Source organism: Pagrus major, chromosome 12, assembly GCF_040436345.1.
Source record: "Pagrus major chromosome 12, Pma_NU_1.0".
Taxonomy (NCBI): Eukaryota; Metazoa; Chordata; class Actinopteri; order Spariformes; family Sparidae; genus Pagrus; species Pagrus major.
Window position 1 is genome coordinate 19,824,299 of NC_133226.1, and position 144,179 is coordinate 19,968,477.

At 42.1% G+C, this 144,179-nt stretch overlaps 1 protein-coding gene across 4 annotated transcripts; it reads right to left on the reverse strand.

Moving 5' to 3' along the window:
• Positions 1 to 842: 842 nt before the first annotated feature.
• Positions 843 to 70,503, reverse strand: ntng2b (netrin g2b). 4 transcript variants are annotated; one of them, XM_073478184.1, is made up of 8 exons: positions 70,139 to 70,503; positions 55,914 to 56,557; positions 34,036 to 34,212; positions 33,376 to 33,384; positions 21,163 to 21,173; positions 6,495 to 6,662; positions 3,234 to 3,368; positions 843 to 2,118 (listed from the first exon to the last, which is right to left on the reverse strand). In XM_073478184.1, the coding sequence occupies exons 1-8, from the start codon at positions 70,355 to 70,357 to the stop codon at positions 1,895 to 1,897; spliced, it is 1,587 nt and encodes a 528-aa protein (XP_073334285.1). In that variant the 5' UTR covers positions 70,358 to 70,503; the 3' UTR covers positions 843 to 1,894. The 4 variants fall into 4 exon arrangements, with proteins under 4 accessions (XP_073334285.1, XP_073334284.1, XP_073334286.1 ...); XM_073478183.1 differs by lacking the exons at positions 21,163 to 21,173; positions 33,376 to 33,384 and adding an exon at positions 9,592 to 9,620; XM_073478185.1 differs by lacking the exons at positions 6,495 to 6,662; positions 21,163 to 21,173; positions 33,376 to 33,384 and adding an exon at positions 9,592 to 9,620.
• Positions 70,504 to 144,179: the final 73,676 nt, after the last annotated feature.

The following is a 144,179-nucleotide window of genomic DNA, read 5'->3' on the forward strand; positions in this document are numbered from 1 at the left end:
CAGTCCCACCTGGTGTTGCTGTGACAATCCTACCTATGTTGAGGGGTAGAAAACAAAACCAAGAAAAGTACCTGGTACCAAAAGTGTGTCGAGGCGAGTCGAGCAGAGACAAACCATGCAGTGGAAGCCAGAGCTGAAACGATGAGTCAATTAATCAACTACTCAATCAAAAGTAAATTAGTTGCCAACTATTTTGAAATGAAAAGTATTTTTTTTTGACATTTTATAGACTAAATGAATAATTAATTAATTGTGAAAACAAGTGTCGGATTGATTGATTGATAATGAAAGTAATCATTAGTTTCAGCCCAAGTGGAAACTTGGCTAAGGTGAGTTAAAAATGACAAAATCCGGCCTAAGACTCAGTTGCTCCGTTTCTCAGGACCATCGGGAATTTTTATCCAACGTTTGTACCAAAGAAAATGTTTTTAAGCAGCCCATCACTCTTGCTGTGTCCGCAAGCGACATTTTCAGATATAAAAGCTCTCTGCAACTTTAATCAGAATAAAATAATTTATATTCTCTTGACAGGAAAGCAATTCTGTGTGATTGTCAGACAGACTGTTGGATTTCAAACTGGAATAATCTGTTTGTCATATTAAGCATTCAACACCATGTTTAAAGTGAAAGACATGGATCAAATGAACGGCCTGGGGCGATGGATCTCCTCTCAACTTGCTCTGTTTTTTGTTTTTTTTCACCCCGCTGAAAAAAAGAAGACGTTAACAGCATGTCATTGTGGACACTTGGTCGAATGAAAAAAGTACAAGCAAGAAGGCAAATAACAGTCATATTTACTGCAAGGTTTACACTCAGTGTAATAAAATGCTCATTTAGAATAGTTGTAAATGTAATTTTTTATAATTTATTGTAACTCCAAACAAAAATAATTTCTACAAAAAATATTCAAATAATGTCATATAATGTTGATACGTGGTTGATATCTTTTCTCTCTCTTTTAGATTTCTCATAGGTTAAATTCTGTTAAATTCTGCTTCCTGAATACTGTGTGAAGATTAAATCTCGCTAAGTGTGGCAACAATCACTCATTCCTATAACAACCATAATAGTGACTATTTTTTTTAAATAATTTGTAACCCCCTGGATATTATATAATATGTATAATCTCAGCGACTGTTAGTGGGCACGTTAGATACAATGACTGAAGATATATTTAAAAAAACAAACAAAAAAAAAGACAAATGCAGCAGAAATAGAATATAAACGTCAAATCAAGTCTCATCTTTTCAGAAGAAATGAAACCTGGTTAATATACTATGTAGGCCTCAGCAGCAGGATCAAACGCACATTCTCGCCTCCCGACCCGTCCGTCGTGTCGACATGTCTCGTGCTCTCAACTGAGTCCGACCACACACACACGTTGGCCGTCAGTCTAACAGAAGCGAGATCCGTAACTCAACAAAGAAAGGAACAAAAAAGAAAAAGGTCCATGTGGTTACAACAGCCATTCCCTTTGAAGTGAAACAGTGGTGATTTAAGTGTTTTGTTTATGCTTTTTGGTTTGATGCACATTGCTCCATCTCAGGAATAAAGGGAACAGTGGTTGGTATGATTTTTTTCCCCCCTTCGTCTGCATCTCTTTTCTCTGAGGTCGCTTCTCTGTTTTTCTCTGTTTGTCCTTCTCACACCTGAGCACACACTCAGCATTATAACAGTCCTGTGAGGTGTGTGTGTGTGTGTGTGTGTGTGTGTGTGTTTGAAAAGGGGACTGGGGCTAGTTAGTATTGTGTAAGTGTGAGCGCTTTTGCGAGTGCTGCGGTGTTTTTTACGTCGGGTCCATGACTGGGGTGGCCCTACCCACGCTGGGTCGCCCCTCTCCTCATGTACACACACATAGACACACACTCCTTGGTCTGAGGGGGTTTTTCGTGGCTCAGTGGGGAGTTAACGTGGCCAGCAGGTGGGCTAGCAGAGTGCAGAGCAGCAGGGTGGCCGTGGAGAGGTGCAGGGAAGAGGCGGCGTTGCAGTCCTTGCCCGCCTCGCAGCGGGATTCTTGGCACAGTACCCCCTTAAACTCTGGAGGACAGATGCACTTCTGGCTCTGGTAGCATGTTCCTCCGTTCTGGCACAGGAGCATCTCCTCGTCGCAAACGTTAGCTGTGAGCGGAGGCGAAGGAAGACAGAAGGAAAAGAGGGAGAGTGATGGAATTGCAGAGGTAAGGAGAACGAGAGAGTCCCAAAGAGTTGGGAATCAAGAAGGCGAAGCGAAGTGACAGAGTGACAGGCGGTAAAAGGATAGTGGGGGAGTAAAAGTGCACAAAGAGGGAAGAAAGATGTATTGGCATTCAGAAAGACAGGTGAAGGAAGATAAGGCGGGGTAATGTTAGAAAAAGTGTGATGGGAAACAGATACAGGGGGAGGAGAGGAATTCAGGGCAGAAGAACAAAGTAGAAAGAAAAGCAGGAGGAAGGAAAGAGGCAAGATAAATTCTCCACTCTTTGCCTCAGGGACAACAACAGGTAACACCTGCCTTTTTTGTTTTAGCAGCCCTTTTCTCTGTCTGTTTTTCTTAAGCCTGCACTTTCTCAGGGTCATGTTAAAATCAGTGCCAAAACGCAGCAGAAAATACACTGCTCGTGTGATAATTGATAAGCAATGATTGGAGGAACAAATAGCATAATTAAAATGCTATAAAAGGCATTAGGAGGTAGTTGTACTGCACGAGATATTTGACCTAAAAATGTAGTGAGAGAAAATAGAGAGGATCAGGCTTCCGTGACAAGAAATAATTACATAAGGCAACATTTTTTATTACACCAGAAATAATTGGCTCTGTTGGATGGGAGTATTTGGAGTAAGATGTCAGATCTAAAACATGCTGTACTACTATTTACTACAACATGTGGCATATCGTAATAAATAAACCCACAGTTAAAACACATGCCTGTGGAGGTTTAATGTTTATGTGTGTGTGTGTGTGAGAGTAACTGGGGAGGGTCTATGTGAGACTGGGGCCCCTGACTGGATGGTAGATGGTGGAGGAAGGCGATTTCCTGTAATGGGGTTAAGGAGTGACAAGGTCATCAATTAAAGGAGCAGCTGATGCTGCTAATGAGCTACATGATCTATTCCCACGGGAGTAAAGAAAGCATCGGGAGATGCATAAGCTAAGTGGCATGGTGCACTTGCAAAGGTACTGGAAGGCTACAACATTTGTTAATCTCAGGATTTTTAGACATTATCCCACCACAAATCAGTCTCCTTATACTCACCATAACAGCCTTGCTTCCAGTAATATCCCGGCAGACAGTCATCACACTTGGCCCCCGTGGCACCATCTTTGCACTGGCAGAAGCCCGTGCCGTTACACCGGTCATGAACCGAACCCATCTGGTTGCAGTTACACTCTGAAAGGAGATAGAGGTCGAGGATCAAAAAGATGCAGTCATTTAGATATTCTTGCCTCTTGTAATTTAATGGGGTGTGTGACCCAGAGTTGAATTAAGTCTAGCCAAAAATGTGTGCATTTGTACTCAGACCACAGTCTTCAGTACTGAATTGTGCATATAGAGACGTTCCAAGATAATGTAGAGACTGAGACCTGAAATTTAGACCCTTTTCAGCTCAAAGTTTTCTTGCGTTTTCAGATGCAAAAGCCCAGTTTAGTGTTGTTGTTGTTTCTAATGTAAAACTCACAGATAATGTGATGTATGTAATGCTGCCTGGACTAATAACTACTGTGATTTAAAGCATTTCATTTTGCATGTTATAGCTGCTTTTGGATCCCACAGGTCTAATTATTTTATCAAAAAGTACCTGAACGATACCAAGGTATCCAAGAGGTTAATATTTTTGAATACTTGCCTCACACTGAGTAAAGACTACAATGACCCTTCTCTCGTCTAAACAGAAAAATAAAATGACAGATGTCCTTTGTTAGAAAGTACTGTATATATCAGATATTGTTTGGGAAACAAAAGCCATCTAAATGGGACAGCACGTACTTTTGATCCCAGAATATCTGCTTTCAAATGCAGGCAGAATAAGTGTAGGGAACATTGTGGTTTTCTGAACAGTTGAGGGAGATTTTTGTTGTTGTGCGGCACAATTAGACAACAAAAAGTCTGTTGAAATTCTGATTTAAATGGCGAAACGTCTAAGACAGGCTGAGATACTTTAGATTTTATCTTTCCAGAGCTCACCTCTTTAAAACAGGATTACATTGACAGTTTTCTTTTTTTGAAAAAAACATAATTACTCTCATTTCTGCAAGTAATTATCATTACAAATACATGTATTTATAGAAGCTGACTGATATCCAGATCAGTGATGGTTGGTAGCAGATCAGAGATCGTGTAAAACTGCAGAGCTGCATATTTGCATCGCATTTGTCAGTCACTTGATGATGAACCAAAGTTTCTCTCATGATTTGTCTTTTACTTTAACCCAAAATCAAATTAACTCATTTACTAGAAAATGTGTCATAAAATATTCATAAAAGTGAAACAAGCGAAGAGGCACGGCTGACACAAGAGGCATGGCTGGCAATGCGGTTGGTATCTTGTGTGTTTGTGGGTCATGTGCATTAATACTGGGATGGTATATAAACCACTGAATAGCTGTGTAAAATGTGTGCAAACGCATTAGTGTTTGGTCCTTGCTCAAGAGACACTGGTGTGAACTTATTTCTGTTGCCATGCTTGGTGTGCCAGCGCACTGGCAGATGAGCTAATGGGGCCTTATTTGTGCTGACTCCAAGGCCTGGCCCTGTGTGCGGCCCAACTGCGACGAGTTCACCCTCCAACCCCCTGCAGTCCACCTACAGATGGATCCAAATCAACACCAGATTTTAGCTCCACAGCTATGCGAACAGAGTGACCTCTTACTAGGACATGCCCTTAATAAGACTGAGTTTAAAAAGAGAAAATACTCAGTGAAAGCATACAAGCAGTGTATAGCACTGTCCATAAAGAGAACCTATCTACAGTTGTATGTTTTTCATTTTTTTGGCTCTGTACTCCAGCACATTAGATTTGAAATGACCTTCAAGAGTTGACTTTCAGCTTTTAATGCAGCAGGGCAGTGAACCTAAGCACTCAAAATGTTTTTATGTACAAACAATGGAAACTTCTTGACTGACTGAGTCAGTCACTTGAGCATATTGTTTTACTTGCTGAAGGCAAAAATCCTCTAAACAAAGCAGAGTTAAAGATAGCTGCAGTGCAGACCTGGAAGAGCATCTGCAGGGGAAATACCTGCTGATATCTAAAGGTCATAAATTTCAGACAAACGCTAACTGCGAAGGATTTGCAACAGAATATTACATTTTATGACTTCAAGCTGTAAAATGAAATAATATGACCTTATAAGGTTGCTACGTTGAACGTTTTAGCAAACAGTTGCCTATTTACAAATCTGGCAGATGCGGAGCAACATTAGCATTCATTTGCAGTCATGTTTCATGCTACCTGACAAAATTAAGTCCGCTATCCGTTCACAATTAAACCAACTCTTGAGTAAACTATATCTGGCTTTTTAGCTGCTATATTCACCACTACATTGACCAGCTAGTCACCAAGTTTATCTGTTGTTGCTCTGCCGTTTGGTGCTGTTTGGACAGGGGATACAGTGGGATAGTGGTAATAAATATTGATGAGTGCAACTTTAAAGCTATGACAACATGTCCCATTACTTTCTGTTCCCATTACATTCAGAGCTTGGATAATGTGCAAAAAGGGATACAATTTCTTCACTGTTCAACTGATGAGGATGAACACAATTAACTTTAATTGACTTTAATCTCATAATCCCTATTCACACAGGACTAGTATTACCTGGGGACCTCTAGTAATTTGTAATAATTGCAGAGGACATCTGTTATTCTAAGACCGTGCAAATCTGCCATGTCCGTTATTTGTAAAGTTAAAAGTCAGCTGAATATTATCTACCATAGTTCGCCAAATATTATAGCCATGCGAATCGGCATGTTGTTGATTTGGGGCTGTATTTCTTCTTAAGCCTCTGTTTTCTGTCATCAGACGACGGAACAAGTAAGAAATTTGATCGCGGCTCATTATATGTTTGATGGCAGTCAATAGCTGTGCTGTGAGATCGGCGACAGTGACATTCAAATGTTGTAACAGAGAAGGTTGGGAGCAACCAAAAGGTGGTCATATTCAAGTATAGTCACAAAACGTCTTTGACTTGATCTAAATGAGCTGCAAATGTGTATTTATGCTTGCAACACATTGTTTCTTTTCAAATCCTATATGTGGAAGTAGAGATGAGCCGACACAAGAAAACAGGTTTTATAAAGGTGTCAGTAAAAGCGGTAATGGAGTTGTAAAATATATTAATAAATACAGTTTTTTTACTGTATGAATTTATTAAAAATGTCACCACCACGACGACGACCTTGATGTGGTGATCTTCACTTCCAACATCTGAGCAGTTACATGAATTTTAAAAAGCAGCAACAACTACAGAATCCCCTTGTCAGTCATGCAGGACATGCACTCCCCCACCACACTGACCGATGCAGACGCTCTCATCATCCAGTTCGGCAGAGGCGTTGCGGAAGTATCCCAGTCTGCAGTGTTGGCAGTTCTGGCCCCTGGTGTTGTGCTTGCAGCTGACGCATGTGACGATGTTCAGGTAGTCGATGTAGCTGCAGCGGTTGGAGTGGCCGTAGCACTCACAGTCTGAAAGAAAAGAGACCGATCAAAGTACATTAGAGGAGGCTAGAGTTGAAGTCGATACTTAAAACTTGGGATAGGATAGCCTTTTTTTCAAGCATTCTCATAGGATTCCTCGGTGACAGCAGGAAGTGATAAATGACTTGCACTAACAGATACGTCTTAAAGTCTTAGTCTTACACGTCAGTGAAGAAATGAATGACTCTGAGTGTGTTTTATGACTCGCCTTTCTGACTCTATATTGGTTCAATAAAGACAAACCACTCCCTCTCCATTCCTGCACTCACAGGTTTGCTGAGTCTGCTTCGCTGGGCTGCACTGATTACTGATGGGAATTCCACTATCCTCGGTCTGTGTGTGTTTGTGTGTACATGTTGTTTGTGTATATGTGAGCTGGCGCGTAAGTGCAAGCATGTTAATTGTGTCTGGGAATTTAATTGCATTACGGGATGAGTAGATTATAGGCTACAGAATCATAACCAAGGGAGTTTGAGGTGAGTGATACAGTACAGTAGGTGTTCTCAGGATGCACCTGACGCCATGAAATCAGTCTGACCCTGTTTAACCCGACAGAAAACGTCTAATGCCTCTCCTCTCTTTTCTCTGTTTGCTCTTCATTTCCACAGTCTTACATTCTCTTTTATAAAGCCCTGCACAATCAGAGCTCTTAATTAAATTTTCTCTTTGTAATTCATGAATTATCTGAGAGGATTTGATTGCAGGTTTTGCTCTATATGCTTGTGCGCTTGATAAATTAGGACCTCTTCCAAATTTCCCACCCTGAAACCAAAGCTAAAAAAAAACAATGTGGAGAATGGTGTAAGATCTGTATAATTTTCCCACAGAGAGAGAAATGAGCGCCTGATATCATTTACCGGTTCTGCATTGTGCAGAGGGGTGCAGCGAGAGGTGTCGGGGTGTTGCTCTACATTCTCGCTACGATTATCTTGGCTGAGGCTGGTACCTAATTAAGGTTTTATTAAGCTTTAGAAGTTGGCTGCAATAGTGTGCTGCAAGGCATCACTGTCCTCTAAAGAGGCGTTTACCAGCCATGTTTATGCAAATACACATTTAAATGCACATTAAAAAGTCGGAGTTTAGCTGTTTAATCAGCCGTCACATTATTATTTTATTATTGTTTGGTTGATGATGCCAGCTGAAATATTAATGAGCTGGTTTAAAGGAAGCCAGCGCGAGGAGCACCATAAAGTGCCTCTCTCAGCACTGAGGGAACCATGCTAGCAGTAGGGGAAGAACTGCCTAATTAAATATAAATGGCCAATTACTCCTCAGACTAGAGAGGCAATAGGACATTGTTTCACAAATTAACGCTACGAGTCAAGATGCTGCTTTATTGGTGTTTATCAATTGTGAATTGTTAACGTTGAAAGACGGATGCATTTAGGGAAAGAAGCTGAGCTGCCTGCTTCAAAGAGTCTGTGAGGTTGAAAGAATAATGATATAGTCTGCTAACAAGCATTCCTCTCTTTAACCAATAAACAGCAGTGTCAATGTAGGCAATTGTTTGATGGTTCAATATGAATTTAAAGTCCAAACACTTACCTTGATCATGCACATAAAGCAAACACAACCACACGGGAGGCACAGATGCATGAGGAAAGAATGCATAAAATGAAAACATAAAACATGCAGGAGAAGGAATTTTCCACAGAAACAGCATCCAAATGATTAGAAGAGTTAACAGTGCACTGATCTGAACTAAAGAGTTCAAAGGATTTAGCCTAGCTCGAGTCCTCCTGTCTGTACTTTCTGACCGCGTGCTGCTTGTGTTGGTCTCTTACCTTTGAAATCATCATATATGATCCCAAACAACTGTCTGGCCTGGGGCTCTCCTGAGATCAAGAGTTTCAGAAGCCCTTGAAGGATAAAGGAATCCTTGTTTGAGATTTGTCTCCCACATCATTCACCGCGCTACAGTCTTCTACAGCACTATACCTTCACACAACGAGAGCAGGTATAGCCTATAGGTCCCTATCATTACTACAGAGAGGTTCTATGGATTAGGTGGATGGGATTCCCACTAGATTCTACCTTAAAGACGGGGGTTGCTTTGTTCTATAAAGCTGGCATAATCTTCACCTAGTGCAGTGTTTCTTAACTGGTTGGACAGAATCCAAAATTCATCCTCAAGATTTTTCTTCACCTTACTCAGAGTCTTTGAGTCAAACCTGATTTGACTGCTTAATATTTGACTACTTGTGGGCTGGAAACTGGGGTAGTTATTAAGATTAATACATGAAATAATTTTCAAGACACTCCAAAGAGATGAAATTCATTCTTGCCCTTGGAAACAGCAGTTGGCAAAATAATCCCATCACAAAGTCCATCTTGGGGAGATTACTAGTTGTCCGCGCCAACTGCTGTTTCCAAGGTCAAGAATGAACTCTCAAACTTAACTTTTAAGCCAAAAGTTGGAGGAAAAAAATGAAATTTTAAAGGTCCCATATTGTAGAAAGTGAGATTTCCTTCTTTTTTATTATAAAGCATGCCTTGGTGCTATATAAATAGAAAACAGTAGAAAACACTGACAGACCGAATGCGGAAACATGGCGGCTGGTTCTAGCTCAACCCTGTGAGAGCTGACCAATCAGAGCAGACTGGGCTTTTCAGGAGGGGGGGCCTTAAAGAGACAGGCACTAAAACAGAGCGTTCAGACGGATGGCGAATAGAGATTTTCTAGCTACCCTAAATAAAAGTATGAAGTTGAAAATGAGCACAGTATGGGACCTTTAACATCTACACTTCTATGACAACTGGGGTAACCTGCTGAAGAAGATGGTGGGATACAATTGAAAAGCTCCCAAGCAGCTGCAAATCAACTCCGCAGTGACATTATTTTGCCAAATCCAGAATGAGTTTTTTAAGATTAACAACTGCTGTGGGAAACGTTCATCATAGTTTGTCTGAACGATACTCCCAAGAAAATTATGACTCAAATGTGGGCTCAAAATGATTCAAATCACCATATTTAATGGAGCTATATATGCAGTACCATTAACCTCAACATGATGTTGGGTCCCAATAGGCAACCAGTTATGAATCACTGTGCTATTATTCTGTATGTTCAAGTTTTACCTTTCCTTTTCTCTCTTTCTCTCTCGTCTCTGTCGTCATCCTCTTTCCCATGAGTGTGTTTTGGGGTCTCATGTATCCCTATTTCCCACTCAATGACTTGATTCACTACAAAGGAGCAACAAACTCACAAATCAATCCATATTGACATTACACAGATTATCCCAGGCTGTTTTAGCGAACTACTGACAAAACAACATCCAGTGATTTGTGAGAAACCTTTGGCAATATAGATCCCATTCACACATATTGTATGTCCTGAAAGGGAAAATGCTCTTTCTAATATCCGTTGATCAGACAAGACATGAGATGTAAAACTCATCTTTTCTATCTCGTCTGTTTTTTTTATTTTTTATGTCTTGCCCGACAGATTCATTGTCTCATATAAACATAAGGCACAACAGTTGGTACCAAATTAAGATTTAGCCGTATAGCCTATGATGACTGACAAGTTATCATGTGATAAATTTGGAACATTTGTTGTTTCTGCTTTACATTTTTCACCGTGAGCTGCCAGTTTTAACACATGGTGAGAGTTTATTTTCTGCATATTTACTGCACCACAAATGATCTACTGTATATCGCTACTGTAACACTGCTACCGCAGATATACCTCTCTTTTCAGCTTGTCCTCCTTTATGCTCATCGTGCCCAAATGAGGTTGTTGATTTGTGGCCATGACTCTCGTGAACGTGTCCCTCAAAGTTATGGGAGACTGTAACACCACAACCGTGATTCACAATAACAAAAATATGAGGTATGTTTTATGAGATTATTGCCAACAGTACATATAAAAGAGACACATTTCCTTTCACCTTTCATTTCCCCCTCCATGCCCAGATAAGGTTGTTGTTTTATGTCTCATGTATGAGTCCTTTAGACGTGTGGGAGACTGTCACACCATAATCATCAGTGACATAACAAGTAAAAGAAAATTCTATAAGCTCTAAATAATCAAAAAAAAAAAGTAAATTATGTCTGCCTGTGATTTTTGGCTGGACTGCAGCAAAGCGAGCCAGCCCTCTAAATGTAAAATACTGTCTCTGAATGACTGAGTGATGAAGTTACATCATTGGGCAACTGAGTGTTAGTTTACCCATTGGCTGTTTCTCTTTCAAAATGAGTAGGAGTGAAAGTAAGTTACATACTGTAAATCCCTCAGCCCTCTAATGATATCGCTAATTGGTTCAACCCTCGCTTGCGCCCACCTTGGTCTCACATTGTGTTTAAGTTCAGCTGAGACAGGACGGTCAGTTCCCATAAACACAACCAGTGGGACCACAGCTTAGAGGGTTGGAACTATACATTCTGTTATGTATCGGCTTTCCCCTCGAAGGCTATCACAAGTGGGCGAAGCAGGATATGATCCATGCCCCACACACAATACACACCCATTATATGACACGTAAATAACCAGTATATAGCTTGCCAACGTGTCACAAGGCAATGGCACATCACAGTACATAATGTGCCCACAGATGGCACAGAGACGGTACAACACACCTGATTTTTACCATGGGGGAATGAAACCGGAAAACATAAAACCTACTGCTGTGAGACGGTGGATACACACTGCATCAGTCTTGCACAGAGCAGAGTAGGAGAGAAAACAGCTCTCTATGCACCGAGAGGCATAAGCGAGAGCACGCAGTTAAAGCACCCCAAATAACAATCACTCTGAGTGAAAACACTCAATACAGAGTGAATCATTGAAAAACGGCAGACACCCCGCGGATAGAAACGAATGAAAGAGCAGAGCGAGTTAATAGATAATCAGAATAGTCTGAATTAGAGTTAGAACGAGTGCATTTATACCACTTTTTCACTCAAAATGTAGCTTCACACTTTGGCTGCAGTATCGCACATTGCCCACACACGGTTCAGCCATATATGAGGGTTCAACCTAGACTTGCTTTTTTTGTTCTTGCTCTTATCTTGAGTCTCAAATTAAAAGATGTTGTTAATTAGGGTGCCAAATTAGGCCATAATATTACGGACACAGATACATGAATTTGATAAATTCAAAGTTAAGCTTGTGAGGAAAGTTGATTTACTACATATCGAATGCACCACAGGTAAACTACAGCAGGCAAATCTCCAAGAATGTTGCTGTTACTACATATACAAACAAATACCTGTTCTTTCTTGATGCTCCCCGTGCCCATGACCAGAGCTGGTTGTTCTGTGGCCATGAGTCTCATGTCCGTGTCCCTCAAATATGTGCGACACTGAAACATCACAATCATCATGAACATGTGGTTAATTCTATGCTGTTTCCTCAGCAGCCCAAATAATGACACTATGATGGCTAGTGTTGAATTAATGTTTATCTACTGCATGTTTCAGTCACTGCCACTCCAGTACATATAGGGATATACCTTCATGCTCCGCCTCGTGCCTTCCTTCCCCGTGCCCAGATGAGGTTGTTGTTTTGTGGCCATGAGTCTCATGTATGTGTCCATTAAAATGATGGGAGACTGAAACACCACAATCAGCATTGTTTTACTCATGGTAAAAGTTTAGCCTGTCTACTGCATATTTCAGTCACTACGCGTGAACTACAGTTCGCTACAGCTGCCACTACACTGCATATAATGATATACCTTTATGCTCCTCCCCGTGCCCAGATGAGGTTGTTGTTTTGTGGCCATGGCTGTCATGTCCATGTCCCTCAGACATGTGGGAGACTGAAACACCAAGATTGTCATTATCAAGGCAATCAAAAATTTCTATTTCTGCTACTTCCAGTTTTCAGTAGCCCATTTTTTCTAAAGTAAATTGCCAAGTTTCACTCTGAGTAAAAGTCACTACAGTCACCACTACTGTATATAATGATATACCTTTATGCTCCTCCCCGTGCCCAGATGAGGTTGTTGTTTTGTGGCCATGGGTGTCATGCCCATGTCCCTCAGACATGTGGGAGACTGAAACACCAAGATTGTCATTATCAAGGCAATCAACAATTTCTATTTCTGCTACTTCCAGTTTTCAGTAGCCCATTTTTTCTGCTGTAAGTTGCCAAGTTTCACTCCTAGTAAAAGTCACTACAGTCACCACTACTGTACATATGGGGATATACCTTTATGCTCCTCCCCGTGCCCAGGTGAGGTTGTTGTTTTGTGGCCATGGGTGTCATGCCCATGTTCCTCAGACATGTGGGAGACTGAAACACCATGATTGTCATTATCAAGGCAATCAAAAAATTATATTTCTGCTATTTCCAGTTTTCAGTAGCCCATTTTTTCTGCTGTAAGTTGCCAAGTTTCACTCCTAGTGAAAAGCCTATTTACTGCATATTTTAGTCACTACAGTCACCACTACTGTACATATAGGGATATACCTTTATGCTCGTGCCTTTCCGCCCCATGCCCAGATGATGAGGTTGTTGTGTGGCCATGAGTGTCATGTCCATGTCCCTCAGACTTGTGAGACACTGAAACACCATGATTGTCTTTATCAAGGCAATCAATAAATTATATTTCTACTGTTTCCAGTTTTCAGTAGCCCATTTTTTCTGCTGTAATTTGCAAGTTTCACTCCTAGTAAAAGTCACTACAGTCACCACTACTGTACATATAGGGATATACCTTTATGCTCCTCCCCGTGCCCAGGTGAGGTTGTTGTTTTGTGGCCATGGGTGTCATGCCCATGTTCCTCAGACATGTGGGAGACTGAAACATCATGATTGTCATTATCAAGGCAATCAAAAAATTATATTTCTGCTATTTCCAGTTTTCAGTAGCCCATTTTTTCTGCTGTAAGTTGCCAAGTTTCACTCCTAGTGAAAAGCCTATTTACTGCATATTTTAGTCACTACAGTCACCACTACTGTACATATAGGGATATACCTTTATGCTCGTGCCTTTCCGCCCCATGCCCAGATGATGAGGTTGTTGTATGGCCATGAGTGTCATGTCCATGTCCCTCAGACTTGTGAGACACTGAAACACCATGATTGTCATTATCAAGGCAATCAATAAATTATATTTCTACTGTTTCCAGTTTTCAGTAGCCCATTTTTTCTGCTGTAATTTGCAAGTTTCACTCCTAGTAAAAGTCACTACAGTCACCACTACTGTACATATAGGGATATACCTTTATGCTCCTCCCCGTGCCCAGGTGAGGTTGTTGTTTTGTGGCCATGGGTGTCATGCCCATGTTCCTCAGACATGTGGGAGACTGAAACATCATGATTGTCATTATCAAGGCAATCAAAAAATTATATTTCTGCTATTTCCAGTTTTCAGTAGCCCATTTTTTCTGCTGTAAGTTGCCAAGTTTCACTCCTAGTGAAAAGCCTATTTACTGCATATTTTAGTCACTACAGTCACCACTACTGTACATATAGGGATATACCTTTATGCTCGTGCCTTTCCGCCCCATGCCCAGATGATGAGGTTGTTGTGTGGCCATGAGTGTCATGTCCATGTCCCTCAGACTTGTGAAACACTGAAACACCATGATTGTCATTATCAAGGCAATCAATAAATTATATTTCTACTGTTTCCAGTTTTCAGTAGCCCATTTTTTCTGCTGTAATTTGCAAGTTTCACTCCTAGTAAAAGTCACTACAGTCACCACTACTGTACATATAGGGATATACCTTTATGCCCGTGACTTTCCTCCCCGTGCCCAGATGATGAGGTTGTTGTGTGGCCATGAGTGTCATGTCCATGTCCTTCAGACTTGTGAGACACTGAAACACCATAATCATTTTATGACATTAATAATAACACTACGAAGTCACCTCTGGAGTCAAATTAAGATCCAGCACACTTGCTTAAATTGACTTACTATTATGCTACAAATTTATATATGATTGTTGTTGTTTCCCATTTTGAGTGGCACATTTTTGCTGTAAGTTGCCATGGTTAACTTGTGAGTTAAGTTCAGCCTATCTTCTGCGTCACAAAAGGCAAAATACAATATATTTACTACCACTATGTACAAAAAATACCTGTCTATACTCTCATCTACTGTATATTTTCATTCCTACAGTTAACTACAGTTACCCACAGCTGCCACTACAGCACATGTAAGGATATACCTTTATGCTCCTCCCCGTGCCCAGATGATGAGGTTGTTGTGTGGCCATGAGTGTCATGTCCATGTCCCTCAGACTTGTGGGACACTGAAACACCACAATCATTATTGACATTAATAATAGACCTTAACAAATTACTGTTGGCGTCAGCAAATTTCTTGCTGTAAATTGCAATTTTTTACTTGTGGGGAAGGTTTAGCCTAGCTACTGCATAATTACGGCAAACTGCAATATACTTGCAGCCACTATGTACAAAAAAATACCTGTCTATGCTTTTATCTACTGCATATTTCCATCACTATGAATAACTACAGTAAGCCAAAGCTGCTACCACAGTACATTTAAGGATATACCTTTATGCTCCTCCCCGTGCCCAGATGAGGTTGTTATGTGGCCATGAGTGTCATGTCCATGTCCATGTCCCTCAGACTTGTGGGACACTGAAACACCACAATCAATTTTGACACAAATAATGAACCTTAACAATAACTTAAACTACTACTACTATTTTCATTTTAAGTTGCAATATTTAACACGTGGAGAAAGTTTAGCCTACCTACTGCATTATTCCACCACTAAAGGCTAACTACAGAATACTTGCAGCTATTGTGTACAAAAAAATACCTGTCTATACTCAAACCTTCCATGGATTTCCATTACTACAGTAACTACAATTAGCTAGGCTGCTACTACAGAATGCATTTATATACCTTTATGCTCCTCCCCGTGCCGAGATGAGGTTGTTACGTGGCCATGAGTGTCGTGTCCATGACCCTCAAAACTGTGAGACACTGGAACGCCACAATCATCACTGACATGAATTGTAAACCTGAACAATAACTCTATTAAGCTACTGTTGGTGTTACAAAATTACCTGTCTATACTCTCATCTACTGCGTTTTTTCCAACACTAGGGATATACCTTTATGCTCCTCCCCGTGCTCAGATGAGGTTGTTATGTGGCCATGAGTGTCATGTCCATGTCCATGTCCCTCAGACTTGTGAGACACTGAAACATCATTGACATAAATCTTAAACCTGAAACGATAACTCTATTAAACTACTGTTTGTGTTACAAAATTACCCGTCTATACTCTCATCTACTGCGTTTTTCTACTACAGTTAGTCAAAGTCACCACTACAGCACATATAAGAATATACCTTTATGCTCCTCCCCGTGCCCAGATGAGGTTGTAATGTGTCCATGAGTGTCATGTCCATGTCCCTCAGACTTGTGAGACACTGAAACACCACATCATCATTGACATAAATCGTAAGCCTGAACAATAACACTATTAAACTACTGTTGGTGTCAAATGAATATCCAGCACAGTAGCTTAAATTGACTGCTTCTACTTCTACTGCATATATCCATCGCTAAAGGCAAACTACAGTGTACTTGCTACCACTATATACAAAAAATACCTTTCTATACTCTGATCTACTGCGTATTTCTATTACTACAGTTTGCCACATTCAGCCACAGCCACCACTACAGCACATGTTAGGATATACAGTACCTTTATGCTCCTCCCCGTGCCCAGAAGAGGTTGCTGTTTTGTGGCCATGAGTGTCATGTCCATGTCCATCAGACTTGTGAGACACTGAAACACCACAATCATTTTTTTTACATAAATAATGCGCCTTAGCAGTAACCCGTATGAAACTACTGTTGGTGTGAATTTCGTGCAGTTAATTTGCAAAGTTTAACTTTTGGGGAAGGTTTAGCCTATCTACCCCATCGCATATAGGGATATACCTTTATGCTCCTCCCCGTGCTCAGATGAGGTTGTTACGTGGCCATGAATGTCATGTCCATGTCCATGTCCCTCAGACTTGTGAGACACTGAAAGATCATTGACATAAATCTTAAACCTGAACAATAACTCTATTAAACTACTGTTGGTGTTACAAAAGTACCCGTCTATACTCTCATCTACTGCATTTTTCCATCACCACAGTTAGTCAAAGTCACCACTACAGCACATATGAAGATATACCTTGATGCTCTTCCCCGTGGCCAGATGAGGTTGTTATATGGCCATGAGTGTCATGTCCATGTCCCTCAGACTTGTGGGTCACTGAAACACCACAACCACTATTATTCACATAAATAATAAATACTAAAAAAATCTCACAAATTACAGATTTTGCTGTTTCCCATTTTCAGTGGCATTTCTTTGCTGTAAATTGCCATGTTTAACTTGTGGGGAAAGTTCAGCCTCTCTACTATATTGCATATTTCCACTGCTAAAGGCAAACTATAGTGTACTTCCGACAATCATGTACAAAAAATACCTGTCTATACTCTCTTCTATTGCGTATTTCCATCACTAGGATAGGGATATACCTTTGTGCTCCTGCTCGTGCCTTTCCTCCCCGTGCCCAGATGAGGATGTTGTTTTGTGGCCATGAGTGTCATGTCCATGTCCCTCAAAAATGTGAGACACTGAAGCATCACAATTATTTTTGACATAAATAATAAACCTCGACAACAACACTGTAGGTGTATAATTAAGATCCAGCACAGCAGCTTAAACTGACTCACTATTATGCCACAAATGTAGATACACTTTTTGCTGTTTACAAGCTTTCAATGAAAATATTTTTAGCTGTAAGATGCAATGTTGAACTTGTCAGGAAAGTTTAGCCTATCTACTGCATATTTCTATCACTAAAGGCAAACAATAACACAATAAAAAACAATATACTTGTTACCTCTATGTAGAAAAAATACCTGTCTATACTCTCATCCTATTTCCTTCGCTGGGACAGGGATATACCTTTATGCTCCTGCTCCTGCCTTTCCTCCCCGTGCCCAAGTGAGGTTGTTTTGTGGCCATGAGTGTCATGTCCATGTCCCTCAAATATGTGGAGGACTGACAAACCACAATTTTCATTGTCAAAAGCAAATCCAAAGCTAGCAAAGCTATTAGATTTATATGCGCTGCACCACTACAGTAGAAGCTATACCTGTGTGCTCAGTTTTTCTTATTTTCTCCTCCTCTGTTTTCTCTCCGTGCCCAGATGAGGTTGATGTTTTGTGGCCATGAGTCTCTTGTTCATGTCCCTCAGGGTTGTGGGAGACTGTCACACCACAATCATCATTGACATATCAAGCAAAAGCACCTAGGAAGTTTAATTTTATAAGTACTTTTTTCAGCAATCTTAACAGAAAGTCTATTTGTTTTGTTTTTTTACTGAATCAATTATTCACGCATTCACATCTTTCACACCACAGTCATCACTGCCATAACAAGCAAAACATATGAGGCATATTTTATCAAAATATAATAGATATACCTTTCCTGTCAGCTTTTCTTTCCTCCTCCCCGTGCTCAGATGAGGTTGTTTTGTGGCCATGAGTCTCATGTCCGTGTCCCTCAAATATGTGGAGGACTGTCAGACCACAGTGTTTTTATTGTCATAAGCAGAGCCAGCAGGCAAGCAAAAAAAATGTAGAAAAAATCTTTCGCTATTTCTAAATTTCAGCGACACCTGTGTTCCTCAGTTGCAAAGAATAACTCAGGGTGAAGCATGAATTTTCTGCATATTTCCATCACTACTTTCTTTTTTTGGCAGGTAGCCACATTTACCACTACTGTGTAAGGATATACCTTCATGCTCCCGCTCATGCCTTTCCTCCCCATGCCCAGATGAGGTTGTTGATTTGTGGCCATGGGTGTCATGTTCGTTTTCCTCAGACTTGTGGGAGACTGAAACACCAAAGTCGTCATTGACATAATGAGCTATTTCCAATTTTGGGAGATGAATGTTTTTGCTGTGAGTTTGCAAGGTTGAAAGCGTATGTACTGCATATTTCCACCACTGCTGTCTAACTACAGTTAGCTACAAAACTACAATATACCTTTATGCTCCTCCTCCTCTCTTTTCTCCCCATGCTCAGATGAGGTTGTTGTTTTGTGGCCATGGGTCTCATGTCCGTGTCCCTCAGGCACATGGAAGACTGAAACACCACAATCTTTATCAACATTAAAAAGGTAAAAGTCTGCTGTTTCTGGCTTGTGTTTTTTTTAGGGACCCATTTTACACCGTGAGTTGCCAAGTTTAGCTTGTGAGGAAAGTTTATCTACTGCATTTATATGCTGCACCACAAGTAAACTACAGTATGTAAATCTGGGAGAACATTGCACCTGCTACATATAAAAGAGATACCTTTTCTTTCAGCTTCTCTTTCCTCTGCGTGCTCAGATGAGGTTTTGTGGCCATGAGTTTCATGTAGGTGTCCCTCAGACTTGTGGGAGACTGAAACACCACAACTGTCATTAAAATAACAAGCAAAAAATCTAGAGCTATTTCTGCTATATTTTGCTGTGAGTTGCCAAGTTCAGTTTCTAAACTATAGTACATAAATCTGCATATATATTGTAGTAGATTCATATACTTTCCAGCACTACATTTGAAAATACCTGTGTGCTCAGTTTTTCTTTCTTTCTCCTCCTCCTTTTTTTTCTCACCGTGCTCGGATGAGGTTTTGTGGCCATGAGACTCGTGTACATGTACCTCAGAGGAGTGGGAGACTGTCACCCAACATTTTTATTATCAGAGCAAAAAAACATGTCATGAAATTCTGCTGCTTCTGTTTTTTGTTTTGTTTTCAGGAGCCAATTTTTTGCTTAAAATTGCCAAGTTTTACTGTACTGCATATCTCCATCACTACAGTTAACTCAGTACAGTCTCTAGGATAAAATGGTTACGGTAACGTTTCTGTTAACCACTGATAAGTTCATGTTTGCATGTGTCAAAGGCTATGTACCATGTTGGACATTTCTACAAAATATGTCATATCACATTCAGATTACATGCTTATGACTTTTGACCTTCATATCAGAAGGTGGAGGGGATCGTGGTAGAGTTACAAACAAGAAGGCTGGCAAAGTAATGACAACGTTCGTCAGTGAGGGACCACTTGATATTTTTGACGAACTACAGTGTTTCTCGAGACGCTGGGACAATTTCCAGCCATGTTTGTGGCGACAAAAAACAGAAATATTTGACAGGGAGTTGCGACACCTCCAGCCATGTTTGTGGTAAACAAAACAGGTATTTTAAGCTAAATCATAATCATTCCTAACCCTCACCAAGTGTTTGTTGTACTTAAACCACAACATTATCACACGATAAAACTGCAATTTAAAGAAATGTAAAGTTGCAAAGTTTCATCCTATTTGTGGTTTGCAGAAATGTACACTGGCAACATTTATACTGGCGATTGGGTTGGTTAACTACAGTTAGCTACATCTACCACTACAGTACAAGGATACCTTTATGCTCCTTCTCCTGCCTTTCTTCCCCGTGCTCAGATGAGGTTGTTGTTATGTGGCCATGAGCCTCATGTACGTGTCCCTCAAAATTGTGGGAGGCTGAAACACCACAAACGTAACTGATGTACCAGGTGAAGGTAAACCAGGTCAATTTTATGACTGACACCACTACACATAAACGAGATACCTTTCCTGTCAGCTTTTCTCTCCTCCTCCTCCCTTTTCTCTCCATGTTCAGGTGAGGTTTCGTGGCCATGAGTCTCATGTTCATGTCCCTCAGACTTGTGGGAGACTGATACACCACAATCATTATTTACATAACAAGCAAAAACATTTCATGGTATAAATTATGTATGCTTTTCTCAGCACAACACCCTGAACAATGCATACATGGATCATACTACTGCCTTTTTTTCATTTTCTTGCCCTTCAGCTTCAGTCACTGTGTCGGATAAAAATATGACACTGCCGTCGCTGCCAAAGTTATGATTTCGTTGTGTCGCTTAAGTTGACTGACAGACTATCATGTCAGTGAAGAGATAAATTTAGATAGTTTTCAGTTTTTAGGGTCCCACTTTTCACTGTGAGCAGCTGTCAAACGTAACTCGCAGTAAAAGTTTATCTACTGCATATTTACTGCGCCAAAAGCAAACTACAGTACATAAACCTACAGGAACAGTGTTACTACTATGTGTATAAATACCTGTCTTTTCAGTTATTATTTTGTTTTCCTCCTCCTCCTCCCTTCTCTCTGCGTGCTCAGATGAGGTTGCTGTTTTGTGGCCATGAGTCTCATGTGTGTGACCTTCAGATGTGTGGGAAACTGTCACACCACAATCGGCATTAACACAATAAGAACAGACATCATTTGAAGTATTTCATACGCTCTGAGAACTTTATAATTACGCTGATACTGCAGTGGGTAAAGATTACTGATATCATCCGCCTTTCTCTCCCTTCCTCGTCTTCCTCCGAGACCTTGTTTTCTCTTTCTCTTCCTTTTGCTCTCCCTGTCAGATAGTGGATTGGCCCATCGGGGGCCTCAGCCCTGGGCTTGGGAAAAAGCTGTGAGAGTCAGAGAGGCTTGAGAAACTCCTTCATCGCTACACTTTTCACTCAGGTTTGTGAAAGAAATGACATGCACTTCCTTTTATCTGAATGTCATAAAGTTTCCTGACTGGCACTTGTTCTAACTCTCTGTACGTGCTTCTTTCTTTGTTCCCTCCCATAATGGAAAAAGAAGATCTGCCTCTGCTTTTATTTTTGTACTGTATTTACCCAAAATATGAATATTCATAGGATGTTATATACTGTTTTATATTACAGTAACATCGTCTCATGGGTGTACTCCCCTATGTTGAGATTTAATGTTCTCTCTGGTGCTGCATTCACACAAAGCATCTCGAATCAATATAGGTAGAGACATCTTAGCACACACATCCTGCCTTTACTGCATTTTTAATTGTCTTTAGCTCAAATTCCCTCTTTTTCTCTGTATGTTCCACTTTCCCAGAGGGCATTATGCCATTCCCAGGATCCTTTGCTTCAAGTTTTTTAGGGCTACAATGAGCACGAAAAGAAATGAGAGAAATGTGAAACTAGTTCAGTTTATGGATCAAGCCTCCTCTTCCTTTTACCTTTCCACACCGACACAATTCAATAAATCAAAACACCACAGTCTCCCTCGCAGAAATAACCAATCACTTGAAGCGATCACATCATGCACGTCATTGAGGGGACTAATGATCACCAAACCCCTGGAGAATACAGTGCTGCATGCTTCCATCTGTGTTTCCCCTTGAGGTGTTTTTGTACAGGCGATGTACATCTCCAGTTATTCTTCTTCAGAAGGGGGCATCCTGCAAGCATCCCGCTCCCCCGCGGAGCGTCCCCCTTCGGCTATCTCCCGCCCACTCGCTCCCCTTCATCCCTCCTCCCTCCCTGGGGCTCCAGTGAGACAGGACGCCAGCAGCTGTTCTCACAGCACCCTGGACCATTTCACACAACTGGCATCATGCCATCATTACATCTCATCAAAGTAACCCCTGCCTACCTCTACTCATGTCCGACTCTGGCCCCACTAGACCTGCTCTCTCACACATCTGTCACAGCTGCACACACACACACACATGCATGCACATGCTGGCTGGAAAAAAAAAAAAAAAGCTCTCTTGTGGTAAAGAAGGATTCTGAATCACGGTTGTTTCAAAGGCTGATGTAGCACAGCAGTGAGCATAAATGCATTTAATCTCAGTAACCCATGCTGCCTCGGGGGTAGGGGTGATTCGAACGGTTCTTGGCATTAATCTCAATCAGCTCAGCCCGAACCGTCTGGCACCGGCAGCCAGAGCATTTGGGGTTCCCGCTTGCTCTACACTGACTGAAAGAAGAGACCTCAAAGACCACCTGAACCTTTTATTTATTACCTGACAGATCTGACATACTGCAGAAAGTCAGTTGAGGGTAATGTTGGAGGATGTTTTGGGCTTCGTCCTGATTCTGCCTCTCCTGTTAACTCTTCGTATGTAAACCTCACCCTCATCCCGCGGCTGATGCTCCACAATCCTCTCAATGTCGCTGAATGATGCAAAGACAGTGACTGCGTTTACACGCACAATAATATTACACTATTATTCTTTTTTTTTTTTTGGAATAAGGGCAATAACTTCATGTAAACATAGTCAATGTCAACTGAAGTCAGACTCTCACAAACTCTCCGCCACCGCGCTCACACACCTTTTTTCTTTCCACCCCTCGAAACTGCCTCTCACTCACTCGCCCACATTAACTAGATTTCACTGGCACTGCCTAAATTGAATAAGCGACTCTGACATGCGATATGATGCTGAACAACATAAAATTATGATAGCTTGTGTATACGAGCGTGTTAGTGACTTTCACCTCCTGAAAATTGTCCATTTCAGAGGGGTTCTGCGCCATAAAAACCATCACGCTGGCTGGAAATGAAAATGATATCCTGATTCTAAATTAGATTATTCTATTTTCTGGCAGCCTCTACTCTACTCTATATCTACTGTCATCTAGAGCTGTGGGTGTGCCTTACCTCCTGTCTCACTATGCCTGGCTTCTGAGTGTTTTTCCTCAGTTTCGACAAGGTTCGTATGATGGTGAGTCAGGGGATGGAGGACGGTGTCTTCTGTAATTGAATGGTGATGATGATCAATAACCAAATGATGTGTGGGCTCCTTTGGGACTGTGTGAGAGTGATGTGAATGTTCAGGGATTGTCTCTGAGGGTGTGAACTCCTCCGGTGTCAAGGAAACTCTGTGCTCCCCTGACGGAGAGGATGCTGATGCAGGGTGAACCTGTGGTGTAGCTGGAAGTGTGTCAGATTCTCCCATTGGTACCAGTTTTGGCTCAGACAGAGGGCTGGTGGGTAGCACATTGTCTGTATGTGAGGTTGAGCTGGTTTCTGCTGGTGGAGCTCTGGTGTCTGTTGCATCAGTCACAAGAGGACAGAGAATGTAAATGCAATGAGGAATGAGCAGGCTAAGACATTAGCATAAGAGATGCTGCCTCAGAGTGTTTATCCAAAGAAGCCCTTCCTTTCCTAGCTTTCCCTTTTCTTTCTCTTCAAATATGCGCATAAACACACACAAGCGTGCACTTCGTTCGTACACACAGAAGTGAGAACGCACAATGAAAGTGTGACTTCACACTGCTGAGATAGGCTAAACTCAAAAGCTGTTCCACAACCCTTTCGGTGCTGGAGAGCTGTGTTTTTTCTGCAAAAAACAGTGACTGTTAAAGGTGTGACTATTGTTAATATGGTCGAACAAATGAAATCACACACTGTTTGTCAAAGTGTATCCCTCTGTTTTACACTTACAATGTTGTGTATTGATGTGCGCATATGTTTTTTTTCAATTTTGTCATTTCTAAATCTGAATGATGAAACACTGAAAAATTATGGAAATATTCATCTCTCGCCCTCACAACAACAATGAATTAATTACTGATCTATAAATATGGTACGATACGGTGGCACAATACACAGGGTTTATGCTTTCAGACATAATCTGAATACATTAAACAACTGGTGTGCCGATGTCCTGCCTAATCATCACACTATTTTCCTCTAATGTGAATCTAAAATGGTTCGGTGGCCACATTTTTATTCAACAGTTAGTTAATGAGAGAAAATAACATAATTGTCATGCGGGACATTCAGCCTTGTGGCTGCAGCGCTGTTCTTTTGTGAGATTTTTAATACACCATGCACCATTTTCTAGAATAACTCCATTTGCCGATCAGATGGTAATTGATAATGAAGATTTACAGTCAGTCACGACAGTTATCTTTCTATCTGATTTATTTTGGTCACTGATCCATAATTGCTACATAAAACATATGATGAGAACAAGACCAAGATCATCAAAGCGTGTCTGTGAAACACCGGCAGAATGATCTTTTTCTAATTTTATGGCTTTTTTTGACTAAAAGCATGTTATAAAACTCATTTTCATTGTCATTCTACATCCAAATACTGCTGCAGCAATATACTGCTGTAAAGGTATGACGTGGTATGAAAACTGATGATTATAATGCCATGTACACACACAGTATTTAGTGAAATTATGATAAAGCATTTGTGCAACGAAAAAACATTTATATTTTCAAGCCTATCAGGTTCATTATAACTGATAAATATATTACAGTATACCGCAATACTGAATGTCTATAATACGAGAAACTGCAATATTTTCTGAGATGGTTATTCTACCGTGAAAGTCTCATACCACTGCAACTCTACATCCAAATAACTGTGTATGTATTTTGACTAGACAGTTGGAAAGCAGAGCTGGAGAAAGTGAAAAAGGCACAGAGAAGCGGGATCTGACAGGCGTTAATCTCAGGCTGGAAGGGGATTTGGGGTTCGGGGTTTTTGTAAGCTCTACATCATCAATAAAAGCAGGAGTTTACATAACTTTTAACCATCCGACTCATCTATTCTTGTATAATCACACTGCAATCATGACTAAATTATGTTACATGCCAAAAGTCTCATACTACCTAGTTTGCAAGTGCCTACCTTCTCTTAGATCAAAATGATGAGGGTTTAGAGAGCTGGAATGTGAGTTTCCCAGCCCAGAAACAGAGCCGCCAGAGAGTAGGGACTCTGCATGTAAAAGTTAATGATACAAAAGAAAAAAAACAAGCAAGGGAAAGGTCTTAGTGTCATTTTCATCCATGCAACAGCGCCATCACTCTCTCATGCAATGCATCTAATCTGATTCATTACGTAATCCTGTGACATGTGCCTATCTGTCTGTACAGACGGACTCACTAACTGTCCCATGACACACTCTCTGGCACACACACTCGCACACACACTTACACACTTGAGCGAGCGCACAGTGTCGGTTCATGTGCAGTCCCCACTCCGACACATTTTCAGGTCTCTTCCATACAAATGCATTTGCATTTAATGAGATCATTTGTCACTGGTATTAATAAAGCCTGAGAAATGATAACAATAATGCTTAATGCCACCTGTCAGTCTTAGCATCCTCATCAGTTATTACCAGAGTGCTAGACATTGATTTAGCTCCACACTAATGAAGACATTGTGATTCAGGGCTAGTTAACCAGTTTGCCAGGACACCTAATGGCGAGGCAGCGAGTGACAGCATTGGATCTTATTAATATGTCACATGATTTTCCAGACATGATCCAATTTCTCTCAGTCCAAGGCCAAGTTCAGTCTTTAGAAAAATGCAAGGATGGTGCACGAATAAGATGATGTAGTGTAATACATCACCAGCGACAAACGTCTGTATGTCTGCATGTCTGCATGTGTGAGTATGTGACTGCATGTGTCTGCGCGTACCGTCTGTACTGGGGCACTTCTAAAACCCTGCTGGGACCTGATGTTGAATAAAAAGATGGAGTAGGGTCATCTGAGGTCATGGTGACAGGGTTTTAGGATTTGGTTTGCCCTGACCTCCCCTCCCCCTTCGTCAAACGCCCATCTGTCCAGCTGACCAATGGGATGCAGGCTCTGTGGATCAGAGTCTCCTGCCAATAGGTCGCTAATCCTCATCTGAGCATGCTCAGTGACTTAACTGGGGCAGGGACACAACTAAGGGTACAACTACTATGACATGCAGTCCAACCTGTAAGTCCGCTGTGATGTTTATGAAGGACACGTTCACTTCAGCAGTCAAATTCGTATCCTTGATCTTAACGTAAAAATCCGACAAAAGATACCTAAAATGGGATTTGCATTTTTCATGGAAAAAGTAATAATAATGAGAATATGATTATATAACCAATTTGTATGTGGATGAAACATTTTCTGTACACATATTGCTGTTACTGATAGCTTAAAATAACATACAGGCTTTGAATGTATCTTTGAAAGCAGCTGCGTCCAAGATAATTGAGATTACAGATTATATTATTCCAGATAATAACTTGTAATGTGATCCAGTTATTAATGTCACAGGACCTTCAGCCACACGATACGATAAAACCTATGTGTGTGTGTGTGTGTGTGTGTGTATCACTGTGTGCTCATACAAACAGTAGTGGCGGCCGCTCTGTGAGAATGGAACCTAAGACCTCAGATCCCCGGGAGGAAAAGGAGGGGATGAAGATGATTTATGGGTTTCACTGAACTGCACCATATGCCGGCCATAAATCTACGCATACACACGTGCACACACGACACACCCGCAGACACACACACACACAGACACACGCAAGCAGATAAGAAGGGTTTGCTCGCATCAGGGTCAGGTTCAAGCCAAATACACTTCTTAAAACCTGAGATAAAAAAAGACAGACGACTCTCCAATGGTCGGATCTTTCTTTCTGGTGACCCAGAAAGTGCAACTGAGTAGTTATGCCTGAACTATAATAATATATATATCTTAAATTGCATGAATTGATTTGTATTTATTTATTTATGCAGTCACAATCAGAGGTGTTAGTTTTTTTCAGAGCCTGACGATACTCAATTTTTGTGGCTGATGCCGATATTAAGAACAAAAAGATTCCAGCATTGATATGTCGGCCTATATACACGCATTCTTCTGCAATCATCCCTCAAATGTGTTTTTTTTTTTTTCAAAGATATGTAACAGAGGAAGGATATTTTAGTTTAACTATAAACTTAATTATCTAAATAATAAACTCCACTGGGAATTTAATAATCATAAATTACCCCAAGCATATGCAGCGTTTTCTGCATTATAATTCAAAAACAGAAAAGTATATCAGACACCATATATGCCGTAACTTATATATCTTTGATAGGCCAATATTGCCCAATAGTATCTGCCAGCCAATTTGTCGGTCAGGCTCTTGGTTTGACCTAATAAGAAACAGCTTCTAACTGAAGAACACTTTAAATTGACATTATAGATTAAAGCTGCAAAGAATCTTTGAAATTAATTAGCAACAATTTTAATCATCAAGTGATTCATCTTTTACGAACAAATGGCAAAAATGTGCTGCTTTCAGCCTTACAAATATGATTTTTCTTCTTGATTTTTTTCGTAACCGCTGCCAAAAATAGGTTTTCTTTGTTGGTTGGTTGGTTTGTCTGCCATATTACACAAAAATTACTGAACAGATTTCTACAAAACTTGAATGGAGGATGGGTCTCGGTCCAGAATAGAACCCATTAACTTTTGGTGCGGATCCAGGATAAAGAGACGGAGCCAGGATTTTTTTCTAACTCTCTTGAACATTGCGAGATAGGGTATTTTTCAACATTTTTGACAACTTCTCAGAGATGAATGCATGGATCTTGATGAAGAAATGCAGGCGTATTTAGGTGGCTGGTATGAATGAGTGACTACAATTTGATGCTGATTCTGATGAGCTAAAATTATGGTTGAACAGTTTAAAAATGTGTGTGTGATTCAGGGCTACTGGGTTTGATATTGGATTTGGCTTGATTGAATTAAAGGGGACTGTTGGGCCTTGGCGGAGGCATGTGCTTTACTGAGAGACATATGAATATCTTTGGGTTTTGGACCGTTGGTCGGACAAAAGAAAAATTATAATCACCAATTTTATACACCAAACAACTAACTGAAAAATGTATCTGAAGATGAATTTATGACAATAATCATTAGTGCAGCCCTATTGTGGATGTAAAATCGAATTAAAATGATCCCATTATGTAACAATGTGATGTTCTGTGACGTTTGTGTCCTTCACAGCGGGCTTTAAAAACAGCTTACACAGGACTGTAACTCTGCTTATACAACGTTAAAGCTTCTGTCAGCCCCTTCTAAATCAAAACTAATCAGTGAATTCTTTGAGTTCCCTACTGATGTAAGCCAAACAACAAAAGTGCTGCGCTGTTCAACAAACACTCTTAATGGATTTCCTTCAGACAAAAAGAAAAAAAAGTCTGACGACATCACAGCCGTGCCGAAAATCCCAGCTCCTCCCTCGTCCTAAGTGCTTTTCTGGTGGAACATGAGAGGTCCGCTGCCGCTACCAAGACGGCAGGTTTAAATTTAGCATGCAGGCGTGTCAGGGTTTGAAGTCCACTTTACTGTACGTCGAAGCGTCTGACAGAATCTGTTCACATCCATCCTGGGTTGTTTAAAGCCAGTCAGTCAGAACAAATAAAGTCTGAATGTCCTTATGGTTTGACGTGCTCACACTCAAGACGGGACAGCCCACATTTGACATTAACGTCAGAGATACATGCGCATGGGGAAACAGCAAATGTACATCTGAAGACCTCCAGTAAGTTGCTGGATGAATTATGTATGATATATACACACAGACACAAACACACGGCTTGTCAGCGTCTATAAGCACATCCACAGACACGCATTTACTTTGTCACTAGTCTCCGCTCAACTACTGTATCATTTGATCAGCTGTGGCCAGTGGTGGAAGACTACTCAGATCCTTTACTTGAATAAAAGTACCAACGCCGCACTTTATGAATACAGTATAAGCCCTGCATTTAAAAGTTGTAGTATTGTCACCAAAAGTATTTATTACTTACTTATCACCTGTAAGCAGCACTTAATTGTTAGCTGGTCAAGCTGGAGGTAATTTATAATATTTTAACCCTAACCCTCCAAACAAAACTTGTTTTTTTATTTAAATAATAAGTGAAATGTCTGCCAGTCTAGTTAGAACATTTCAACCTGTTTATGATAGAAATCAACTTGTTTAAATGAATAGCAGAGCCAGAACAAAAATACATTTTGGGGGTCAATGGCAATATTGATATCTCGGTTGACATACACTCTTTTTTACAGTTTTACAATAAACTTTATTGTCTGAAATGACATCCTTGAACTGAAAAGTTTAATAACTAGAAATTACCCCAAGCATTGGTTTCTGCACTAAGTCCTGTTGGAAAAAAAAGTACAGGACAACATATATGGAAATAACAATTTATCTGTCAGCTCTACTGACAAGTTCAACAGTTTAGGAAATATGCTTATTCAGTTTTTAGCGGAGAGGTAGATGGTATCAGAGAGGACTGGTAAAGCCACAGCTGATTTGCTTTACTGATCACAAAAACTATAAACTGGCTCTGTTCACTGGGAAAGAAACAAAAACTTTGCCTACTAGCACCTCTAAAGCTCACTAAGTGTAAAACCATCAATTTGCCATCCTGCAGGGGCATCTGTTCTGTACTATGTCTTGGCTTTGGGCAATTGTGCCAGATTTTCATTTTTTTATACTTCAATTTTTGCACAGATTAAACAAATGAGAAATATGGTGCTGATTAATGATGTTAAGAGGTGCTAGCAGAGGAATTTAAGAAATGTTCTGGAAATAAATGAGAATCTTGACGGAAGACAGAGTCAGGGCAAAATGACACCATCGTTTTTTAAAATTCATGAAATCAGTTGACTCCTATCGTAATTATGCCACTGCAATGGAAGACGTTTTTGCTTGTTTTAATGAAAAGATGGATATTTCTGCAGTGTTCGCAGTATGTAAAATATTTATCTACAGAGTAACCACAGCTGTCAAATGAATGTAGTGGAGTTGAGTACAAAGATCTCAAGATTATCCCGTGTTGACTAAATCTACTCAGTCTCTACCTCTATCGCTAATCTACTTTTCCACACCTTCCTCAGAGGCTCCAAAGGGTGACTCATGGGTAACAGCCGGGGGCCGCTCAGCTTCAGAGATGGTTGTGGCGCCCTCGGGTCCACTCACACCTTCAGGTCCACCCTGTGGTTCACCTTCACCTTCAGCTTCACCTTCACCCACTGCTTCACCTTCAGTCGTAACCTCTCTTTCATCTTCAGCTTCAACTTGAGCTTCACCACCCTCTGTGTCATCCTCAGCTTCAGGAGTCACAGATGAAGCTGACGTTGTAGCTATTCAGCAACACAGGTAAAAATCTTTAATTACCAAACAAAAACTGAATCTGTGGGGGCCTGAAACTGAACCACCGAACTCATTACCAGCCCATTAGCAGGCATCATTCTTTTCTTTGCTAAATCGTATAATCATTATTTTTCCACATAACCACACAATTGTATGTAATTGTGAGAGGAGACTTTTAAAAAGCAGACTTCTGCAGTGTAGTCCAATTGCTCAGTCTATCCATGCATCAGCCTTTTACTGTCCGGCCATGTGGAGAAAAGCCCAGTGCTGTCAGGGTTGATGTTGCCACTTTGCCGATCGTTTCTGTCTAACAGCTCGGAGGCTGAGAGCCTCTCCACAGAGAGAATCCCTAATCAAATTCCCTTTTATTCCTGCCTCCCCGAGCTCCTCACCCAGAATCACACTGCATTACAACACACTAACATATGCCAACATCCTTCCACCCATTCCCCTCTTTTTCCATCTCTCTCTCTCTCTTTAAGTTCCCGTTGGAGCTCCATCCACCACCCATCCTCACCCAACCCTCGCTCATCCCTCCCTTTTCTTTTCTTCAATCCATCAACAGCACTGTCTTTAGTCTAAATAAGAAAAGCAGAGCTGTGGAAGAATTCCTCCTGTGCAGGTTAGTGTGATGTGCTGTGATGAAAGGACATGGCGACAGAGAGGCCTATTAATAATGAAGCACACAGGGCCCAAGCTGCCGCACCGAGAGAGGAGACGCAGGAAAAGAGAAATGACTGACTAGAGAGCCAGCTGAACATCACAGGAGAGAGGGAGAGAGTTTAGGAGACATACAGAAGGAGACGGTATGGGGTTGAAACTTAAATCTCCAAAACAATGCAACAAAAAGGGAAGACACAGGAAGAGAGAGTGGAATACTCGTGCTTCGCTTTGCATTATTACTTACTAGAACCGGAGGGTGAACCAGCAATTGTACCTGAAAGAGAATAAGAAAAGGAAAGAGGAGATGAGATGAGAACTTGTTTATTTATGCAGTCGATTTGCCTAAAGACTTGACTCTGGCTCATTCATCAGACTCAGGTGGCAGAGAGAACTTAAGAGCGGCTCTGCTAAATAAGTGCTTGTTGTAGACCTCCTCTCAAAGTCCTGGAGTAATTACTGGGACCGCACTGCCTAATTTAACCTGTTACTCCTCCGCCGAAACCTCACATTCAGAGGTCCTCATCATATATGTATGTTTTAAGAGAGCGCTACCACTTCGCTACGCTTGGATCAAAAACTTTTTGCCTTTCTTGCACATTTTCCCAGATTGTATTTATAGTTAGCCTAGCTTGGCATGCATAATGCAATCTGTAGAGACCAAACTGTTTCGCGAGCCAGGCCATTTTGTGTAGCATTTCAACTGAGCAAGTTGCAAACATTTTAATTTTTAAATTCCACTAATGGGATTCAGGAGCTTGAAAGAGTGGTAATGGGCTCTGAAGGTGTGTGTCAGTACCATTAGATGTGGGTTGGAAACAACGGCGTGATAAAAAAAAGGGCTGACAATAGAGCCATTCTTTGCAATGTGTGTGTGCAGGTACAGGTGTGTGTGAGTGTGTGTGCGTGTGTCCCTCTCTGGCTGTGCAAGGAGTGTGTTGGTTTGAAAGGAGAAAACTGGGGAGGGGCTGCCCTAGATTATTATTTTATCATAGCTAGCTACTGTAGCTGGCTACATTCTCCAAGAGGATTTCCCCCCACGCACTCCCACGTTGTTACACGGCTCTGATCTGCTCTCTGTACTGAGGTGACGACAACTCAGAGAACTCAGCAGCACTCCTCCTTTCTTTTCAACTTGCTCCCTCGATTCTACTTTTCTGTCAAGACCACAGACTGAAGAGAAAACATTCATCAAGAAAGATATGAGATTGTAATTTTAAAAGGGGCTCTCTACATAACAATTCGTACAAGTTTGCATATTTTATTTGCTTTCATATTTGGCCATATGTGAGCGGATCGTATTGTGAAGTGAAAAATGAGACCTTCCCCGTCTCTCTCGTTTGTGCAAGAATGTGGACGATTTGTTTAAGTTGTTTAATGCTGCTGGACCGTGGATTTCTTTGTGAAGGTCGGATTTTGCGCAACTGTCCAAAGGATGTGACTTAATGCATGTTCTCAATCGCCTCGTGTCAGTGTCTTTCTCCGCTCTGCCAGCAGAGATCAACAGTAGCTAACATTAGAAATAGTCTGCTAACATAAAATAACGAAAGCCTTCCAGCAGAACACAGACGTTCCACAGAGCCCCTTTAAAAATATCCATACATTAGGGTTGGGCAATATATTGATATTATATCGTTAGCTTGGTTATATATCATCTTAGATTTTGGATATCATTATATCGTGATATGGCGTGATTGTTGTGCAATTGTAAAGGTTTATAAACATCAGTTGCAACTTTATAAATAAACAATTGCTTAATAAATAGTTTACAAAGCATTTGCAACAACATTTATTATGTATTGTGTATAGTGTATCGTGAAACTGCATACGAATTTTGCAATATTATTTAATATTGCCCAAACATGCATATTCATTCCAATAGAAAAATATAATGTACTGATCCACCACCTTCTCTCTAGCTTGCAGACATTAGCTAACAGGCCACCGGACACTAGCAAGCTAATAGGGCACTAAGGGAATGTAAAAGTAGCTGGGCAAAGACACCTGCGTCAGCTAAGTGGGGCAACCATTACACTTATTCAATTTAGTATCTTCAAGCTGCACTATTCAATATTCTTTTAGATGATAATACAGAGCTGAAACAGTTAGTCAGTTAGTTAATAAGTTGGTCATAAGAAAATTAAATGCCAACTATTTTGATAATCAATTTATTGTATCAGTTGTTTTTCAAGAAACAATGTCAAACAGTTGCCCTGACTAACAATGGATTGAGTGACTACATGTAATATTAAAAGCATCACTCATAGTTAAAAAAAATTCCCCCAACCCTGCAGTTCTTCAACATTATGAAGCATTTTAGCATCTTTCAGCTCAGTGTTCTGATATTACAGGCTGAAACTTTGCTGTTTTGGTTTCAATTTTCACCGCCCTCATCAGCAACATTTTGACTCACTGCAGTGAAAAAGCTTTAAATAAATCCGCTGTACACTACCTGCTGGTTGGAGACTAGCTGGTGAACATAGTGGAGAGTTTAGCAGCTTAAGAGCCAGATATTTCCATCAGAAGAGAGTCAAGACCAAGACGTAGACATATACAGATGTGGGGCTAGTGGTTTCTTTGCATTAAGCTAAGCTAACTGGCTGCTCGCTTTAGCTTCTCATCTCCCATACAAACATGAGAGTGATATCTGCCTCCTCATCTAAGTCTTGGAAAGAAAGCAGATGAGGAACTCTCCTTTTCAGTGCAGAATGAATCATCCTAAATCTGCAGCAGTGTCAAGACACTGAGGCCTCTCCTGGGACACATCTCCTTTTGCAATTTTAACTTGATTAATTAATAGTCATACCCATGCGTGATACAGTAAAGCAAGCTGACAGACATCGATAGCTCAGGCATATTTAAGGAGTCAGCAGCATTGTATCTAACTGTGTGTCAGATTTATGAGTAAGATCAACACAACAGGAACAGATAAACATGTTGTGGGTACGTACAGGTGTTGGGGGTTCCATGGGGTGTTGGCAGGTAGGAACCAGCCTTCCAGGACTTGGCTTTGAAGCCCTTCCTGCAGCGCTGGCAGTCCTGGCCCGTCGTGTTGTGTTCACACTGGCACTGGAGGTTCCCGTCCTGCAGCAGGCACTGGGAGGCATGGAGGTTACACTTACACCTTAAACAAAAGGAGAAAAAGCAGATGGCATAGGTGAGATGAGATGACGTGAGACGGCAAGTGAAAGTCGCTGGTTGTAATTGCTGTGTTAAAGGTGCTAGATATTACAGGAGCATCACACAATGGAAGAAAAGGAGAAGAGTGCAAGTGCTGACGATCTTTAGCTCTGATAAAGAGACAGATGATGAATCTCTTGTAGGTGAATTGCATCAAAGTAATATATGTTAAACGAGATGAGACAAGATTAAGACGGAGGTATTAAAGTCTTACAAAAAACGTGATTTGTTCTTTACTGAGCAGATACTGTAAATTACACTGTATACCTGACAAATAGAGAGAGCAAAAAAAAAAAAAGAATATCAAAGATAACTTAATATATGTATGGGTGTATGTGTGCATGTATACTGTATGTGTGGTGTCTGTATCAGTGAAATGTTGCAGAGAGCGGAAATGAGAGTTAAAACACACTTAGAAATATATATGCGATGAACTGAAGATTAATGAGCTAAGAAGACGTTTATATAAAGAAAAATATCACAGTTTGTCAGGTTTACTATGTTGAGTGAATTTTTTTGGTCTCTGTTTCAGTTCTCTTTCATAAATCACTGGCAAAGCTACAGCACCCATTTCTATTTTGATGTTTGCTAGTGCCGTTTGTACAGTTGCCAGTCCATCTGATTCCGTCTCATTTCATTTACAACCGACACCATGACTGAGTGAAGTATTCAAAATGAATCAAACTATTTTCACAAAATGTTAAAGATTGACCGATTGAATGTAGAGCTGAGACTATTAATGGATTCATCAAGTAGTCATTAAATGTAATTTGAAAAGTAAAATGAAAAGTGTGGGATCATTGGAGTTTTCTTCATTGTTGAAGAACGACTATGCTCAATGGAAATCTTTCTGACGTGACCCAGGCAGAAGCATCACGGATCAGGTAATGTATCAAAGATTTATTCCTGTTATCTTTAGTCACGTTTCCTGACTTTCTTCCTGACCAAGCAAATTAAATGCACCGTTACCCTTAAATAGTATTCTCATATCTCTGGGTTTGAACATTACGGGAAACATTTGGAATAATATACATTTCAATGCGTAAATGTTACATTTTATATCTTTAACAGAAAATGAATTGGCAGCTATTTTGATTTTCAAACAAGATCCAGCTTCTCCAATGTGAGGACTTGTTGCTTTTCTCCATCACACCCGATGGTACGCTGAATATCTTTTTGGATTTGGACTGTTGGTCGGTAAAACAAGAAATCTGAAGATGTCACCTTGAGCTCTGACAACTTATATTGGGCACTATCAGAAGATAAATGGCATTTCTAAATAATTCTGGAGGATAGAAAAAGAACAGCAGGACGTAAAGAAGAAAAAAAAATGATTACACTCTCCAAAAAGTTGAATGCTCCTCCATTTGTAAGCATATTGTTGTTTACAATTACTGCCTGTGAAATTCAAGTGTCTGAGAATGGGTGTGTATGTGTATGAAAGTTGCATAGACATAATGTGTGCGTACGCATTCGACCTCAGCAGAGGGCAAGGCCCAGGTGGGCTAATCCAGAGGTTGAAGTTCTGCTTGGAAGGAAATGAGGATCTTAAGGACACTCCGCAGCGACGACTTCAAATTACAGCCTTTTCCAGATGAGCGACTGGACTCCAATCCGGTTTGTTCCACTGGAGTGAACAGCTATCCGTATGCATCAAATATTCAAAGAATGGCCCCTGTATTCTGGCAAGATGACTACTTCAATCTTCCTTCCTCACACTAATCTGCACTTTCTCATCAGTTTTGTTGTGTTTGTTATTTTTTTTTCCGGTTTAAGCTGTCGCCCTTTCAACCCCAACCATAGTTCCACATTACTTCACACCCAGAATAACGATGACTGAAATTTTAAAGCATGCGGGAAGCTTCACAGACAAAAAACAGAGACACTCGATCATGTTGAGCCGTGTCTCATATCACATTGTTGCTTTTCAGTCCTATAAATTACCCACGTTTCTCTCTGATCACCTGGACGAGCTGACAGGACGTGCCAGCAAGAATCCATCCTCCGACAAGGCCTTGTATCCTGCATGCTTTCTGAAGGACACGAGCTGTCCACTTAGCGAGGAGGGAAATTGAACATCTCTTTTTCATGGAGGAAATAGAGAGAGAGTGAGCGCTTGTGAAATGAGACAGGTGTGTGTGTGTGGTTCCGCTTTCGTGTGATCGTGATGCATTTGTCTGAGCGCGGCGATGACAGACAACAGATCAGAGAAGCTGAGGCACGGTGACTAATGCCTGCATTGAGTGACTGACAGCGGCGAACGTATCACTGCTTCTCATCTCCTGCATCTTCGCTGATAAATCTCATCTGTCCCATCTTAAAAAAGTGGAAGCGCCGCTGAGTGCAGGATCTAAAAGTTGTAGTTTAAAATCAATACTGAGGAACAGAGTGATTTTCGAGGCATGCCGTGGTGCAGTTTGTGTTTTGCAGGCCTAATGGCTCAGCGTGCTACAGGAAATGGCCTCCCTCTGGTCAATTATCTGGACAGTTGACATACCCTGAGGTTAAAGCCCAAATGAGTAGATGTGTCGGGATCCATTGATGAGATGTCACTGGCGTCTTAACACTAACTAAACCCTTTGCTAATGCAATCATTAAAAATAAATTTCTAGTCGCGGAGTCTTGCAGGTTAAAACTTTGTGGACCTCCATCCCCTTGACCTGCTTTTCCGACTTCTGCCACACAGCACAGACCAAGAGTACTTCCAGCCTTGCACTCCTTCCGCACGAATGATGTGACACTCCGACTTTTCAAGTGCCGTGTCCCTTTAGCTATCGCTCTTTCGGATGACAGCTTGCACTGGGAATTCTCTCGATCCCTTTCTTCGGTCCCTCCACACACAAATAATACATGGGCACAATCATATGTTAATGTGCAAGATGTCTGCCTTCACTGCAAAGTCATCAAAGTGGGAGTAGCTGCTCCAAGCTGAAGGAAGTTAAGACGGGACAGCTGGATCCATCACAACCCTGTCTATTTACTTGGAGAGAGAGAGAGAAAGTGGAGTGATGAAATGAGATAAGGTGAGTGGAGGAAAAGACAAAGAAGGGCAAGAGGAAGCCGGGTGAGAAAGAGAGTTGAGGAACAGAAGGAAATAAGTGATTCAAATGTATTCCAGTCTGCATTAGAAACCACACGCGCAAGGTGGTGTTTTAATTAGCTGGTGTAATTATGGGTCGATACTTCTGTTTATCAGTCTGTTGGAGACTGTCTTCCAAAGAAAAACGAGAGCATCCGTTGTTCCAGCAAATGTTTACATTCAAGCTACGAAGCCCTCCAGGAGCCATAGGAGTTCCAATGTCCGCTGGGAGCAAAGGAAGAAGTCTGGTGATGTTATTATACACAGACGAAGGAGTTTGGAGTGGATAGATGACGTCAACAAAACACTGTTGTTGTTTCCAGACAGTCAACTTTTAAAAAAAATATATGACTGCAGTTATTTTAACCCAAACTAAGATCTTTCCCCAACCCCACCCAAGGTGTTTTTGTGCCTAAAACCTATCCAAGCCCTCACCAAACTCTTACATTTTTCAAACGGCAATGTAATCCTGCCGACAGTGATGATCAGAAAACACGTGTCGCTCTAGAGGGAATGGACTAACAATGTGATTTGTTGTTTACGACATGTTGGACATAATTTCAATGTATGAAGATTATATTATTATTATTATTATTATTATTATTATTATTATTATTATTATTATTATTATTATTATTAAACTATTCACTATTTTTACACAAAGTTCATGTTTTAAATTCTTTTTCTGTAAACTTTTCTGTCTCTGTTTGGTTAGGTTTGGGGAACTACAATACTTGATCAGTTTTAGCCAACAAAATACTAGGACAAGATGATTTGGGTTAAAATAACCTTTCGCAACGTTAAACACGTGATTGAAAGGATAACTTCTCCCATGTGCATATTTTTTTTTAGTCATTAAGCTATGACATTACAAAAAACGTAATATGTCAGTTCCAATGATGGTCCTGGGGCGTCATTAATTATGTAGTTTCATGAACAACACCAACACTGTGATATCAGATTGTGCCTTTTCGTGCCAGAACATTTATACTGTATGATAGAGGATCCAGATGTTAGTTCAAGGTTGCCTTGAGCAGCATAAAATCCAGACGTACTCAAGATTTTATCTTCCATATCGCTTTGAATATGTGCATTCATTATCTCTTGATGAGTCATTCCTGATCAACACCAATAAGCAATCATTATTTTCATTATAACACAGTTTTTAGTTTATCTTTTTATGTAGGGGGGTAACCAGAAATGTAACTTTGTGGAGAAGTAAGATTTATTATCTCCACATCTTTATGCATGTGGTATTTATCTGATCGATGCCATCACTGCCAGCCTAACTGTGTCTGTGTGCTTCTCTGTCCACTCTCCTCGTCGTCTGTCTCTGTGAAGTCATGTCGACTCTGTGTATTTAATGATACGAGGGCTGCCTGTTTTAGACAGCAGAGACGCAGCAATTAGGGGAATAAATAATAAGAAAGATAAACAAACATCAAGGGGGAGTCATGTGGTGGCAGAGCCTGAGAAAGCAGCTGGAAGCAGCAGTTAATGGGGCTTTATCTGTCTCTTTACTGTAGTCGACGCCTAGTCCTCTATTCCTCTCCGGGGACACAGCTATCACTGCCTCTCTTTTATTTTCTGTTTTGCTCTCTCCTCCCACTGTATTTTTAACTTTTGCTCCCAGATTCCATCCACTGTAACCGTTCCAGACCTCCAGTCTTTCCTTTTCGCTCTTCCTCTCTGATCCCCCATTTTATCCTTCATCTCTTTCTGTGTTTCTTTGCCCCTTTGTCTGTCCATGCAGCCTTACCCCTTTTTAGCTCCTTTGCTACTGCCCGTTGCACCAGTGCTCACTGAGGAGTGCGTTGGGTAAATTGGGTTGTGGACATGTGTTTGAGAGGAGTGGGTGGAGGGGAAAATAGGGGGGTAGGGACGATGCGGGGGGCTGAGCAGTCAGTACAGCACGGAGTAGGGCAGTTGTGTCAAAGCCCTGACAGTCTGCCTGCCTCTCCGACTACAGTGCTGAGAATCGGGAGGAGGAGCAGGAGGAGGGTCCGCATTGACGTGCTCTAACCTGTGATGACAGACTGCATCGATGCAGCTCTGACCCAGCAGGAGATCCCCCTCCTCCTCCACTCTGTGTTCGATCAGCCGTCACTGAGAAGGCCCACTTGCTACTCGCAACAACTTCCTCCCCTGATACCACAAAACACACAGCGGGCTACACAACCTGCTGGAGTAATAGTGGAGTGAGAGACTAATGGGCAATGAGTGTCAGGGCTTTTGTCAGAGAGAGGAAGACTTAACACCCAAACCAGGGCTGATTGATGACATGGAGGACCACGTACAGGGGATGAATAAAACAGCAGGAAAATGGACAGGAAATTACACTATAATGCAATAAAAATACATTAGCACCACCTTTGTAAAGTGCATAATAAAAAAAGTTTCGAGGTTGCACACTGTGGTGGACACTTTTCTTTTTCAAGTTCATTCTCAGGCCCAAAGATTAAATTCCCCCTCGGCTTAGAGCTCACCTAAATGGAATGCAGCCATTGTTAACTTTATTAGTCACACCTGTGATTTTCCTGCTTTTACTGTTAAGACTTCCAACATGGAAAACTGCAATGGATGTCCAATCAAGTCGGAAATCTGAGTTGGAAACTTGGACAAGATCCATTCAATGTATTGATACATATCGATACTGAATTTTTGATACATCAATACCAGCTGCACTTTCCCACACTCATTCAGTCCAATGAGAATTTCTCGCCAAAAAAGTTTTTAAATCGTTTTTCTCAGCTCAAGGAACATTGCACAAATATAAAACCTCCATGGATCAAAGATTCCTAGTAGAAAGAGTGATAATTGACCTTGTTTGCAGTTTTACTGTCCTGTCAACAATTTGTAGGTCGCAGGGAAATTTTTTGCTGCAATACCACAGGTGACCACTGGGCAAAATTGGAAGCAAGGCTGAGCAGCTACGCCGTATCCAGGTCTATTAGATATTCATGGTTATGCGGTACTAGCCTACACCACTCAACTCTTTTTAAGTGTGTCAATCTGTTAAATCAGCTGCTGCGGGCGTCAGTGTTTTCCCAAGCAGATGCACTGGGATGTATTTGGACTGTGAGTCTGGAATGCCCAACTGGAACTATCAACTTTCTGACTTGACTTTAATGGATTGGACAACTAGTTTGAAAGCCAATCATGTTCCTTTGTGCAACTTGCAGAAGTGTGGTGTGGAACCTTGAAACCTTCAGTGCTCCGGGCTGACTTTTCAGTGAAGCAAGAGACATGTTTTTTCCAGTTTATGCATTTTTGCACATTCATAGATTCTTGATTTTTTAGATTCTTGGGACACTGAGTAGATGTAATTTTATCCAGGCAATTGAACCTGTTGTGGATGAACCATATAAGATATGAAATATTAGTGAAAGTAGAGTGTTTTTATGTGTGGAGGTCATCTTTAAGTGCATCCATAAATTGAAACCTGATTTGTGGAGGGCAGCCTGCAGAAAGGACGAGCCCTCCAACACAGCGTATCCCGAGCGAAGCGGGTAGCGGCCAAGCGAGGAGTGGGAGTAGCGTGAAGCCGGGATCATTGATCAGCAGCACGCCTTATTGGCTTCTTCTGAAGTCTTTATCACTTTGTCCCCTCCCACTTCCTCCCCCGCCTCGCCTCGTAAATTCCGAGCAGCTAATTGGACATGACTGCGTTTATGTTCCAGCTTCATAAATTTCTTTCTCTGAAGGGAGAGGATCGATTTTCCTCGAGTGCAGCCTCCCGTAGCAGGGGAGTCTCTTCAAACGTTCTCTCTGCTCTCCACCATCCATCCTTTCTCTCACATGTGTGCTCCCTCCCTCTAGACTAAACAGGTAATCTATATATGACCTCCCCTGCGTTCATGTGCTGAGCACGAATCACACCGTGCCTCTTTTCATAACCATAACAGTTCTTTCACACATTTCAATCAACCCTTCTCACGCTCCTCTTGTTAACAACACAACTGGTGACAATTTTTAAACAAATCATTCCGCCCAAGCTCATTATATGTCATTTTCTGATGACAGCTGTTGACAGCAGAGACCACAAAGGTTTTAGAGACATTTCCTGTCTCTGTCCTCTCATCCTGTCTTTCCCTCCTCCTCCTCCATCTCTTTCTACTTTCTCTAGTTTTTCTTTTGTTGGGCATATCCCATGGGGACGTCAGCAATTAGTTGACTAGTTGATTTAATGTTGCTACCTTAGCTAGCCGGAACAAGAAATACTAGTTAGTTGAACTTATTATTTTATTAATGCACACATTTAAATTACACATTGACATAATTTGCACAGAAATATCCCGTCTTCCTAGTCAAACTTTGCTTTATAAAAACACGAGCATCTGCTACTTCTGCCGACATCTCTAGTTTACTGTTGCGTCTAAGATTTATTGACTTATTTGTACCAGGAAAGTTTATCAGACTTTTCGTTACCCTGAATTTTGTTTTCAATCAATATCATTTGTTATTTAGTGAGAGGATATCATGTTTTGTAAGATAATGTGCAGTATTCAATGCACAACACAGCTATTAAAATACAATTTGTTTATCAAAAATGTGATTAACAGTCTAAAATGACTCTTGTATGCCAAATGTTTCTCAAGGTCTGACCTCATAGATTAAATTATACTCAATTTTGACTGTTTTCTGGGTGTTTTCTTACTTCAGGCTAGTCAACTAATCTAATCTCATTTAAAAGTTAGGGAAATTAGTCACCCTATGTCAGCTGGGATCAGCGCCAGCACCCCCGCAACCACCTAAAGGATAATTGATGGATTAATAGATGAATGGATGGCTCAAAAGCCATCAAAGAGAGAAAACTATTTCTACTGGAGCATCTAGGGGGGTTAAAGAGACCAGGAGTTTGGGGTCAACCATTTGATAAACACACTTCCGAATAAACTGTACTGTACATGCGCTCGTCACACGTTCAATGTCGAGAGGTCACAGTGTGCATTGTGGCGTAAAAAAAAAGATGAGTGAAATGTCCAGCAAACAGACATCTTAAATTATTCAAAGCGCGAGAATGACCTTGATTGTCTTTGCAATCCACACCCTGTGTGTGTCTGTACTCTGTGCGTGTGTGTGGGTGTGTACTATGCAGTGTAAGTGGATGTGTGACCTCCCCGGTGTGTATGTGGGATGATTCATTATATTAGCACAGTTTGCTCTGTATGAGTTTAATAGTGTTTCTTTTAGTTTGTGATTTTGCACAGGATAGACGGATGGATGAGAGAGAGAGAGAGAGAGAGAGAGAGATAGAGAGAGAGAGATTGTGTGTGACTAAGCGTATGAGTAAATTATTTACACAGGATACAGTAAATGGCTTTTGCGTGCATGCCCAACCGGTGCTGAGACCTGAGAGCCTCTCTCTGATTGGTCGGTTCTAGTCGTGTAAAAAAGCAGCGGCAGAGTCAGGCCCACTTTGAGCTACCTGCTCCGTGAAGTATGCGCTATATGCACAGGACCAAATAACTAAATAATGGAGCCTGGGCACATCCTGTTCTACAGCCCAGACCTCAGAGGACCATTCTCAGGAGCACAGCAGAGACTGTGTGTGTGTGAGAGAGAGAGAGAGAAAGAGAGAGAGAGAGAGAGAGAGAGAGAGAGAGAGAGAGAGAGAGAAAGAGAGAGAGAGAGAGCTATATTGGAACAGTTCAGGTGTGGGTTACATGCCAGCTGTGTAAGAGGGTACTGTTTTTGCTGGCTTTTCAAACTGCAGGGGTAATTAATGTGCAGCTTTCAAAGGATTTTGTCACCCTGGCTGTTTCCAGTGATACTTTGTTTATAAGGGTAAGACACAGTTTGTAAATAACTTCCTTGCTCATTTAAGCACTGGGTGTAAGGTGTAACCCCTTGTCTAAAGAAATGGCTCAGTGATAGGGTTTCCTGAGGATGGATGCTTGGATTATTCTAAATTACAATTAAACACAGCATACACAAAAACTGCATACGGTCAAGTTCAGACAAACTGGATGAAAAACACAGCCTGATCATTCAGGGCAGATAACAAAAAAACAAACAGCATGATGCTTAACTTTTGCCACAATACAAAGTTGCATCATCCAGCAAGATGCTGACCAAACAAATAATGTTTATGTTGCAATGACTGACCCTTCTGTCTCAGAGTACTGTAAACTGCTGTGCAGTGATTTGGCCATTAGCCGTTGTCAAGGCCATCAGTGAGCGCCCGAGGCTCTAGACGTTGCGGTGTGTGCAGCACTGTCGGCACTGGACGGCCCTTGTCGGCGACCTTTTGGCAGTCTGCGCATGTAGAATTGATTGCCGCTCATCAGTGACAGAAATCATTCTAATTGGCTGTTCAGGTTCAGGTTGTCAGTTTGGTTTGTCAGGGCTTTAAGTCATTCAAATGTTTTCATACGGCGTTGACGTCTATTTTTTCAGGATTTATTTAGCTTTGTTAGGATTCTAATGAACCACATGTGTGGAACCTTTTATGTGAGACATAACATAACTAAGACACAACAAAACTAGAATGGCACTCAGTAGAGCACATTCCTCTGCCCAGGCTCAACAGTCCCCTTTATCTGTATTGTACTCACTCATACCAGCTACCTAAATACGCCTGATTTATTTTCCTCAAGATCCATCCGTTATTCACTGAGAAATTAATGAAAATGTCACAAAAAAAAACATCCTATCTCACAATGTTAATGAAAGGGAGAAAAAAAATCCTGGATCCGTCCCTTTATCTGGATCCGCAGTGAAAGTTAATGGGGTCTATTCTGGGCCGATACCCATCCTCCATCCAAGTTACATGGAAATCCATTATGTAGTTTTTGTCTTCCTCGGTGGTGCCCATACAAATGTGAAAATCTCTACTGATCATCACTCTAAATATCAGTATAGAAAAAGTTCAAAGTCAAATTTTTCTTTTACTGGTTGAACACATAAACAGAGCAAATGAATGCACAAAAATAAACATTATGCATTATATCTGCATGGAGAGTAATACCTGTTTTTGTGTCTTTTATTTCTTTTTCTTTTTCTGTTTGGTTCTGTGTCAAACAGAAATAAGACGTTATGCATAGAAACAGCAAAATCAACAATTTTACCTACTTTCCTCTGCTTGGCTCTACATGATACGAATGAAATTTTATTGCACCTAACAATAGATGCACTCTGGAAAGTCACTGACCACTGTGATGCGTGACCCTTATTAATTCATCCACACAAGACATATTTTACTGGCATTTGGCACTTGGCGGGTGGTAATTTAAGACTCTGCACGCCAGCATTGTAATATTCATGCAGCGTGATGCAGCATGAATGTTGCAGAATGGGCTGACACCGCTCTTACTGACGCAAGCCATGTCACTGCATCTTAACGCTCCCTCCACTAAAGAGAGTCCGGCCTCGCTCCGTCTACAGCCCTGATCGTCCTGAGATCACTGTGTAACTGTGTTGGATATTAGAGTGTAATCTCCCTGCAGAGTCCTTACTGCTGCTGAATGTGTTTTAATGAACACTACAGCGAAGACTAACACCTGGGGAGAGAGGAAATTGGGCGTGAGTTGGAGGGCAGGACGTTATTATACATCCTCCTCTTATTTAAGATATGAACGAGGAAGGAGAAGTAAAGGGAGTTGGGAGGCGATGAGAGGAATGAAAAAGTGATGAAGAGACAGAAACTCTGGGACGACATGGGGTTTGGTGGGAGGTTCATCCTGTTGTGCAGTCCCCCACAGAGTCTTCAGACCCCCAGGGGTGTTGTGGATCTTTGTAGGATCTTTCTGTGTGTGCATATCAGAATGAAAAACTTTGGAGAACAGAATACCATTCTCTCTGAGACAGTACGCCCGCCGAACGAACTCTTGAACCTCTAATTTGCGATTGCGTGTTATTATAAATCGGCACGCATTTGCAATCCAGCACCCGCGGGCCTCCACCCTTCGTCACCCTCGCACCTTAATTTTTTGCACCATTAATTAACAAACTTTCCCTAATTTTCTTAGCTGCTCGTCCCCTCATTTAAACAATAGACTAATTTGCAGAAAGTCTCCTAAAACTCACCAAAACTTACACGCATGCACACACACACACGCACACACACACACACACACACACACACACACATACAGACATACAAAACATACAACAGTTCCTGTACAGCCAAGTGTGTATTAGTGTTTAATTCCGGTGAGACTGTGGAGGGGAGGATGCCTGGGGAAGAGAAGCTGAGCTGGGATCAGCCAGAGGACAGGGGTTAATATAATTATCCTGCTAAAACCTTCAGACTGAAAGAACATCATTAGTCATAGAGAGAAAGGGAGACGCCCGAGGAGACGAGGTGAGGAGAGAGGAACAGAAGATATAGAAGGGGGGAAGGAGGAAAGGAGAGCTTCAAAACACAACAGTGCAGTTAGCAAGACAATTAGTACAAGGACTAAAACTTGGGGGTCTTTGTGAAAAAAAAATAAAAAAAATACAGAGGACATAGTTTATCAGTGCTCCGAGTTTATTCAGTAATTATGATATTTCGCTTAATAATCTCTTTATAAATTAATTGCTTCTGGTGAAAGATTCATATCTGATGATGCTGTTCTGTAGCGAAGGCCCAGCACTATTTTGCAACTAATGAAATGACCTCTGGTTGCAGCTTTATTATGAAGCTCTGAACGTTGTTAGCAAATGAAGCACAAGTCTTCAAATGTTTGCCATTTAGGGCCAAAATACAGAAATACAGAAATACAGCAGTGGTCACTGATCAATCACACTGCACTTTCTTGTTCCATTCACTTGAGTCCAAATGCATGAGGATGATGAGAAAACTATATGGAGCTTTGTAGCAGGTTTCAAGTTTGGGGATCTTTGGTGACATAACCACGACTGATTAATCGAGATACACAAAATCAAATTAGAGCTGCAAGTGTCATTATTAACGAAACTGGCAATTATTTCTTCGATGCATAAATGAATTGTTTGGAAAACTTAAAAATGTCATCAAAATATTCTATGGCCAAACATGATGCCTTTAAGTTATTCATTAAGAGATTCAGTTTATTTCACGACAAGACAAAGGCAGCGAATCCTGACAACTGGCAGAACTGAACAAGAGAATGTAGGATGTCGAGAATATTTGCTCAAAAATGTTTTACTAAAAAATGATTTGATTATTAAAACAGGAATTCATTCAGCTCCTAATCAAACACAACGCAGTTTCCTGCCAAATACATTCTGTTGTGGAAAGTTTAAATTGCTGCTTAAACATAGTTTGTTAGCGGACTCTGATTACTTAATGGTTAGCTTCCATTTGGTAGCTGATTAAGAGTTAATAATAATTAATTTAGATAGTCATCAGCATTCACAAAAACTAATACAAATACTGGTTTATTATAGTTTATTATTTATTATGATTGAGTTTGACATTTCATTCTTGACCTTGAAAACAGTTAAATTAATCCTAATCCAATATCAAATGCGAAAGCCCTGAATCACTCTAAATTTTAGACCACCCATAACTGCTTAACCATAATTTAAGCTCACCAGATCTAGGATCTGCATCAAATTGTACTCACTCATAGATACCAGCCATCTACATACGCTGAAGCTGTTTCATCGAGATCCATAAATGATTCCCTAAGAAATGTACGAGAATGTTGAAAAACGCCCTATATCGCAGTGTTATTGAAAGTGCGGAAAAAAAAATCCTGGATCCGTCCTTTTATCCAGATCTGCACCAAAAGTGAATGTGGTCTATTCTGGGTTTCCTGTTGTGTAATTTTTGTGTAATCCTGCTGACAAACCAACCAACCTACAAACGGACACAGGATGGTGACACAGCGTCCACTTACTCACTTGTTACAGAGCTTTCGACCGTCTTCATGAGCAGATGGAGCTCGACTTTCAAGACGGTGTTGACAAGAAGGTTTAAAAGTGCAGTTCAACTCAAACTTTTGAAATGATCAAATACTCTTAAACAAGCACTTTATTGGACCTTGTGTGAAGGTGAATCACGGCACCACAGTATGTTGCCGTCAGTCCATCAAAACTATAGAGCTCTTTGAGCGGTTCCTCTGCTTGTAAGGTATTCGTCAATTAGCACTTCCTGCTTACTCGTTCTCAAGATCTTGAAAGTTTTACGATAACTAAATGGTGATCGCCATGACATCACCCACTGCCTTGTGTAGCTGGATTGAAAATATGCAGACTCTCGACTCTCCACGCCCCTCGATGGGACAACACTTTGGTAGTAATGAAGGTCTCTGACATCAAAAACGGACTGATCACAGCGTGAGCTGGTGTCTTCCTCATTAACAGACTTTATTTTCTCTCTCTCACATTCCGACTCTAATCGACGTGCTGCTTAACTGTACCCATCTACATGCTAGTAATGAAAGCAGCGGTCCCTCAGTAAAGACGCCGGTGTTTTTTTTTTTTAACACGCCATGCCTGTAATAATGCTATGCTAATTAATGTGACTGACTGAGAACAAACCATCTTTCCAAGGACACCTTCCCTCTACCTCATGTTCTCTCACTTACAATTCCCAGCATGCTTTTCAGCTTTAAAGCACGCTTGCGGTATCAAGAGATTCCCCTCTCACCAGATGCTGGGTAAGGCACAGTGCAGGCGCTAGTGGGGAGAATTCTTTATTGTATTTGTGAATTTAAAAGGATATTTATGGGATGAGTAAGAGGGAGGGGTGGGAAGGTGGAAGAAGAAAAGAAAAATCTATCGAAGAGGGAGGAGATGAAAAAAAAGACGTTTGTCTGTGAAACAAAAGACGGGGAATGAAAGGAAAACAGGCGAAATTGCTGACTTTAACTTTCTTCCCTTCTGAGGGGAAATAAACTGTGATTATCAAATCAGTTACAACCATTGTGTCATAAATCATCGCATATGAGAGGAACAATGACACATTCCTCATTGCGGTCCCTCAGCTTTCTGCATGCCTTTCTTTTCTGGGGAGTGCTCATGAATGATTTAAAAAGTGATCTGTTTCCGAGCCTCGGCTGCCTCGGAGGGAGATAGCTCGGAGGGGGAGGAGTCTGAGCGGGGTAGGAGGATCCACGCATTGGAGGTCTTCAGTGGGGAACACACGAGCCAACGCTTCTATGTTCTCCTCATCACACATCAAACATGGATCATATATTTCATTCATGAGCGAAAGTGCAAAGCGGTTTTCTCATGAAACGGAATAGTTTTGGGGCGGAAAATGCGCAGAATACGCGGCGGAGACTATGTTACTCTGCTTTGTGGCGGCCGTGTGAACCGGAGAATAATATTTACAGAGCATCACACCTCACATCATTCATCACAAAATCACACACCCCAGCTAGTCCCATGAAACTAGGAGTTAATCCATCATCTGCCTCACTCTTTTCTTTCTCTCCCTCTCCCCGTGATCCAGGCTTATACCTCCCATCCTCTCACCTTCACTCTGCAAAGGACGCGAAAAGAAAACTTTGGTGTAATTCAGAAACAGTGGTGACAGTTTGCGACGTCAAAGTCACCCGAACGTGGATAATAAAAGACACAAAAAGACTGGAGGCTGCAAAAGGGGAGCAGAGGAGGAGAATCTGTTCTTCCGTGTTGGAGAATATGGACATGCCTAGAGGCCAGAGAGATCCCTCCCTCTCTGCCCTGTCATCCTCATTCATGCTTCCAGTACAACAATAAACCTTCAGTCAGATTGAGTCTAATTAGTCCATCCCTGAGGAGGCAGTGTGACTGCAAAAGTACAGATCAGGGTTACTGAAGGTTTGTGAAGTTTAAACAAGGACGATGCAGTTGAAGTTTTGCATCAGTGATTAGGCGAGTGTTTAGCTTTATATTTCATCAAGCCTGGTTAGAAACACTTTTTCCCTATTCTGTAAAAAAAAAACTCCACAGATTGAATACTGCACTCATTTCATTGCAGACTTATTCTGCATCCGCCTGCCTCCTCAAAACCTTGCAACTACATTACCCATAATCCAATTGTAATTGGGCATTTAGACTGAAAACAGGCTGCGTGTTGTTTAGGGCACCAATGAGACAATGAAATAAGATCCAGGAAGTCCAGCTGGAGTAACAGAGTAATGCGTTTAAAGGCTTATCAGACGCCAAAACAATGCACTGAATGGTGTTTAGTACACACGCAGGATTTTCACGCAGGAGTCTGGGAAGTTGTCATAATTATGCGTTCAATCACTTCCCCTTTAATTATTACCAGGTTGATGTAGGTCAAGTCATAGCAACAGGAGTTTTTCATGTTTCAATTAATTTTGAAAGGTAAACGGTAATGAATGAATCATAATAAACCTGGTCCAGGTGTGGCTTCGAATAGGCCAAGAAGAAGCTACCTTTCAGCCCATGTACGTGTTGATATTAGCTGTGAATAAAACTTTTCAGTGGCGTCTTGTCATCTATAAATGGCCTTGTAGTCTTTTCAATGTCATATTCTCAAAATCGGAACTGATTCCTAGAAAGTCAGTGCAGCTAAAAGCCACAAAGCACACATGAGCAATTTAATGAAAAAGAGCAAATCTTATGATAAATTTGGATTATGCATTTGTGGCCCGAATGCACAACGAAAAGGCACGACCACATGACTCGACAAAAAACTCTACCCAGCAAGTTGAAGCTTCACTGAACTCATCTCTTCCTGCGAGGGTAAAAGTAAGCCAAGGAAGGGCTGCAAATAGCAGCCGTAGCTAGCAGGTCTTCCTTCGCTAAAAGGGATTTAAAAATGAACACGGCTTTCCCTCCCTTGACCTGAGATGCACCGTGTTTGTCAAGCACCGCCTAAGTCATTTGCATATTGAGATCTGATCACAAAGCCAGCAGACTTGGGAGAAAAAAAAGAAAAAAAAGTTTAATAAATTCAGGTGTGAACGCAAAGGCCCTGAGATTAGATCAGATGTCATAATCCAGATAATGTATTCATGACTACAGTTGTGAATTGTGTGAAGCAGAAATATAGAACCAGAAAGGACGTTTTGCTGCTCCAGCTGTCACGATATTACCACAAACAGAGAAACAAGAACACCGACAGAAAGATGAAAGAAGCCTTTAAAAGTGCTTTGGCTGTCCTTTCTCTACTCTCTGAGACATTTTCATAGACACCAGTAAAGTTTTCTGTGCCAGTCTGTTCCAGTCTGTGAGGAGACGGAGAGCTTAAACCTCTCAGCACATTAGCAGTGTCAGCAGGGGGCCAGGATGGCTCTGAGAGGAACACAGACACACGACGGATAAATGAGTCAAGCAGGCATGAAACAACATGACCATGTAAAAACACTCTGAATATCATTAGCATTCATATGGCTTGTTTTTCTGGCAGGTCTGCTCTTCACTTATTTTCACTACTGGAAAATAATTAGTTGTTGGAAAGACGTGGGGGCCTTCAGACAAGACTGGGCCTATTAAATGTTATCAGGGGTTAAAGACCACAGAATTAAAGAACCACATTGTGTTGTACTGTGTGTTTAAAGCTACGCTAGCAGCTGTAAGGGTGAAAATGTCAGTCTAAAGTGAAATATTACACGTGTACTCGATGGATTGGCACGAAATTTTGTACAGACATTGATGCTTCCCAGATAATGAAATTCGAGTGGTGATCACCTGATTTTATCGTTCTATTTGCGATGTTTTTGTGTAAAATGTGTTTTTGGATGGTCGACTAATTCTGAGGTAGGCGGTTTCTTTTTTAAATTTAAGTCAACTTTGACAATTTATAGTGTATTGAACGTTAACTTGCTAACACACTGAACTAAGATGGTGAGCATGACACTGACACATTATACCTGCTAAACCCCATCATGTTAGCATTGTCATTGGAAGCGTGTTAGCATGCTGGCGTTAGCATTTGGCTCAAAGCATCGCCCCTGATTACATCTACAGCAAGTGAGCCACGTGTGGAGGAAGCTTGTTGTTAATTACGTCGCCTATCAAAACTACCAAATCACTTCGCCAGGTGCACTAACAAGCTTGTACGAAACAACAGCGTAAGTAGGCCTACATAAAAAAGAAGCGATCGCATCGGAGAGAGTCGTAATACCAGAAATCATCTCTCTGTCTTTGCCTCTCTGCAGAGCATGTATGGATGTCAATCGACAGGGGGGTATAGCGAGTACAGACTGTCCGCTAGTTAACCACTTGCAGATGGGGTCGTTCTCTCAGATGGATAAAGGAATTAAAGTAAGAAAAGTAAAATGGGTCATCAAGCAAACATTGGCGACTGCTAACATACCTGGATGGCCCGCCCAAGAAAAGTCTATGTGTGGGAAACACTGTCAGACAGTTTACAGCCCATACTAACGTGGCTGTACACTTGTAGTCATGTTTTTTACAGTAGAGAGTGTACATGATAAATATTACATTGGTTTACCATTCCTCAAGAAATATAAACATGATCAGCCACTGTTATCCAATACAATCCCTCCGGTTTGTCTAGAAATGAATCCAGCCCTGACAACTTCGCTACTACCCTTGTTCACTTTATAGTTCTTTTTTTTATTCTATTTTAGCTGGAAAACAAAGTTTTTATAATTCGTTCTTCACCTTGTGTTCAGTAGTCTGCAAGGACCAAAGGAAAAAATTACTTCTAAAAAAAAAAATCAATGTTCATGTTTATATTTTAAAGGTAATGATTGTCTGAAAAAACAGTTTTTACATTTTCGATTTCATAAATTTTGATAAGATTTAACACAATAAATATTCTGTGTGCACAATCTATATATAATATAATTTATATATGATTATACTCAAAATGTGATGTACGTGTGCTGAACTTTTCTCTTCACCTGCTCAGCTGACTGACATAAGGGACTAAGAGGCACTAAGACTGCATACTTGGCTTCTCTTAAATGTCATTCTTCCCCCATCAGCCAATCAAATCAAATTGAGAGGTCGGGAAGCAGAAGGCCTGATGCTGCAGCGATTGCCAGCTAGGAGAGAAAAACGATGCAGACTTCGTCTTCCTCCTCATCCTGCTCCATCTCCTCCTTTCCGTCTTGGCCCTAATCCACTTAGTTGGCTCTTCCTGAGCTTACAGCCTTTCCTTTATTCCATTATAAAGACCCAACTTACGACCTGCTGCTTATTTCATTAAAAAGGCCCAATCCATGACCCCACGTCTAATCCATAAAGCAGACTACAGGCTGGCCGCGGCCAGGTAGTCCACACTAGACTGCAGGCCAGCAGGGCGGCTGACAGATGGGACAGAGGGAGCAGGGATGGAGAGATGGAGGTCCAATGAATGAGGGGGAATTTGAGAGCTCCGCTTCTGAGTAAAGCTTCCCGGTGAATATGATTTCACTGATGTAAATGATGATAGAGTTGAGGCTTTGCTACTCTATCTTTGATGCTTGGGGATGGCTTTCACATGGCCCATTCAGTGATATGGAAATGGCCACATCTGAGAGTTGAGTATAGCCTGTAAAATGAGCATAAAGCCCGAGGCTTTCAAAACCCAAAACACCTTGGCTTAGAGTTTATATTGTAGTCAGTGCTGTAGCTCATTACAGTTAACCTTGGGAGAACTTTGCAACACAAAGTGAGCTGATGCTGATTCATATAATAATATTCTAACAACTCTCTCCAATTTAACTTTGCCTCCACTCCCGCTGCTTGACCTTCTCCCCTCTTTGCCCACCTCGAAATTCTTCCTCCACCTCTGGCTGCCCTCCACCCTGAATGCCCTCTCACAACTTGCTCAAGATCCAGTTTGCTGAGTGTTTTCATGGTGTCCACAAATCTAAATTTACAGCCTCCCTGCCATCAAACCTAGCTTCCCTGCGTTTGCACTTAATGGCCTCTCGGGTTACGCATTTATTGATAAAGCAGCACTATTCAGCCCTGAGTACCTGGCTTCCCGCATACCTGCGCCAGCTCTTTAGAGGCCAACCAGTCACTCTGACAGTGCAGCGTCAGATTAAAGAGACACGTCCCATAGAGGTAACATCCTATCCTGGTCGACAGGAAAAAGGGCTTGTTTTGCTGTCTCTGTCCAGGCTCAGCTCAGATCATTAAGAACAGTTAACTAATAATAATTACTTTTAACTGGGTTCAGCCAGAGGGCCACAGCTAGAGGCCATGGGGACATACAATACGGCCAGGAAGTGACTACAACCCTCTCTCCATCGATAACACCAGCATATCTCATTACGGTGGCGACCTGCGGTACACTGGCACTCAGTCTTGATCATATAAAACCCATTTCAGTGCGCCGTCCCCGCTGGAGCACCAGCGGAGTGGAATATTCATTATTCAAATTTTAAGCATTGGAAATCCCAATATGTTACTAAGGCCAGATGAGATGAGATGAAATAGCTTAGCCTTTTGTCCAGGGAACATTGACTAATCGTCTCGCTGCCCAAAATCAATTTCCCAGCCGTAAGCATCAGACACTCCTGATTGTACTGTACTGTTGAAGACCCCCCACCACTATCACCTAATACTCCTGCTGGCTGCCCAGAATAACTTATTGATTAGTGATTATGTTACGGGAGGTGTGGGTGGCCGGGGCGGAAGACGGACTGGCCTCAGTCATCTCCACAGGGCTAAATTTGGGTCCCCTTGTTACCAGATCCAGCACATACTGACACTATCGCCAGCTGTCACCAGCCACCAGCCCTGCTCCGTGGATGAGGGGAGAAATCAAGAAAGCGTTCAGGAAATATAAATATGAAGCGAAGTGTTTGAGAGCTTACAGTGTGGGGGTTGTTGCAGGCAAAGTGGCACAGCAGGGAATTCGAGACGGATGATAAATTCTTAGATGTGGTGCACTTGTAGACTACTAAATAAAGAAATAAGCACAAATATTTCAAAGCAGGGATGGCTGATTATTAAATTTGTTGGTTGTGTTGGAGGTTCTGGCATGGAGATGGACTGTATCACCTCAGGGGTATTGGGCTGATCTCTCCCTCGCTCTCTGATTCTGTGCTGAGCCTGAAAAGTGGCTGTGATCAATACCTGCAGGCCCTTTCCACAGTGCCAAAGGGCTGTGTGTGTGTGTGTGTGTGTGTGTGTGCGTGTGTGTGCTGTGTCAGCATCCACTCAGGACTTCATCAAACACCCCCCATACCTCAACACCACAAGCACACAAACACATAAAACGCCCACATTGGGCCAACGCCCCTCTCTCAAACAGTCTCATTTTCACTTTCCCCATCTCACTCTCCACCCCTATCACACACACACACACACACAAATTCACGCCTCCTTCCCCTCCTTGCACACCATCCCAACGAGGATGTTAAATACCATTCAAATGTCAGCCTGCCGTATTGATTGGAATGATAATTCTGAGAGGTAGGAGAGATGGCTTGTTGATGCTAAGCAGGCGCGTGACGGCCCGAGCATCCTTCACTGTCACAAAGTTGCCATGTAAGGGTTCCCGGCTCCCCCGGCAGAATGTGGATGGCGGTTTACGTTAGACCACCGAGGCCGCGTGTTTCTGTCATTAATCATTGTCCTCTCGGGCCGGTGACAGGCAGGCCAGGATTCATGTTAAGAGAGATAGGGTCGTTTTGAAACGCCCTCAAATCAGAGTGTGTGACTGCGTGTGTGTGTGTGTGTGTGCTTGAATGCCAGACCTGAGGGCATATTCATCACCAGGTGGTTTTACTATATATTTGAGAAGAGACATTTAACAATATGCAGGTTGCTTTATGATTAAAAGTATGATGGCTTTACATATATTATATTTGTTACTGATTTGGACAAACTGGTAATATTTTATCTTGTGTAAATTACAGTTTTGTAAAAAGTACCCAAAAGTCATACTTGAGTGAAAGTAGAGATATCATGTTAAAATATTATTTTGGTAAAAGCGAAAGTCACCCATATGAATTGTACTTGAGTAAAAGCCTTTAAGTATCTGTTGTTAAATAAAATTAAATATCGAAAGTAATTTTCTGGCAATAAAAAGTAAATTATATATACATTTACATGTATGTATATACTTTATACTGAGGACGATGAATTATCAGATCTGATATTCAACATATGCGTCCTTTATCTATTTTCAAAATGCACTAAATCTGTCAACAAGCTTCCAAACCTCTGCAATGTTTTGTCCTTTGCCAGAGTCCCACAAACTTCTGTTTTGCCTGTTGGTGTTTTTTTGCCAGGACATTATTCAAAAAGGGCACTTACAAAATGCCTCGTCAGCTGGTGTACTGCATTATTTCTTGTGTATTCTGATTGGTTGGTTTGTCGACGTGGGTCATAGCAGCAGTGACATTATGAGAAACTCTGATTCTGCCGTTGGTAGACTCGTCTCATAGAGTGATTCAGGACCACTCTTTTCGTTTGACGACAAAGATTTTATCACGTTTTTTTCTCATGATTGTCAGCTTTCGTCTAAACAGACCAAATAGTGTAAATGGGCCTTTAGGGAAAATGTGGGATTTGCAAGAATGCAGCGAGATTTTCACACAACATAATTATCATTTAACTGAATAAAACAGCTCCCATTTCCTTATTTTGTAAATGTTTTGTGTAAACAAAAACCATGTTTTAGAATTAATCGCAGTGTTCCGTTTTGATCCGAGTGAATTCTCTTTGAAAACGAGGCAAACATGTATGAAATGTGCGTCCCTCAAAAATGTAACCTTGACCCTCACCTTGCAGGTACTTCGATGTTTGAGATGGCATAGAAGTACTTGAGCAGGTTATCTCTCTGGACGTAGGTGCCTCCGAGGGCGGGCCTGAGAAGCCTCAACCTAAGGTTGGTGAAGGTGAAGAAGTCCCTCAATCCCTTCATACTTTCCATGCGAGTGTACAGGCTGTCCATGTTCTGTAGCCGCGGTCCTGCAAACACAGCAAAGCGCGCCCGCACCTCGAACTTCACATTCTTGTCGTTCTTGGAGCCGACCCAGCGCGAGTACTGCTCGGTGCAGATGACCCGTGTGATGTTGGCGGGTGAAAGGTCACGCACACGTTTGGGTGGCATGTTGAAGGCGTCCATGCAGTCGTCAGCGTAGAACTGGTAGGGTTGCCAGGAGCGTCCGTGGTCCATGGACTTATCCATTACCATGATGGTAGGACGACCATACTCAAAGGTGATCTGGATGTCATCTGTGAGCTCCAGACTCTTGTTCCAGGCCATGGAGATGTTGGCCAGCAGGGGTTCTGGGTGGCGTCTCCATGTCACAGTCTGCCAGTAGGTGATCAGGCCATTACGTTCACGATCCTGCATCAGCTGAGGAGGGTGGGCCAAGTCTGGGTTCGAGGCATCGCACTCATCACTGCACAGGTATGGGTTCTCCTACAAGAGAGATGAAGACAGAGCAGCAACACATCAGTCAGGGTGTGAGGATTAATCTAATGATAGTGACCTTTAGATCAGCTATCTAAACAAGTCACAGACTCAAGGAAAGGTGACGCCACAGAGGGGCCACGGGGCCTCTTTGTGTATGTGTCCTGTTGCGTAATTTAGGTAACTAGTAAATGTATCGGAATACATTTTTAGAGTAACCAATCTTGATGGTAACTTTAGTGAACTCAATATTATACACAGTGACGGTATGTAACTTAGTATATTTCAAGTGCTGTTCTTACATGTAAGTACAATTTTGAGGTACTATTTCCATTTCTGCTATAAAAATATCAGATCTGTCAATCTTTTAACCCATAGTATATGGTTTATACATGCATGTAAATATATGTATAATTCACTTTTACATTTTACAAACTAAATTTTTTTGCCAGAATACTGAAGTACATTTAATATCCGATACTCTCAGAGTAACTCTTTTACTATTTGTATGAGTGCCTGGGTACTTTTTACAACACTAATTACATAAATATCACATAAACCAATGTTATAAAGGTGTTAAAGATTAATTTTGACACATGATTGGTTACAAGTGCTGGAGCCACCTTAAAAAAATGATTGCATTTAATCAAATTGGTGCAAAGTAATTGCCACACAATGAACATGGGGGCCTTTTTGGGTCCCTGGGGTCCATGGCCTGCATGCCCATGTGCAATTCAAGTCTCTAACAGACTGTAATTTCAGCTATAATGTCTCAATTAATGAGACAACAAAATACCTTGCAGACGATTCTTCAGCTCTCAGTTTCTCAGTCAAGGTTTCTAAACAGTATTCTGAGCAAAGGAATTAAAGTGTTTCCTCCTCCAGTCCCCTTCCAGGCAGGTAAAGTATAGAAGTTGCCCTTTATGTGTTCTGATATCAGTCGTTTTTCTACTGCGTCTGTGACTCTCCACAAACACATCCATATTGTTCCTGCAAAGGGTGGTGTGTATCTAAAAAAAGGAGCGCCTTCAACTTCTCGCCAAGAGGGACAGAGAGCTTAAAAGTTAACTTGCCAAACAACACAACAGGAAGTGTGAAGGTCAAGAGGATTGTGCATCATCACTGTCTTTGCATAGACAGCAGAGTGCCGCTGCACTTTTAACTCCAGAGAATTGATCCTCCTCTTCTACTGATGCCAAGACTTTCAAGCCGCTGCCCCTCTACAGAACTCAGAAGTCAACGGGATTATTCACACGCTCGCAGAGGAGTACGGGCCCCTTTTATACCTGCACTAGGAAAGGCCTTTCACTCTGTGTTTGGAGATTTCAGGCGGCTCATCGTCCTTTTCTACCAACAAGGCAAATTCATTATTTTTTCATTCATGTTCCTGCATTTCCACGTTCCAGAAAAATGTCAGGTCCCGTACCTCCCGTGACCTACATCCAGAGTTTTCTCAGCCCTCCACAAAACTTCAAATAACTTTCTAGATTTCCAGTTCCCTGAATCCCTAATTCCTCGCTCGCTGGCTCGTCATATTGAGACATTTGCAGACATTTCAATAAAATTGACGCAGCTTACTGTTGTAAGCCAGTTGTCTGACATCCACATCTCCACAGAAGTTAAATATTTGCACAAAGAAATCCCAGAGATCCTCACAGTCATCTCTCATGGTGCTTAATTTGCAAAATGCAGCTGCAACGCTGTTTAGATTGTATCACATTCAAAAGGCTCCACATGCCCCCAGGATGTACTAATTAGACTGGTTATTATTTTCCACGATATTTCAGTCGTCGTATCAAAGGGTCATTTTTTGTATTATTCGACCAAGTATTCATCTTACACAGCTGCCGGCTTATTTCATTAAACCTCACTCTACACATTTGTTGGATTACTTGAAAAATCCACCCATTTTCATGTATTTACTGATTATTTTACTTATCGTTTTATTTATTTTGATTTAGAATTACCTGTGACATTTCCAGTCGACTCTGTGTCCGACCTCCTGACCTGTTTTCTCAACTTGTAGTAATTAAATTTTATAGCTGATGTTATCTTTCTTTTATTTAATGGGAATCCAATAGTCTCTCTGAATTTTATTGCATTCAGCCTAACAAGCTCTTGATGGAGTGCAGAGTATGTCTTAAAATATCCTTCTTTTTTCTCCCACCTCCACCTCCTCTTCCTCCTCTCCCGTTTCTTCTTTGTTTTTGTTCCTTTTATTATTTTCTGCTCTCGATGTTATTACTAATTCTAATTGTAGTGTTTAAGAAAAAGGCGACCAGAGATGAGGATCTTGATATGCTGTTTGGTGAGGTAATGGAAATTATGTTGACAACAATAATGACAGAAAAAAAGCAGATTGACTCCAGTGATTATTTTTGGAATATTTTTAGAAATTTGAATAATATATGTCAAAGAGGAAATGACAAAAAGTAGTTTGAGGAAAAGTAGGTGAAGTAAAGGCTCGAATCTAAGCCCCAGTGACATCAAATATTTAGCTGAGCGAGGCACTAAAACTTTTAACATTTGACCTGCATGTGACAAAGAAATGCATGACACTTACTTGTTTACATAATTTTTCTCTTTTAAAAAACTTTATTTATTGTTTCAACACAAAACACATCCTGTTTTACTTTGTAGTCAGTTCTGGAGTAGAAAGGTTCTTGGCTGAAAGCGAATAAAAAGACACATTGCTTTCTACGGCGACTCACTCCTACTTAGAGCTGAGAGCAATATTAAATCTTAAAGAGCAGCTCTCATGTGATCACGTGATTGAGCACAAGTATGCTCAGAGCAGAAACAGCCAATCAAAGACCTTACATCTGCCCCTTACAATTTACTCCATCAATATCTATATGTGAATTAAATTTAAGTTCATTTTATTTGTATTAATCAACAACAATCTGATGATATTAATAGGAATTCATGATTAAACAGCAGGGAATTGGCTCATGCTTTGAGCTTCCAGCCTGGACTGCTAGATGCATGGCTAACTGAGCTAACTAGCTAATGCGAGCTACAGTTAGGAGCAGATAGTGGTGATATGCTGCCCCCTATTTGTTTGGAGTACAAATTTGACAGGTGGCCAATTCCTACATAAACCTTTTAGTCCCAAATTCACATTTAGCAGCTTGATAAATATACTTGATGTGAATAGTTTTCATTAATGTGCTTTTTCCTTGATGATTTCTAAAGATTTCTAAACCATATCAAACAACAGACTCAAGGACATTTTTAAAAAGACAAAGCTTTGAATGAAATGTTTAATGCTGATTTATGCTTACTCTGATTGGAGCGATGCATAAAATTAACTTGGAATAATTGCTGCCTTCTCAGCCATGATCAAATTATAGCTACTGTATGATTAAGATGCTAAAGTTACACCAAAATACTTAAAGCTCAACACAGCAGAATTAAATTTCACGTTGATTTGAAAGTGATATTCCCCAAAATCTTTCGAGTATCAAACAGTCAACCCACGTAGACTTTTAAGGTGGTTGTAAATAGTCTGTAGTTTCATCCTTGATAGAAAATGGCAGCTGTAGTCAGCAGGAGGCTCTAACACAGGCAAACCAACGCACAAATGCTAGTTATGTGTTTAGCCATATTTCGTGTTTGTTACATACTGAGCAAACAGATGGGAAATGGAGAAGTGGATTGTAAAGCGGTTTTAGTAGATTCTATGGATGTTACAATACTTTTCCATTGCATTGCAGTCCTAACATGAACACAAGCTGACCAAACTTTCTACAGCCACATTTCAAGCCTGTACAAAAGCTGATTGTTCAATACTCAAAAGATTTCGGGTGAAGTATCAGCAGTTTCTCCTTTATGATGCAAGCTCTAACGTGAAAGCAATACTGCATAATATCGACGTACTGTGCAAGCGAAGATCGTGTGTCACCGCTTCTTTTCAGACTTTTTCACATCTACTGCCAAGAAGCGGCATCTGCCGACAGTTCTGCCTTTTGAGTAGAGTCATTGGACTGTACCGAGGGAAAGTGAGCAGTCAGTCAAATCCACTCCAGTGGTCTAATAACAAAAGCAAAAGTTACAATCCTGCGAGGCTGAGATTATAAATCATCTGATTTATGGTGACAACGCAGAGTGGGAAAACTCCAAACATAAGCAAACGCTGAGCCGGTGCTGAGGGAAGCTGTACGGCACAGGAGATACAGGATCGTAATGCATGTGAAGACGCAGCAGTGAGACTACAGGATCTGTGTACCAAAAGAAAAAGAAAAAAAAAAACTGCTGATTATCAATCTATCTCTCTCTCTCCTCACTGGAACAGTAGCATGGGATAGCATTGTTCTCTATCTGATAACCCAATTATCTCCGTTGCACTGACTCAGATAGAGATCACTGTCAGCGCAAACACACTTAGGATGATAATCTACAATGCCTATAAACAACTGCAACCGGAAAAGGTAATGAGAATTAGATGAAGGGGGTAATAGTGAAAGTCAGCAGCTCTTTTAAAGTGGAAAGCTACTGTTTACCGTTGTACAGGCCAATTTTACCATGCTTCAAGTTCCTCTGCCTCTTAGTCTGCAGGGTAACTTGTTTTGACCTGCGCTCCACTGAATTCAATTCACAGTTCTTGTACTCACAATTGATCTTTGTCAGTCGCATGTGTTTAATGCCGGTGACCTCACAGTAAAGAGATTTCCAGTAAACTACCCAACCCGTCAAATCATCATACTGTTGGAGAAGCAGAAGCAAACTGAAAGAAAACCGAGGCAAACTCGGTAACGGTGCCATCATTATTTACATAAATTGTTATCTATTAAATGTAAAAATGTGACAAATTGTGTCGTAGCAAACGGTTATAGTGCTGAACCTGCATTGTTGTCTTCAACCTCGTACTTGGATATTATTCGGATGCTTACAGGATAAATGCATTGTGAAAAGTTCAGAAACTAGGGCTGCACAGCATATGCATTACCATATTTTAGTTTTCTGTGATTGTTTTGCAATATGAAAAATACAGGAATTTTTACCAGCTAACTTGAATAGCTTAATAGAGTCATAAAGCCACTATGGTTACAACCACTGTTTGGCAGAGAGACTACTGAGTAGCAACGTTGTTATTATTAAAAAACAAACTACATCCACTGAAGCCCGTTTCTCCAAACTACTGAGAGCAGAATTTGTTTACACGGACGGAAGGACTGCAACAACACAGTCCTAACAGCGGAGCTAAAGTTGCTGTAATCAAGGAAACTTACACTTAGCATAGCGACCATCACTTGCATTCAATATAGTCCGCATGAAAGCAAGATTTTACAAATAAATTAGAAATGGCTTGTTTGTTTCAATCACATCACCACGTATTCAAACAGGAGGAGGAAGAAGTAAAATGATCTAATCCTACTCATTTTTCATACAACATAATTACTTTACTGCATCATCAGTACACAATCCTTACATAACGTAAACCAGAAACCAAACGAAGCGATGAAAAGAGAATACCTTTTGAAACGCACTTCAGTTAAGCAGTTACACGTCATCTGTCAAAGTCCGATTCAACTTGAACGAGGGTTTATTTAAATATTAATTATATTATGATTACATCATCTCAGCACACCATCAACAACTCGTGTCAATCCGAACCTTCACTGACTTCTCTGCATCTTATAAGCACCATGTCCTTCAAACCTTTTTTTAGTTCATGTGCACTAAAACGGCATTATCACCTATCCTGAACTACAACAATAAAACGGTACTCTAACACTTTAAGGCATGATAATAGAAACAGAAATATAACCTTAGCATAGTCCGATGTTAACTTAAACACATGTGTAAAGGCTTATAAAAATTATCTCATGTGTGTCTGACATGGTTTTTGTACCAGTATCTCTTTTCAGAGTGCTTCCCCTTTTTTTGTGTGGACACTCTCAGCTTTGGGGAAAAGCACTGGGGTCGTCACAGTTTTTCCTGATATCAATCACATATAAGATTGGGCGGGACACGTTACCCATCACCCTGACAACCAAGAAAATGGAGGAGAAGCTTCCTCTGGCTGTGTCTGTCTATCCTGAGTTTTATCTGACAGAAACTATCATCAGTGACAGAAAAAGTCGATTTGTCGGAGCAGCTCGTCTGGACATTGATGTAAACTTGTTGTTAGCTGTGTAGTCAGCCTTCTGTTACCATAGCATTAGCTAATATCAATCAAAACCAACATGCAGCATTTTTTTCTCCCACCGCACAAGAGCTTCAACCAAGTGCTCCCAAGCCACCGCTCATCTGCCAGAAAAAAAACATTTCATGGACCCAGACCCCAAAATAGCACCTATTCCTTTCCCCCCATTTATTCCCTCTCATTAATATCCTAGAATATATGAATATACAAGTTTAACTGCTCGACACAAGATGTCTCCATCTTCACTGTAAAGTGAAGATTTTCAGTGAGCGCAGAGAAGATTGCCTTTAGCATTGCATGTGAAAACAGTCCTCTAGTGTCAATTTCGGCACATACATCACACTCAACTGTAGGAACAAGAGGAGAAGCTCATTTCTGACTGGAGGGGGACTTGAAACAATAATAGAATGTAAACACATATTTGAAGTAGGATCTGTACTAAGTGGCTTTTCCAGCGATAGTGTCCCTGCCGCTTTTGTATCCCTCCATTAGTGCATCCCGTGACCTGAGTCCAGACACACGTTCACACACACGGGACTGGATTAGTAGGCTGTTGTTCTGAGGATGACCCTCAACCTACAAATCCTATTGAAAATGATCTCACTGTCACACTGTCCCAGATACAACACACACAACTCTGGATAGGCTCGCTCCTGAAGTGTGTTTGTGTGAAGGCGAATCCACTAAACCAGACGAGAAGCGAGGATCAATACAATATTTTTTTACGTCTTGTTGGATTAGAGTGTCGGGTCAAAAAGCTGCACACTGCCGTTCATCAGTCTGCTCTGACCCCTCCGAGCCCATTAGGATTAGCTACAGTAGAGGTGATATGTACAGTAATATACGCTGGAAGATTTTTTTTTTTTTTTATCCCCCACGAGAGACTTACGCACAAGGTTATGTTTAAGCCCTTTGTGTGCCCTGTCCTCCTTATCCCACTCGGCCTCCTGCCACTACGCTGCCCTGGCCCAGTATATATCTATGCCAGGATACACACACACCCGCAAACACACTCTCACACAGACACGCACACAGACTCACATACAGATCCTGGCCAACTGCTGCGGCAGGTGGCCCGCACTGCTAAGCCCCTCCAGCAATTATCCTCGCTGGGATCCTGTCTCCACAACAACAGCCGCCATGACGCCGCTGCCTATGAGTGACTTCCTTGTTTTCACTTGTGGGATAACAATGTGATTCTCATTAATAACTCCTCCAGTGCTAAAGTTTTTGCCTTGTGCTGCGGGCTTCGGAGACCGATGTGAAACTGCAGCTAAAAAAATGACCTCCTGAAAAATGATCTTGCACAAACATCAGTTTAGAAGTGAGTTATTTTACTGATCACTGGTAGCTTACAGAAATAGCAAGCTGCTGCTATGCATTTACACAGAAATAAAGCACGAAGAAAACTCCTTCCTCCCCTCATCCCTCGCTTTTATGACCATTTCTGTCCCCCTCAAAATATTTCCTCGCCCTCTCTCTCTGCTTTATTTCTTCCTCCACTTATAGAAGTTTCTAAGTTATATTGCCAGCAAGGGGAATAAAAGGTAGGGACACACACTCAGAGAACACAATTTATTTTGTTTTGGAGAAACATCAAATGAAATGACCTTCCCATTAAAAAGGCCACAGAGGGGAAGAGAAAGGGATATTGCTTTTTCACTTATAACGTTAATCTTTTATTTTGGCGACGGTCATCATCATACTGGAGATTCCTGTTTCCCCGAGTGAAGATGGTATGTGTGTGTGTGTGTGTGTGTGTGTGTGTGTGTGTGTGTAGCCTGAATTGTGTGTTCATGCATGTATAGAATTGCAAATCATATAATTTCACTTTAATTACCTGAAACAGTGATTATTCGCTCGCTGTAAAACGTCTCGCTGAGAACCAAACAGCAGTCAGCAGGTGTAAATGTGTCTTAGGTGTGTGTGTTTGCGTGGGTGGGTGTTGTTTATGTCGGTGTGCGAGCGTGCAAGCCGAAGTAAATGTTTACTGTAGGAAAGTGTGATTGTGCCGGAGGAGGAGAGAAGAAGGACACCAGCAGGGCTCGTCCACGTAAGATCACCACAGTCGGACCCGGACGAGTTATATTAGGAACTTCAGGTAATACTTCCAGCAGATACACTGACAGAGGAGTTCAGCGAGAGTTGTTTTTTTTTCTTGAAGTCCTCTGATGAGGTGAATTCAGGTAAAAGCTATTATCTTTTATTGATGTCTGTTATTAAATCTAAACCAATTACAAAGGAGGAGGACGCAGATAAAGAGAGGCAGGCGGTCTGGAAAAGGATTTAAAGCTTTGAGACAACTGGGATGTGGACTGTGCAACAGAAATCTTTATATTATCTTGTACTTTCTGTGTTTCTTAAAAAGGGGTGGGAAGAAACGTTGATACAGGAATATTAAGTATTGCTTCCTCTTGCGATACGCTACCGATACACCAGGACTAAACATTGACATTTTTATTAAAACATGCAGCCGCTCTGAACAGATCCCGCTGACAATTTGACTTCATGACGCAATTGTTGTGGTGCTGTTGTAGTTGAGTGGGTTACGTATAGGACTCTCACTTAGGAAACCAGGTATCCAAATTCTGTTTGGAATATATTATTATGCTGTTATTGTTATTTTTACACTTACACACGAGTTCACATATTATTTTCCAGTTTTCTGTTGCTGTTTGGTTAGGTTTGGACAACAAAAATACTTGGTCATCGGCTAATGGCAGCTATGGTTAGCAGCAGTTTGCAGTTACTGTGGTGTTATGCTGCACTTTATTTGTTTTGAGCATGAATTCGACAGGTGAGGCATTTCTTACATAACGCACCTTTAAATTAGACCCTTTCACAATGTTACACAGTGTTACACACTCTCCCAAGTGTGTATTTGTCTGGTCTTTCCCCTTAAATCGCTAAGCTCTGACATTACTAAAACGCGATTGGTCCGATATCGGATTGCACAAGGGCAACGTATCGTGATAGCATCGTTTCCAACTCCACAACCCCAGATTTTTAAAACGTTAACACTTGTAGTCTTCAGAGTACACACAGCTTCCTCTGGAGCCACAAAAGGCTATAAACAACTTTTTTTTTTTTTAACACATGCAGTAGAACTCCCCAAACCTGTAAACACACTTTGACGTTCAAAACCAGCGGTCTTCCCCTTTAATTGAGAAGCTGCGTTAGAGGTGTTAAAGGAAAAATTCTGGTGTTGTCAGCCTGGGTGTTATCCTATTTTGGTCCCTTGGTACCTGCAACGTCTGTTGTACACATTTGTAGGAAACGCAGACTCCAGGAAGAACAATAACAACTGGGGCAATAATTGTGTTTCTCCTTCCGATTTTACAGAAAGTGTTAAATCAACAGAAATCAAACATTTGTCTTTGAGTCCGACTGAAAGTAAACACAGACAGCATACCTCTAGAAATTGTCGCAGAGAAGTATTTGAGAGGATTTCAGTTGATTTCAAGTTATTTGAAAAGCTGTAAGAGACTCATGCTTCTTGCCCCAATTAAGATGGTTCTTCTTTTAGTCCACATTTCCACTCACCACCTCCGTCTTGGAAATTTGGGGGATTCTACAGCAGGAACGATTTTAATAGTGACAAAGAGTTTGAGTCTCCTACGGCTTTCGACACAACAGAAATCATCTCAAATACTTATCTACAGGCACTTCCAGGGGACTTTTTTCTGTCTGTATCTCTGAGATGGATTCTGCTGCATTGAAGTTTTGTTGGAAAGCAAAAAGACTTGCGCTCCACATTCTTGTCTGTATTCCCTAAATGTCTACAACGGAGGAGGTAAGTAAAAAATTTATAGTGAGCAGTATTCACAAGGGACACAAATATGATAACAACCAAGTTGACAAATTTCCCTTTCCCTGAATTATTACTCAAATGCTGTAACCGGTCTATCTCACACATGTACAAACACACACACAAACACTGGCTCTGAAGTTTCTCTACATATGGTCTCTGGTCTTGAACAGCAAGGCGGTTTGCTAAGTTCACCTCAGGCTGTCTAAGCCCCTGCGGCCAATCCCTCTTAGTATCACCTCAGTGACGGATAAATCTCACTTATAACCATCCCCCCGTTCTGCCAACACATCTAAACACACTCTGATCACTTTCAACTGTGTCCTAATGGGGAAGCAAGCCATGCCATTACATCACTACACCCTCCCCCACCTCCCTTGTTCATACAGCCACTCTTTCTGTCGCTCTCTTTCGCTGTCTGTTTCTTTCTCTCTGTTCCCTTCGTTAATTATGCCCCGCACTGTCAAACCTGCTCACGCTGCGCCCAAATTCACCTCCGAGGGTGTTTTATTAGGACACTGGCCACCTGGGCTAGCTTTCACCCCAGGGAGGTGCATCAGGGATGGCCCACTACTGGGTGTGAGTGGCCCTTTTGCATTGGCCTTGATGGCCCACTGCTGGGCAGGGCAGGCCAGCGGGCCTGGCAGGGCTACACTGGGCAGGGAGTATGAAGTATGGCCATAGGCCCAGTCTGGGAAGCACTGATCCACGCTACCAGCTGCCATCTTCCTCCCCTTCCTGCCTGCTCCCCTTCCGCTGCTGCGCGGCTTCTCTCTCTTCTCATGTCTATTTTTAGAGCTGGCTGATTTCTACCTTCTAAAACGGGCAAACGTGTTGTGGAACAGGAAGGTGTGTCTTTTTTTTTTGTTGTCTTTCTAAGACATACTACCGTGCGCGGTCGGCCAACTCGTGCACACGTTTCACACACCCCTGCTGGTCGGCGTTAACGTCACAGCACACTGTACATTCCTGCACACATCCCATTTGCATTCGGCTGCTCTCTGTTCTTGGCCCCGAGAGAGACGGTTGATTGAAGGTTTCGGTTCAAAACCAAAAAACGAAATAACAAACAACAGCACGGCGAGAGCTTTTTGAATGCAGCATTTTCATACCGACAGTGTGTGTACTACTGTGGAACTGTGGTCTGATTTCATCTTTCTGCTTAGCTAAGCTTGGATCTTCCTCACCTCTCCCTCATCATTAGCTATCCCCCCTCTGCAACACACCGCCTCACCCTCCCTCAAACCTCCTTACTCCATCATCCTCAACCGCGAGCTGAGACTCTATAGTAGCTATCATACGGAGAAACTACAAAGAAACTACTGAGGCTCCTAACACAGCACTAGTGACAGTAGCATCTTTGTCAAAGTGCTGGAAGCCCGTCATGTTGAAAGAAGCCAACATGCTGGCCTGTTTGGCTGAGGAGAAAGGATGCTGCATTCCCAGAAAACAAGAGAGATAAATAGAGTGGGAAAAAAAAATGCATCCCTGTGGAGATGGAGGACCAAAAACTACTGTAAACCAATGCAAGCGGAGGAAGCTACAGTAAGCCTCAACATCAAAACCCCCCAAAAAAGTGAATTCCACCATAGTTTTTAGGAACACACTGTAACACTCATAGGGTGCGAGAGGGGGGGAAAAAATGATTTTGCATCTTCCGCAGTATGTCTCAAGTCTTAATAAGGATGAGCAGCTCTGCGCACTGGGTGATGCAGTATTTTTTTTTTTCCAGTGCCCTGACTTTCCCTTGACTTGTGGGATTGCTGAATGAGTGAATGTAAATGTACACCAATTAGATAAGAAACTGGCTTTTCTGTAAAGCTGCCAAATCCGGGGGCAAGAGGAAGGAGGGGGGGGGGGGGGAATGCTGCTTGCCTGAAAATAAATGATCTGTATACCAATAACCCTCAACTAACGCTCAGCTGACAGGTCCGAAACACAGACAGAGGAGATTTAATGGCCTTGATTCCCAGCTGAAGTCTAAGTTGGGTAAATATTTGTTGATGCTGAGTGATTTTTTTACCCAAAAATACCTCATTGCAAAAATGCAACAATGTGGATCATTACATTCTAGAAAAGCGATTTCTTTTGCTCAAAAATGAACCTGAAAGAAAATGAACCTGAAGACCTCATGTCTGACGTTCCTCGCTTCTCAAGCAAACTTTCATCTCGCACCTCCTTCACTCTCAGCCGGAGCACTAGGGGGCCTGCTACAATCCCCACCGCGCCAGATGACCTGAGGAGAACCAGAACCTTCCACTATAAAGACCCCGTCCGATGCAAAAGTGCTGACTAAGCCCAGGCTCCTTCCTGTCCCGCCCTCTGCCCCTCTCTCTTTTATTTCCCCCTCTCTCACCAGCCCGAGCAGTGCACTCTGGATCCACGGGATGGAGCGACGCTGGCCAACCCTTGTAAGGAAGCCCATTAAGGAGCCCATCAATATTTCATCATTGCTCACTCAGAAACATAGTTATAGAAGTTTCCAGGCCGGGGCCATTAGGGGGCAGACGTCAATACGTTATGGCAGCGAGCATTTCTCTTCAATTCTCCCCCCCACCTACTCCTCGCCTCCGTCCGTCTCCCGTCTCAAGACGAGTCATCGGAGAAGCTTTCTCGAGACGACAGTGGTTTCCGCTACTTCTACATTAAACAAATCATTAACCATTAGGTATCCAAGGAGCAGGGTATCCTTTCCTGCTCCTGTCAGATGACCCCCACCCCCACCCTCAAGTAGGCCTACTGTTATGAGTCTCGGTGAGAGGAAGGGAGGGAGACTGGGTTTGACAGTGGTTTGTAAAGAGGAAACAAATCCCCAACAACACCTAATTAACAGCATGATACGATGGTATAATATGATGTCTCTCCAAACACGTTTTGTGAGCTCTTGACTCATGGCTGTTGAGACGGGTCTGGCACCTTCACTTCTGGCCAACTGGCCGAGTGGACGTTCATCAAGAGGACGAACTTGCTGTCTCACACATACGGTGAGTCAAATATAAAACTTTCCACTGAAAGAGGCAGGAGGAGGGGGAGGGGGGGGTGAAGCTTAATTGCAGTCTTCTTAGGATTACAATGATTTTATAACCCTTATTTCAAATTATTACACTCGCATTAGCCGGGATGGGAACTAGCCTGCAGGCTAAAGTGTGTTAAATATTGCTGTGGCAGACATTTTAACGAGTTTTCCTCCAGCTCACCCTTCAGTGTCCTTGGAACTAAGAAGGTCCTGCTTATATGCATTTTACCGGGGGAAATGTGAGGTGCTCTGGAAGCCCGAATCAAAACCGGATCCCAGGCTGCCAAGTCCATGCTAATGTAAACAACACCTCCAGAGCTCTCTGAGGGAGGTCGAGCTGTGCCAAGTCATTGCACTTATGTCATCCCTTTTAGATCCCTATAGCTTTTATAGTGTGAACCCTGCTCTCACATTACACCTTTTTTTTGTGGGTCATTACTTTTCACTGTTGTCACAAGTCAGCTTAACTGCATGACCTTGTGATCTTGTTGATTTTTAGATACATAGTTTCAACTTTTTTTCTTTTCTTACTTTTAACTATTTATAAATGAGTGTGGAGCACGTGTGCACACTTCTGTCCATTTTAAAGTTATTTATAAAAGGTATAAAAGAACTCACCAGCGTGCAGAACCTCTCTGGCGGGTTCCCACACGTGATCCCGGGCGGGTCCACCTTGATCCGCATGTGGTCTTTCATGGACGCGGTTTTCGGCTGGCACGCGTACTGCTCCCACACCGAGCCCTCATCCGTGCTCACCAGGGACTTGCACAGTTCGTACTGGCCCAGAGTGGAGGCCAAGCAGCGCAGCAGCAGCAGAAACACGGCCTGGAGGAGCATGGCAGGCTGGGAGGGTGGTTGGAGCCGGGTCCGGCGCAGGGTGAGGGGGCCACGGAGCTCAGAGGAGAGGTGAGGCGCATGGAGCGGTGATCATGAGGAAACAGTGGACATCCCTGCCACCATACTGCTGTACACTGTGAAATGGGGAGGAGGCAGGTAAATTGACACAACTCGCCTCCAGGCTTTTTAAATGACAGGAGAACACTTGGCGCTCAGTGTCTCTTCACAAATATCGACGGCCCCCAGAGAGCCGAGAGAGGGACGCTTTCTTGTTTTGACGGCTGGTTTCCTGAGGATGATGGGCGGTGGGTGGAGAGGCGGATAATGTGACAGAGATTAATCTCGGCATACACTTTAACCATAGTGTTTGCTGGGAGTTGGGTGGGAGATATCAACGCGTGTCCATGTCTCAGAGAGCGGTGTCCTGCGGGGAAACAGTGGAGCTGCGGGTCGGGGAGGACGAAGGAGAGGCTGCTGCGTCTTCAGGTATATCCATTGGACGTTTCGCACTGGCCGAGCTCCACTGATTGTCCTGGGGGGGCGAAATGAGGACAAATGTGAGAGAAGGAGGGAGTTAGTGTGATGAGGAATCGACTCACTACATCCTCAATCAAACAATAAACGCAAGACAGATATTTTCCAGAGCTCAGCTTGTGAGTAAAGTTGATTTTCTTTTGCATGAATAAAAGTTTAATGTCAGTGTTTGAAATATACATGTGGATGAGCGGGTTGCGTTCTTATTTTGTGCCATAATTAACTCCTTAATTATGCTCTAGTAATTGGCTGTAATTTAGCTCAGGGAGTGGGAAAAAAACCATCTCATTCGTCTTCAGAATATGAGGAGAACTTTAAAGCGAATGTGTGGCACAGAAAACTGGTCAAAAAGCCAGTCAAGTTTGGTTCAACTCGCCTCTCATCCGCGGTGCATTCGCTGATATTTAATATGAAGAGCTGCAGGTTAAAAAACGCACTTTAAGGCGCCGCATCGTGTGGAGAGCCTTGTGCGTAAAAACACGTGCTGCTGCCGGGTGCCGCCTGCGCGTACAAGAGTTGTAATTGCTCCTATAGCTCTTCAATGCAGGGGATGGAGAGCAGGACAGATGTTTTGTTTGTTGTTGTTGTTTTTTAAAAAAATAATAGTTGCACTGCAAGAAATATCCATCAGAAAGAGACTTTCAATAACCTGCATCACCGATCTTTTTTAGTATAAGCGAAAATGCGCAAAAACCCGAGGAGTAATTACGCTCACAAATCAACTTGTCTCGGATCAAATGTCATTTTCTTGGCAGTTTCTGATTCACGGGCCTCTTTTCATTATTCTGTCTTACTTCAGCATCCTGTCATTAATTTAATAATAAACTTTAAACCCACTGGAAGTAGTTACCGGCGGATTTATTCACTTCATTTAACTATAATTCGATTTTAAACTGAATACATGAATAAATGAATAAATATAGGTGACATTTTTTTTTTTTTTTTTTTTTTTTGTGCAGCGTGCACCTCATTGATCACAATCCGACTGTCATCCCACATTGACACAAGCCTGGTCCCTGCACAAACCTGGACTCTGACTGACTTACTTCTCAAGTGAATATCCCGGCGCTGACAGTCCTGTAGGGGTGTGTCAGCATCTACAGTAGTGCATCCCGCCGCGCAGCAACCCTCACACTGTATTTATATGTTGTCTATCTACAAATCAATGCATGAATTGTGTTGCTGAATTCATCCTAAAGTGCCCTCATCCCTCTCTGATTATCCCGGCAGTGTGGAGCAGCTCCTCGGTGCAGACTTCAAACAGCTTGAACAGCAAAAAATAAATAAAAAAAATGCATCGTGTGTGTTGCGATTATATCTGATACTTACTTCTAACATGCATCCGTGAGACGGGTCAGCACTTTGTGTGGCGTTGGAGTCCGTGCACGTCCCCCCTTTCTTCGGGCATTAAAACAAGAGAGATCCCCCCTACACACACACACACACACACACAACACACACACACACACACCGACCATCCACTGTACTGGCTCCCCGCCGCGGTCCTCACTGTACTCCCGTGTCTCTGCCTCTCTTGCCCGGCTCGCTGTTTGTTTTGTGCCTTCCGCCGGATACTTTTTTTTATCACACCGTGAATGGCTGCGCACGGTAGATCGGTGTCCTAGATCTGGAAGCGGCTGGGAAAAGAGGACTGAAATCCAGCGTCAAGGAGTATCAAAAGTATAAAATATTGACTTTGAGGAAAGGCTTGTGCCCGCCCTTCTTCCCCCCCTCTCCTCCTCCTCTTCCCACTTTACAAGCTCGGGTTTACCCGGGATGCTCAAGGGCAGAAAGAAAGAGAGGGGAGAAAAAAAAGGCTTTATGGAAAATATCACCCTCCCTCCTTCTCCTCCTCCCTCTCTCTCTCTCTCTCTCTCTCTCTCTCTCTCTGTCTCTCTCCCTCCCTCCCTCCCTCAGTTAATGCCCAGGCTAAATCCTTTTACCATCACTTTCAATCACTATCTGAGCTTTTATCTGCTCCAGCCCCTGCTGCCTGAACCGGGGCGGTGCAACCTCTCCTCTCCGCTCCTGCTCCAAACTGTACCCCACCAGGTCCGGTCTGCACCCTGCTCGGCTTAAAGGACCAGCTGGGGTTACTGTACTCTGTCCAGATGTGTGTTCAGTGACTTACTGTACCAGAAAGAGTGAATGAATAGTGACCCCATCCTACTTTATCTGCTTTCATGCTGCCGTATAACTTTTCCCCATAAGATCTTATTATAATAACTCTTGCGGTGGCTTCTCCAGCCTGCAGTATATGTTATATTAATTATGATTAACACTGGATCTGAACTTAAAGTTCATGTTGCAGTGCTGTGTACTGGATCCATCCTGCAGCAGAGTGCTGTGCTGATGTGGCGCTAACTTCTATTGCACAACAGGCCACATAACTCACATTAATCAACAACACATTTAGTGAGTTTTTATCTTATTTGTTATATTTTTGGTGAGGCTTTCAATGGTTTAGTAGTTGCGCAAGTAGCACATGATGTTGCAATTCAGTCGTTTAGAACAGGATACAGCTTGCAGAGTTTGGACAAGGTTCAGATGAGGCCGCATCCCTCCCTCCAAGGGGATGACAGGATGACACAAAAGTCAACTTGTGCCGGAGTCACGCTCTCCCATAAATCAGTTTGGGAACTTTGGGAAGGCCTCAAAGTTGTGCGTGATCAGAAATAATTCATCTATCCGTCGTGAAAATTTCTTTGAGCAGATGGCCAGGCTGTACACACACATACAGTACAGTATACACTTTTCTGTTTACACACAGACTGACGTCTTTAAAGCCTGAGGACATTAGCTCACAGGTTCTTGTATACATTAAAGGGGAGCTCCACCTATTTCACACATCAAATCAGTTTACAGGTGGAAATACGACTGCATATGTGAAAAAAGTTGCATAAATCCTTTGTGGCTCGAGAGAGAGAGAGAGCTGCACGAAATCTGATAAATTGCCTCGAGTGATGTCACCTGAGTCAGCATCAGTTGGGGCTGAAGAAAGTTTGAAGTCTAACTTTTGGAGGGGGGGGTTAAATAATGTCTTAACGTAGACACTCGTCCCTGAAGTGGAAACACACTGAGTTCCTCTGAAGGTTGCTAGTCTCTGAGGAAAGTTCCTGCATTGGTAACGTGGCTGAAAAACACACATTGCTGGAGTTTATCAGTTTACTGTTTTTACTGCTTTTATTTACTCTTTAAGAGGACAGTTCACCCCAGAACAAAAAAATAGATATTTTTCCTCTTACCTGTAGTGATGTTTATCCATCTAGATTGTTTTGGTGTGAGTTGGAGATATCTGTTGTCCTATCACCGTGCAGAAGGAAGCCTGCAGCTTCTCATGGTCGAGAGACTAACTCGCTTGCTAACATTACAGCTCGGCTGAAGAGGACGACATTAATGTTTACATCCAATGCTTTCAAGGTCAAAAGCCTCTTGTCCATGAGTGGATGCGTGCTTCCTGGAAAGAAAATGGTACATGAAACTGCTTACAACAAAGTCTGTGGATTATCTTGAATAACTGGGTATTGATTTGTGGAAAGAGACATTGCTGTTGAGTTTTTCAAATGTATTTTTTTGCTGCTGTAGTTCTCCAGTTTTAGAATATTTGAGAGAAGGATGACATCTCCAATATCTCTGATATTTCCAAAACTAAATACTAAACTGCTGAAATAGCCTTTTATTTGTGGATTTTGTAACTATGAATTACAGGATAATTTGACCTCTTGAAGCCTTGAAAGTTACCCATAGACCCATAGACAAGATGTAGCTGGTGACAAGTAGACATTAAAAGTTGAGAACCACTGTGGTAATTGCCGGATACTTACCCAGTTATCAGAACCTCCTCTCTATGGCAGCTAACACAACGTGAAAGAGATGTGCAGCTTCTTCCGGAACCCCAAAGGTCCATGCACCTAATTTTGGAAACCACTGAAGTAACTCACACCATTGTACTGCCAACACAGGAACAGATGCGTATAATGAGTTCATGGGGATCCAGGACACTGTTACTCACACTGCAGAGGTGAACGACATGCATTTGGGCTTACATAATTCACACCTCTGGTCACATTATGGGACAACAGAAGAAGAAAGAAGGCCAAAAGACAAGCGGGGCAGGGGGAGAAAGAGATGTACGATTCACAGGAAATTATGAAGCTCTGTATGAAACACTGGCAGTGCACCCAGAAGAGGATCGATAGCTTGTCCTTGCAGGGCCTTCCTTCTCTTTTTGCATCTTTCAGACGAGCTTTAACCCTTTTTTGTACTGCTCGGGCATTTTTAGAGGAGAGGATCCTTCAAATTCACCCCCCAGGGATCAATAGAGCATCACAAAATGGCATCGGCTGCTTCATATAGAATAACACAAGCCTTTAATCCACGCTACACCAGGGTGAAAGGGGAAAAAAAATTAAGATCAAACAGAAATGGCATTTGTTAGAGGTTAAAAAAAGCCTATATTTCACTTCCAGTATTTGACTCTCAAAGGTTTTAGAGACAGTGTGCAACAAACTCCTGTTTTTCCTTCTTCTTCTTCCTGCTTGTTTAGTGTGACTGATTTGAAGCCGAGGTTCATCAGTGATTCAGCGATGGTCAGAGAGTGTCAGCCGTGCTGGAAACATGACTTAGTATGATTAAGCTCCAAACGTTTATCTCACAAATGGATCAGGATTACACGTGTAGGCAGTGAGATTGCTGATTGCATTTGGTTTCAGCCTCTGTGATGGACTGCTTGGTGCTTTTTTTAACAAAAACACCACAATCGTATTAAGCCAGCTCCATATTTTCTATGTGTGCTTTTACACTTTGCTAAATTTACTTGAATGTGCATCAATAACCTGATAGAAATGTCAACCCTCAACATGATGAATGAGTGATATTGTATTTTGGAATTCAATTATGTCTTACTAAATAAGAGCATCAATAACAATAGAACAGCCTGTCTTGGCTAATAGACCCGTACACACTACACTTTGTAGCACAACATGGCGTTTGCTGCATTCATTTCCTGCAACAATGTTAGTGACTTGACCATGATGTGTAAAATTAGACATCCCTTTTGAAAGTGAATCAATTCTGAAGCAGCTGCAGGTGAATTTTCTAAGTAATTCCTGTGATTTATTTCACAGTTTATATAGATATCTGTTCTGTGAATCATTCGGCTCCCTGGAGAGCGTTCACCGAATCTGTAAAGCTGTGTAAAACACTGTCAGTATGTGGCAAAAAATCAGATGACAAGACTCACCGCCGCTCTTCTTTTTTTGTCACTCTCCATCTTTCTTTATACTCTGCCTCTCGTTCACTCTCGCTCTCTCCGTGTTTGTATTTTGGCAGAGGATTGAACTGTCAGAGTAGCCTAGCTGGCAGACCTTGATAAAAAAATATACCCTTCATCGTGGCAGCCTGCAGAGTTTGGACAAGGTTCAGGAGAGGCCTCATCCCTCCCTCCCTCTCACTCCGTCTCTCTCTCTATTTGCCGAAAGGATGACGCAAAAGTCAACTTGTGCTGGAGTCACGCTCTCCCATAAATCAGTTTAGGAACTTTGGGAAGGCCTCAAAGTTGTGCGTGATCAGAAATAATTCATCTATCCGTCGTGAAAATTCTTTGAGCAGATGGCCAGGCTGTACACACACATACAGTACAGTATACACTTTTCTGTTTGTACACACAGGCTGATGTCTTTAAAGCCTGAGGACTTTAGCTCACAGGTTCTTGTATACATGAGAAGATATGTTTAAAGGGGAGCTCCACCTATTTCACACATCAAAATCAGTTTACAGCTGGAAATACGACTGCATATGTGAAAAAGGTTGCATAAATCCTTTTGTGGCTCAAGAGAGAGCTGCACGAAATCTGATAAATTGCCTCGAGTGATGTCACCTGAGTCAGCATCAGTTGGGGTTGAAGAGAGTTTGAAGACTAACAAGATCTGAAGATGTGGAGTTAGAAAGAAGTGAGTTTACCGGACCTCTGCAGCCCGCTCCTCATTACTGCTTGTGGTTAGTAGCTTGAGGCTACATAAGCCCCATCAGACTCGCAGACTGTACAAAACCACATCGCCTCCAAAACACGCCCACTTTTACACAACGCTATGGTGGCTGAGGAAGACAGTACGACACAAGCAGATCAAAAATACAAAAATAAATGGGAAATGTTATTAAAGGTGGCAATTTTAGCAAGAGCAGGGCAAAATAATAACAATAACCTCATCTATGGATTGGAAGTACATCAGTATACTTTGGGATTAATAAAGTATGTCTTATAACTTTTTTACCTTAAAACAACAGCTTCAAAATCATTTTGATGGTACAGTGTCTTGTAATAGTGTGAATGGTGTCTCCTGTCTCAGCCACTCTGCCCCCCTATCACTTGTTTCTGCACTATGTAACTTCAGTGAGAGGGTTAGGATCACAGCGTCACATACATTTACCTCAACATACAATATATAGTAATATCTAGTATGTTGTTGTATTGTTATTCTGTTCCTTAGGTGTAATTTATAAAAAATAAATCAATTAGTGATATCATTCATCTGCATCAATTCAGTTTTATGCTAAATCGGTGAAGTACTCTTTTAAGAAAATCACTTTCTAGTTTGTTTTTCTCAAATATACTCCATTTTCCTGAGAGATTTGATTTGATAAATGTTATTTTCTTTAGCTTTCATAGTACATCTGATGAAGCAACACTCAAATCAAACTGTGTGCGTGAATATTTATCATTCTTTCATGTTTTTTTTTTTAAAGTTTAGATTGGTTTCATCTCGTACATTTCAAGCCCCCTTTTTTTTCTTTCTTTTTTCTTTTTTTTTTTTTTTTTACTTTTTTGGTCAGTAAGTCCTTCCAGACTACAGAACACCTGTCACTATGATCATATGATTTCTTTAAACAACAGATGGGTCCTCCAGAAAATGAATAAAGACACACACAAACATAGATATACACACAAGCACACACACACACACACACACACACACACACACACACGCACACCAATCATGGTCTCCTAGCAACTCCTAGTTAGTGGTCCTACCTTGGGAGCGATGCTCTTTTCACTTACATCAGGTGTTTGCCCACTGGGGAAACCAGAAATAACCTTGGGGTGACCCTCGAATACAGACACTCTTCACCTCGTCAATACAAACAACATCTCACCCCTTTACCAACCCCCCCCCACAAAAAAAAAAAAAAAAATATATATATATATATGTATATATATATATATATATATATATATATATTAACACCACAAGCAGTTTTTCTTCCTTTATATTTCCCCTTCCCTGTGTGTTAAGTTTGGCACTAGATTAATAGAGTTTTAGGTCGACCTCTCTGGTGGTTTCTGTCCGGAGAAGTCTGGTGGGTGGAAGGGGACACAGTGGTTAAGGATGTGAAAAAAGTGAGCTGTAATGAGCAGATATAACACCTGAGGGCTCGTGCTTCTACATCACATATCACGCACTTTATAAGGAGGGAGGACAAGCCGTCGACTCTGAGATTTAACAGCATCTGCGGAGAGCCCAGTTGGTGTCCGGTCCCACACTGGGCTCGCAGCAGAAACACTAATCTACCGTGGTATGTGTGTATGTGTGTGTGTGTGTTTGTGTGTGAAAGGGATGGAGTATACAAAAGAGGCATTGTTTATATTTGTGTGTGTGTTTGTGTGCAGCGTTACAGGAGTGTGGAAGGTGAATCCATAGTGTGAGCAGGTGCTGTACAGTATGTGTGTTCAGTGGCCTCCTTTCTGCGTGTCAGCCTCAGCATGACTGAACCTCCTCAGTGTCCCCGTATGATCCAGTGATCGATGCAAACCTCTGGAGGTGCCTTTCACACACATGCACACACACACACACACACACACTTCTCTCCACTCCTCAACACTGTAAAGTGTCTGTCGCCACTCAAGGTTACGGTAACAAACCCAACCTCTCACTCACTCACACTCTTATTTAATGGATCAATCAATTAGTCATTCACTTCCTCCTTCCTCCTTATTGGCTAACGTCACCAAATGTAAAGACGTGCTCACCGTCTCAGGCACCTTCCTGTAAATCTCATGACTGATGCAGTCGTTTAAACGCTCGCTCTGCTCACTTCTCATTCATGCGTTGAGTGAATGAGTGAGCTCATTGTTCACTGACTGATTCAGCTTGTTCACTCGCTCTCACATCAGTCAGTGGCTCCGGGACTTCAAGTCTGCTTTACATATGTGGATGGTTGCGCTGCTGAGGAGGACGGTTTCCTGAAGTGGATTTTACTGTCAATTGTTGCTGATATGCTGTTGGCTAAAAAGAGTCGAGAACATAGAACGAAGTGGTATTTTACAAACCCGGACAATTTACTCTCTCCAGAGTTTGGTGAATTTCAATAGATACTGTATGCAGTGGTGGACACAGGGTCTTTGAGGGGCAGGGGCGAAAAAAATTAAAAGGGCACCAACTGTATGCAGTGGGGCACCAATTTATAGAAAGTCGCGATGCACCTATTGTGAAACAGTTCCAGACCCCTTTCTCGCATGTAGGGCAGCCTGGTTGCTACACATGCGTGTTTCTCCACAGGAAGGGCACCTTGGAAGGCAATTTATATTTTTTTCTTGCACACTGGGCCATTATAGGGGGCACTTTAACATATGTTGTCTACTATAAGGGCATCCATTGCCTTTCTTTTGTGAACACTGGGGCACTGGGGTAATTCTTAAGTTACTCTTACCCATTATTCACAGGATGAGTCCAAGCTGGACCATAACAACCAATGTGAAAGGTATCCCTGAGCAGCTGACAAACATTCTAGCCCCAAGGCCAGTGTTTTTACATTTGTGCTTCTGGGGGCCACCTGCGTGTTTTAGATGTTTACCAAGCTCATCGTCGATCTCAAGCCTGATCACGACCTATTCATTTGATTCTGGTGTGTTGGAGCAGGGAAACATCTAAAACATGCAGGGCAGGGGTCCCCAGGAACAGGACTGAAAAACACTGCCTTAGGCTAATGTTAGCTAGCATACTTCTGTTGACAGACACTTAAAATCTCACCTCTAGTTCTCGCTGTAGAAAAGAAAATCTGTGTTGACCACATCTCCACACTCATCCAGACTTACTGGTTACTACAGCAAGTTGTTGCACCACACTAACCTCCATTTTGTTTATGTCTGCTTCCCCACGAGATCACGTGAGCCTCCATTCCACCTCCATTTCCTTTGTGCGGTGCATCGTGGGATATAAGTGTCGACGACATTAACAGGAGACTCAAAAGTCAAGTGTCCACACAGACTTATTTTTAGGATACTTCTAGCCACTATCTCTCTGACACTTGTCTTTTTTCATTGACTAAAATAAACTGTTGTTTTTCAGGGAATTCAGATGGAAATATGAGAAAAGATGCAGCAATTTCTCTAACAACAACTCTAAAAATTTATTACAGCACCAAAATATGTATACGTATGATACATCATCATCATAAGAGTTCGGTTTTAAATTTCAAAAGCCCCTCCAGAGCCACAGAAGACAAAATACAACAGGTTGAGTAGTGTTTCCTATGTGTAATAAGTTGTCTTTGTCATATAAAACCAGTAGAGTGCTCCTTTAATGAGGTTTCTTTTCCCGTCTTCTGACATACAGACTATGTCATGGGAGATATTATCGACTGATTGATGTATGATAAGGTGTTTTTTAATAGCAGTTTAATTAAGTTTGGAGTACTTTTAGATATGAAAATATAGTATAATACCTCTGCCCATGCTCTTGAAGACTGAATATAAACGTCAGATTAGGGAGGGAGGGTTGAGAAATCCTGATTTAACACTTCAAACTTTTATTGACTCCTTCCCCTTTATGGTATTGTTTATTGATTTATTTTAACAGTCATTACATCAGCATGAAAGTAAGTGGTTTTCTATTCACAATGAATGTAATTGCGCTTGAAATACTGAATCCCAAAAGTTCATGTAACCGAAGATGAACACATAATTTGCCATGTGCTAGCGCAGCCACTTACACGCCATCTCAGATTTATAACTCGGGCTTTAGCAGCAAATTAAAGTCAGGTTTAGAGGAGGATAAAAGATTTACTGTCTATTCACTAGAATGGTCTGCTAACAGTCGTTCAGCCTACTCACACCATTATATCCTTCATTAAATGAGCTGTAGAGGAGAGAATGAGATTTATCCTGCTGCTCTCGGGGCAAACAGGGCACAGTCTCTTCTTCAGACTGACGCTCCGTGTTGACATTGGGGAGGATAAATCCAGCAGGATCAATACCAGCTTTTCGTCTCATTGATTTGCTCATACAACCTCGCCCTCGTCCCACCCAGAGGTTCTTCCTCCATGCTGACCCCTCTCCGTCACCTGTGGACGCCGTTCATTCATCTATCTACATATAGCGCCTATCCATTTCACAGACTGGAGACATGACATTGTACGGTGAGAGCAGCTCTTAGAGGTCTCATGATGTCATGTTTTTGAAAGAGGGAAGGAAGGTATAACTCTAACAGTAACTGATAGATGCTTCATCTACTTTGTATATTTTGAAAGTTAATATTCTCAAAAATTAACAGCTCCTCACTAAAGCTTGAAATCACAGAGCCAAAACTTAACTCCAATTAAAATTTGTCTCTCGTCTTTGCCCTCCAGAACGACATATAAGCGTTTTCTGATCTGACGGCCCGAGACAAAAGTGTTTCAAAAATAAAACTGTCTGATCTGAACTGCTTACTTTTGGTTAGGTTTAAGCTACGAAGCAATTTGGTTAGTTATAGATCCCGGTGACAGACTACACATTGTTCCCTGACCAATTCAAGTTTGCTGTCTTTCAGGATGTGCGTCATCTGGATGTGCGTCATCTGGAAGGAAAGTGCAAGGGACCAACTCTGGGGAACAAGAACATAAACAAGAAACAGTAGAAGTGATAAGCATGATCACAGGCTGACTGGTGTCAAACAGCAGTACAAAAAGTGTTGATCTTTCCTTTGATTGTCACGCCCAATGCCAGCTTTTGTTCCTGACACCCTACGTCTGTTGGGTCAGGCTTATATTGGGCTGACATTGTGTTGTCTGAATCCGGCATTAGGGGACTTGTTTTGTCATCGTTACAACAAACACTGACTGGTTGGAACACGAAACAAACAGCGATTCAAAAATACAGCACATTCAGGACATGACAGAGATCCTTGGCTGGAAAATTTCCAACGCTTAAATTTTGCTCATGTGTGACTCCGCAGTACAATATAATGATGTGTAAATGTTATGTTGCGGTGACATTTCCTTCATTGAGACAATGTCACAAATGAGTTTTTTATGATTGAGAGCCAGTGGGCACTGAACAGGAAGACGGCCACTCTGACCTTTCACTGGAGCGGTGTTTTGTTTCCATCACTCCACCAACGTTGGTCTTTGTTTATTTCTGTCCTTCCTCGGGGGTAAATAAGACCCTGCTCTGCCAGAGAGGAGCCTGGGTAATGAGGCTTGTGTCTTTGGAAGCTCTACATCCAACAGGTCATGGGTCAACCTCTAAGATACAGTGGAAATGGATATCAGGTTCGAGGATTCTATTTATGTTATATATATTATATTTCTGTACTTGTCTGTGTACGCGTGTTTGTGTTTTTAGTGTTATGTTCTGTAGCAGTATCCGTGCTTGTTATTATTATCATGAATGCACAAAACATTTCATAAAACAAAATAACAAAACTTACATAATGAATGTCAGAGAATCAGCAAGAGTTCAAACACAACATGTCACAAAACCAAATGGACGAAACTCAAAATATGACAAAAAATGATCATCGGCAATCATATCAGCAAAGTCTCAAAACTATACAGGAAATACAATAAGAGAACTATTAGAGTTCTTTGTGTGTACGTGTGTAAACAATATGTTTATGATATTGTTATAACGGATACATCCCCAAGTCGTGTCTGGTGCCTTCAAAGGAAAAGAATAAGATGAAGATAAAAGATGGGGAGGGGGAAAAAGAAGAAAGCAAACATAATTCCCCTGTCAAAACCAGATGTAAACAACTCTTCGTCTGGCTGCTGTTTCCCTCTCAAAGCAGTTCCTCTCAAGTCTAAAGTCTGACTTTATCGGCTATGATGACTCCGAAAGTTTCACCTAATGCCCCTTCTACTGTAACCTACCCAGACTTTCCATTGCATTATGACCATCTAATGGACATACAATATATTACCAGTATCAGGCTTAATGATATCATACTAATTGTCAATATGATGATGATAATATGATGAACCTGTTTGTACTTTTCTCTCTATAACTCCCATTAATTAAACACATATGCCCTCCATGTTGGGCCCCTTGATTGACAGACTAATTAATCACTAATTAATCTCTGTGTTGCTCCAAATTGTGTTTAATTGCCCCTTTTTTTACTTGAATTGTTTAATCAAATACAGATGATAACAGAACAAGCCAGTGTTTAATTACTTATTAGTCTGTAACCGCTGGGGTGACACTAATTATTAAGAAAGATTTAAATAAAAAGAGAATACAACATTGTTGCATTTTTCTGCATTTAGTTTCGTATTGTACTTCAATAAAAAAAAAATAGGAATTGAAGTGATTAAAGCTGCACTAATCAATATTTTTGTTTTAACAATGGGTCAAATTACTATGTGAAAGGTGTCACTCTGCAGTTCCCCTTCATTGTTTTGGTTTCCCTGGCCACAACTTCACGATTTCGGTTTACTCTTATCAACCATGTTTCCGGACAGGATCTCAAGGAGGTCTGGAGCTCCCTACTGAGCCTGCTGCCACCGCGACCCGACCCCGGATAAGCGGAAGAAGATGAATGAATGAATGAACCATGTTTCCAGCTTAAAGGATAAGTTCACCCCAAAATGAAAATTCAGTCATTATCTACTCACCCCTCATGCTGATGGAAAGTTCGGTGAAGTTTCTTAGTCCACAAAACATTTCTGGAGCTTCACAGCAAAACAGAGTTGCAGCGTTCCCCTTATCAACAGATCCCTTTTCTTGGCCGACATTTTGACCTGTCAAAGCAGGAAAAGCACAGGGGGAATTTCTAACATTAATGATGGCTGCATTCCATTTAGGTGAGCCAGTTCAAGGACATCTGGTGTTGTGCATGCTCACACAATGATATGGCGCTCAGGGATGTGCATGTGCTTTTCCTACTTTGAGAAGCAGAAATGTCTGCTGTGAAATGGGTCTACCGAAGTGGCCTGGGCTAATACAGCGTAATTCAAGTTTCCAGAAACCTCAAGATCCTGAACTGATTTGAAAAGATGTTATTTGCATCTTTTTTAAAGCCGAAATCGTCCCTGTAACCACTAGGCTAAAAGCATCTTGTCCTTTATCCTTTAACTTAATGCTAAAATTCCATAATGTAAGCCCTTTAACACATTTGTTGTCGTATTTTTTGGTTTCTTTTAAAAATGAATAATTGAAAATAATATAAATAGTATAAGAACTCTGATCGGCAATCTTCTGTTCGACTTTCCATTTTATTTTTTACACAGATTGCTATGTTGGATGTTGTGTTTTGCACTTGCTGGCCTGACCATGCAGTGTTTAGTGTCCTCTTGTCTTTTACTTTTCCTCATGCATCAAACGCCTTTAAACATCTCTGTGAACATACATCAACAGCAGCTCATCGGGACCCAGTGCCACCAGTGACAGTCTGTGGTGGAACCTCAGCTAATTACCATCAGACCCAGCACCCTACAGAAGCTGTACACTGCTGTGGTTCAGTACAAACCAAAGGCTCGCAGGATTTAAAAGCATTTCTTCTGCCACTCTCTGATATCTCCCTTATTAGACCTAGACAAAGAACATTGATTCTCACGCAATTATTTTTTCTGCTCCACCACAACTGGATGATTTCCTTCATGCTTTTAAGTCAGCCTGCTGGGGTCATGGCTTGTCAGGGTGTGTGATGTGATTTTGTGTGCATGAACGAGCATGTGTCTGTGTGTGTATGTGTGTGTGTGCATGTTTTTCATTATATCAGAGTAACTCAGCTGTGTTTTTCACTTTCTCTGTGCTGGTTCTATCTAAGTACAGTCCCTGCTTGTGTATGTCTACTTTGATCAGTCAGAGTTTTTTTCTGTACTAGTATTGGAGTATTTTCCCACAGCATGCAGACTTGGGGGTGATGGGTCAGAGGTGGTAGGTGTTAGTAGGAGTACCTCTCCTGTTCGCTCAGGATGGGAATGAAGCAGGTAGTGGGTGGAGGTCTGGCCAGAGATTAGCCCTCCTCTGTCTGAGTGATCCCAGGACTGCAGCAAAGGCGGGGCCGGCCTCTCCTCTGCATCTCCCCACGTAGCCGTTAATGTAAACACGATCAATATGTTTGTTGTGAGACCTGCACAACTAAAAGGAGAGAATGAAACCACAGGACCGTGAGGTTCGAGATCTCGTCTTATTCTCACTGTCTTTCTATAACCCATCACATCCCAGCAACCTTCTTGTTTTGAATCGACTTACTGCACTATGTTGTATACTTTGGGAATCTAAATTATTCTGCTTAAACACCTGTCCACATCCCAAGAAGCAATCACTGTAGCTGAATTTTGAAGCGATGCAGAAGTACTGTACATGGAGTGCAAGTCCCCTAATGACTGCTACGTGCTGGTTTGATTGTTTTAAGGTAAAGAGAAAAACTTTGTAAATTCTCTAGAAAACTATGAAGTCAATAACGTGGGAACTTTGTCTCCAAATATCTTATTTTTTAACTTAGGCAACACTTGGCAAATGTCTTTTGTTTTGTCTTAACAGAGACCCTGAACTGCAGAAATTACATATTATATATTGCATATACATACATATTTAAGCCTGCAGATGTTCTACTTTTTTTGCATTTCTGATAACCTTGCACCCAGATGAGTTTGGATTTGAATGGCATATTTTCTGTCACTGAGGAGCATTTCATATGCAATTAATATTTGATAAGCATTTCACTGTTACGTCACTGCTGTAGCTCTGTGCTCAAGTTGACAGGATTTTTTTTGTGCCAAGAGAAAATCTGCTTTTGAAGGTTAGGAGCATAGTTGAACCTTTAATTCTCAGCAAGGTTAGGTTGGCTGTTATTCCCCCAGTCTGCCAGAGTATTAATGTTCTGTTTGGTCTCAAAATTAAAAAAGAAATCTAATCAAATAAAATGTTGTTGTTTGGTGACCTCTACAAGCTTTAGAGTACAGTTATTGCTCTGAAGAACACACTGGTTGGGTGCACTTATCGCTTGCTTTAAAGTAACAACTTGCCAACTTAATAACAGCAGACGTGAAGAATTTAATCCTTTCGTGCTTGATTTGTTCTGTCTGACAAAGTGTGGTCGTTACTGGGAGTTGAATGAGTTGAATCTGGATGATTGTCAGATTGTCACAGCTGGTCTGTCTTCTCTCCTTTCATCTCTTCTGTGGCTTCTGTTGCCTCTGCCTGGCCTTCCCTGTCTCGACCATTCCTCACCTGTCCACCAGGTGCCCTCGTGGTGCTCCCCTGTACTTCACACCTGCGTCTCGACCCTAATCAGCTGTGATCCGCCGCCTGCCTTCCCAGCTGCTCCTCATCTTCAATTAGTGTTCCAGCCGCTCCTCCTGTTGCCTCTCCCCTGCCAGGAACCTGTTCCCTGACGAGCGTTACCAGTTGTGTCACACTGTCCTAGTAAAATTTAATTCTACCTGCCTCTTTCTGACTGCATATAGTGACTAAAGTGACAGTGGTAACATTATATAACTCTGCTTGGTTATATACGGTGTTCATTTTCCTGCGTGTGTTTTGTAGCAGTTTCTCAGAGATTGACAGAGATATCATGTAGTCACGGTTCACACATGCCTACACTGTCATTAGAAGAGTTTTCAAAATAAGTGAAAACACTTGTGTGGGTGTGAGATCTGTAACTGGAAAGAAGAATCAGGAGAAAACACGCACAGACAAAACCGCTAATAGACATTTCTCACACGTCACTGTGTCAAACACAGGTGTAAATAATCAATATGCCAGCTCACTGTCATGCTCACTGTATTATCGCGCCTTAATGAAGCTGAACCATTGTTGTTGTTGATGGTCACACCTGCGCTGTTCTTGATGTTGCAGGTCACTGTGCAACCCGTCTGTTATGCTGCAGATGGACCCTGGAATAATAATTCAATGTTTGCACTGCAAAAAGTGTTTTTATGATCGATTTTCACCTTTTCTTTCTTATGATTTAATAATGAAAAAGAAGTACAAATTTGTGTTAATAGTTTGTTTATTTTTTAGTGACATTTAACAGCTAAATGTTTTATGACATTATTGCCAGCTGGAAGCTTGTTTGGCACTCAGATGTCTGGTGACATACAGAGACCTAGTTACACGGGACTAGAGTTACCAGGGGGACCAGAAATGACTACCCCATGTTTGTATTTTTTCTGTTCTTCAGCAGCAAGATTATTTATAGGCTATAGTTCAGAGTTGTTATGCAACTTGCAGCTCATGTAGATTAAGTAACGGATGCTTTGTGGCTGTAGACAGCTTGAATATGACAACCAGTCGTTGCTCCTAACATTCTCTGTCATCACTTTTAAGTGTCAATATAGCCGATCTCACCGCCCAGCTGTTGACTACTGAAATTTAAATCCAATTTCTCAAAAAAGTTGAGAGTAGGCAGATCTCCTCTGCAATTATTCAATCCAATCGCCAGAATAAATGTTGATGATGTGCGTTTCTGCAAAACCTAAATTTCCCAAAAAATAAATTTCTTTATGTTGCCTTTCTGCAGGTGCAGTTTTCAATTTTATCAATTTTCCATTTCATCTTGTGACAGTGCTGCAAGCAAGCATGCAAAAATGCTAACTTATTTCAGGGTTTTGGGACTAAACAAGGCACTCTGTGTGATGTTTCAAAGTCTTGTCTTTTCTCATCTCTTGTGTAGACAGATAGTTCTCACAGCATAAAAAAATAATGGGGATCCTAAATAAACAAACTGTGTGCGTTCAGTGCGTGATTGTGCATCTAGAGTTGAGGAGAGCCCATTAAATATGAAATCTTGCACTGAGTCCCGTCACTTAGCATTACCATTGAAGAGTAAATAACTGACAAAAATGAGAGGATTTACTATGTTTTCTGTTAGATTACTGTTCTCAAGCAAGTTTCAAGTTTCTACATGCTGCTTGTAACAGCGCACTGACATTAAGTTAAACCAACAGATTAATAACTCTATTTAAGGCTGCATCCCAATTAGTTTTGACACTTACAAGCAATGCCCCTGCACTGGTTCATTGGCATGGCTTACAAGAACAAATAAATCCAAATATCTCCTGGCTGTAAATGTCTGGACTCCAGTCAAATCTCACCCTCAGTGTGAACAGAGTTTTTCAACGTCCCGCCACAACTTCTGAGCACTAGTCTGAGAAAGAGGAGACATATTTTCTACAGGTTGAGCTGCTCATCCGTGCTTGCTCTCATGGCGTCTTGTGGGGATTGCGCTCTAACAATAGAAGCTCAGAGGAATCTGACGGAGCTGTGGCACGGCCCGATCTTTGTTATGTGACTTGTGGGCCCAGGAACATTTGTTCTCCTTCATCCCTCGATATGTGTGGGATGAACAGATCCTTCCCAGGAGAGTCCCAAGCGTTTGTTTGCTTCAACTCTCTCCATCTATCTGCTTCATCCGTCTTGCCATCCTTCTCTCACTCTTGCCAGCCTTCTTATTTTTCTTTATCTGGTTAAATCTCTATAATCTTTGTCTATTTCTATGTTGTTTGATTTTGCTTCTTTCCCCCCCTCTTCTCTCAACTCTCCTTCATCTCCTTTTACTACAGTGTGCCTGTAATCATGTGTGTGGTGTGTGTACAGAAACACACCCACACTAGCAAAATAATGAGCACTGACATGCTCGCACATCACACGGGGCTGTATTTTATGAAGGAGTGTTGAAATAATTGTTGTTACATGCCTGCTTTCCTAGATAACTTGCATGAAGCTGGAAAAACTGAAACTTGATGGTGAAATATTGAACTCTTCTTAGCTATGCTAGCAGTGCGGCTAAAGGATGGTTGGTCCATCTGCCACTGTGGAAAGCCAAAAGGTCTTTATTGTTGACTGAATATATATATATATATATATATATATATATATATATATATATATATATATATATATATATATATATATATATATATATATATATATAGACTGGTCTGAAAAGTAAAGCCACTGTGGAAGAGTCTGCATTCTGCCTAATGGCCACTGGGGGACATATCCACTGGTTTCAAAAAGAAAAGTTGATTGATTGGAAGCTTATGAAAAAATTAACCTACTTCTCACTTGATTTATTACCTCAGTAAACAGCTTCCTAATGGGTTTATGATCTCAACTGCAAGTTTCAAATCTTCTTCAATACAGCATGATTTTCATTATGTAAATTATGCTCCCATTTAAAGTAAAATGGACGATAAAGCAGAGTATGGTTTTGGGGTGGCTACTTTGTAAATGGCAAGTAACTACGAAAGTGTGTCCTTGGGTTCGCAGTCAGATCCAATCAGGTTTTCTCTCCGAGCTCCATCCTGTCATCCAAATATGGCCACTTACGGCTGTGTGACCGTGTTGTGACAATGCCTGTGTTTCCACCGAGCCAGACAGGAAGTGAGACAGCAGAATAGCACAGTGCATCCGGTCAGTTTTCAAAATAAAACACCCTGCACCAAATTGGGATCTACAGCACAACAAAGTCGGAAATATTAACAACAAACTATAATAAACTAACAATACTATATTTAACTATGTAGCTTACTCAACCACGGGAGAAGCACGAAAAAATCAAGGAAAAATGACAAAATGAAGTCAACAGCATCAGCCAGGCATGACGCTCCGCTCCTGAAACACTCCCGGTGGGCTATGGAGTCGCGTGACGGACGGAACAAAACAGCGTCACACATCAGGTAACACAAACGTGTCCAGTGGAAACAAAGGTTTAGTCTGTATCAAATTTAATGCATTTAGCATTTCATTAACATTTAGCTGAAAACACAGCTGTGCCTAAGTAAGTCCTCACAGACCAGCTAGTATCATAAATAAGTATATTTATCTACTTTCTTGTTTATTTATTCATCAAATACGCCCAACATCATAACCCCAAAAGGGACACAAAACCATTTTAACTGCAGTGAAACTAAATTTGAGACTCAAATTTCGTCATCAATGAAGAAAGTCTTCCCAGATCAAATGGTTTCAAGTCGAAAATTTGTAAATTTGTGTCCAATTTCTGTGTGTGTTTCTGTCTTACACTGTGTAAGACAGAAACACACACACAGAAATACACACACAGCCCTTTCTAAGCCAGTGACATTCCTCTGTGCATGTGGTTTCTCTCCAGAGTCACTAGATCACTGTCGGATTAGCCTCCTATTTCCCTGCAGGCAGTAGGGGTGCCCCAAGTGTGTCTGTATTTTTCATTGTGTGTGCGGATATGCGTGTGTGTGTGTGTGTGTGTGTGTGTGTGTGTGTGTGTGTGTGCGTATGTGTGTGTGTGTGTGTGTGTGAAATGGCAGGGAACATGGTGATTAACACTGGATGTGTGTGGTTGCTCCCGGCGCTGGCACAGTCATAGGGAAGTGCTGAGCCGTGTAAGCACCTGCTTTATTCCCCCCCAGTGAGACAACAGAATAAAGACATCAAGCGCGCCCCTGCAACACCCCCCCACCCCCCACCCATCCGCCTCGCCCCCTTCTCCTTCACACACAGTCGCATGCATATACACAAATTTATATACACACACGCTGAGGTCGATGTCTGCACGGTGTAAATTCTAGCTGAATCTGTGCCAACCGAGAGGACCGAACTGACCATGCATGACCTCCACTGCTGGCCGAGTTGTTGCTGGAACGGAACTGTTGTACCAACTCAAATGCACCGTTACTTAGATCTATGGTCAGCTCTGTTCCGGCTCTGTCCGCCACTGGTCCTTGGACCCGACCGGCAGACTTCAGATCACGGTTTCCTGAATCTTTGGCTTTTGTGGAGTGAAAGTTTAAATCAAACAAAACAAGCTGAGAGGAAAACACAGAAATCCTGCAGGGATGTCTCAAACCAAGTAAAAAGAAAGCGGGGGAGTAAGAAAAAGGGGGGCCTGGGAGGAAGAGGGGGGTATATTAGCACAGGTCAGTGTTCAGAATAAAATGTAGGCAGTTCACCTGCAAACTACTGATGTCTTCACGTGTTTATACAACGTTTCATATCACGTTAGATGTTTATTACCAGACTTTCATATCGGGAGGTGAAGGTGATGGCGGTAGAGTGAGACACCAAGGCTGCCAAGCCAGTGACCGCAGTTCAGGACTGTGTTTCAACATTTTGAAGCGTGAAACCACTGGATAATTTTTTTAAGGAGACGTCGGGACAGTTTCCAGTCGTGTTTGTCGCAACAAAAAAATTATACTTGACAGGAAGTCGGGACATCTCTTGCTTTGTGGCGACAAATCTGTATCTGGTCAAATACTTCTGTTGTACAAAATATATTATTTTGATATATAAAGTTCACTTCTTCCAGCTTTTTTTTTTTTACATTTCTACATCTGTTTTGTATCCACATGGAATAATTTTCTTGATTCCTCAATTGAATACCATCATGATTGTTTGAACCACAAGAGTCACTTAGAGATGATACATTTTCCTCCCGCTCAGTCTACTGATCATCAGCTGGGCAGACTTCAGAAGCCGTCTGACCCTCAGGTTTGGCCTTATTGTCTTCCAAGGCCAGTGAAGCTGTGGTAGCATCTGGTGCCTGGGCTGCAAAAATAGATGTACTGTGGAGCCTTTTAGCTTTGCCTGCATGCCATTGAAAACTGTAGAACCACAGAGAGATGTGTATGTGTAGTTTGTTACAGTTTATGTACATTTTAACAGATCTCCGATGTCAGTAAGCTCTATGTGACAAGGAACTTTCTTGGAATTTAATAGGAGTCAAAGATATCAAAGGTACTGAAATACACTAATTGTTATGAGAACCTGGGCTAGCTGTTATTGAGGGGAGTAAAGGGGTGTAAAGAGTAGCCAAACATCAGGGTGATAAACAGTGTTTCAATGCTCCCTTTGGTACCGTGTTTCAATTCTGTCTCTCCGACGACAACACACCATCAGTGACGAGTGTGGTCAGAAGTGTCCTCTGTTGCACCTGAAACCACACCCAACAGTGATGTCATGGTGTGCTGACACACTAGTCAACATTACTGCAGCAAGGAAGAAAGTTAAATGACTGGTGGTCTGCAAAAATGTGATTTCAGGGAGTGTTGTGTTGCTCTGTAACAAGCAAGAGGCAATTAGCATAGCTTAGCATAAAACTAGAAACAAGGGAAAAAAGCTGGCCTGGCTCAATCCGAAGCTCAAAAGTACACCTACCAGCCCCTCGAAGCTTACAAATGAACATGTTTTTTTAAAAAAAAAATAATTCTGATAATTGAAATGTAAAAAACAATGAGTTGCAGTTTAACATCAGCTTTTTGCTGCAACTTTTTCTTTCTGGGTGTAGAACTACAGAAGATATAATGGTTAGTTTTTATCTCTTTGTAATGAATAAAGAGTTGGTGGTAGGTGATGTTTTGGGATAACTGTTTCTCCATGTTTCCAGTCTTCATGCCAAGCTAAGCTAACTGACTGATGCTACTCAGATATGAGCGTTACCAGTCTAATATCAACTAAATCTAAGTCGGAGAGTCTTGTTAGAAAGTCTCATTCCTCAAAGTTAGCTACTCTGACACTGTTCTGGGGAGAGTTTCACTTTACAGTGTGCTATTACTAAAGTTTTATACTCCCAGAGCACAAGATTACCATAATATATGTGCTGGAGGATAATACTACCTATATCATATCTTATTAAATAAAGAACTATTACAACTTCTACTTCATCTGAAATATATATGTAGCATTATCTTTTTTTTTCATGTGGCTTTAGACGTCTATCCATCCATCCATCCACCTGTGTTTATTTTTGGTGTGAGACTGCACAAACAAAATTGGTGAACTGCAGGTTATATGACATGCTGAGCAGAGCTCTGTGCAGAAGCGCTGACAGTGACAGGGTCTAGCGGTGATGCTGGGGCACTGGAGGTCTCTCAAGTGTCGCCGAGAGCTATGGCCACATAATTTGATATAGCTGCAGTGGTGGGAATGAAGAAAAACAAAAACGGCAACCTTTAATTATGCTGCCCCGGCTACTTCTCAAAAGAGCGGAGTCTCCAGGTCAGTAAACCTCATCATTTTGTACACAAGACTTTCGGGCAGTCATTTATCAGGTTAATTCTACGAGGAAGTTTTTGATCAAACTTCTCCCCTGTGCATCCTCGCTCTTTTAATCAAACTTAAGATCTTTCTTCACCTTCAGATTTCTCTTTGTGACATTTCTTCAAGGGTTAATTCGTCAACAGCCATCACCAGACTTGTCAGTCTGTAGTCAAATGATCTCCCTTGCACGGAAACGGTGCTTAAAATTCACTCCATCTCCCCTGTCAATCACTGACGGCTGCATCAGATCAGAGTTTTGTCTGAGCTGAGACTGAACTTGGTGGAGATCAGTGGTGTCAGAGAATTCCCCTGGCCTCCCTCCATCCCCAGAAGGTCACTTTGCCGCAGGCTCTCTTTTCCTTTCTTTGGCTCTAAGAGTTGCGGGAAAGCTAATGTGCCCGACTAATGAGAGAGAGAAAGACAGGAAGAGGGGCAAGGTTAAAAAAAAAAAAAGCAGCCAGCGGATTAGCTTCAGATTTTCGATTTAAAATGTTAATCTGTTGTCAAAAGTTGAACTCTGTGTTGTACAGTTTGTGGCAGCGTACCAGTGATCTCTCTGTGTTACTAAGCGACATGTTCTGCCACTGTCGCTGTTTGTGAGGCTTTTTTTTTGTGGACCAGCTTTCTCCTGAAAGCTGATCAAAAGCTGTTTATTCGCCTGTGTGTATGTGTGTGTACGCGTGTGTGTTGCGACACCACTGTGTAGATTTCATCTTCATCTTTGTGTGTGTGTGTGTGTGTGTGTCTGTGTGTGTGTGTGCTCATATGTTTGTTTCTGCATTTGCGCACACACGCATGTTTCTCCCTGTCACTACTGGCTTTAATCATCTGTAGAGCGAGGCCACAGGCAGAAGTCAGTGGTGACCCTCCCACGCTTATCCAGTGTGTGTGTGTGTGTGTGTGTGTGTGATACTGTGTGTCTCTTTATGCATCGTTCCCCCTGGTGCTGCAGTCCTGCTCCTCTGCTAATGACCCAGCAAAGCACCTTAATGACAAGGAACACACACTCCCTGCTGTTCTGTGAGCCACAACTAATAATTTGGTCAGTCAAACACAGAAAATGGTGTAACCCTTTTTAAAAACAAAAAAGAAATCAATGAGAACACAGCAAGGCATGCGGTGCAACGAGCCAATAAGATTTCACAGCTCTGGCGTTGAGTGAAGAAAGCTTCCATCACTCAGATCTGCTCGGGTCTTTGATGGGCATGGGAGGGGGGTGGGCGAGCGGCGTGGCGGACCACTGCAAGAGGAATGGTGAAATCAGAATTTGTTTGTTTATCTTTTACTGCTAATTCCTCATTAAAACCAGTCAGAGGCAGCAGGAGCCCTTTGATAAGAAGCAGCACAGTGTTTGCTTTACTTCTCTCAGCGCTGTCATCTGGTAGGCCCACTGTGTGAGTTGGCAGCCGACACCGAGAGACTGTGTTGATTTACCTTATTTCAAATGTATCATTTTCATACCTCCTTCATTATTACTTTGCATGGCTGACTGTTTACTCAGTTGTAATCTGGTGAATCACGCCGCTCAGATTTGTCTCAAGCAAAGACTTTGTTATTAAACCGGCACCTTGTCAGCTTCCATCTCTTACACGAAGTGCTGTTCACGTAATTGCTCCGATGCCTGGCATGTGCATGTGTGTGCGTAGGACGAAGTGTGTGTATGTGTGCGCAGCCCACACTCTCGCTCTACATGTGTGTGTTGTGGAAATTTGATTTACTTGTGAGATATCTGGAATAAACTTGTAAGAAATGTCAGTTGTCTTTTAAGGATTGCATTCTTTATAAAGAAGGTTCAACAATCAACAGAGTGGCACGCAGTCTGCAGAAAGAAGAGCAATGAGAGACAGCTGAGAGCCCTTTTCGATAGGGAGAAAGGAATGCCCTGTGTCCTTCTCACGCCTGTGACAGGTTCCGTTATCTGTGGCTAGACAACAAGAAGGCCGAGAGTCTTCAGTGGGCAACCTTCTGGCATCCCATACACAGAAATAACAGTCTCTCATTATACAGATAATACAAATACAACATTCAAGGATGTGGAAGAACAAATGATCTAAGAGTCTAGTCATTTCTCATACAAGAGTCTAATAATATAATTTGCCATTACATGTGTAACAAGGGCTGCATTGTATTTAAAGACAAGGCTGTATTTCATAGGTCATTTCCCTTCGCTCCTCCAGAGCGCAATACTCGGACCGCGTCCGTCCAAAGCCAAGATTGAGTTCAGCTCATTTTTCAATCCTGCCTCATGTCCAGGTTTTAATAAAGCCAGTCTGAGGGTTGGGGGAATTAGGGGGCTGTTGGGGTGGAGAGGGAGGAAGGGGGTGGTGGTGCGTAAGGCACTAATTCCAGCGTCGCTTGGTGCTGGTTTGGGATCTCATTAGTGCCGTGTTGTACTGTCACACATACGCGCCCACTTGCTCAATCATAGCGCGCAAAGACCTGTTTAAATCCAAAATGAGTTTCTGGCTACAAAGCCTGATTTATGGGGGGTGCGACCTAGGAAATACCAAAGACCTCCATCTCACTGCCCCCATTTTTTATGTTCAGAGATTGTTAGTTTTCTTTCGCTCTCCTTTGTTTTTCTCTCTGTTCCCCGCTCTTTTTCTGTGATTTGAGCAACTCCTGGGTTTTCTTTCCTTATTCTTTTTCTCGTTTCTTGGCCTGGTTCATCCAATTTACCAAAAAAATAAAATAAAAACAATATTTTCTCACTTACTTACATAATCTAGATCAGTGGTTCCCAAGCTGGCAGTCTTGCGTGCCACTCACGGGTCCCAAGATAAAATTTGAAGAGCCACCTGATGAAAGAAAGGAAAAATAATTTACAGAAAAATGTTTGTCTGTCTTTCCTCATTTCTTTTTGAAGTATTGAAGTACTGGATAGTTTCAGCTCCTCAGGCTTTTAAATGATACAATTGAAGAAGAAAAATCCCTTTACAACTCATGTCACAGTAAGTTCAAATCAACTGTTGACACAAGTAAAATCCTTTGGCTCACCATTTTCTCCCCTCTGAAACAAAATATTACCAAATTGATGAGCTGGCTTTATTCCACCAGACCCGTGTTCGGTCCGTCTCTGATCCGCCACGAGCTGGTAGGTTTCACTCTAGTCTACTCCGTGTCTGTATGTAAAAGTGATGCATGCATGCTGCTACATCAGGCCAATTTACCTGTAATAAACTCCCATATATCCGTGTGCCTTGCCTCCTCTGCCACAACAGTTCCATGGGCATTTTCTTTTCAAAATAAAAGCCAAAAGATGCCATAACAGCTGTTCGATATTGTGAAAAATATCACACATGGTGGCAAATATTGCAATATTCGATAATATCTAATATCGGACTGAGCCTAGTCACAAACCAAGAAAAAGTGGATAATCCACACTGTCAACTGTTTTTTTGGAAAGCTTTTATTTTATTGTTGCTAAATGCTGAAGTACATGACTTACTGTACACATAATATCTAACTAGAATCATATAGGTTTCTCTTCAGGTTGTCCACATAGGAGAAGCCTTTCTGGTTCCTGGTAGAACCTTTTATAAAGGCTCCACCTGTAAGATGTCAAATTCATGTTAATAAGACGAGCAGGGTTATTCCTCTCTCACTGCGAACATGATCTGCAGCTCAAACCATGAAACAGGCGCTCATTTGGCCCTCTCTACTGTAACAGTGTGCACCTACAGTAGCTCATTTCCCCGTGCACTAGTATCCTCCACACTCTCATGAAGGGGCCTGACTATCCTCTAAATCCGCCAGGGTTTGATCATTAGGACGTGCAGGAGGAATCAATCCGGTGAGTGAATTCACATCACATACACCTCCAGCTCTCATCAAATGACCTTGACTGCTGCCGCCGCCGCCGGCATCGCTTGGTTTTTAGATGAGAGGCTAAGTATGATGGTAAGATGTGTGATGTGCAGATGAAGTATAGTGCGGCACATTAGCGGGTTCGAAGAGGTAAATTCAAGCAGGCTAATGAATGTGCCACGCTGACTAATTTAAAGTTCAGCTCCCACGTAAAGGTAATGAGAGCGCACTTACAGCAGCCTTTCACTACAGGCCAGATTCGCTGATTTGAGGTTAGACATCTGCAGTGTGTGTGTGTATGTGTGTGTGTGTGAGGACGTAAGGGTGGTGCAGGTTGTCTCAGAGCTGTTAGTTGATGATGTAGTTCACCACGCTCGGGCCCTGTTGGTGATTACCTCTGCCTGGTGTCCTGTATCAGAGGCCTCTTCGCGCAGACATATGGAATTACAAAGCACCGCAACGTTTGCTCACGCTGTCACCTCACCGAGTGCACACATAGACACTAAAACCTGCTGTCACTGTGCGATACTGCAGGTCTCTGCTCCTGCCAGCTCGGCAGCTTTGTTAACATCTTCGCGTGCTGTACTACACTCGCTCCCCTATCCATATGCAGCACATCCCCAGTAATAAAATGAGTGTCACCTGCGTGTGACGGAGATATTTTTGTTGGTGAAGATGCCAAACCCGTAGCCAGCAGTTCTGGGAATGCAGGTGGTTCAGATGGTAAAGATGAATGTTCTTCAGGCTGGGGCAAATGTCGCTGTTACACAACTGAAGAGTAATAACTGCGATGAGGGCCAACTCTGTTTTTTTTTTTTTCCCTCCTCTGCTGCTCTGTGCAGGAGACTGGGCAGAGTTTCAAAGCCTCCTCTTTTCTCACTCTGACTCAGTGGCAAGGAGAAAGAAGAAAAAAAAGTGTCCTTCTCCCACATTCACACAGGAAATTCATCATTCTGTTTTCTATGTGTGGACTAAAAGATTCCAGGAGTGAAAGACGATTGTCTCCGGTGTTCAGTGTGCTGTCACTCCCTGCGTGTCATGGCCGCCATCTCTGAACCTTTTCTCACTATTTCCTCGCACACACAAAAACACACACACTCTTACACTGTTTGACATTCCCCTGAGACTCTGATGCCTTCTACGCCTTGTGGCTATTCAAAGCACTTGTTTATCTATGCATGTACTTCTTTTTCTGATTTATTCACCTTGTAATTTATTTATCCGCACATTTTGTTTTTTGAGTATATGATCCACGGTTCTGGAGCCGGGAACATGCATGCTGCAGCAAGATGTCGGGTTCGTTTTAACTAGGCTCATTAGCTGCAGAAGGCGGCACCGGTTAATTAAAATAATTCCCTGTTATCGCGGCTGCTTTGGTCAGCCAAACGATACCGGGGGACTGCTATGCAGCACAGACTGCTCTCGCTTGGCGAACGGCGCTCCTCGACCACAGCTAGCACCTAATTAGCGCTGGAGGAGGAATATTTTACCGCGAATTAACATGCCGCGCTTCGGCCTGTGCTCTAATTGACGAGCGGGTGGAAGACTGCGGCTGTACGGAGGCTCAACTCAAGCGCAGGAGAGAAACACGCACAGAATGTTTAACCATTTCATAATTAGTGAGAATCAAAAAGCTGCTTGTTTAGTGGCGGACTTAAGTTCATTTTCATGGGCGTTGCGTACACACTCAGAGGAGGGCCTTCCTGTGTTCTCCCATGACCCCCCGCTGCTCTCGTTCCAGCATGAAAGCAGGTGGAGATGTTGCACAGGTGAGAGGGCAGCAGTGGTAAATATCCTATAATCCATGTTCAGATCAAAACTCAAAGGTCCAGCCTAATGAAAGCGCTTGGATGAGCCATAATCCGAAGTAATAGGAAGGGATCCCACAAACACCCCGCTCATCAAGTCACTCTGTTGAATAATATTAAAACCCAAACAACCTTCAAAATACATATTTAAAACCCTGGGGGAAGCTTTCGCACATGGTTATACCAACAGGCAGTGTTTTGAAAGAAAATGTAACCACACTAATAGTTGATTTCATGCTGGGCAGTGGGAGAGCTGCAGTTGCAGGCTGTGATAAGACTTTTTAAAGTTCTGCTGCGCTCACGTGGCCAAAAGCACATAGACAGAGTTATTGTGCAATGCAGTTGTTCCTCCTTACCATACTGGCCATGAAGAGTTTCTTTCCTAATGAAATTTTAACATTAAAGTTTGTCTTAAGTTCAGCCAAAGCTATGTGGAGGTTTCAGCTGTCAGAGTTAGTCAAACCAAGTGAATATCTTCCAGGGTTTCCAAAGACTTTTTGTCTGCTGCAGCTCAAAAAGGAAAACACTGTTGAGGGAAATGCAAAGAGCGAATTTAGCACTGAAATGATTTGTGGAAGAAATCAGCTTGATCGGACTAATTGATAATAACGTCAGCTGAACTTTAGAAGTGTTTTATAAACATAAACATATTTTTCGTCTCCCATCTTTTACGCTGTGAATCGGACCAAGAGAGGTGTTCTCACAGTCATCATGGAATCACAGAGGAATAATTACACCAACCAGTGACTCCCGGGCCCTCTTTGCACGGGACTAGTATTACCAGGGGACCTCATGTGATTTATAAATTTTGTATTTTACTCAAATTTTCCCACATATGATGTCAAGTCCCCGCTTTCTGCATTTGTTAGATGCATAAAATCACACCGAAGCTCATTTAAAGTAACAGATGCTTTGTGGCTATACTTGAACATGACAACGTTTCGTTCCTTTGTCACTACTTTGAATAGTGTTATAAGTAAGTGAGTAAAGATATTGTGTTAAAATATCACTTTGGTAAAAGTCACCCATAGGAGTAGTTCTCAAGTTAAAGTCTTAAAAATATCTAAAAATAAATGTACTTAAGTATCAAAAGTACAAATGAAAGTAAAATTCTACATATATTTACCTGTGTAGTATATATCTGGACGATTATTGGATCCAATAGTCACCATTTTTCTGATTACCACAATCAAATGTTTTAAAAATCCGATCGGCAATAACATAAGTTAATTTAGAAATGCCCTACTTTGGTTCTGATGGAGCCTGCAATCTACAAAGTAACTAATAACTAAAGTTATCAAATAAATGTAGTGGAGTACAAGAACAATACAACATTGCCTCCAAAATGTAGTGGAGTGGAATGACGTAGCAGAAAATGGAGTGAAGTACATGTACCTCAAAATTGGACATAAACAGTACTAAAGTAAATGTGCTTAGTTACATCCCATCCCTGCTTGTGTGATCAAATACAGAGTGATCACATTTCATAACTGTTTGGTTTTCTGACAGCAGAGAACAGATGTTAAAGAAAAGACGACCCCAAATCACTGAGATGCCAATTCGCATGGGACTAATATTATCACATGAGCATGTTATGTTATTTGTAGTGGAATCTTTACAAGGTACGGACATGGCAGATTTGCATGGGATTTGCTGTAGTTGTTACAAATTATTAGAGGTCCCAAGGTAATACAAGTCCTGTGTGACTATGGCCTTGGTATTCATTATTTTATTGTGGGTACTGTATTAAGAAAGACTTGAGAAAATGTGAACCAATCCTTTAAAGGTTTTTTATATCAAATCCTACTTCTTAAAGCAACATTTGGTAAATAAATACAAATCCCAGGTCTGTAACAGTTTGTCAGATGTAATGTAGGTGCTAGCTACAAACACAACTCATTACATCATAACAATGTTATGTGTTGAAAACTTGTATGTTGAAGTAAACATGTATGTAACGCTGTGATCCTACCCTCTCACTGAAGTTAAATAGTGCAGAAACAAGTGATAGGGGGGCGGAGTGGCTGAGACAGAGACACCATTCACCCTATTACAAGACACTGTACCATCAAAATGATTTTGAAGCTGTTGTTTTAAGTAGAAAAGTGACATAATGTTGCTTCAAACCATTCATTCTTCACTGAGGGCTGAAAAAGGTTTGAATAAGTAAATAGAAAAAAACATTTGTAAGCAGAACTTTTGGGTTGCCAAACTGTGAAAACTCCCTTTGGCTTGTGTGTCCACTACCATAACTCTTTTTTGTTTTGTTTGTTTTGTTTGTTTTTTTCATTTTTAGCATGTTTAGCTTGCTCTTCAAGCTGTTTACAATTTTGCATCAAAATTCCATAAAGTTGGAGGACTCACAAGGGACAGATTTGAAGCAGCAGAGGCTCTCATGATATCAGTTTTATTACAGTAGTGATGTTTTTTTTCCTCATACTTGGCAAAGCTCCTCCAGAGCCACAGAAGAGCTTACGCAATAGTTTTTATAGCGTGAGTGGTACTAACCATGACTATTTAACTGATTTTGATGTGTAATGTGGTCAGAGATTTATTCACAGTGCAGCACAAACACATTTCTCTCTGTGTGTGTATTATGGGGTCTTGTGCAGATTAGAGGATGTTATGCTGCTGTAATCAGTTCATAGAGCTGGAAACATTTGCCCAATATTCCCTCTGATGATGTTTGTTGTATCTCTGAGATAACTACTGTGACTAATACATTGCTCTTTCCAGCAGAAAAGATGTCTCTTTTTCTCTCCCTCTGTTTCTCTCCTTTGCTTTTTCTCTCTTTTGTCTCTCTGTGCAGAGCCGTAACAGCGTTGTCACATTTTAGCATATTGGCTGTGAGGAGAGTGGGTGGGAGCGCCGACTCTTCTTAAGAATGTTTTTTTATCTGTGTATTTGTATGGTGATGTTTGTTCTCGGCATGCTAATCTAGCAGTCAACAGTGGTAAAGCCCGAGTTGTGTATTTCAGAGACCCGGGGATCTTTTGATCAGACCAGCGCTGCCTGCTGAGTCCCTTCGCAACCCCACCGAGGCTTGTTTGCAGCTGCACGCGCTGTATGCACAGGCTGCTGGAGTAGTGGCTCACACACATGGGTTTATACTGTACGCTTTCACACACACACACACACACACACACACACATACACACACACACACACACACACCTGGGCATTAACATTTCTCGCACAGGAACAGAAAAATGTCTTTGTCCACACTCTGATAATGAAAGCTGAAGCATAAAGGTACACACGGCCTGCACACCCACATACATCCATTCATACTGGCTTGAAAAAAAACATACTACGGTTCAACTTTACCATGCACTCTGTGGGGTTGACACACACACACACATCTGTGCACACACACGCACACACACATCTGAGCCCACTCACTGACACATGAAAGCAGACACAGAGACGAGCAGCCTCCGCGGGCCTCAGGGAGCTCTAATGGCCTTGTAGAGTGCAGTCAGGGAGAGTGAGGGTGAAGAGCAGAGCAAGGTGAAGGCGCACGGCTCCACTTCCAGTTAAATACACACACACACACACGCACGTGAACATCTGTGTGCGTAGGCACACTGTGCGCCAGCATGGTGAAAAGTACAACCACAGAGAAAAAGCGCACAACTGACAAACATGCCGCTACAAGCAGACTTCAGCGCAACGCACACTTTTCTCTCTCACACACACTCACACACACTGCATTGCTACAGTCAAGCGGCCCTGTCCTGATGAAGCTGCTGTTTCTAAAAGGAGCAGAACATGAATTATGCAGGTTCGTCTTCACATGAGGGGGTTTTTCTCCTTCTCCGCCGCATTCCTCTAAGCCAGCTGTTTTCTATTTCTCCTCTGACTTTCCTCCACTCTCTCTTTCACTATTTTAGACTCATCTTCTCATTTCAAACACTTCCATCCTTTTCCACTTGAAATCATGTCTCCCCCAAAAACTGCGAGTCTCCCTCCTCACCTCCTGCATGCTGCCCCCCGGGCTCCCCACGCTTCTCCTCTTCTGCTCTCTGCTGAACCCACTGACCCTTTTTCCATCTCTTTATCTTAGTCCTGATGATGCACACACACACATCTCTCTCACTCTCACCATCTCTTTGTATTTCTCCTCACTTCAACCCCGTGGATGGAGTGCTGAGGGTAGGAAGGGAAGAGGGCCAGTGCTGCTCCAGCCGTATCGGATTCTCATAAGTGTGTGAAAGAAGAGAAGCGGAAGTTTTACAGTTTGTCATCTGCTCCCGTGGCTCAAGTTTCCCCATTAAAGACGCCGGTGACGAATGTCAGAGTGATGCGCAACCATCAAATTGTGTAATGTTTGTTTGTTGTTTGTGAAGTTGCTGGTCTGTATTTTTATCAGTGTGGTGACAGAGAAAGTGAGAGGAATGAGATTTTGACGCCAACGCCTTAGCTATCAACTACAGAACATGTTTCTATAAAGGGTTGGTTAACCAGTTGCAGTATGGAAAAGATCCAACAATAATAGAGACAATGTCCCTGTTACTCTGGATAATCTACAGAGTAACAAGGACTTCTACACTGTGAAAAATTATCACCGGAACTATTTTCTTATCGCCGTGTTGGTGTTAATCCAGGAACATCATTTAATACCCTTAAATGATGTTCCTGGATTAACACCAACACGGCGATAAGAAAATAGTGGGAAGGCGATTCTGGAGAAAGATAGTTGATTGTTGAGTCTCAAGTACCGACACTAGACACTAGAATTTGGGCCGAATACCGACCCAAAGCATTGGTATTAGACGACCTGGGAATGAAACTCAGCAATCACCTATCTATCTCCACATTTGCCTTCCCTACCTTAAATGTGCAAAGACCATCACAGAAACTAACCAATCACGTTTTTGTAAAGTCACAGCTCAGGGCTAAAGACAGGACAAATACACGTGTGGGAGAAGTTGTCTTTTCTAACACGTGATTAACATTGTAAAAGGGTCTATTTAAACCCAAAATTGAAGTGTACACACACACAGTCAAAATGCATGCAATACACGGTGTGTGGTTGGCAATATTCCAATCAATCAATAGTATTTCAGTTCCCTCAACCTAACCAAACAAGTAAACCAAATATAAAATAAAATAAAAATATTAAGTGACCAGTATAATAACATGTGCCAAACAAGATACAAACCCCAGTCTCAGAAGTGAGAGTCTTAAATTTAACCAACAGCAACACTAACAACCATTCAGCCCCAACAGCTTGCTCAAGATGTGTTTTTTTTTCTCTATTTCATAACTTGAAATGATTGTCCTGGAAAAATGTTAATTCTAATGTTCTGGGAACAACACCAACATAACAATATCAGATGCACCCACTCAGTTATGAGGATTATGTAGAATAAAAGCGACACTGTTTCTGAAAAGACCTGTTGCTGTTGGCTGGCAATATTCTATTTTTTCTTACTGTCAATAAATCCCATGAAAAAAGACCAAAACCAGCAATGCAACAAGTTGTTTTGTCTCCTTTTTGTAATGTGTGCATGGATGATTTGGCACAACAGTTAAAATGCATGCAATACACGGTGTGTGGTTGGCAATATTCCAATCAATCACCTTACGTAAACTGTATGCAGACGATTTGGTGCTCTTCTGCTCAAAAAGGGCTGGTTAACAACAGATTCAGAAGTCTTGTTCTCAATATTGCATTGATTTTGTCATCAACTAATAAAAGTTATATTATGATTGTTAGAAATAATGAAGACACAGTGTCTAATCAAGATTAAATATCTCAGCCATTATATTGTCAGTGATTTATCAGATAATAAATACATCCACAGACAGTGTTGTAAGATATAAGCTAATATGCTCGCTCTAAATTCAGCATGTGTTTGGTTACTGTGAAGATACTTTTATTTAGAGCATTTTGTCTATCCCGCTGTATACTGCCTACTTGCGGCTTTGCTACAGAACAAGCAGCATGCACAGACTTAATATGGCCTATAATAATGGCATGAGACTGCTTCTTAAACTTCCGAGATGGTGTATTGCCTGCCAAATGTTTGTGTCGGTGTGCCTACCTGCTCCGCCATAATAACAAATCCAATATATGTGCAAGCTGTCTGTTTCAGAAAATGGTATTATTCAGGCCTTGGCTGACCCCGAAATGATCTCGGTCAGGTTTTCATCCAGACTGTGGAGCCACTGGCGCTCCTGTTTGTATGTGGGTGCAGTTTGCTGATTTCTGTCTCTTTGATATGAATTTGCATAAGCATTGCTATGTAGTCACTGTTTTTATTTAACTTTATTTGTATATGTATGCATTATTTCTTGTTTTTAGCATGCTATGGACCTTCCACTGTGTCCTTAACAAAGTCTATCTAAGTTAATTTTTGTACATTCCCATCTACTTCAGTTGTTTAGGAGAATGCTGCAACACTGTGGACTACAAAACTTCACCTGACTTTCCATCGGCATGGGGGTGAGTAGATAAGGACTGAATTTTCATTTTTGGGTGAATTAGTATAGTGCTTGTCTATGGAAGCAATACTTTTAGATGCATTAAGAAAAATATAGAATAACACCACCTTTGTTTTAAAGCTGTGAGCACTATAAATAAAATCCACCTCCGCTGTTTGGGTTGGAGGCAGAGATTTTCAGAGCCAAAAAGGTCACCTCTCTCCCCAGTGGTGTGGTGAGAAGTCGCCGGTGGGCCAATCACCGGGGCCATTTTCATCCCTCTCTCCCAAAGCAGCTGCTTTGTCCTTGCGGGATCGATCCGGAGTGGCATTGTCGGGTCGGTTCTGCTGTGCCCCCGTCAGCAGGGAATCCAGGCGTTCCTAACAGGAGCACGTCACATGGCACCGACTCCCCTTCAGGGTCCAGATCCAGCAAGCTCCAGAACACATGTGGTCTGGCCCGCTGCCAGTTCTTCAGCAGCGGCACACACATGACCACAAAAGCTGAGTCTGACTGTGTGTGACAGTGTTTGTGTATTCATGCAGATGAAGTTTATGACCTTGTTTGTTGCTGTGGGATGACAGAAGGCCCTCACATTGGGGAGCTTTTCCATCACTACTTGCAACAAAAAGTTGAGCCCCTTTATTCTTCAAGGGCAATATTTGAGTTTCGACAAGATTTTAAGTCTGCCTGAGCACCTTGTGTTGTTGTTTTTACAACACAGAGGTCTTTGAACTTAGAATTATAAAGATGTTGAACAGAGAGCGTCATGAAGTGATTTTTACGCTGCCTCCTTAAGCAGGGAGTGGGGTTAAAGGGATAGAGAGATGAAAGACTAGTGAGTGATGGTGAAGATCTCTGCGTTGTTAACCTCACGACACCCTGTTCTCCTCCACTTGAATACAGACATGCTGCTTCCCACTCACTCCATTACCTCAGCTGTCCTTCTCCTGCCCCAACAAACTTTAACTCATATATTCTCCAATTATGGGGGAGACAAGCGGAGTTGTTTACACACAGGTTAGAGCAGCTTTACAGATTTTGGAAATAACCCTTCCAGATAAATCGTTCTGTTTGGTTACCTTTCTCCCCTTCCTCACCCCTCCACTCTCCTCCCAAAGCAACCAGGGAGCCGGTTGCGCAATGGGTCGTAATTTTTCCAGCTCTTGTTCGGACATCTTTTTGTGTTTAATCGTGAGAGATTGAAGGGATTAAGCTGGAGATTACGTATGGCGGGATTACACTGACCCGGTTAACGGTAGGCCTCTGGGATGGGATGAGGGGGAAAGTGGTGCCGCGAGGGAGGTGGAGGAGGGAGAGAACCCTGGGACCTGTCGGGGTAGATGAGGGTGGATAAACGACGAGAGAGAGAGAGAGAGATGGAAGGGAAGAGGAGAGAAGGGAGGGATTTGGGAGATAATTGTGTGGGATCGGAGATGTGTGAGGAATAGAAAAGATGGTGGGGTAACAGAGGAAAAAGATTTTCATGGGTGGAGGCGCGAGAAGGGAAATGGAGGCAGCTGAAAGGACAGAAACACTGCATTACAAAACAGATTTTTCAACCCCATGAACACCAACAGACCTCACCAATTCCTGGCAGTTAATGGCAGTTTACAGCCTGTGATTTCCGCGCTCGCCTGTGCCAGTTGTGTATTTTGAGAAGTGTGGCATTCACAGAATGCTAACATCGTGTCCTAACGGCAATGAAGCGTCCAATTCAGTGTGATGTCGGATGCTCACTGTCACCACTAAATCCGTTACAAACAAACCACAAACCTGTCAGCTGTGTGCTGAAGATCAGATTGGAGACCCAACGCACTCAAGTAGAAGATGGGGGACTTCAAGTCTAAAAGATATTATTACTATCTTCCTACATTTGTGCTTTTTAAACAGAAAAAACATGTTTTATACTGTGAAATTTAAATGTTTCTTTACTGGAACTGACGTAGGCATCAGCAAGTAGAGATGGTGTGTTTTCTTACCAGATACTTTCAGCTCCCTGGTTAGGAGACGGTATTTTACAGATAAGTCCTCATTTAAACTTTCAAACAACCTAAAACTTTCTACTGTTCCTCCTCCATGTAGAGCTTTCAATGCGAGGCGCAGGAATGAAAATAGAAACAGGGCATCAGGATAAAAACGGCATGCCGCATCGCTCGCAGCCAGTTAGGACACTCCAATAGGAAACAGTCAAATCAAGCTGGTTTTGTCGCTGCCTGCAGTAAGGACAGCTTGTTGGGATAACTCTGGTTTATTGCAATTTATTTTGATAGTCTTGGCCATCCCTCTAGTCAATGAAAATAAGATTATTATAACATTGCTAAAAATGGGGCAAGAAACATGAGCAGATGATGACGTAAACCTTCTGAATAAATCCCCAGGTTAGCCAAATTAACTGTTCCTGTGATATGAAACATTTGTTTGTCAAAATATAAGGAATAAATAGCTTGAAATCTTAGCAATGTTGACTAACTACCTTAAAACCTGAAGTAACTTAGCTAAACTTACAATGCCAAAAGATTAGCAGTCTGTCTGCCAATCAACTTTTTAAAGTTTTTTGGTGGGTTACAGGTGGTGTTAGCAGCTCCGTCCTGCTCTTTATTAGAGTTGGAGAAGTTTTAACTCTGGCAACCCTTGGAAAAAATCATTATCTGCTCTTTATTCCATGGCCTCTTTCATCAACTGGTGAGTACGATATACGTAAGCATCAAGTGCATATTTAATACATCTTTTCAGGATAGGAGGAGAAGATTTCAACCAAGTTTTTGGTATCAGAGGTGTCGGTACCAGTATCGAAACTTTTTCAGGATAATGAGGCTTATCTCTACATTAGCTGATAACCACGTTATTTGATATTACCCCTGTTAATCTTTTCCTACAAATTACAGGTTGTACTTTTGCAACATGTCAGCAGTGTGTAAAATAAAAGTTGCACGACAGTTGGTGAACTTCTGTTAGCTCTCATCGGCGACACATGGCAAAACACATTCACACTTCCATGTTCTCACGTAAGCAGTCACACATGCACACACAAACACATTCGCCCATACAGAGTGGCTTATTACAAGCCCACATCCCATATTGAGGGATTTATTCATCAGATTCTGTGTCATCTCTGCTTATCCATGTTTCATTCATTTAGAAGTGCCAGTTTTTGGTTTAACTGGAAGTCGGAACAGATTGATCGGAGCTATTGGGGGAGAGTCATTATAATGTGTCTGATCATTAAGAGAACAGAGGCAAATCGCTACAGAGACGCTACAGAAATAGTGGATGGAGACCTCGAGTCTGCAGCGTCATTCACTCACAATTGCTGCATCATGCACCAGTCACTGTATTGACGATGAGTAAAGAGTCTGTTCATAAAAGTGTCTACTTAAAAATCTGCTGTTGTATGTAGTGGATTGATAACAGGTCATCTTCGTGCAGTAAAAAAAAACATTTCCTCTAAACAATTTAAAACATCTTAATGCATTCGGCCATAAAGCGAAAGATCTACGAGGGAATAAAATGTGACTAAAGCGCCGAGTGTGACGTCTATTCAGGCAGACTGACAGGCACTTCTTCTGCATCCACATCCTGTCCTCCTTGTTTACTCCGGAGGCTCTCTTTTGCATTGGCTACAATACCTTGATGTCACCCATCGATTGTCAGCAGTTAGAGAGATGCGCACAGTGCCCTGATTAGCATACAATTAGGATTGACCTGCTGCCCCTGGGACTGGACGGAGCGAGGGATGGATGGAGGGCTTTAGAAGGAGGGAGGGATGGAGGGAACAGCAGCCTGACACAGTGGCTTCTGTTTCTGCTGACACGTGCAGGACAGTGGTGGGGTCTCAGAGGGCACCGTGGGCCAAGGTGTGCCAAACCCGTATCGACGTCTGGGAGAGGTGTCTCGGCCGCACTGACGGACGCCACTATGAGGGCTTAATGACCGTCCTAGTCGTGGAAAAGGTGTGTAAATGTGTGTGTGCGTTGGTGTGTGAGGGAGATAGTTAAGAGAGTTTAGAGAAGTGATTGAGGACTTTTTAACAAGAGCATTTTGTCCAGCAAATGTAGATTCCTGCATGCAGCCGCCTCAGGTTTTTCTTATTTTCTATGTCCAGTAGGGGTGTAACGGTACCTACCTCAGTTTTGGGGTACAAGTTTGGTACGATGGGGAAAAAGCTGCAAAAAAATCCAAATGCAGGCTAGGCTGCCATAGGTTTCTTTACATGTATTTTTTATTTTCAACAGACAGTGATGTAGTTTGTTCCACTTAGTGTTCAGCCATTTTCATCACCCTCAGCCGTACTTTGTGTTAAGTGCTAATTAGTAAAATGTTAGCACACTAATACCATAATTACACCAAAAATCAGCATGTATATGCAGATTATACTGGTAAACTTTACCATCAACACATCCCGTTGCCAGTAGATGAGTTCGCCTCTCTGTTTTTTTGTTGTTTTTTTGTTTTTTAATGGTGCGGCAGAACACACTGAAAGGTAGAGGTCAGTGACAATGTCATGGCGGTTACTGTTTCATATCTTTTACTTCATTCTCTCTTTCAAACCCAATGCCAGCTGAAAGATGTTCAAGTGCTGGTTTAACAGGGACGGATGGAAAACTGCTTACGTGCCAATGTCTGGAACTTCAACACTTGAGCCGATAAATACCGATGACTGTTGCAGAGTCATTGGACCTGGGAATTAATGTCACTTGTACCCTGTTAAGATAAAGTTTGAGGAGTTTAATTTTGATTAGTCTCTTGCTTGGTTTAGGCAGGTAGAAGGAAGCGGAGTCAGAACAGACATTACACCTGGGGTCTGGTGGCTCTGAGTCAGCAGCTGTCATTAGTTGCACCTGCGGAGAGAGTTTCAGGCTATGAGTTGAGTTTAATACTAGCCGAGGTTAGCCTTGCAGCGTTACATACCCTTCCCCACTGAAGACAAAAGCCAGGTGTTAGTAGGTGTTAGTGGGACTATACGAAGCTAGGGAACCCATTAACTATTACCTGCTTAATGTGGCAAATGGACTTGCATTTCTAAAGCGCTTTTCCAGTCTACTAACCGCTCAAAGTGTTTTACAACACTTGTCACATTCACCCGTTCACAAACACATTCATACACTGATGGCAGAGCTTGCTCAAGGATACTTCGATGTGCAGCCATGGGGGGGCCGGTTAATCTAACTATCGACCTTCTGATTACTGGATGACCTGCTGTACCTCCTGCCACATAAACATCATCATTTTAACATTGTTACTGTGAGCAAGTAAGAGTATTGATGTTAGCATTTAACAGCCGCCATCATGGCTGCATACAGTTGAAGAATGCTCACATTATCTAAAATAGATACTTCAAATTTAATTATTGGCCGAGGAGAAACGTGCTCCTTTTGTTTTAGTGTTTCTTGTAACAGCAAACATAATTCTATGAACTTCATCTCAGAGGACAGAAACAGTTTCGCATCGTCAGAGTAAATTATTTGGACTTCGCCCTTTATGAACTGTGTGTTAACTGGTTGTAGCTGAGTCAGTGCAGCGTCGACGTGAACTAAGTGTCCATGAATTCACATCTATAACCCATGCTGAATATAAAAATGTTCCAAATGAAGCATTGCTTTGGGAAACGCTTGAAATTCTCTTGCTGGCCTCTTAATGACCTCACATTCCTTTACTTTAATGGAGATTCATAAGTTTGAAGATTTGACCTTTCTATTATCTCCTCAGGTACCATCTGTTGTCGTCTCCCTCTTGTCATTCTTCTCTCCTACCCTCTCCCGACACACCTATAGGCCCGGGACAGCTACCTCTGCAGCTGCTGCAGCGAAGCCTTAATCAGAGTTGCGTATCAATAATATCGAACCCAGAAATCCCCTTGTGTCCCATGGCGTTTGTTCTGATGCATTGATGTACTATTGACGGAAAACAGGACGGCCAGCAGTGACAAATTAAAATGTCAGCCGTGGCAAAGGTGAGCCTCGCCTCTCCTCGCCACGTCCTTAAGGTGAGGTGACAGGCCATCAGCTGAACGATTCCTGATAAAATGCTGACACCTCACTCACACACACCAGCGTACACACATACCAACAAGGACATCCGTGACAAGGGGAGTTGCATATTGAAAGGAAGTGAGTCAGGTGAGAGGATAAACTGTGACATAATGGTTTAATAATAGAATTCTCGTAAGTGGATTTAGTCCTGATTCACACATAACAGTAAAAATTACAGACCCGTTATTTAGCCACTTCTTTACATCTCAGTAAAATATGATTACAGACTTCTGATGAACACTGTAATTACACAAATTAGAGCATTTTCCAAGAAGCGGACAAATTATACTGCTGGTGCACAGTTGTGTCATTTAGCGCGAGGAGGCTTGATGCACGTTGATCTCATGCAATGTGTTTGGAGGAGTGAGATGAAATGGAGACAGAGTGACGGAGGACACAAGTGCTAGGCATGCTGTCAACATTTAAATATCATCAGGCCTGTGCGTGTGCGCTCCCACCCGTCTGCCCACACACAGACAGAGTATATGATAACCGATCAAGCTTTGCAGGAACTTAAGCCTCCTCGTCTCTCTTCTGATTCTCTTTTGACTATTTTGACAGTTGATCTGGATGTAATTGCGGCTACTTATAAATGCACTCCTCCGCACATTAATCTGTCAATGTCATCCTCCTGATGTTCCAGCTGTTCTCTGGTTGTAATGGTGCTGCATTGTTGATGAGCTTAACTCTGACAGCCAACTGTCCAAACCAGCCCGGGACAGCTATGGTAGCCCGGCCTCAAGAGAGCCCTCATCAGCCAACCAGGGTCAAGGACTGCCACTGATTGACAGCTCCGTTTAAGTCACTGTGTTTACACGACGTGCATCCTAACTTCCAGGGACTAATGAGTGCTTTAACTGTGAGGGTGTCTGGTTTCCCGGGGCCTGAAGACCGCTCTGATATCCTGCTGTTGTAAGTAATGGATGGAGGGAGTGGTACTGTCGGTATCAGGTTTGTTTTATTCATGTTCTCTGTTGCAATATTAAGCCTTCTATCGAGCCATCCTTGACTGACCTGTACTGCCTCTGCAGTATGAACAAACCCAACTCCTCGCCTCGCTCCTGTGTAGCCCAGATTCTGCCTGATCAACATGAGCTGTGGTCTAATTTATGCATCAGCATGCGATTTACAGAACAAGCATTAGCATAGCATCTGTCGACACAGTGCTATACATCTTGAGAAGAATTGATTTCTATGGGGATACATTTGCATCAGCCCGCTTGCGACTTAAAACAGAGATGTTAAAATGTTCTGCAAATGGAATTCTAATATGATGCTAATGCGTTTAAAGACGAAAATATGGGTAGTGCGAGGCAAACAGGTCAGCTACTCCTGCCACCCCGCTGCTGCTCCAGTCCCCTCACTCGCTCTCCGATAGACAAACAACTCGGTTTCTGTCCTCTAAAAGTCACCTGTCAGTGAAAGTTTGGCTTCATCCACACAAACCAATAAAACAAATATCTCACCATCAGGGATTCTCACTGTGAGAACATTTTACTGCAACATTTAAATACTATATTTAAATGTTTAAGAACAGTTCATGTGTCATGGGTTGGGTTTTTTGGTTAATTGGTTTCCTGTTTTTAGAAGCTTCAGCTTAGCCTGATGTGGCTTGTTTTACTCTCCACCTCTTTTTGTCTGTTTTCCTGTCCTTTTTCCTGCTCACCTGTGTTCCCAGTGTTCTGGTTTCGTGCTGTGACTGTTCCCGGGTCCTTGTGTATCTTCTACGTTCCTGTTTTGTTTTCCGTTGCTTCTGGTTTATCCTCAGTTTTTGTTTTACTCCCTTGTATTACTCGTGTATTTTCCTTTGCCTGCCGTTTTGTTGCTTGCAATTTTGAATTTTGGTCATTAAAGCTCATTAAAGCTCATTAAAACTCGCCTTTTATCCTTTTGCCTTCCTACTTCTGTGTGTCTTGCGTTTGGGTCATTTTTAGTCTTTAGACATAACATCATTTTCTTTTCATCTAGGTTTGTAATTCGACTGTCCTCACAATGAGGAATGATGAGATTTCTCGAAACTGCATGTGAAACACAATCAACATCCACCCTGAGCTGCCTAACCTGAAAAGGCTGGTTACGTGTAAATACATTAGGTTTCAGTTTGTTGTCCTAAAGCTCTCCATCCATCTCCAAACAAAAAAAAAGAGAAAAAGGAGCAAAATGTTAGTTTTTTTTAATTCTCTACAGCCAACAAACAGAATATTGTCCTAATATAGAACAAAATCTGCCTTTTCTTGTCCAGACAAAAAGTGTGGCTGAGTGTTTTGCCTTCATCCACACTAGAGATCATATTATACATTTATGTGTTGAGAAAAGGGAAAAAAAAATAGACAGGAAAACATTATTAGATTTAGAAATGAGTGTTTCATAATGCATCAAAATCAAGGACCTTATTGTATGAATTCTCTCACAACTCTAACAGATTCTTTATCGATGAGTGTATGTGTAGAGACAGTCAGCAGATCCCTGGCTCATTCTGAGACAGATGTCACAGCTGTGATAGGGACACCGGTCACCTCTATTTCTGTCTCTGCTCTTTGCTCACTTTGTCTTTCTCTCCTCCATGTGTCAAATGGACTCCACACATGTCTATGACTAATTCTTCGACGATTCATTCACACTGTATATTTTTGCAGTAATGTTTGTGTAACAGTAAGACGTCGTAGCATTTCATAGCGTTGATCAGTGTGTTCATAATATTTTTGGCAGCTTTCACACACGCACGCACACACAAGTGCCTCTCAGGGAAGCTTCTCAATTTTCATGGTGATATTTTTTTTATGATACAGAAGAAAAACAAAAAGACTTAACTGAGCGCAGATAAATAACAGCCTGTCAACTCTATTATATTAAAAAATGGATGAGCAATGTTTTATTAAATTAGAGTTCAGCTAATGGATGCTGTTTTGAATGTCTGGAACTGCAGATAATATTACGTTTAGATTAAGTTTCCATTACAAAGATGTGCGTCTGCTTGGTGAGGAGAGTGGACACGTCAGGCCCAGATGAATCATTTTCACGTCTCGCCATAGTGAACATGACATATATTCACCTGTGCGAGGGAGCCTGTACCTTGGTGGGTTGTTAAGATCATAACATTTCATGATATACAACACTAATTATACGTTCTCTTCTTTGTGATTGTGGATGTTTATGTCTTTGGAGACATATGGTGAAGCCAACAGACTGCTACTCAAACTACTGGGACCAAACTCTGCACGATTGATCTAAACATGTAAACTTAAAGGGGCTTTGTGTAACGATTTGAAGCAATTTATATGTATTAATCACTTTTTTATTGGCCATATGTGAGCAGATTGTAACGTGATGTGAATAATGAGACCTTCTCCGCCTCTCTCAGTTGCCTATACAAGCCTGTGGACGATTTGTTTAAGTAGTTTAATGCTGTGGATTTCTTCTTAAAGGGCACGGGTCAGATTTTCCACGACAGTCCAAAGGATGTCACTTTACGCATGTTCTCTAGTGCCTCGTCTCGGTGCTTAACTCTGCACCGCTAACAGAGAGCAACACTGACTAATGTTAGTTTAGAAATGGAGTCTGTAACTTAAACTGACGACCTGCTTCCAGCACACAGAAGTTCCACTTGCTTGCTTTTTTGTTACTTGCTGTCAGTGGAAACAAGCTGAAACTCAATATAGACATGTTATTATGTTTTAAAGCTGATATATATTTGCTTGTTTACACATCCAGGAGACATAGAGCAGCATTATTCTGAGTCATGTTTCTAGCCACATGAGACTTAGTTGAGTCCAATATTCACTCTCCTTTTTTCCTCTGTTTTTGGTCTCCACCAACTCCTGAGGGAAATATTTGTTTCTTTAGCTGCTAAATGCGCCACTATGTTCCTATGTTGGCTAGTTGCTAACTGTGTTTGTGTGATGTTTAGTGCTGGGCAGATAGTGATCAGTGAATTTAAAGCGTTATGATACTAATGAGAGTGGTGAGAGTAACCCTAAACGGCAAAGTTGCGAGCCGCAGAAACAAAACAATAAGCTGAAAGATTCTAAAATGCTTCATAGAGCTGAAGGTAACTGCAAAATCAGGTGATGATCTGTGTCAATATGAGCTACTCCTTTACTCCCTTACAGTAAGTGAGACCCATTGTTACATATATAAAAAATATGATTATATCAGTTTAATCCAGTAGGGGGATTGAGGGGGAACACCACCCCCCTTGTTAGCAAAATGACAAAAATGCTTTCCCTTTGATTGCCTGCCATCGCTCTCCATCCACGCTGAGACCACCAATAGGCAGGCCATGCGCCATTCTAGCCCTTACAGCACTAGTGGCCCAGAAGGAGACAAGAGTCAGCTAACATGATGAGATAGTGAGATAAAATAGAAACCAACAACAGAGCTTTTAATCAAGAACGGACTCGTACATTTTCATCTTCCCACAGGCAGATCAAAACCACATCATCCCCCTCATCTGAGACTGTGGAGCTTATTAAAAGTGGCAATGTGAAGCGCCACCGCTAGACTGCACAGAGCATGTTTTGAGCAAACATATCCCTTCAAATCTGAACTGAGGGTACAGGAAAAATATGTTATATGGCACTGAATGAGTTCTGGACCTATGCTTGAGGAAATTTTCTTTAACTAGACATCTTTGACTTTTAACTTTTCTTTCTCTGAACTCCACTTTTTGTCCATCAGTTTTTTTCTTGGATCTCTAATTTTCTCCAGCGGGGTTGGTGGGCATCCCCACCATTAAAAATTAACAAATCGCCTACTGGCTTTAACCGAGCAACTGGAAAAAAAAAAAAAAGGATAGGCCCCAAGTGCAGACACCAGAGGCAGAGCTAGTGCAGGTCAGTGATTTTATTAACACAGAAAGGTACCAAAGCCTACGGGATTGTGAGGCAGGCAAGGGTCAACAGCAGGAGAACAGTCCAAACAGGTAAACAAATCCGACAGGGAGAAGGCAAGAATCAAAAGTCCAAAAACAGGAAAACAAGGCAAAGAGCCAAAAACACTAGTAAAACAGAAGTGAATGACATGAGACAGTAAAACATACCCTCGGGAGTCGGATGGGATATGACGTGTAACAACCTTAAAAGACATGTCGACTACAAATCCTAAAGAGCGATGCAGAAATGAATCAGCAAGTTTCCCTCCAGCCTTCAGTAAGTGCATTTAGGGTCAGTTTTCAAACAGTTTTTGGGTGTTTTGCTCTTGACCATGGAAAACTATAGCAGCAACTTTACCCCAGAGAACTGGCTCAACACACGGCATCTGCAATGAAAACAATGGACGATTTGCAGTGACATCTCATTAGGAAGCCCACCTAAGGGGGCCCCACCATGTCATTCCCTCTTGCATTGGGTCCAAGTTATTTCGTTTTTGGGCTTTTATTGCTGTAGGTTTTCATTGTTTTATGTATTTTAAAAAGTTTTGGATTAAAAAAAATGTTTGGATCATATACATTTTTTGGTTGGTGTGAGAGTACTTTAAGGGCCCCAGCAGACTGACTGATGGGTGCTCCTTCCACAACTGAAACAGAGAGAAAAAATAAAGGTTAAACACTTTAACTGACTGGCTTAAGATAAGATCTTCAATATTGTTGAATTATCCAGGAGATTTCTATGTTTCTGTGTTGAGTGATATTGAGGTTATTGTTAAATGTTTCATACATACACTCCCAACGCCCCAGGTTGTATTCTATACGGCTGCTCCTCTCGTTTGTTCTTGGAGATACGAGGATTAGCACTAAATAATGGAAACCTAAATTTGTGAGCTACACAGAATTACACTCACAAACATCCACGCTAAATAATTTGCAGTGAAGCCGGTCGTCGGTGCTTAGTCAAAAACCATCCCCATGTCACAACGAAGCGCACTCTCTGCCTCGTTATGGAAAGTCGCTCCTCCCTTGTTTCCCTTCATCTCCATCATTTCTCATCTATTACCATCTTTCTCTCTCACTTTCCTCTTTGCCTCATCTTCATTATCCCTCTCCCTCCCCGCTGCTTCCCCCTCTTCCTCTCTCTCATCTGCATCTCTTACTCTCTACCTGCGTTTCTCCTCCTCGTTGCCTTCCTGGTGGTGGAGCCGCGGCCCCAGACCTAGTGGTCGTGGGGTTCCAGATGGTCTGGCTGGCAGAAGGTTCAGAACTGACCCCTCGGCAGCTGATCCTGTCCTACCTCAAACCCCAGGGGGTCCGGGGAGGGAACACGTATCTCACGCAAGATGAGAGGCAGAGGACAGGAGAGGGACCGGGGGCTGGGAGGAGAATTGCGTAACAGCCGAACCTGTCATTTACTGCATCTCATCCTCAAACAGTCTGAGGGCTGCTTCTTTCAAAGTGCCTGCACTTCAGAGTTGTTTGAAGCGCGAGCACACACACTTTGCTATCACTCAAGCGATGTGTAACAATAAAAAAAAAAAAAACTGACTTGAATAGTAGAGGGAGGGAGTCGGGGGAAGAAAAAACAGACATATCATATTACAGACAGAAATGGGAGAGAGATTTCAAGACAATGAGGGAGGGAGAATGGAAAGGAAGACTCAGCGAGCCATGGATGACAGCTTGTGACGCCACATTAGTCATTGTGCAAGAAGACAGAGGTGTCTACGCGGCCTCTTTAGCGCTGTCTCCTTTAATGGCACAATGTGTGTGTGTGTGTGTGTTTGAGGAGGTGCGGTGCGTCCGGCCAAGGCTGCCCGTGTTTAGACAGCGGCTGCAGCAGTGTTGATGGAAACACACAGGGGGGGAGGGAGGATGGGAGGGTGTGTGTGTTTGTGTGTGGTTGGGTGGATGGTTGGGTGGGTTGGGAGGGAGGGAGGGGAGGGGGGGGGGCAGTGCTAATTGGGACAGAAGATCGGGGTCAGGAAGAAAGAAGGAGAAGTGGAGTACAGGAGAGACAGGGAGTCCTCAAGCCCTCCGGTGGCTCACTCTGCTTAATGATGCGTCTCTCCCGTAATTAGCAGACGGTAATTAACGCTCGGATCACCTGGGTCTCTGTGGGTCACATTCCCTCCCTCCGCCACTCCACATCCACGCCTCGCTACAAACGAGCGCCAGTCACATCCCAGCAGTCCGGCCCCGCGGACTTCCCAGCAGCCCCTGCGGCTCAGACTCAGCTAATAAAAGCATTCCTTCCATATGGGACAAACATTTTATAGATTTATCTATGGCTCTGCCTAAACCAGCTTGTGTTTATTTTCTTGTGTTTGTCTGTTTGTCGCTGCTTCTGCACTGCTCTGCTGCACGTGTGCGCGCGCAGTAAGCGAGTTTATATGGGAGGCAGCCAGTGTTTTGTACACACGGTCTGTCAGGCTGTGTTAGAGCGGGCCTCACCTCCAGGCTGGTTTAAATATTAAGACTGAGCGGCGGCTCAACATGCATATTTCAATGCAGCCCCTTGTGTGGATGCAAGGAGCGGCACATTACTGGTCATTCTGCAGAGCAAAACTCTATTTTCGTGATCTGAAACAGTCCGGTCGCACGTCACCTACTGTACCTGACCTTAATGAGCCAGACACACCGTGCATGACAGGAATAGGCGTGCGCACTTACACAAACACACACATTCGGTTGCACACAAACACATGCAAAGGAAAATACACACAGATGGTGGCGCAAGACACAATATGCTTTTGCTGGCTTGCTCCACGACCGTTAATAAAACATTGAGTTGGTGAGACATTCATTCCAGACAAACCCATCTCCAAACAAGGCTTTGTGCTTAATAATACAGATATGAATTTATCCATGTCTCCTCTCCTCTCTTTCTCCACTTGTGTGCCCCGGGATTGCGCCCTGTTGGGTTTTGCCCCCCCAGGGGTGGCGACGGCCCGTGGGATGTTCACTTTCTTATTAATTGAATTTTAAAGTGACCTTGCGGTGATATTGATCTTCATTTGATGAAACACGCAGACACACTCGCGCACAGAGAGACACACACGCATCCATCCCGCCTTGTGCATCCTTCACAAGCTCAAGGTTAGCGTAGCGGCAAAGTAAGCAGCGAGTCAGAGTGCTTCGTGGTGTGGAATATTTGTCAGAGTTCTGTGATGGCTGAAGTTTGGGAGTTGTGCTGAGGCGTGCAATAAAGATGGGAGAGGAGACAAGGGGAGGAAGAGGAGGGTGGAGGAAGGGGGAAATGGAGTGTGAGTGAGGGAAAGGAGGAGGAGGAGGGGGCTCGTCCAAAGTGCTCCAGGTCGAGGTGAGGGCTAAAGTGGATAAAAGAGGGAGAAGAGAAAGCAAAGGGTGTTATTGTGTTACTGGATTTTAAAGGAGTGAAGAGGAAGCTAGAACAGCCAGGTGTGAGGGAGAGAAAGACTTCTCTGACCTATTTTAAAGAGTTTGGATGCTGCTAGGCCCCAGCTTCCCCACTAGCAGCTCCCTCTTCTGGTGCAGAACATGTAATACACCCAGAAACCAGCTGTAAAGTGTTTCTCATCCCTCATCAGCTGCAATGAAAGTCAGATTTTTACAAATTGCTTGCGTCTGAACACTCTCATCCATCACTTTGCCTGTTAACAACAGCTGTCGGAGGGAATTTGGGTTCTCGGACACCAAAACAGACGAAAGCTGTCGATGACTCGGATTGCAGTAGATGGTTATGAGATACCTAAATGTCTCTTATGTGCAGTAAGGTTTCTCATTAATCCCATCTCTCACTAGGTTAATCTGTTTGATTACATTAGAAAAACACGGGTTTCGCGTGTTGCATGTGGCTGTGTCACACCCACGAGTGTGAGAAGGATCGAGCAACCGCGCGTGTCCGTGTGTGGGTGTGTGCTCGCATGGCTGTATGGGAGTGTGAGGGTGTGAAGGAAGAAACAGCATCTCGACAAACATTCAAAACGGACTACTTTCTTTATATTTGTCAATCTGTGGAGCTCCAACTCCAATCGTCTCTTCATCCGGACAGACAGAAATATGTCACACCGCACTCCCTTTATACTTGAGAGAGTTTTACTGTGAGCAGTGAAGTTTCCCGTAGCACAGAATTGCGTTGACAGTCGTTACGTGCTATTAGTCAGGCCAGACATGGCAGTAGGGTTAACCACAGTGAATCACAGATATAAGCTTTCTGCCTGGTGACATTTACAGAGACAGAAGGATGCTAAAGAGCTTCCAATAATTTCCGGCGTTTATCACGCACATCGACGCTGATTGTCTGCTTAACTGGTACATGCAAGGGGTTAATGGCAATTGATCGGACGCTGTTAATCACCGCGGTTTGTGATTACCTGGCAGGGTCGTATCGATTGCTCATTGATCAGTGCCTCTCCGCCACTTCTACCACTGTGTCTGTGAGCTCACTGTCATTTAGCACTTTGCTGGTGCAATATTGTCGTTATTACACCCCAGGCGTCAGTGTTGTCAATGACTCCCCGGTGGCGAATGTCTGCTGCGTTACAGAAGCACCGGCCGGTCCGCCAAAGTTTGATTTACATGTCGAATAAAACCAGAGAGGATGTATCTGAGTTGGGCTAAGTGTTTTGTCTGCGGCCTCCAGGCTCTCCTCAGGCCGGCCTGTCGTGGTTAAAAGGTTCCCTCACTTCCTTACAAGAATCAGGTCTCTGGTCAAGTGAGGTGAGGGTGTGGTGTGAATTAGGAATAAAAGTTTACTCTCACCTCACTCACTCCCTCCCTCTTTCCCTCTCTCCCTCCCTCTCTCACTCTCTCTCTCCCTCTCTCCCTCCCTCTCTGTGTCCCCATCTCATTCATTTCTGTACCTTTGTGCGCCTGGCTCGAGCCTCCATTAAAAACCTTGTCCAAAGTAATGAGTTTAAAGTCAAGGTACTTGTCTCAGGGAGGGAATAGAAATAGAGAGGCTGTGTGTGTGTATGTGTGTGTGTGTGTGTGTGTGTGTGTGTGTGGGATTCTTGTACCTAGTGCGAGCGTGTTACCCCACACCCAGGTTTTTTGAGAATAAATGCATGTGTTTGTGTGCATGCTTGCCTGCATGCGCTAAGTCTTTGAGGTACGCTTTGACAGCTGTGAATTTAATAAGCAAACGTTAAAGGTAGGGAGGGAGGAGGAGGGAGGAGGAGGGGGGGCAGGGGGGTGCATAGGGCTCCGCTTATGAAATATGAATGACTGTTTCTGCATCTTCTTCAGCGGGCTTGATATCGTCTCTGGTTTGCAATTCCCCCGCTTCGCTCAGAACAGGATGCACAGTCCAGCAGTCTTGTGAGAGGCGATGTTGTACTGTAGCTGGATATCTTACTTCAACTTGTCAAACTCGGCTGCACAGAGTTTTAATAGGCTGTGTCATATCTTAACTTAAAGCAGTATTTTCTCTTTGGTGGAAGACTTTTGGGTGGATTTTAGCATGCATCCCCCAATGCAGCCGCATCGGCAGTCAGTCACCAATACTAAGTGACTTATCTCTTCAAATTGATATCACACACTTTGTCTCAGTTCGAAAGCCTACAGACTAGAGGTAGGTGATGATGATGAGTGTTTGCAGCGTACTACAACTTTTACAAAGCGCCTGACTATTGTTTACTAATCGAGCCAAAGTTTTACACTGTAATTAGAAAATGTTCAGGATTGTGTGTCACATTTAGAGGACTCATGAAAGTGAGAGCCGTAAAGTGGTGAGGACAGATATTATCTTTCATATCTTTGGTTCGTTCGTGGTACTCCTATTGTCTTCTCAGTGGAACGTATCCAAGGACATTTTGTCACGTTCTGACCTAAACTGGCAAAAGACGACTTTTTTGCTTCGACTTATCATTCTGAAGTAAATACAGATCGCACATCGTGAAAAATGACACCATCCGTGTATAGATTGGTTCCCTATAAACCTTGCATCCACTATGCTACTCTGTCTGCCATCGGACTGGATTTTTCTGATAAACTGAAGTGTAACGTCTGCCTAAACTCTGATCATACAACAGTCTTGATGACATGAATGCTTGCAAGTTGTTGACATGGGAATCTTTCCCACTTCTACAATCCGTCCCATATGATGTGAACACAGCATAAGCTTGATGGGCTCGATGACTTAATCAGGGTAATTTCCTCAGACTTGACAGAGCTTCTCCAGAGCCACAGAAGACACTGAGCCTGTCACAGGCTGAGTTTTGCTCCTCATGACAAATAAACACACATTAACGTATAAATTGAAGTATTATTCCTGATTAGGCTGGATTTGAAAAAGGAAACTAATATTAAACTCACGCCTTCACAAAATTGCCGTGTGAATCCGCCTTTAGATGCAGAATACATTCCTCTAATCTGCTGAGTTTTGTAACATATGATAATCAAGTTTGTAGCTTTAAAAGAATTCAAACTTTAATAACTTATTTTCCTGAATGTGTTGTCTAATATGGATGAGGTTTTAGATTGCAATACTGCAAGATGATGCATGTTTTCCACACCGAACTTTAATAACTTGTTGATGTAACACCCTCTCTCACCCTCTCACCACTTCTTTTTTCTGCCAGTGTTTAGTTTGTTTTAATTTCTACAGATGATAAGCTTTATTTGTGCTGTGCATACTGCCGACAACAGTCCTGCATAATGTCTCCCTGTCCTGACAGCTCGGCAAAATCGTGTATCGACTGAATATTTATGCAAAAAGTTCAGACATACACCAAAGGAGGCCTTTCTTTTTCAGTGGTGCTGGGAAACTACAGAGCAACAGAAACATTAATACAAGAAAACACAAGTTGAAAACATTTTCAGGATGCTCTGCAGTTCAAACAAAGTGTGCAAACCGCAGAGGTAAAGAGGTCGACTCAGAACGCAATGTAGGAACAGAAGTATGGAGTGAGCATCAACACAGACCATGATGAAAAGATTGTGATAACATAAAGATTAAATGTGTGATGTGTAATAGCTGGCTGCCTGTCAAAGGTCACTCCGAACACACAGCGAGCAGCATATCAGAGTTATCTGCTGCTCACTATACTCTGTACTATAGCTATTTATGGCTGTAGCTACTAGCTGCCTTTAGCTAATTTGCTCTGTTAGCTGTGCAGCTAGTAGCCTTAAGATGACTCATGTCTCTGCAGAACAGGAGCTCAGAAGCAACGGAGCTGGGCTTAAGGGACTCTGACCAGGACTCTGGGGACGACGAGACACAGAGAGGACAGAGATGTCCAGCCTGGAAAAAGCAGGGTCTCGAGCAGTGAAGTAAGGATTTATTTTGGACGGACCAGAGTTGCTGTTTTATTTTGTCTCTATTAAGTGTTTTACGATGAGTCAACAAGGCAGTTAAGCTCATCTTAGTTCAATTAAGGGTTCAATTAAAAAAAATAATCTGTTTAGTAAAGAAAATAGGTTTGAAAATACTTCCTTTCTTAATATTTTGAAATCCTATTTTGTTTATTCATTGGATGAAAAAAGCTAATAGAGCTTCTAACATGTAGCACGCTCACATACATCTACCAGCTGAAAGTACAGGGAGCTTTAATATCTGATTGACACCTCAAAGTGATATTATGAGATGGGACGGGCCAGGACTAGCTGGTTAGCATGCTAACTTCAGTAGATAGCACTGTAACACAGTACATAGACATACATTTCTTCACATTCTGCTGATAATGTTGTTCTATTTTTACAATGTTTTCATCAAAAATTCTGCCCGTGTCTTTACACTTTGGCTATACTGAACACCTAACGTATGCGGGCTGCTTGCGTTGGGATATGCAGCCTAATTTATCTTTTAACTGGCTATACCTGCAGTGCTCAAACTGTCTGCTTGATTTATCCTGATGCCTAAAGTGGATCTCAACCATTCATCAAACTGTTGGTTTTCGGAAGCTTCGGGGTGGCGTACAAGTGGCCACATTAAAACAAATCCAGATATGATTCAGTGTGTGAGCCTGACACAGTAACGCAGAGGTTGGCCCAAGTTTCAGAGTGATGTAACCACCCCGAGTCTGTCTTTAAACACTCCCTCTACACAAGTGAAATAACAGCAAACAAGGTCATCAGACAATTAACTTTCTTTGTTTTCCTCCGCTATTCCCCATTTCTAATGTATATTAATTCCACCCCCTCAGTCTTAAGATTAGATTCCCTTCGTCCCAACACAGGGGTCCTCCCCTCCCTCCCTCCCTCCCCGCTCCCCGGCCTACGACGCTAAAAGGGTGATGAAATGCTAAAGAAAGGAGTAAAGAAAAAGAATTCAGCCTTTCTTGCTCCGCATCACTGTGCAGAGAGAGAAGCCTTCCCTCATCCGTTCTCCCAGATGCCTCGGTTCGCCATAGTGTTCAGTTTAACCCCTCCATCCCTCTTCTTCAACCCTAATTACACACTCAAACCCACACACACGTATCTTTTACAAGTCCCACAGTAGCAGAGAAACTGGCTGCAAGCTCACTCGGCTCAATAGGATGAAACTGATGGGGTTACAGGCACATACGACAGCTCTCATTAGCAGTCTCTCACCGATAATGTGGAGATGAAAAGACGCTGCACCCCTGTGTGCGCTGTGCTGTTTTCTATGAGCTCACAATATGCGTTACTGTACTGCTGAAGCCTTGAGAGGCACACGGCAGAGCTTGTGGCATTGTTTTAACGTGCTTCGTGGAGGGCAGAGAGTATGCAGTGAGTAAAGCCAAGGGAGAACACTTTTGTTTCCTTTAAAACAGTCAATGACAACAGGGATAAGTGGCTGAATAAATGAATGTCGTGTCAGTCTCTGATGTTATTATCCAATCTGCATACAGCATTTTTTCATTGAATTCTTTCATTGACCTTAACATATCTGGTGAGATCAAAACCTTGTCGATGAGAGTCAAGGATAAATAAAAGTTTTAGGGCTGCTAAATAAATGATCTTCTTCAGTCGTTAATATGCTGACTATTTTATCAAGTAATCCATCATTTAGTGTATAGAATGTCAGAAAATTGTGAAAAATCCTAAGGTTTTTTAAAATAAATGTCTTGTTTTTTCTGACAAATTGTCCAAAGCCCAAAAATATTCATGTATCACCTACAGTAGGATAAAGAAAAGCAGCAGTTCTCACAAATGAGAAGCAGGAACCAGGTGATATTTGTTTCTGATTAATTTTATGTCAATCGATTAATTGATTAAAATTACTAATTGTTCCAGCTCACTACCCAAAAAATAGACAATGTTGGTAGAGTCACACTGAGCAAAATCCTATCCAAAAGAAGTCGTTGAAAAGATGTCCAGTGGAGAGCCAGAATGAAAGGGGTTTTTTATGTCTTTTTTAGACGTCTTTTCAATGTTCACTAGTGATTTCCAAGTGACATCCTTACAGGGTTCAAATGAGGGCTTTTACGATGTAATTTTAGACATCGTTTCAACTTCAATTACAGATTCCTAAAGAACTTCTTGTGGTTCAAAATGAAAGTTTTTATGAATACCAAATTTTACTCCATGAAGCAAAAGCTACAAGCTGGATATGAACCCCTGGTCTCAAACTCAGTACTCGGAAGAAGACGTGTACTTTACCAAGTACCACGTTTTAGTCAACTAACCTTGTAATATTAGCCTACTTGATGAAGGATAGATGACCAAATTATGATATGTAATGAAGCTGATCTTTTGGATATGTTTTTGCTCAGTGGGTTCGATTCTTTGAGAGAGAAACCAACATGATAGTCTCAGTGACTTTTCTCTGGCTGTGTTTAAGAGGCACACAACATGCCACCAGGCTCACGTGTGGCTTCAATTAAACAACCCTTTGGTGAGGCAGAAAAGAGTCTGCTGACACCGTCGAGTGTCCCAACACACATGACACTACAGCCTCTCCATACAAAATACCCCACATCAATAAAACTAAGAAAAGAAACGTAATTAAAACTCTCAAAAAGACAGGTTGTCCCAGTGGCTCTGTGTTCGGCCATGATGAATGTGGCCTGAGGCCGCTGAACCAGTGGGTGAATTTACAAACTCAAATCTTATTACAGACTAGTCTAGTAAGCAGCAGGGTTGGAAGATGCAATGTTTCTCAACCAGTGTTAGGCGTACACCATGGGGTACTAGCAGGTGTAAATATTGTCAATTTATTTGAATAATTCGAAATTATGATTTGGTAAAAAATTTATTCACATATTTGTTTAGGCTTGTGTCGTGCTACGTCGTACCCCCTTGTGTCGTGCTACGTCTTACCCCCTTGTGTCATGCTATGTTGTACCACCTTGTGTCGTGCTACGTCTTACCCCCTTGTGTCATGCTATGTCGTACCACCTTGTGTCATGCTATGTCGTACCACCTTGTGTAATGCTACGTCTTACCCCCTTGTGTCATGCTACACTGTACCACCTTGTGTCATGTTACGTCGTACCCCCTTGTGTCGTGCTACGTCGTACCCCCTTGTGTCATGCTACGTCGTACCACCTTGTGTCATGCTACGTCGTACCCCCTTGTGTCATGCTATGTCGCACCCCCTTGGTCGTGCTATGTCTTACCACCTTGTGTCATGCTCTACTTACCTCCTTGTGTCATGCTATGTCGTACCACCTTGTGTCATGCTACGTCGTACCCCCTTGTGTCATGCTATGTCGTACCACCTTGTGTCATGCTACGTCGTACCACCTTGTGTCATGCTCGACTTACCTCCTTGTGTCATGCTATGTTGTACCACCTTGTGTCATGCTACGTCTTACCCCCTTGTGTCATGCTATGTCTTACCCCCTTGTGTCATGCCATGTCTTACCCCCTTGTGTCATGCTACATCTTACCCCCTTGTGTCATGCTATGTCGTACCACCTTCTGCCATTGTTCTTCGTACCTCCTCCTCTTATGCTATCTCATAGCCCCTCATGTCATGCTTTCGTCCTACCTCCTTGTGTCATGCTATGTCGTACTCCCTTGTGTCATGCTACTGTATGTCATACTCTCTTGTGTCATGCCACATCGTATCCCCTTGTGCCATTCTTCTTCGTACCCCCTCATCTTATGCTACCTCGTAGCCCCTCAAGTCATGCTTTCGTCGTACCCCGCTGGGTCTTGCTATGTCGTTCCACCCTGTGGCATTCTTTGTCGTACCCCATCTTGTCAAGTTTTGTCATACCCCCTTGTGTCAAGCTATTATGATATACAGTATTATGACTTTTGGTCTCTTATAAACATAGTCAAACTGTCCTGGATTGCTTTGGTCTAGGCACAAAAACTACTTGCTTAGGTTTAGGAAAGGAGCATACTTTGGGTAAAAATACCTACTTTCAGCCTAAGGGTTAGCCTAAGGTTTAGGCAAACCCTTATCCTTATGCTACGCAATTAACATATGCTAAGATAAGATAAAAACAAAATCAATCTTGACTTTTCTCCAGGGGTAAAGTCTAGTGCATACAACCCCACCGACCACCCCCCAAACTTGGACTTTTGGACAGGGCCACTGACCAGACTATTGTATTTGAAGCGAGCTGAAAACTGTAACCACACTGATATATTAACTTGGTTTATTTTTTTGTGTTAAATAACATCCTGTTCGTCCATCGAGTTATTCAGAAGAACAATTTGATACAATGAAGGGTGGTGCTGATATAAGGATACTTGAGCTCATCTGACGGGGCGGACAAAATGGCAGTTTGGGCACCACTGACTGTCATAGAATATTCTGTGCCCTCTTGAACTACTTTCTTTCTTTCCTCACTTTCCAGCTCTAGTTTGTTTTCCTCTCCTTGGAGATTTAGCAGAGAAGTGCTAAAAGCCACAGCGGTGTTGACGGGTTGCACTTACACTATGGTGGAGAGTAACCTTCCAAAATAACCATCTGGTGAGGATCTTTTTAAGAGATGTGGTTGGGATTCAGTGCATTCTGAGTATTTTTAGTTTAACTGTGTTAATAGGCACCAAACAAATAAATGTAGAAATCTCATCACCTCAAACAAGGTTTAAGTATGTAATGCTATAATGAACCGCACAGTTGGGGCATGTTTTATAATTTGGGTTCCTTTTCAAAGCCTTCTGTGGATGTGGGTGGAAGGCGCTTGATCTTTCCTTGTTCATATTAAATAAGTCAGATTCCAGCCCCCACCTCAAAAACCTATACTCACATTTACACTGGGGCTTATTGGATGTGAATATGAGCCTGTGTGTAGCTTTCCTTTCAGCTCAGGCCAGTGAGTTTGAGTCCTTTTGAACAGGGAGTAACATGAGGCAACTATGACAGGCACGACGACCCTTGATCACTGTTAATTATCTAAGTGGACGTGAGGCTCCCAAACCACCAGAGCAATGCAGCTCGCGCTCTACTTCAGGGAGGCTCTGTGTGCATATGTGCTCTCAAGCCAGTGTGAGACACTCGTGTGTTTGTGTGTTGCCATCATCATCAACACCATACGACATATTGCCCTTCAAGTGCACGTCATGCTCGCAGGAAGGAACGTCATTCAAAGCAAAGCACAGTCAAAGCTGTCAAACACAAATGCACACTAAGGAGCTCTTGAGTAACATGTCTTTAATGAAGCCGAGGCCATTTAAGATTTATGAAAGCGTTGTACAACTACAATGGACTGTCATTACACTTGAATTCAAAATGGTTGCATCATCTGCTAGGAAATTATCTTTACTTGGAGTGTGTGAATTCCCTGGTGATTAAAAGTGAGGAACAGGAGGAGTGCAGTATCAGTTTTATACGTGCTCAGAACTATTACTAAACTTTTAGATCTTGTGACATGAAAAGGGAAAAAACTTGAAAGAAATTTGACATTTTTAGCGAATAAAAAAAAAAGAAAAGAAGTTCTTCACATCAACTTTAAAAGTGTCCTCAGCCCGGTGAACATTTGCATAATGAGTCAATGTTGTGTGTTAGTGAGTCATGATGATCCAGTCAGTGAAGTGCCCACTGAAAGAGCCAGAGATTAGAACATAGATGGTCACAGTGTCCTTGGATGTATTGACTGGATTACAACATATATCTAATAGACAGCTGATCTAATCCTGCTGTTTCTCATGAGAGGGTGTCTGCTGATAACATAAGACGAAATAATGGCCTGTTTTGCACATGAAACCTGCAACCTGTGGGCGGCTTCACTTGTACTATAAATATACAGGCTGACTTTGTGAGATACGTTTGTTGTCGTCCTCTGTTTGTGCCTCTATTTGTGGCCAAAACAGCTGTTGATGTGCATTCGCTTTGTCATTGTCATCTTACTGTGGCGTTCTCCGCGTAACGTGACGTCTGTCTTACTGACCGAACATGACAAGCAGATTTTACCTTTAAAATGTCTGGACAGTTTATGAATAAGGAACAGTAAGACATTTTGGGAAGTTAACATAGTCACTCGCAGATCTTGAATGAATCAATTTCTTACTACATATTACTCATTGAAAAATTAATTACATCATTTTACTATGTACTCGACGCAACATCAGTTACATAATTTTTTTTACTTTGCTCAGCCCAGCTCTGTTTGAGCAAATCATCTGTACACACACTAGTAATAGGTGTAGAAGTGGAAAGCAACACATTACGGTATCAACAAGCTGTGCTTTCACAAACACTCCAACCCCCAGATTCCAGGGCACGTCTGCGTCACGTTATGGCCGCGATCACCTCTGCTACCACCCGTGTCGCATCCTAAACAATGCTCATGGTTCCACCAGCTGTACCACAGCCTGTTTCAGAGGTGTTCCAGAAACGGCTCTCCATTTTGCTCTGCGGAGAATACGGGCCAAGTCTATTTTTGACAGAAGTGGACAGCAGCAGGGTCAAGCTGCACAGAGCAGATGGAGCCAGACAGGAAGTCAGACAGCGGAATGGCGTAGAACATCCGTTCCAACAAAACAGCGTCCCACACGAGAGGTAACAGAGACGTGTCCAGTGGGATCAAGCAGACACTCTGAACAACACCAGCTGATTCTTGAATTAATTCGTTGTTGGGACGCAAAAGTAAATATAAATAGAATCCAGTCATAATATCCATAATATTTAAATAGTTTGTTTAAATTAAAGGTCTTCTCAACCCAATAAAATAACTTCAATTTATCTAAAAAATCCACATTTATCACCACATTTGGAGATTTCACCAGACAAGAAGAGTATAAAAAATGTAATCTAAATTGTAACTAGTAACTTAAGCAGTCAGACAAATGTCATAATAAAGTAAAAAGTACAATATTTGTTGTGAAGAAGTTGCATATAAAGAAAATCACGTGTACCCAAAAAATCAGACTACTCCATTAACTTTTCATTGTTTTGTTTTTTTACAGAAAGTATCAGTGAAACCATCCGACTTAACCCAGAGCAAAAACTGTTAAAGTGACTTTTTGGCACAGTTGATCTTATCGACTATATGTTGAACAAATATTCTCCATCCGTTTTTAGCTTATAGATGTTTTTCTCCTTGTCATCTGTGGAAAATCAAAGGAAAAACTTGCATTATTTTTGTCAGCCCTAAACAAAATAAAAGCCATTTAACAAGTGGGAGTTTGTTGTCACTTTTCCTAAGCAGATAGTGCTCGTCCTCGCATTAGCTGTCAGGCTGTCTTATATAGAGAAACAACTTTCGGAGTGCCTGTACATTTATTCCCCCAAGATGTACTGAAGAGAGACCAGAGTAAACAGAAATTCACCATGACAACTTGGATGCTGAAGGAGGATGTGAATAGACTATTTGCTGAGGGAAAATTACATCATGCTCATGGACTTTCCGTCTGTCATTCTTTGGGGAGAGAGGGAGCTAACTATGCTACGAGCCTAGAGTTTGAGTTACAGCATCCTGATGCTGGCAGGTGGATGGAAAAACTCTCCTCATCTTCTCCTCAGGGGAGTGGTCCAGCACTTTTATTGTAAAATGAAATAAATAAATCTACTCTAGGAAGCTTTAGGGTTTTCCTCTGTCCATTTCCAGGAGGTCATTGTTGTTGCTCTGACTAAATGTAAGTGTTATAATGTGTGTGTGTGTGTGTGTGTGTGTGTGTGTGTGTGTGTGTGTGTGTGTGTGTGTGTGTGTGTGTGTGTGTGTGTGTGATCTCATCACTGTGCAGATTAATGTTTGCAAGCAATACTGGTGTGTGGAAAGAAGGAAGAAGCAAGTGAGAGATAGAGGGAGAGAGAGATGCAGGGGGAGCACAAAAAACAACACTATCAAAGGAGGGCTTCAAAGACTATCAGCTGCGTCTCCTGGGTAATTTGCGATCCTGCATTCTTTCGACTTCAAAGGGCCGCTGTGTGTTGGAATACTGCAAGTGGGAGAGTGAGAGGGGGGAGACGAGGGATGGAGGAGGGGGAGAATCTGATTTCTCTAATAAATGCTGACACCAGGCCTGTTTGATATTAGATTCAGGGAACAGTTTGATTTGTTATCGCCTTTGAAACTCTTCGGACGTCCTTCAGAGAAGGCAGGCTGACTAACCACCACACCCCGAGTGCAAGGGAGGAGAGCAGAGAGCGCCGGGGTTGGTAGGACGACCGTCCGGCCATAAAGATGACCATTAAGGAGCTATTGATTAGGAGTCGCTCAGTCTGACTCTTTCTGTCTCTCCGTCCAGGCCCATCCTGCACACCTTACTCCTCTGTCAACAACTCGATGCACCTTAAAAACATTTTAAGCAGCCGGTAAGTCAGTTTGATTGGAGTCTAATCTGAGCTGAAGCAACGTGGTTCAATACATCATGACTCAACACTTCTGATTCACTTAAATTTATCAGTGAGCTTATATTTAAGATAAAACATTAAAGATTGAATGATCTTCACATTTTAACAAGTACGATAACATGCCATCAGTTTGGGGGGCAAAAAACATCTACTCAGAATCTGAAATATTCAGGTCTCGGGAGGTTTTTCTGACCGTGCAGAGCTGTTAGTGAGCAGCAGGGAGGAATTTTTTGAAACCTACCACACGCAGGTGAAGAGGGGAAGAGTTAACCCTCAGGGTTTTTCAGGCTATCTATCAGGATAGTTCACAGCTGCTGTTTTGCATACTGGCACACTTTTAGGAAGTTTTCTGGAAACTTTGGTGCAATCTTTGGTGCAATGCAAACTCACTGTCCATCCTCTAAGACATAGTAGAGTACATAGAGGATGTCAAATGTTTGTTCAGACATTTGACACAATGTGAGTCCTCACTGGTCTGAAAACAAGTAAATAGGAGACTGTACTCGGAAATAAAAGACCAGTAGTGTAAGAAGCATTCAGATTCTTTAAAGTAGAAATAGACAACTTTTCAACATTTCCTCCCTGCTAGCATTTCCCTGTGGCATTACTGTTGGTGCCAGCATGAGCAACATGGCTACCGCTAACGGCCTGGCTTCTGGTCTACCTAGAAACGAAGGCAGAGTTATGCACCTGGTTGTAGTAATAAGTAGGCAGGATTTGTTACTTACTGATCTGGTAGAAAGAATGCTGGTCTTTACCATTTCCAGTAAGAGGAAACACATTACGGGGGACTTTGACACAACACCGGAGCGCTCTCCATCGACTAACCTGGAGGTTTGGGTGGATGAATAGGTCCACAAATCCTGGGAATCAGACACAATAGATTGCTTGTTTCCTACTAACGTCCAACAATGTTTCTCTTTTAACCACGACCACGAATGCACTGGAAAAAACCTAACAGGTATTTTATTCTTAACCCAAACCATAAGCGTTTCCTAAAGCTAACACATTTTGTCATGTCTGACATGTTTGTCTTCAGGGATTTTGATTTTGAGAAAAGCCCAGCTGTGTTTAAAATGCATCACTTACACCTAACGTACATTAGAAGACCTACTTTCACAGATTGTTCCAGTCTGTCATAAATCAGCTGAGTCAGACTCTAGTAAGACTGATAATCATGCAACATCACATACTGACTTATTTTATCTTATGACACAGACCTTTGTTCGTTAACATCTCACATCATTTTCATTTTGACATTGGACCATTAAACACCACACAACTCACATAGGAGGTTGTCAGTCTGCAGCCGGACGCCGTACCTTTTCACAGCAGGATGCCAACATGGATGTGAATTCTGATACATTGTGAGGAGCTTGCCTGGACTTGGTCTTACTGTATAGTGGGCACTTTGCTTTAACTCTCATCTCCCTCTGAGAAAGTCCGAACTCGGAGAAACAAATAGATGCAGAATTACACCACATCAAGGGTTCCTATCATGATCTACATCTTCTTACAAGATTGCACATATAAAACACAAGAAGAAGAAGTGATTTCTTCGACATCTGTTTGGTTTAGGCTGAATTTGACATGTTTGACTGATTGCATTATATTCCTATTTACAGTACATAAATCTGTGGACACTCCTTAATCTATTTAAAGGCCATCACCTCACAGCTTCTGTTACATCTGTCCTCATACTAACACCACCAATGTCAAACTGCAGCCTGTGCTCTCAGGGCTGCTGGCTCGTGTCTTTACCAGGGGTACATATAGAGCCTGGTGAGAGGACTTTTATGTGGGCAGCTCCATCTGCTTGGACTGAACTTCAAACAAATTATTTTAAACTAAAAGTCACTGGCAATTTAAATGAAGAAAGTCTCAAAAAATATGTTTTTCTTCCTCTTTTCCTCTTTCCCTCATCCTGTTCCTGCTGTAAATGTTGCTTCTGTGTTGGTTTGTATGACTTAAATCTACTACAGTTTTGTCCAGATCCCTCATTAGAAAGAGATTTTGATCTTGGTGCACTATCACGCTTTGCTGCATGTCAAATCAATTAAAATTCAGTTATTGGTTTTGTCTTTGTCTGTGGCTACTTCTGTAGACCCAGGGGGTACTTCCTCTGTTGCCAGGAGGAACGTGGACAGTTAGTCGAGAAGCTCAATTAATTAAAAAGAAATAAATTAATGATTTGATTAAAAAAAAAACATCCACATATTGTGTTGGCTATAAAAATGTGGTGTTTTTGCAATTAAGAATGCTCATAAACTAGTTAGCAAGCGAGCAGAGGATATGAAATAGCTTTACGACTGACAACAAAAAGCTTGAGAACCGGTGCTTTAAAATACCAGCTAGTATAACGTTAAAGCCCATCAGAGAAACTAATATCTCTCACTCAGTTTTGTTTTGCAGTTCATTCCATAATTATCCATAGTATCGTCTTCCCCAGTTTAAACTTTTAAAGCTAACCTTTCCAGCTATCTGGGGCCATGAGTGTTAGCTTTGAACTAAATAATACATATACAGAGTATGTAGAAAGGTGCAGAATAAAAATATCTCTTTTTAAAGACATTATTATGATTGTGAATAAATAATTTTACAATGTTTGTTGGCTAAGAATTCTGATGGTTGGGTCCAACTTGTCAGCCAATAGTATAACAGCGTTGACATTACAAGGTATCTGTGTTTCATTGGCATCAAGACTCTTAGTAGTTGACGGTTTATGGGGAAAAAAATGTAAAAATGGCTGATATCTACGGGATAATTCTAACTAGCTAGCGTTGCCGATGTTTAGGTTAGCTATTGGCATTAGCATTAATTAGTTTTAGCGATGTTAGCTACAAAGAACTGGCAAGCACATGAGGGGGCAGATGATTCAAACAACAGCGGTGTTGTGACATGAATGCATCAATAACACCTCTAAATAACATAGCCTTCAAAATAAAAAGACGGATATGCTGGTGCTGGCTGGATGTCAGTGACCATCAACTTCAGTGTCTCTTTCTAAACTGTCTCTTATCCTGTTTTTTCCCTTTGAATGTAAATCAATGATGTGACTATATACAGTAGCCTAGCTTGGTCATAAAAGAATCTTTTATGTGAATTCATGCCATTATTTTGATCCGCTGGCTAAAACATTTGCAATAAATCAACTCTGTGAATGTGAATTAATACCTTTATTTCTACCTGCATGTTTTCACATTACTCAATTCCCCCCTCTCTCTCACACACACACACACACACACACACACACAAACACACAGCTGCACATCAAAGTGGATGTAAGCAGATAACACCTGCGGTGTCATCATCTTGCCCCCCATCCACGGTATTCACTGACCCAGGGGACGATTGTGCTGTTTGATTATTCTGCAGGGTGACTGATGTATGACACTCCGGCATGGTTTCCATGCATATGGAAGCATGCATCCCCATTGATCTATTGATGCATGGGATTGTGTAATGAATATGCAAAACTGCAGCGCACTGCTGCACATTCGAGCGATTGGCTATCGATGAGATCATCACCAAGTCACAGGTGTTAGCTTCCCGCTGTCCAGTCAGGACACTGGAGGCTTGTAAATGAGATGTAATCAGTACATCAGTACTAACACTCCTGTATCCGTGCCAGCTGAAAAACACCCCATCATGCCACCCCCCAAATCTCTCGCCCCTCCTCGCTGCCCCTGCCAGAGTCCCTCCCCTCCTTTTTCCGTCTCTCTATCTGCTCATTAGTGCTGGGTTTGGAACAAAGAGCCATCTGGGCACGGCTACCTGCCAGCTCAGGTGGGTCTTTACACAGAAAAGACAGCTTCTCTTCAACATCTGTCTGCCACGATCAAAGACATTTCTGTTTACGCCCTTAAACTCCCCCCTCTCACTTTCTCTCCCTCCATCCTCCTCGTCCTCGCACTCTCTTATTTACCGCCGCCAAAACTTCCCATACATTAGATAGGAACCAGGCTAAATGCGGCACCCTCCTCCCCCTTCATGTCTCTCTCCGCCTCTTTGTCACTTCCCAGCTCTTCTCTTCGCCCTCGGGGTGCCATGCATTCTCCCAGACTGCTTTGTTTTCTGTTTTCAGCTTTTTTAGATAATTGTTTCCCTGTATGTATAATGAGGGAGACATGATTTTTTGGAATTCCTCTGTGCTTTGCATCTCAGCAGTCACTTGACAAATATATCTCTTTTTTTTAATAATTATCTTCTCTTGCTGTAGCCTTGGGTTTTAGATGCAAAAAAAGGTTCCTCTGAGTGCTCATAGAAACTTCTCACATCAGCAGCTAAAAGTAGTGCTAGTATTTTTTTATTGGTGTTTGTGCAAGGTATCACAGTGTCCAGTAAGATCGATAAACATGCTGAGCTATATGTGCAGACGGTAAAAAAAGGTTCAGCCGGATTTACAGCTTGTAATCAGATGCAGATGGGTCCCCTGTCCCTCGGTGAGGGAAGCTTATATCATGGAAAGTATTGATGTATTTTTTTTTTGTGCCATCCACTTTCAGAGAAATGATGCCGGGCTGCTATTGCCATAGGTAACCCCTCTCTGTGGTTATGAGATGGTGTATTCAGCTGGCCTGGCCCTGTAGATACAAGGGATCAGGGGAAGTGTTATCCTTTAAGCCAGGTGCCGCTGTTCAACACAGCCGGTTCCTGCTGACTAGAAACACTTCCCCGCGTGCTTCTGTCTGCTTGTCTGACTGTGTGTGAAGAGGTTACTCAGGCCCGGGTGTCTGAGCTGTGAGTGTGTACAATACGAATGTTTGTGACAAGAGTGTTTGATCGTCAGAGAGTGGAGACTTTCTGGAAACCTCGCTGTATTTCTGCTGTTCTTCCGAGCCCTTTGCTCAGAGCTAATAAAGATTGATTAGTCTTCCGTTCAAGATCAATGGCGACGCTATTTTGGTTATGCCTGTTTGCCAGGATGCATTCTGATCAATGGCAAAGCTATTTTTTGTGTCGAGGGCAGGGCCCAGTTTACTTCAGGCAGAGTGAGAGGGGGAATAAAAGCTCGGCTGACGGAGCGTTCAAGGCCACAGAAAGCTGCAGCTCCTCCTCTCTCACCCCCGACTAGTCTCTTATTCTGAATGTGCTGATAGTGAATTCATTTTGAGAGATTTCGCATGCTCTGTGTCACACACATTACCAGCAGGGACAATTACATCACTGTCAGATTACAACGGGCCACCTGCTGTTCTGCCAGTTTATAAAAACACTCCCAGGAATCCTAGCTGAAGTGTTACATACTCTTTTCCCCTTCCTTTTCCACTCTTTCTCCAACCTCTCTCCACCTCCTCCAGCAGAGGCTTTCTCCTGCATTGACTTGGAACTGGAAGGAGGGGGTCGTTGTCCATTTTTCTCCAGCATCATGTTCAGCAGGAGACAGCCAACTGGAGCGTAAAACCAGGCTGTAGTCTGCAGGTAGCCACCGGCTGAGCTCACCTGCCGCTAAATTCACTTTGACAGGTGAGATCACAGCCTCATGGCGGGGCACGGCGCCCAGCAGAGAGGCGAGAAGCGTGTGGGTGTAGCAGCTCAGCGATGTCGGATCGACGTCTTCACCTGAACAAGATGGTTAATAGTGAAACATCTCATGGGTTACGAGGCTGTTGTCTTTCTGTTGGATAGAAATGATGAAGGTCTAGTGATGGGTCAAATGGTCACTGGAGTCTTTTTTTTTAAAAAGGAGTTCATTTAGTTTTAATAACATTTAATGACTTTCATTAAAGGTATATCCATGAACAATACCAGTAAAAGAAATGGGAGTAATTTAATGAGTTTGAAGGGAACACATTAAGATTATGCATTTGGGCACTTGTTTTATAGACACTGATGTTCCTCTACATGTTGTAAATTAAAAAACAAGACATCACACATGAGGTACAAGCTGTTTTTGAGTGTAAATATGATTTTGTTGGTTTAATTTGTACAGAAGGGGTCTTTAATCTTTCATCACCCAAGGGAAGCCGAGGCCTTCTGGTGCTAACAAGATAGGAATTAAGGGTACACTAAAAATAGACTGGATTTTTAGGGTCAAAGCTAACATTTGTTTGCCAGCAGGAGCCCTACAGTGCAGTGACCAAGTTTCAGCTCATCATGTCCCATCCCAGTTTTATCATCCTTGTGCTCTTTCCCCAGTGACAGCTGAGTATTTTTTTTTTCCTGTGGAGTATTTTATGTTTTTGTGGGATGGATGAATGAAATGAAACGGGCGTTAAGTCGAAAATGGCTTCTCTTTAAACTTTGCAGGGGGAAAAAAACAATAGCGTTCATGTGGTTTTATTTGTCACGTCGTCTGTCGCCAGAGTGTTTTTATTTGTTTCACTCGGGTGCAAAACGCACCACAGGGAAACCATTCCTCTGCATGCACATACACACAACCGCACACACAAACCTCCCCACTCAAACTTATCCCAGCTCCACCACCGCTGCAACTCAGCAAATGTGGCGGGCAGGGTTTAATTTTCTGGCCCCCCGCCTCAGCTCCAGCCTCATGCATTTTTCATCACCACCATCCTGTTCCCAACCAGCCACTGCCGCTGCACAATGGTATTGATTGGCGATTAAGCCATCAAACTGTTATAAAGAGGTTAATATTTTAAAGCTGTTACGCTTTTCCACCCCCCTGTACATTAATGCGCAGCCTCTAGTACAGTTTCAAGGGTTTTTAAGAGTTTCCGCTCTTGTGCCAGGTCAGGTTATGAATGTTTGATGTAATGCAGACGGCGTTTTTTTCCCCCCCTGCTCCTATACAATGCTTACTCCGGCTTTGAGGTGGTGTGTTCGATCAGCTGACTGTGCCAAAGGTTGAGGGGGAATGTGTCAGTCAGCAGGGAGACTGCAGGGTCATACTCTGCTAACCCCCCTCATGTTGGATATGTCTAGTTGTTGACCAATTTGCTCATGGTAATTCTAATAGATCTCTAGAGGACGCCTGGCAATATTGAGGGTTCAGCGTTAATTGTGACCACCGGGCAAAGAATCTGCAGTCTCATCCTATTCTAGCATCTGATGAGCATCTTGAGTTATTTTTAGGTGTTAATCCAGAGGAGGGCTCTTTAAAGTGATGCATGTGAATATATTTAACCCCTCTTGCTTTTTTCTTGCTCTCATCAGGTTTCAAAAGAAAATTTAACAGAACGAAGGTGCTACAATAAAAGAGTGATGATCATCAGCAAACATGAGAATGTGTTTGCTTTTATCTCTACCCTAGCATACCCACTCTTTTAAGACATCTACACACCTGCCGTGTTTCAAATGTGTTTATTTTAACTGGATGTTATTAAACACTATTAAATAAATCACAATTATTACAATAATATTTTCATACAATGAGCTGTCAAGGTTTAGGTGATTTGGTCAAGTTTCTATTGGTATCACTAACACTTGTGGCAGACGCTGGATAACCATTTAGCCATTACTTTTAGCTAACCGTATGAATAGTTATTATTTTTAGCTAGCTATTTTAGACATTTATCAATTAGCCTACTTTTATCTTGTTATTTTAACCATTAAGGCCTATAGCTTATTTTTAGCTGACTATTTCAACTGTTTATCAAACCTTTAGCTAAAAAATTGACATTTATCCATTAGCCTAGTTTTAGCTATGTCCTCATATATTAGCCTACTACTTAAAGACTTAAGATGTAATGAGGTTGTGAGTGTCCTCAGTGGGTACAAGCTAAAGAAACAAAACATGCAACAATCTAAAATAAATGTTGTGAAAAAAATAATGTACATTTGGGTCATTTTAAACATTAACAGTAGCTACAGTCCGACAGCACACTATGAAATCTTGGATATTGGCGTGGCCTTAAAGGTCCTAAATGCGACCACTAGTGGTCACAGTTCAGCACCAGCATGTTAGACCAAAACGAACCGGCACGTCGGCCACACCTCTCCCTTCACCCCCCACCCGCCACTCTTTCTCTACCTCTGCCATTCTCAGCATCACAGAGGAAGGAATAAAGTGACCCTTATGTGGCCCATGTCAAGTGAGGATGTAAGTACATTAGGCAAGCAAGGGAATGTACATATCGGCTGTTATTTGCTTCAGTAACTAGCAGAGTTGGGAATGAGAGGCGGGCAGAGCAAAATGTATTATGTTCTGAAATCAAGTAAAAGAGAGAGCATAAAGGATTTCAAATACATGAGTGGAAACATACAGAACCACCAGTGCAGCATGGTCCTGTTGGGAGTGAAACCGGTATCTTGAGGGGTGACATGCGAACAAGGACATGGGGTTGAGAGAGGCGAGAATGGACATGGGATGGGAAACAAGGAGTGTCGTTGGTGTTAGTCCAGCAGGATTCACACCTGAAGGTCTGGGGAGTAGAGGGTTAGAATGTCAGGAAGGCAAGGACAGGGTCCAAGGATGTAGGTGAGCATTGTGGGAGAGAGAGAGCCCTCCACTATTGTGCAGACGAGTACAGACTTTCACTTTGACTCCGAGCCAAGGTCGTGTGCTGGAAGGCACAGATTTCACATGTTGTCTGTCCCCAACTGACACAACGCCTCACTGTCTACAAGCCCAAATCCATTCAGTCGGTATGCTATTTCTCTGTGTGTCAGTCATTTTCTCGCTCTACTTGACAGTGCACACAAGTGAGTCATATAATAAGAGTGGTGCTCTCCATTAGTGCCAGTCAGTTTGCGCTGTTTAAGTGCTCTCCTCCAGGACAGAGCTGGATAACACGCTTGAGCAGTGTCCCAATCACCGTGATCACCTGTGACAAACCACACCGAGGTCCAATCAATACGCTACTCTCCCGAGGGCCAAGGAATTAATGTAACTCTGCTGCCCTGCAGGCCTGTGTGTGTGTTTATTGCAGCACACATACAGCCCCAACAAAACAGTTTGAAACTGACAATATTTTAAAAAGTAAAAATCTGGCTGGTCTGTATGTAATTAGGTAGCCCAGTCACTCGCCTGCATACAAATGACACAACTCTAGACTTTTCAACAGTACATAAGCCAAAGTCCAATTTTGTGTGCAGGTAATACACCAATCAATCCCAAGTCTTTGAGAAACAGATGCGGCTAAGTAGCACGCATAACACATTTCAGGTGATGCAATACAAAGAGCAAGAAAGTCCAAATAGGATGGAGGTTGTGGTTTATGGATGGGTCAAACAAACACAGGACTTTCACGCAGGAGACCGGTGTTCATGCCCTGTGTGAAACCAAAAGTCAGTGTTAATTTGTTGTAAAGGACATCTATTGTGCTTTTTTGTTTTTTTTTTCCTTTCCTTCAGTGTGTTGTATAGGTTCTTGTGCAATGTCTAAAGGTCTCAAATGTAAAAAAAAGGCCAACGTTCGTTCCAACAGGAGCTCCTGTCTCCCGCAGAAAATACTGCTCCTGTGCTGCCTCCTGAAGTCCCGCCTTATATTCTGTGACTTCTTGACATCACGAGGTCACCATGTCACACAGAGCATCTCAGACAAAGTGCTGCTGCAATGGTCAGTATAAGAAAACTGACGCATTTTTGAGCATTAAAGCATGTTTCTAGTAGTAACCCAAAATAAAATTATGGACCTGAAAATTTGTCTTTTTAAACCAACCCAATCAATAAAATCAATGTTGGCAGTTTACCTTTCTGTGAACCACTGATGTGCTGAAACGTTACATTTCGTTAGGTGCAATTTTCTATTGTATTTTGTGACAACACTGTGGTTATGTTCTGGTAAGGTTTAGGCACAATAACCATGTGGTTATGGTAAGGAAAAGGAAGATGAAATCATCTCTCCTTGCCTGAAAGACAAGCAGAGAGGAAGAAAGAAAAAACAGCAAAAATTAAAGGATGAATGGGAAACGAGGACTGGTGTAAAAAAGGAAAGCAGGTTTAAGAAATTAGACTAGTAGAGAAAGTAACAGAGGCACAAATGAATGCAGTGTGTGGGAGATCCGGTACAGGCGGAGAGCTCAATCGGTGACTCCTAAGGGAGAGTGTTCGCAGCTATATTAATATAACACAGAGGGGGTAGTTAGAAAAGCTTTGTTTGTCTTGGGCTAAATTAACACCCCCTTACCATCATAATAGTCATGTCATTATAGGAGGAGGGTGAAGAGAGTGAGAGTGTTTATGTCAATGTTTTTCCTACTTCTTAATGAGCTGGGTCTACTCCCTTCAAACGAATTAGCAGATAAGACCGTAGAGTTGTTAGTGAGTTTCTTTCGCTCTGTCAATCCTTTGGTGTTCGGTAACTTTGAGATGCTACAAAAACACACACTGACACACATAATGTACACAGTGTACCAGATGTCCAGCTGTTCAGCGTCTTCATTAATCCATTGTGGGCAGTGTTTTTTCTCTTTTACTCGTCCGCGGCATTTTGTTGCCGGTCTTTGTTCCCACCGTCTCCTCTGCCTCCACCTCCCTCTCAGCTCATGTTGAACCTCCCGCTGCGGTTGCCTCCAAACACAATCCACCCACCATCACTACCCCCATGCCTGCAAGAGTTTGTCCCTCATTATCGGTCCTTATTGCACCCCAACCAACCTTCCCACCCAGCATGGTGTCATAGCTTCAGTACAGTATCGTCTCATTATCTCCGCAGACACCAGAGAGGCAGGGCATTTTGAGACATCAGACACTCCCCCTCGGTTAGAGGGCTGGTGGGTACTGACAGAGCTGACAGGTGATTAAGACAGGCCAAAGGTTTTATCTGGCTGAATCAATGCGGCTAAACTAAACTAAATGTTCGCTTTTATTGCTGCTATTTGTCATGAGCGGTCAGGATTAGCGCACAAAGGAAACAACGCTTCAAACCAGAATTTCGGAGAAAAAAATACAAACTGGAGACGCTAAATATGTTTTCTTTTTTTTGCCTGGGTTTGCTCAAGTCTAGACAAATTAGGTCTCACAGGACCCAAACAAGGATGATAAAACATGTGCATTTTTCTTTATGTTATTGAACATTTCTTCCCTTTTGTACGAAGCGTGAGGTGACACGGATGACTAAATAAAAAAATAAAAATAAAAACACATCCATGTCACCTCCCGGGCTCCGTACTTTTGTTTTATTATATGCACAAATAAAAAGCTAAAGATAGAAAAAGCTATCCATACTTTAAGTTAGCCGTTTCAAACGGAAACAGGATCTGTTTAGTTATCAGACTGTGAACACCATCAGATCGACACACCCCCGCTCCGCGCTGCCGGCTTATCCATTCACACAGACGCCGGTTCGCTACCTCTGGAGGCGCAGCGAAATTTCACCCCTCACCGCATATGGCACTTTCAAACAGAGGAGGATGCGGAGAATTGGCGCAGGATCCCCGCACTCAAAGTGCAGTGTGAATGGGGCTAGTGTGTGAAAGCAGAGCAAATTAATGCTCTGTTTTGATTTTTCTCTCTGCCTTGGTCTTTTGATTTCTAGTATTTCTTGTTTAAAAATTGTATTCGTGTTCTCTCCGAGATATTTTAAAATACTTTTAATTTTGTGGCAGGCATATACCAGTCTCTTTAATCTCAGTGTTACAGGCCCTCAGGGGTTGTTCATCCCACATGTGCATTTTCTTAATGTTATTGCACATTTCATCTCTTTTGTTTTCTTATATGCACAAATACTGATCTAAAGATAGAAGAAGTAAAAATAGATGTACTTATTTGGATTTGCTTCATGTGAAGAGTAGTTGCAGTGTTTACAAAAATGACAGTATTTGGTTGATTTTGCGAGCGCCCTTGCTTTTACTGTCTCTGTCTCTGTCTTTGCTTCATTCAGGCCTGTGTCGTCGAAAGAAGCCCCCGGTTTTTCAGCAGACCAAGTTTAGATGCAAATTCATCGTTTTGGCTTTTGCTTGTATCAAATGACGCCCAAGACACTGAATTAATTCATCAGGTTAATTTCATATTAACAGATGGTACTGAGGTGACACCAAGAGGCAACTCAACGGTGAGGTGTGCTGGACAAAAATCTGATTATGTAATTTGATTTTGCTTTAACCTGCGGTTATTAAGCATGCAAAGTGAGATGACACAGCTTATGTTAACTTGTTTAAATTCTGTCTTTTCTCTCTTCCGTGCCACCTGCAAACTCCTCCAAAAGGTGCCGTAAGACTAAATTATCCGAAGCGATTTGTGTAGGAGCGAGCTTGTCACAAATAAATCATCGTTCCATCTACTTAATGTATGGGTTTTAAATGCGCTTGGCTCTCCGTCTCCTCCTTGAGTCATCTCTCCAAATTCCTTCTGTCTTCCCAGAGCTCCAAAAAGCAACACGTAACGCCCGTGTAGCTGTTGGGCCTGTTTTCTTGGTTTCGGGATGGGGGTGGTGTGGCAGAGGAGCGGGGCTGGCGAGGACACAGCGCTGAGAAGGAGGAGGAAGGAGGGGGGTTGTCTGTCCTAGGAGACAGATGGCGTGGGGGGCTGGTCCATGATGGGCTGGTGCTGGACGGGCTCCATGTGCTGTAGTGGGTAACTGGGGCCCAGGGTGGAACGTAGGCGGCACTCTGATCCTAAGCGCCACAGTAGTCCTCAGGC

Bases quoted from the DNA above. Each gene is read 5' to 3' on its own strand.
- ntng2b (XM_073478183.1), bottom strand. From the start codon at position 70,357: ATGCTCCTCCAGGCCGTGTTTCTGCTGCTGCTGCGCTGCTTGGCCTCC. The intron at 9,621-34,035 runs GTACCCACAACA...AATCATTTTGAG, and splicing joins GGAACCCCCAACACCTGTAC to CCCACATTTGAGTCATAATT. The intron at 3,369-6,494 runs GTCAGTGTGGTG...ATCTCCTTTCAG, and splicing joins TGATGAGAGCGTCTGCATCG to AGTGTAACTGCAACCAGATG.